This window comes from Oreochromis aureus, linkage group 13, assembly GCF_013358895.1.
Source record: "Oreochromis aureus strain Israel breed Guangdong linkage group 13, ZZ_aureus, whole genome shotgun sequence".
In the NCBI taxonomy this organism is placed as follows: Eukaryota; Metazoa; Chordata; class Actinopteri; order Cichliformes; family Cichlidae; genus Oreochromis; species Oreochromis aureus.
Genome location: NC_052954.1, coordinates 1,020,746 through 1,130,643, shown reverse-complemented (window position 1 = coordinate 1,130,643; position 109,898 = coordinate 1,020,746). Strand labels below are relative to the sequence as shown.

At 42.0% G+C, this 109,898-nt stretch overlaps 4 protein-coding genes across 5 annotated transcripts; 1 reads left to right on the top strand and 3 right to left on the bottom strand.

Annotated features, from left to right (window-relative positions):
• Positions 1-732: 732 nt before the first annotated feature.
• edaradd (EDAR-associated death domain) lies at positions 733-17,897 on the bottom strand. 2 transcript variants are annotated; one of them, XM_031755015.2, is made up of 7 exons: positions 17,657-17,897; positions 17,271-17,532; positions 7,958-8,016; positions 7,529-7,571; positions 5,728-5,804; positions 2,852-2,900; positions 733-1,861 (listed from the first exon to the last, which is right to left on the bottom strand). In XM_031755015.2, exons 2-7 carry the CDS (start codon positions 17,326-17,328, stop codon positions 1,473-1,475), a joined length of 675 nt encoding a protein of 224 aa, XP_031610875.1. In that variant the 5' UTR covers positions 17,329-17,532; positions 17,657-17,897; the 3' UTR covers positions 733-1,472. The 2 variants fall into 2 exon arrangements, with proteins under 2 accessions (XP_031610875.1, XP_031610876.1); XM_031755016.2 differs by having other exon boundaries at positions 5,728-5,801; positions 17,657-17,893.
• Positions 17,898-19,684: 1,787 nt separating this feature from the next.
• On the top strand, positions 19,685-61,262 carry pdzd8 (PDZ domain containing 8). Its single transcript, XM_031755014.2, has 5 exons — positions 19,685-20,685; positions 29,919-30,044; positions 36,113-36,215; positions 56,733-56,895; positions 56,999-61,262. Exons 1-5 carry the CDS (start codon positions 19,799-19,801, stop codon positions 59,356-59,358), a joined length of 3,639 nt encoding a protein of 1,212 aa, XP_031610874.2. The 5' UTR covers positions 19,685-19,798; the 3' UTR covers positions 59,359-61,262.
• Positions 61,263-62,896: 1,634 nt separating this feature from the next.
• slc18a2 (solute carrier family 18 member 2) lies at positions 62,897-93,206 on the bottom strand. Its single transcript, XM_031755012.2, has 16 exons — positions 93,155-93,206; positions 92,868-93,046; positions 90,671-91,004; positions 88,427-88,485; positions 88,250-88,333; positions 87,635-87,727; positions 87,232-87,321; positions 87,098-87,141; positions 84,597-84,657; positions 82,795-82,890; positions 81,662-81,740; positions 69,151-69,202; positions 68,595-68,658; positions 68,386-68,505; positions 67,603-67,736; positions 62,897-67,166 (listed from the first exon to the last, which is right to left on the bottom strand). The coding sequence occupies exons 2-16, from the start codon at positions 92,998-93,000 to the stop codon at positions 67,059-67,061; spliced, it is 1,551 nt and encodes a 516-aa protein (XP_031610872.1). The 5' UTR covers positions 93,001-93,046; positions 93,155-93,206; the 3' UTR covers positions 62,897-67,058.
• A 2,573-nt stretch (positions 93,207-95,779) lies between these two features.
• On the bottom strand, positions 95,780-109,434 carry kcnk18 (potassium channel, subfamily K, member 18). Its single transcript, XM_031755013.2, has 3 exons — positions 109,112-109,434; positions 108,741-108,884; positions 95,780-97,511 (listed from the first exon to the last, which is right to left on the bottom strand). Exons 1-3 carry the CDS (start codon positions 109,338-109,340, stop codon positions 96,682-96,684), a joined length of 1,203 nt encoding a protein of 400 aa, XP_031610873.1. The 5' UTR covers positions 109,341-109,434; the 3' UTR covers positions 95,780-96,681.
• Positions 109,435-109,898: the final 464 nt, after the last annotated feature.

Below are 109,898 nucleotides of genomic sequence, written 5' to 3'. Positions count from 1 at the left end.
AAGAGCCTTTGAGGTTGTTCTGATATTACAATTTAATATTTTAAATGACAAAAACATTGACAAGATTTTTATGTTTATTTCATACCGATGAAACAGAAGCTCTTAAATACTTTGTATGCATGCTTTTTAGTTTAGATTATCTTCTTTCAGAAATTTTCTTCGGGTAATTTTACATAAGGTGTTTGATTTCAAACTTAATTATAAATTATAACATGGCTCTACTTTCAGCTTTATTTAAGCTAATGATTAGTATTAAAAGAGTTATGAAGTGGATCCTGGGCTCCCCCCCCCCGCCCCCAACAAAACCCCACACCAAAATAGAAAATCCTAAAAAGGGGGGGGGAATTCTCTCACTTAGAGCCATGCTAGTGTTTCAGAAATCATCAGGATTTCCCTGTTTCATATTTAGATGAACAGAAAAACTGAAATCATTAAGGTTGACAGGAATGAGTACTTCTGGGTATTGGGGGGGGGGGAGATTTTGCTGTTTCCCTTAAAAACTTAGGAGACCATCAGATGTATGGGTACACTCAGAACTAAGTGTGAAATTTACGTCTGCTGGTGCAGCGGTCCCCAGACCCCGGGCCACAGACCGGTCCGTGAGAGTTGAAGTTCGGGTGTGAAATTTATGTTTTTCAGGGTTTTTATCGTTTTACCATAGCAACCACAGAGGGGCAGAGAGGAGGATGTTACTCTCAATGTTGCTGGCGCATTTGAGGAGGACGCTGCTAATGAAGTTACACAGTGAATTTGCGTTTATTGTTATATTTACAAAATCCCACAGCTTTTGTCTCGGTCGTATCATTTATTTTGTTGTATTTATCTGCCACACCTTGAAGGCCGGTCCGTGAAAATATTGTCTGACCTTAAACCGGTCAGTGGAGCAAACAAAGGCTGGGGACCGCTGTGTCCCTGTGAACAAGTCAGTGAATCACTATGTATAAAACGGTCCAGTTACGGTGAAGCTATTTCAGTGTCCAACTCCGTGTTTTGTCCTTTAACTTGTGTTCTTGTTGTTGAGTTGCACAGTGACATGTTTCTGCCTCTGCCCAGGTTTTAGCAAATATCTAAACAGCCTTTGAAAAACTGACAGAAAGTAAGAAAATGAAATTTTGCAGCAGTGACATCAACATCATCGCTTGAATTTGAATAATCCAACTGCATCTGATTTAGTTAATGCGAATTTTTAACACTGCTCCGAGTGTGCTGTTGTCAGGTCACACAACTTTCATCGTAAGAAATATATCGGTGATCTGCATGCACTGATCAGATCTGTGACTTTCTATTGTATTCACTATATCCAGAACAGCATGAGGTCAGTACTGTGCAATGTTCCCTACAGTTTCTACAGCATTGTCTTATCCATTTCACAAGGTCATTTACTAAAGATACAAAAAAACTGGTAGCATGTATCAAAGCTTATGAAAATTAGGAAATCAAGTACAACCCTGAAAGATTAAGAGTCAAATTGATTAATGTGTGTGTTGCCAGCGCGATGGCCAATCCTTCTCTATCCAGCTCTGCAGCAGTCGCAGCACATCAATGCGCTGATAGATGCGGCAAAGTTCAGTGAGCTCAGTGACCGTCTTCTGGTTGTAGCGTAACAGGAACTCCTGAGTGGGGCTGTGGGACAAGGAGCCCTGGGTCCGATGCTCCAGCAGGGTCAGTTCGTCATAGCTCATCCCCCAACGACTTGCAAAGTTTTTCCAGTTTTTGATGGTGCAGTGGTTTGGATCCAATTTGAGCCGCAGCAAGTCCAGCAGATCTTTGTCGTTCATGAGGTCGCTGATTTTGGGAGGGGGTGCCGGGCAGAAGCACTTCTCGCAGGGGTTGGTTATAAACTGTAGTTCTTTGGGATAGTCTGAACTCAGAGATGGACAAGGAAGACTGAGTTAGCTCAAGCACATTACAGAATAACATTTTTAAAGTGGAACTATTTAGCTTGTCAGTATTTTTTGTTACGATGAAAAACAAACCCACATTTAACATGGAAAAGGTTTCATAACATCCAAGTAATCCCTGTAATGTGAAAAGCTTAAACTGCTTTAGTCTGGGTGGCTGTAGCTCAGGAGGTGGAGCAGGTCACCTTCTCATTGGAAGGTTGGTCTGCTCCAGTCTGCACGCCAGATATCCAAGACACTAACCCCACTGTTAGAAAGCTTTTAAGCATAGAACAATGTACTTGTATGAATGAAGCATGTTATGTAAAGCACTGAGTGCTCAGGTAGTGTAAAAAACACACCATGCTCAACAGTATAGGCAACAGCTCAAAGCACAAGAAGCCCCACTGACAAGCCTTTGTTGTTTACAGCCAATCACAATAAGTGTGTTGCAAAGGAGCTCTGGACTGTCCCAGTTTTTATTGGTGAAAGGCAGGAGTACAACCTGGCTAGAGAGACAGCCATTCACACTTAAATGTCTTTGGACTGTGGGAGGAAGCTGGAATACCCAGAGAGAGCACACTGGTGTACGCGAGTCCACAATGAAAGGACTCAAATCCAGAACCTTCCTGCTGTGAGACAACAGGGCTAAACACTGCGCCACTGTGTCGCCCCAAGCTTTCTGAACTCGATATGCAAAGCTCGAGTAGAGTGAAAGAAATGGAGCATGAAGCTGAAAGTAGCAGAATAGGTCCTCTCTACTAATTTAGTCACTTATTCTTCTAGCTGTATTGAGTACAACACAGTGCCCATCATGTAGAGCCAAACTGTGGTGTGTGCAAACTAACCATCACATGATTATTACTGTCAAATTTAAATCAAAGAGTAAAACTGCTGTTAGTCTGATAAATGGTCTTGAAATAAAAATATCAGAAGGAACTGAAAGAGTTCAGCACGAGTAATTGACTTACCTGGTGAAGAAGAAGTGGGGCAAGTGCATTCTTCCACATCTTCAACTGGCTGCAAACAGGGAAACATGAATGATGAATGGTAGGCACATGCTACTGTGGACTGGTCATTTTCTCCCCCAGGACTACAAACATCGCTGAGGGTATGTGAAAATGAGTGCTGCAAAGAACAACTTTATATTCACTGTCCCACTACTTTGCTAAATCCAGATGTATGTCTGTGCATGATGGGATTTGCTTGGTGTCTCAACAGGGCAGCCCGTACACCCAGTACTTCCATTCTGTGTTATTTTGCAGGTGTTGGCGTGTAGTATTTGCTAAAGGAACCAAATACTACCATTACCTTCCTCAAGGTGGAGACATTATTTTTGAGTATTGTTGGAGTGGTCGGTCGCAACCAAATATTATGATTGACCTTTTCATGAGTCGTGGAAAACATACGGAGCCAAGTAGTGAGGATATCTTTTACGGAGGACAGTTATTAAAGCAACGCTTTACACTTAAAAATGACAAAGCTTATTCAAGCTGCTGTACTTTGCTCAGGTAACTGCAGTAAAAGACAAAACATTTACTACACACGGGGATAAGTGAGTGTCAGTACCCCAGAGTTTTTACATTTCTCCTGCTGATGCCTCACATCCACTTTTGTGTTGGGCTTAGCGCTAATACATCCTGAAATGCAGAAAGGAACTACCTTCAGTCTGATTGAGTCTATACATGTGCTGTCAAAGCCAGGAAAATGAGAAAGCAGTATATGCCCATGCTTGCCAACTCTAATTACTGCATTAGTGGAGTGAGTAAGAAAGATAGAATTACAGCTTAATAGATTTCATTTGATCTTTTTGGTGTTATAAATACTGTAGTGCATGTGACCAAACAGAGGTTCTGCATGGCTGTGATGTGCAGTTGTCGCTCCTGGTGTGGAGCGACGTTGTAGATTGTATTGCAGCACTATAGCTAGTAACTCTGAAGCATTTGGTGTTTGAGTTAAATGTAGTAATAAATATAATTCTATGTACATATTTAGCAGGTATATTTCTCATTGTGGATGCTAGCATGCTGTGGATGAAGACAATATGGACCATTAATCCTCACTGTAATCCATGTCCTGGTGTCAGAAGAGAAAGGATTATGACCATTCTTGGGACGGAGGGAAAACGGAAACAACTGCTCCTAGCCTGCTTTAAATAGTTAAAAATGTGAAATGTTTACATTCCCTACAATCGTTATGGTTCTAATGCTTCACAACGCTTGTACACTATGAAAAAACAAATTAGCCGTTTGTTTTGATACAGTGGTAAATTTACTGCCTTCAGCAGTCGCTGCAGTTTGGTTAGAGCAGGTTTAGGTTTCACTCAGCGGCAAATGTAGATCAGAGGTTTAGGTGTGATGCTTTTTTCCCTGGCTGGTGCTAATAAAACATGTCTCAACATAAGCCATGTTGCACAGTACATCAAGGTCGGGCAGAGAGTTGAGACGCTGTGCTGGAGGGATGTGAATATTTCACCAGTGAAGATAGACTGGAACTGGTCAAATCTTCTGTCCCCTTTAAGCTCGTTAACGACAGCAGCAGCACTGCATTTCAGACAGCGCCCTGAAATGGAGTCATGTGAGCACTCTTCCTACTCTCTGTGCTCGGTCTCTGTTATTAACAAAGTTCACAGCTGCACCTTCAGTGAGACCAAACCACATCCTGTATAATCACAGCTTAAAATAAAAGGTTCTCACAGACTATGCTCTGTGCCACATCTTTAGATCTGGTGAATAATGTTTGGTTGTTGGTGGTCGTATTTTCAGAGGATCCCCACTCATTGGTGCTAACCAGTGCATCACAACAGGGAACAAAGGGAGAGATCCAGGTTTGCAGGATGGAAGGACACCACAGCATTGGTCTGTGCTGACGTTGTGTCCTTCCTATTATAATATGTTTTTGTGCGTATATGTGGCCATAGGAAACGTTTTGCACGGACCACACAGTTGTGTAGTAACGCAAAAGCAGCATAACAAATTACTTTCTATAAGGAATAAAGAAGCAAAGCATTGCATCAGTTTTTAATAAAGAGCTAGTAGTGTCTAACAGTGCAGTGCACATCATGCTTTACTCTCACTTCCTATGGACTTGTTACCTGTGAAAGGCATGTAGGGAATAAAACAGCTGTGGTTTTCATACTCAGTGAGGGCTGCACTACAAACATGAGCGATTCAACTACTGCTCGCAAAATATCACAATGTAGAACAGGCAAACTCATTTTATATTACAGCCCACATACAGCTTGATTGGATGTAGTGTGGGCTAGACCAGTGAAACGACGATTCAGACTTATCTGTATACAAGACAAAACAAGCACAATTTCAACAGTACATCTCAGTTTTTCAACATGATAAAGAAATGCTGCTGTAGTAAATACAATAAATCTTAGACTCTAAGAAATAATCTATAATTCAATTACATTTCGTGCACTGCGAGTGGCTGTTGGGGAGGTCTTTATTATATACAGTTTAAAGTCCTCCATCAAATCCAGTGGGCCAGATTGGAGTCTTTGCTGGACCAGTTCTGGCCCCCGAGCCTTGTGTTTGACACCCCTGAGAATGGCAGTTTCTTGTGGCATTATAGTGTTCTTATAATATTCCTTTTTACACTGTATCTAATGCAAACAACTTGCAGCCCATGGTTCAGCCTGCTGTAATCGGGTAAAACAGACACGTTGAAATGGAATACTTTTGTGTTCAGTACTGTCGTGCCATGGGAAGTGTACATATATCAAATTCATGTGGACCACAATAAATTGTTACCAAAGACTGTCGCTAGCTTCTGCACCACATCTGTTGAACCCCAGGACAAAAAGTGTGTCACGTGCATCAGAGCTAGTAATGCTGACCTGTCTTATTCTGTCTTCTGAGGACGGACTCAGGTATCTCGAGGGCATCGAACTTAGGTGCAGTGTCACAGCGTCTGCTGGGGAAACATCACTACATGAGTGCGCTACAATCAAAATGAACAAATATACATGTGTACAATACAAATACAGTTTTCAGTGAACAACATGATCAAACAGCTTTCACAGTAACAGAAGAAAATGTGCAAATCCTCCAACTGTGGCCAGGTGTAGATCAACAGCCAGAAAGAAAGGCCACCACGTCTTCTTTTATTCAGCATTATAGACACAGCTGCATCCAAAATGCCATCAGTACATCATTTTAAGATCAGTGGTACTTTGAGTTGGTTGCTGTAAGACTGTTAAAATTTTAGCTCTACCAGACTTTTGCTGCAGCTGCCTTCAGCTTCTGCTTGTTTGTAGGGCTTCTGACTCGAGTGCTGTATGTAATAACCAAACAGCGTGTTCTGTTGGGTTGACATCAGTTGACTGACTCTGAACAATATCCAGTTTCTTAAACTGCTTTTGCAGTTAGGTCATTATCCACTGCTACTGTGAAGTATTGTCCAATGAGTTTTGCAGCATTTGGCTGAATGTGTGCACCAAGTACACATCAGAACTCATCCTGCAACTCCTATCAGTACTCACATCACCACTAAACACGGGTTCCTACTGGTCTGGTTCCACTGGCACCACCACATCGACAGATACTGTGGTGCTTCATGAGCGGTTTCTACATATTTTGATCTTCCTATCATTCTCATACCAGGCTTTTGACTGTCCTGTAAGTTTATCTTGATAGCATGTATAAACTGAATGTTTGAGACGTCCTACCAGAGTGATGTCAGAATTGTCGGTAGAAAAAAATTTGTTAGGACAAAAAAAATTCTAACATAGTAAATAAATGCAACTCCCTCATTTTGAAAAGATCTCGCTTCTGTCTGCAGGTGACAAGGTCACTTGTTTCTGCATTTCACCCAAACTTTGACTTTGTTAACAAGCAGACAGTGTTGTAAGCCTTAAAGCAGGTGGACAGACCGGGCTGCGCACTGGACAGAGAGACAAAAGTTGTTCATATAGTGGAGCTTTAGTAGAGTAGGTGAAAGTACAAACCCAACAGCATTAATTCATGTATTAGATGGCCAAAGCCATGAATTTTTACTGCCCAACTAATACCCAAGTTTCTCCTTTATCATGTATTTTATTACGTAAAACATTAGATCCAAGTTCTCTAAAAAACCAAAACATCTCAAATAAAAAGACTGAAATGTTCACTTCACATTTTTCTGAAAAATTAAAATGCAATTTAAGATAACTTAGTTAACTTTTCCATTTCTAAAAAATGACTTTTACATAAAATCCAAACTCGGTTTATCATATAGATGGTATAGATTAAAAAAAATGCCTCTCTTGGTCACTCTTATGTAAATTCTACATGTGATTATTTACAGTTTGTAACCCTTTGATGAGATGAGATGAGATAGCCTTTATTTGTCAGTTGCAGGTCTTTTGCCCGCAACCGAGATGACAGACCTCGCCGACCGTACATACAATACACAAACATCACATTGGGGAGACAGGTCAGGCCAGGTAGCGAGGAAAAAAACATCGAAATGTGTAACACAAAAGGATAATACAGGAATGCACAGATATCAACACACCATAGCACAATAAACACAGACAAGCAACATGGGAAAGAGTTCCAGTGTGTACATCTGATCTGGGACCGCTGCAATCTTTCTATTTTAATGACAGAATAAATATCCATAAATCCTTTAGACAGTAGGCCAAAGCCCTCACTCACCGTGGGGATCTGTTACTTGCACGGGATAATTGGCCTCCAAGGACTGTGGGACAGACAAACACAGACATGACAATATGAAAAGTAAATAGAACTGAAGAGAGAAACCTGAGCAAGAAAAAGGTTGTCTACTTTGGAAGCTCCATATTCCCTTTCTTCATGAGATAAAGACTGTAACTGAGGAAGAAAATTACTCTGGTGTGTGCAAAGACAGGGAACAGCCTGCTGCAACTTGTTCTTTGATGAGCCCTCGGGCACTAGCAATCACAGCGCACTGTGTTCAGTTATGGTACATTTCTTAGCAGATTACTGTAAGACTCTAAGGAAGAACAATGAGAAATCAGCACAAAACAAACTACATAGGAGGCAAGTCAAGACAATGAGAGAGTTAAACACACGGCTGGAGAAGAGAATAATGAGAAGGTTGCTCACAAATTCTGCCACAAAGCTGGTGGTGTCTGTGTCCTCCACAGGTTCAGAGCTGCTTCTGTCTGTTTCCGAAAAAAGGAAGAGGCTTTAATACAATGAATGTTGATGTGGTCACCATTACTCATTTGATCTACTTCCTACACCACACCACAGAGACGGCCACAGTCACAGAGAAATGATTAGGAACAGTGACGTAGACACCTCGGCTACACCATGCTCGGCTATACCGCGCTCAGCTAAACTAGGTAAAAGGTCATTTGAAAGGGTAAGAAAACATGTTTCCTGAACAGTCTGTGTTAAACTTTTTAAAAATACGTAACTAGATTGCACTTTTTCACTTGTATTCAGTAAAGTCTGAGTTTACATGTGGTTTTCCTAAACATACAAGAAAAAAGGTAAAGTCACCTGATAACAGTGCAAAACTCGTCTGAAACAATCTGAATATTGTTAGTGGACAACTCTGAACTTGAACACCCTTAGCACTGAAAAGGAATATTTTTTTACAAGCACATTCAGAGAGCAGCACAAAGACGGCTTTTCAGCACCAGCACTGCACTGGGTTGTTGACTGTGAAGCCATTGTGTCCAAAGGAGGCCAAATAAAGTCCTGCTCTGGTCTTTCTTGGGTTACAGCAGATAACTTACATATGTACAAAAACCAAAACATGCAGAGGTACATAGTGTGTTTCAGTTTAAAGTCATAAGACGTCCATGGAGGACAGCTCTCAGGACAACAAGAGTCAAGTAATGAAATATGTACGTTACACATTTCCAGTCAAACACTGACGGATCAGGAAACTTGTTTAAATATCAGGAGTCATCTTGCCTTTTTCACTCAGATTTAAACTGTTTTTTAAAGAACTTTATTTAATAGTGATGATAATAATAATAATAATAATAATAATAATAATAATAATAATAATAATAATATTTATTTTTATCATCATCCAATTTTAGAACAACTTTAAACAAACATTTTTCCAGCAAATGTTCTGACGTTGGATGGTGGTTTTTTCTCAGTGTCGGGTCATGGTCGAAAAACATTTCCAAAATAAAAGTTGGGTTGACCAAAACAAATAAAACATTCTCTATTAAGAGAACAATGTCTGTTGGGAAAAAAGATGTACATCCAAAATGACTCAAACCCACGACTTCCCACTCTGTGCTTTTCTCTTCCTACTCAGCTCTCTGATTAGACACTAAACATTTGCATCGTAGCCGACATCAGGGGCAGACAGTTACAATGGTTTGACATTAAGGTCATGATAAATGAGACTGAATTTAGACATAAATGGAAATGACTGTATGGTATTTATAACTATTTACTAACCAAATAAATAACATTGACTTGACAACTTAAGAAAAAATAAATAAAACAAAGTCCAACAAATATTTATTGAATTCTTTTATTGTAATATGATACAGGGGTGTCAATGAAAGTTTCCCAAAGGCCCACAGTGAAGAACAGCTTTTTGTTTTCCTTGTAAACCTCCATCAAAGTATTCTCATTAATCTGTTACAGTTCTACGAAGAGACCAACATATACCCAGAACAACAACGCTTAAATATAGAAAGCTATTCACAGTATTGGACATTTCAGTTAATGAAATACAATAATGAAAGTCACGTGTTATCGTGTAGATTACCTGTGCCGTATTGCCTAGCCTTGTGTTATGACATTAGCTGGAAATAATAATAATCACTTTAAAAACACTAAAAATTGCAGTTTCCTCGACTCATCCGCTTCGTCTGCTATAAGGAAACTTGCACGTCTCTTTTAAGTTGAGCTTCTTTGTGACACGGTTTTGTATCTTTGCAGAAACCAAAATGATGGCACAAACCAGGTTCTTTAAAAACACTGGCTTTCCTTTACGCTTGCTAAAAAGTCCTCTCTTGAATTTAATTACCTGTCTTCATCAAAAAAAAAAACTTATTTCAGATGACACTGAGTGCTCCACCATCAGTTGATCAGTCAGTACATCATTTGCAGTGTTTCAGCTCACCATACAGCATAGGCTTAGTAACTGCAAGTGGTATTTTTCAGTGTATGACGCTGCACTTCCTGGATATCACTCTCTTTAATTTCTCACGATTATACATACTTTATCCTGTCTTCCTTCTCTCACCCTAACCGGTCGCAGCAGATGGCCCCGCCCCTCCCTGAGCCTGGTTCTGCCGGAGGTTTCTTCCTGTTAAAAGGGAGTTTTTCCTTCCCACTGTCGCCAAAGTCCTCGCTCATAAGGGGTCATATGATTGTTGGGTTTTTCTGTGTATGTTTATTGTAGGGTCGACCTTACAATATAAAGTGCCAACTGTTGTTGTGATTTGGTGCTGTATAAATAAAATTGAAATGAACTGAATTACTTATTACGTATACAACTCAGTTGTTGCAGTGACTGTGGATTTCTCGTTATGGAAAAATTGTGGTTGTAAAAATCAAACAGGGCAACTTTTGCTTAATCTCAGAATTTCTGATGTCACCTGATTACAGTAAAAAATGACAGAAGGTTTCTGCCTGGACGTGCTAATATGCATTTTCATAGCTAAATGAAAACGATTCAGTCATGGGACTTGCCGATGACTCCCTGAACTATGTATATGGCTGCAGAAAAATACTCCTAACACTACAGCTTTCTCCCCGGGGTCGCTAACTGGAGTTCATGTCACATCCATGGCCGTTGCTTTGCTGGTTTTATTATTTTTGAGTCTTTTCATTGTTTTTCCAGATTTCTTTAAGGATTCAGAGACTGAAAAGATAAAGAGTTCTTTTGTTTTGATGTAAAACAATCAACGTTGCCATTTTTGTATTAAATTTAGACATGCGACCCACCTGAGGTGTAACTCACAAAATTCATAGTGCCTATGACATCTGTCCACTTTTCCCTCCAAGCTCAGGGACTGTGCCACTATTACAATGCTCTAGCACATGTATACAGCACGTACAGTTTTCTATATATGGCTAATCCAACCTGCAGCATTCAGTTCAGAACAAACTCAACGAGGAGCAAATGAGGTCATTTAGTGTCAATCAGAACTGAACTGCTGGCTGTTCCAGTTGCCACTGACGGGTACGAAAGGTTCGATCAGTGTGAACAATGACTGTCTGTAATAAAGACCTCCTACATACATGAATAAACACTAATCACAATAATGACTCCACACAAACACACACACAATGGACATGCTGGCTCTAGCCTTGGCTTTAAACATCACATTCAGTGTTTGTAAATCATTCATCCATCTTGAAATGTTTCCTTAAACTGAACACGCACCAGATATTTAACTTAATTACTCATGTAGAGGCTAAGCCTGCGCTTGAAACCACTCAGGTGTTGGCTGGTGGGGGCGACGTGATGTCACTGGTATGAATGAACTTATTAAACTTGCTGCAGTCCAATAACTCCAGCCGTACTTTTGAATCTTTATTCCACCACCATTTATCATAACAGCGCAGCGCTCACAAACTGTTTGCTTCCTGCTGAACAACAACACTTGGTGCTAATTACGTGTGTCCACCTTAAATACCTTCACATAAACACACCATACCCAAAAACTCAAAAGGTGACGTCTAGCGGCACACATAAGGTACCAACCCAAAAATGGCTTCTACAACTCACGTCTCATTCTGTTACATATTCCTAATCGCTTCCTCTGGATGTGCTGCTTCTAGAAAGGCTTTGCTTATTAGCACTGTCATTCAATGCTGCTGGTGCAACCAAAACAACAACAATGACCTGAAATCAGAAGATGACCTGGAGAGGGACAAGGAGGGGAATCAAACGACGGACCTGTGGAGAGGAAGAGAGAGGCTGTTCCTGCCTTCTATAATCAGCAGTGTTGTGGATTGCTGAATGATGTAGTGGCACTCATTCATGGATTTGATGGATCTTCTGTATATGTAGTAGTTGCAAGAAAGGGTGTCCGAGTGCGATAGGAATTGATGCTGAGGCAGTACAGGTTCAAACGTGATGGGAAGGGGTTCAGAGTGCGAGTCTGGAGAGAACGTGTTGCTAAGGGAAACACTAAACTTCTCATTGGTCCACACAAATCTGTTTGACCTTAGGATCTCTTTCAATCATTATGTCTTTAAGAGAAGTTAACAGTGCCACAGCCGGGTACTACGTGAGAGCGGACTTTTGGAAAGGTCAAAAGCAACGCACCGGATTTACCACACGAGACAAAAATAACGTGGAACAATAATAAAAATGTCCTTGACTATCTTGTTTAAGCATTTGTTGGATACCAAAGTTTTACTTTGAAATACAATCTGACGAATCCCTCGGCTCTTCCATAAACAGAAGCACACGAATATGAATATACAGTAATGGCTGCCTGGAAGCACAGAGTCTGTAAATTAAGTGATTCATGGCTGAAAAAGACAAAACTATCACTATATAACATCGCTTTGCACCTCCGAGTCGTATAGAGCGTGAAGTATAGAGCAGGACCAGTCACCCAGTTATCAAGTGTAAGTTGAACCCCAGATCAGTGGAGCATTGTTTCTCCCTCTCTGGGAATGCAGGGCATGTATCTGCATGCTCGGGATAAAGTTCAAGAGATGAAATATAAACCACATCATAATACATTGCTAAGGGTCATAATTCCACACAGGTGAACCTAGCTTTTTTCCTTTTTGACCACCCATGTGTGCTGTGAAAGGATAAAGCAGTTTCTCAGCGGCCTTTGCTCTGTCATGTGCTTCTTTCTACACATGAATGGAAGTGAACGGCATGCCAATACCTGACCCAAGCCACAGCCATGTCTAGACTGAAAGCAGCTAAATACACACACCTTGTAAAAACTCGGCCTAACATACCTGGCCCTGGGTGGTACGTGTGTCTCTGTCATTCAGTGTGTATATTCCTGAACTGTAGACAGTTCAGCTGGTGGCTTAGTGTTTATACCCCTCCTTTAAAGCATATATTAAATAGGACATAAAACATTTAGAAAAGGGCTGAATACTCCAGTCTTTTCACTTTCTTTTCTGAAAGTGAGATGACAAGTTTCATACTGCTCTAGTACAGAGTAGGCGTCAGGACGTAGACAGCAAAGACTGGTGGTGTCTAAAATTTGCATAGAGTTTACTTTGTGTGTACTTTTTTTTTTCTCTCATTGTTTGCAGTGCACAGATTTTCAGGGAGCTGTGCTACAGAGTGACATTAGTATATCTACGGTGTCTTTCTGTGATCTGGATTCACTTACCCTAACCTTGACTACTGGGATACTTGGTCACACAAAGCTGGTCTAACGTGCACAGGTAACCCAGGGTTTCCCCTGTGTGTTCACATGAAAGAGTGTAGGAGGCATCTGACCAGTCTAGAAAGGGATGTTTCATAGATCATATGAATGTCACAGAAAATGATCCCTATGAGTGTCACCTACATTATGGATCCATTAAAAAAGTGTTACAACATTTTTATCTTCAGTTATTCAGCTGATGTCTGTCCTCTTATAGTTGGTTAAATTTATAGGTTTATATAGCTTCTCTCATTTGAAAAAGAAATAAAAAACAGATGCAGTATTGCAGATGACCAGTGCTTTGTTAAACCCCACAAGCACCGTGTATAACAATTATTTTGACAAACAGTAAATTTGCTTTTTTCCTTCTAATCAAGTATTAATTTTCACAATCATCAAATCTGAAAAGGATTTGAGTCTTTGCCTTACTGAGGTAAGATTTTATTTTCCTTGGATCACTTGAGAAGGACAGTAAAGCATGAGACACGTGGACAGTTTGCAATCCTGTGCTAGCGACGGTAGCTCAACGGGTAGTTACCTCATAAAATAACAAGCTAGCAATTAGCACCATGTTACCTCGCTCCAGTTGATGAATCGATGTGAGTAAATGTAATGTGAATAGAAAATAGGAATACAAGATTAATTATGTAGAATTTCAAAAATACCAGATGACCAGTTTTACCAAAACAAAGGCCAACGGTGGAGGTTTAAACAGGAACTCAGAGCGAGAGACGGAGCAGTTTCTTCTTTAGACCAAGAGTGCAAGCAACAAGTTTAAGATCTGATGTTTGATAATTCTAAATACAGAATCTGATCACAATCTAAAATCAACAGACGTTATATCCCTGGTACTGCTGACACATCTGCAAACCCACAGGTATCAACAGTGTGAGTGCGTCACTGCGTATTATCAGACATTGCTTGCAGCTGTGGTTTTTCTCTGCATTGGTGTTGAAGGGGAAGAACATAACTTGTGCACTAAAATGACTCACATGTTTAGTGTTTGCATTATCCTTTTCAGGCTGTGTCCATGGATTTTTTTTCCTTTTAAATACAAATTTTTAGCATTGAACCTGACCCATGTCCTATTCCAACATCGTGACCACTTTTGAGTGAACTGAAGCTCCACATCCCGGCTTAGCTTACAGAGTTAGTCAGCCTCTGCTCCAAATTACAGTTTAGTCATGGTGAAGGGACCTACAGTGTATACTTGGATCATATAGGATTGTAGACAAACAGACATTAACCCACAGTCCAATTAAACACATGTTCATTATCCCGTGTCAAACACAGGATGTGTGTGAAAGTGGTTTGGGTATTGAGAGGCAGGAAAAACAAAGTAGTTTTCACTTGAACCTAAAGGACCTCACATAGCAGAGCCTGAACGCTGCGCCTGCAGACGTACGCCACGAGTTACTGTTGGTGTCTGAGGTGAGACAGCAGAGAGGCAAATGTATGTGATGAAAATGTCCAAAAGAAGATCGGCTTCATCTGGTCTGCAGTGTGGTTTGTTCACAGAAGAAACCCATTCAAGTGTCAAATAACATATCGCTGTAATTTAGAGCTAAATATTCATTTTGGTGCCATTTAACAGGATTCATCAAAGACCTTTCTCTCCTTCCCTCTGCACGCTTCACAGACTTCTTTATGATCGCTTTAGTCAAACAGCTGACGACGTCTTTATTGCCACCAGGGCCTTAGCGTCCATGGAGCTCCTCCTCTGTGATGTTTATGGGGTTTCATTAGCTTGTTACGTGATCAGTTGCATACTAATATTTTAGATTATTTAGTTTTATGACTAAAACTACACCTTTTATTGCAGGTCAAACACAACATGTTTCTACACCCGTTCCCCCTCAAACTCTGGACGCCATTTAGCTGTAGTGACTGCAGACTGTCAGCCCACCGTGTGCCTCAGCTATTAATACACTGGGCGTCCACGTCTACTTACCCTGGACGAGGGTGTAAAACTTTGATGAGACTCAATGAGTCAGTGAAGCTCACTTCTGCACAATGACTGAGGACGTCTTTTCTGCCAGTGTTAGTGAAACGGTCTCTAAAGTTAAACTCTCCTATGATGTGAGAACGTAGGCTAAGGTCATTTTAAGGTCTCCGGCCTAATGTTAGCAGGTGTGACTGGCTGTTCAGATTAGTTTCGCATTTTCCAGTCATTTCTATTCTGATTTCATTTTGCTCATGTTAAACTCGTTTTAGGTCACGGGCCACATCACATACTAAAAACACGGACTCTTCTACCAAAACCATTCTGAAACTTTCAGATTTCATCTAATCTAAACTCTTTACATGATTTATTTAATATTTTCTATAACTCCAATGATAACTCCAAATCCAGGACATGAACCTGCTGCAGATTCTAATAGTGTATACTTTATTAATCCCCACAGGGATTAGTCCTCTGCATTTAACCCATTCACTCAGTGGGCAGTCATCAATCCAGGGCCCGGGGAGCAGTGTGTAGGGACCTTGCTCAGAGGTACCTGAGGGTAGCCGTTCAGTGGATTCGAACCCCCAACCTTCCGATCATGGGGCGACCACTGTACCTACTGAGCTATCCCTGAGCAGTGTTGACCGACCTCAGTCAAAAGTAATATTGGAGTGCATCAGACCCCAGGATTAGAGACTCCAAAGACCATATGAGTTCCATAACGCTGCTGGGAAGGTTAGTGGAACTGAACACCCTGCAATCTTAGACCTGTATTTGGGATATTCTCAAGGCTCAGCCTTATTTTTATATTTTATAGTAGTGTGCATAACTTCATATTCCAAACAAGACATTCAAAAGCAAATGTGTGCCTGACTCATGCCCAGCTTAGTCTCCTCTATCCAGCGTGATGCAGCTTCCTTCAGAGGTGCACAAACTGCTTTACTTTTAATGAAGCACAGCAGAGAATCAGTTCGAGGATGCTACTGTGTATCTGATGGAATCACAAATGCTGTCCAGCATGATCTCAGCTGGTCTCAACAGTAGATTAAATGAAAGTCAAAGGAGCTTGCAAAGAAAGAGAGGTGAAACATCTTCAAGCAACTTAAAGAAGTACAGACACTTTTCTTTGCAAGCTCCTTTGACTACGATGACCTGGATGACTGAGAACCTTCACAGACATTAAATTAAAGTAATAGAAACTAAAAAAATAATATAGCAAATAGGTTAGCAGTGGCCTTCAGTCACTACCCAGCTGACAGCGCTGTCCACCACATCATCATATCATTTGAAACAATGGTATTCCATCCTCCCAGTAGAGACCTGGAGAATCAATGCAGGAAAGCACTGGAGAGTTTTTGGCAGATGGCTGTGGCCCAACACTTTACTAAGACACATATGACTATCAAGCAATGTGTAAATAGATATAAAAACAAAACAGCAAAACCTGAATAAATGGTTATTAAAAACTATAGGAGGATTAAAACCCGCCACCCAGATCATGTTCTTATTAATGTGCTGGGAAGCACGCTATGTATCAGTAATCAATAAAGCCATCAGTTACACAAAAGGCACAAGCAGTCTTTAAGAGATTACCAGAGAACACAAAATAAGCCGAGACACTAACACGGAAATACAAACCACAAACGGATCCTCTTTCTAATCTGTCTTAGCCCACTAGACTTTGTTCTGTGGAACTGGTGGTGGCCTACTCTTTTCCGCTCAGCATCGCACTGAATGCGTGAAGGTCACACGTCACGCCACACCTTCACTGGACAGCAAATAAAACGACAGCGCAGAGGCCAGCGGGTTTTCCGCTTAGTCGAATAAGGAAATTTTTTTAATTGTGGAAACTTTCTTGGTTGTGTGGTTAACCAACAAACCGATGCTGCTCTTCCTTTCCATCCAGTAAACGAAATTGAATCAAGTTCAAAACACTTTAGATGCATCTATGAAGATGAAATCTGATCAAATACATTATTTTATGTGGCAACGTGTGTCGTTTTATTCCGTTTTAATAAAAAATAAACAATAGTGACAAATCTTAAGAAGCTTTTCACGACACTTGTTGAGAACAGTTATGAATGAAACAACGGTGCTCTGACATGGACAGCAGTGAAATGGATATTTTACTCACCAAATGGTTCTTTGTACGCGTTCAAACTGCTCATTTTTGAAGCTGGGATGTCTCCCATGCAGGGAAATGTAAAAGGAGCGGACAGAAACTGTCTCCACGCAGTAAAAACACGCAGTTATCCTCTGCCCCGAGCTCAGAGAAAGCTCCAATGCCACCCCAGCGGCGGCGACTCAAACAAATGAATCACCTCTGTGATGAAAAGGTGCGAGGATTAATGCTGCCTTCAAGGCCCACCCGTAATTTCCAGCTGAAGGCGGCTCATCTATGACGACAGAAGAATACGTTCTTGCTAGAACTATATGATGAAATATTAACCAGCCATGTTGTTTATATCTAAAATAGAATCAAAGCCCTTTGAAAAACGAAACAAACACAGGCGCACTTACAGAGACGACCAAACTTCTCTCCAGATATGTTCAAAGCGCTTCTTCACGCCACCTTCAGCCTCTTTATGTTTGGACGCTAGCGGACCAACTTTGTTTGACGCAGTACTTTTCACGTAAGAGGAAAAAAACTAAAGGGGTAATCAGCACATTAGGTGTCCCATTCTGTCCCTTTGTATTGCTTTTGCTTGTAATAGAAAAATCATCATCAGTCTTGTAGAGGCACCTTTAGCAGCAATAAATTGAAAAAACTGGTTTCATTATAATTAGTCGGGCTTTCACATCATTCTGTTTTACAATGCTGCGTCAGCTCCACGAGGCGCACAAGCAAGAACAAGTGGAAAAGTACAGGCTTTGAAACGCACTCAAAGTCAAACGTGCCTGGTGTTACAGGCTCTCGGGATCTTGTCCTTAGAGCTTGTTCCTGTGTTCCCATGATTAGTGCCTCTGTGCTGTCTTTCAGTCCAGCTCTGTCCAGCCACTGGTAGGATTTCTCGATATTTGCAACTTCTTCTATCTACCCAAATCTACTAATTGGTAGGAGCTTCCTTCTCTCTCTCTCTTTCAAATGCAGGTTAAAATTCTATTAGGCAAAGAATAAGTTATATCAGCGCACACTACACTTCACCCTCTTCTGCCTGGGAACCATGGCCTTAGTCCTGGAGGGGCTGATTTCTATTCCTAATGCTTCACACTAGGCTGTCAAACCAAGCTAGAGGCCTCCACCTGATGAAGCCAACAGAACCACAACCAAACTGTTTTTTTAAACATGTTAGTGAAATACAAATGATTATCTTTAAAAAAAAAAAATTAAAATAGCACATCTTCTTAGTTTAAATATTTGATATGGTTTCAATGTCCTAAATATAAATATGGGTTCATCTGACTGTATTTTTAAGCGCTGGAAATTCCATATTATTTACTTGAGGACTTAAAAAGATGTAAGGGCTCAAAAAGGGCTGCACCAGAAAAAATATCCATATTAAAAATGCCAAATTTTTACACACTGATTTGTAATTCATTTGTTCAGGTACCTCTGACAGGCGATGGTACGGTAGCAAATTTTACATGACTTTGTTAAATATACAGTTATTGAACAGAAATGAGCTGAATCTGAGGGGGTCGGTGTTTTTTTTCCACATTTCAGCGTTTTGGTCCTAAAACTAAATTATATCCTGTGACTTCCATACTCCATCTGGACTGTGGGATACACTGATAAATCAAAGATTTCTCTTTGTTTGGCTGGATCCAGTGGATCTGTCATTCCCTCTGTGGTTACTGCCGACCCCACAGCTTGATGCTGCCACCACCTTGCTCCACCTGTGTCATAGTGTTAGACAAACGATGTGCAATGCCTCATCTTCTTTTCATCCTACCTGTCTTCATGTGTTGTCTTGAATGGTTCATTTGAAAAAAAATAAATAAATAAATAAAAAGTGCAAAACAGTGAGAAAGACACCAGTGACCCCTGCTGGATTGTTCAGGAAACAACATGCCAGACAGTCTTCCCCTTTTATTCGGTTTTCGTTAAGTTCACGGTTTTTAGTTTGTGCTTTTTGTTTTTTCACACAAAGAGGAAATAACATAACTGTTTATTTTTTCCAGGATTCCTATATTTGTACATTCTACATGTATATTTTTCTTTTAAAAAAATAAAATAATACTGTTCATCATATGTATACAGTGCTGCAGAAACTGTGCACCTCACCCCCCTTTCTTCTCCCACATCTGAGTTGGAGATGCATTTGTACATTTGTATGGTGACAATAAAGGCATTCTCTTCTATTCTATTCGCACTGAATACATTTGCATGTAACACTAAAAACATGAAGAATAAACATGAATATTTAGAAGAAGCGCTGGTTTTCGGTAACATGGCAGCCATATGTCCAAAGGAAACCCGCGTTTACAAAGAGGGCCGCGGACCCCGGTGACTCCAGTCAACAGGTTTCGCAGTCCGCTTGAACGCATCAAAACCTGCTTTCGTCATCACGCACAGTCACGTAACCCATTCGTCCAATCAGGTGAGAAGCTAAGAGGAGCTCCGGAAAGAAGCCGATGATATGGCAGCTTTGAGAGCGCCCAGGTAGAACTTGCTTCGTGTTATCAAAACACTTTGAGTCGATATCAGGGCGCGTGCTCGACATGATTTACTTAATACTCGTTTCCGCGGCTTTCGGAGCAGTCGTTACTCTGATAGTGCAGTTCCTGCTGATATACCGGAGGAGCCCTGAGCCCGTAGGCAGGACAGTGCAGTATGTCAAAGTAGTGCCCGGTAACGCGCTGAAGGATTACTTTAATAGCCATCATGCCGAAGCAGGCCAGCAGCAGCAGCAGGACAGCACGACATGTACCTCATCTAAGCAGCCAGAGGCCGCCTCTACACGGCAGCAGGAAGCAGCCGTCACCGGCGGCGGCCCGAAACAACAGCCGCCACCGCCTTCCCAAAGCGAGCCCATCGATGCAGGAAAAGCCGAAACGTGCCATTTCCTAAACGCTATCTTTCTGTTCCTATTCCGGGAGCTCAGAGACACTCCCGTCGTCAGACACTGGCTCACCAAAAAGATTAAGGTGGAGTTTGAGGAGCTGCTGCAGACCAAGACAGCTGGTCGGCTCCTGGAGGGACTCAGTCTGAAAGATTTCTCTCTGGGGAATTCGCTGCCGGTTTTTAAAACCGCCAAACTGATGAAGCCGGTGCATGTGAACGAGGACGGGATGCCCGAAGAGCTCAACTTCGAGGTGGACATCGAGTACAATGGCGGCTTCCACCTCGCCATCGACGTCGAGCTGGTGTTCGGAAAGTCTGCTTACCTGTTCGTTAAGATGAGGCGCGTGGTGGGCAGGCTAAGGCTGCAGTTCACGCGCGTGCCCTTCTCCCACTGGTCCTTCTCCTTCCTCGAGGATCCGCTGGTGGATTTTGAGGTGAAGTCCCAGTTTGAAGGAAGGCCACTGCCTCAGCTCACCTCCATCATAGTCAACCAGCTGAAGCGGGTCATCAAGAAGAAGCACACGTTACCCAACTACAAAATCAGGTAAGGTCCAGAACGCAGTGATCCCCAACAACCGGCCCAGAACCAGCAGAATAAAGCGTGCTAAGAATGTTAGCCATGAAATGTTAAAGAAGGACGACCAAACTAAGAAATAAAATGACCCTGAAGAGCCCCCAGACCCCCACAACTAGACTCCAGACAACAACAAACAGGTGTAAAAGACCAAAAACAGAAAGGACTGCACAAAGACTCTCAGTAATAGAAAGTGCTTACAAAACACACAAATGAACCCAACGAGACACAATATTATGACTTGAAAGATAAAAAGTAATCAGGAAACTGACAAAATGACAGTAAACGTGCACATTAAGGCGCTCAGAGTGGATGCTTGGTATACGGTGCTGTGGGTTACACACCTGGGCAACGACCCCCCTGTCTAGTAATCCGTCTGTGGCTGTCGGCTCATGTCTTTACGTCCACTAGCTTAAAAATTAAGAATGTTATTGCTGGCAGAAGACCTTTCAGACTCTTGGAGAGTATTAAACTCGTAGTATTCTTTATTTTCTGAGCTCTGCTCATGCTTTGAATGTTACTTTCTTTCCACTTCTTCTTTTAAGCAGTGAGAAGCTTTCAGTTCTGTTCAAGAGAGGAATTTCCACTGTTCCCTTTTTCTTTCTTCTGTATTGCACTCTTCAAGAACAAATGTCACAAAGTGCTTTACAATCCAAAGGTAGATGGAAAATCAGACTCAATCAAAGCAAGCCTGCACAGGTGGGTCCTAAGCTTCCAGTGTCCAGTCCAGTGGAAGCGAGTTCCACAACTTGGGAAAGACGACCTTAAAAAACGGCATCTGGACCTAGGTGCTGCCAATCAGCTGACCTCAGAGACCTAATATTTATGACTTGCTCGACCTCAAGAAACTGATAAAAAAGTAAATGTACTAAAATATTTTACTCTTCAACACTTGTACTTGGTGCGTGTCTCTCCTCAGCTCTCAGTTTCACCGTGTAGAACAGAAGCAGGTTCGATAACATCAGGCATGCTGATGACAACTAGATTACATTAAATGTTTCTCTATTGTGTTGATATGCAAAGTCCACTCATGCTCTTCCTTCACACGTTGCTTTTCCCTGTTGTCACTGTTTGCATTAATGAGAGGATGTTAAGAAACTGAAAGTGTTTCCTGGAGATTGCAGGCAGATGTGTCAATACTGCTTTCTGTCATTATCGAGATGCTGCTGGTGTTTTGTTGACAGCTGATCAGGCTGTGATTGGAGCCCTAAATGAAGTTTTTTTTTTGTCGTAGATTTTTTTTTTTTTTTTTAAAACCATGTGCTGCTTTCTAGAAAAACTTTCAGACTGTGTGTCACAGTAACAAAGTGAGGTCATCATCTTTTGAGGATATGGAGGTCGCTGCAGGACAGTGTCTGTACTTTTAGCATTGCTTCACTTTCATTGATATTTTTTTTTATTGAGAGACTGCACTGACACTCGCCTCGCTGAGCTAACGCTGCTCTTCTGCTATCACGTGCATTTTGCTTCAAATTTCATTAATATAGGACTCAAAGTCGATCATCTCGGGACACTTGTGTTGCGTTACTGTATTAGCAGTAGTACTAATGCAAGAACATCATGTGCACTGTTAACCTGAGTTTCCGACCCCAGAGTTTAGATCAGGGGTGGGGGGCTCCAGGCTTAAGGGCCGCTGTCCTGCAGCTTCCTGGGTCCACACACCTGAATCACATGATGAGTTCATTACCAGGTGACATGCTGAGGAGGTCATTTAGCCATTTAAAGCAGCTGTGTTGGATCATCATCTAAAACCTGCAGGACACCGGGCCTCGAGGCCTGGAGCTCCCCACCCGTGTTTTAGATGGATCTGAACGTGGATGTTAGCCTAGCCATCGTTACTATGGAAACATGAGACTACCACTACCAGTGTTTAGCCAGTTCTGAACTGGTTCCCTTTGAGCACCGGCCCATATTTCAGTTTCAGTTTGAGAAGCAGATGTTATATCATTACAGAGCAGGAGATTCTTCTTCTAATCATAGTCACTGACTGTAAATGTCCACACAGCCAGCTCTACATCACACACTTAGACATCCTCTGTGTGAATGAAGCTCCTGTCATCTGGAGCTGAACTGCTATCCCTCTGGAATGGTTGCCACTTGCATCTTGATCTGATGATAATGATTGTTTTGTTGCATGCACTGCTCCTGGATGGAAGCATCTGCATTGGTTTTACATGTTTACTCGCATTTGGGAGCCAAATTCTTCGCTCTAAGTTTTTCCCAGTACGTGAGTCACATTTCAGATCCCTTTCTTCCCACTTGGAGCTTCTATAACTTCTGTTTTCAGTGTTAATAACGATTCATGTTGTATGTAAGGATGATTTAATCCTCCTCATAAATGTTTAATAGTAATTAGTTATGTGTACCTGGGACTGGTGTCTAAATTAGTACCAAACTCCAGACAAAGGATGCTGCTGTCGCTTCTGTGACATCAGTTCATTTTCATTTTGACAACAGACATTTCCAAAATCCTAACTGCCCCCAGGTTCCATTTTTAACCTTGTTTTATTATCTATAATTTGGCCTTACCTTCTGACACATGCATTGTTAGCCCGAGGCTGTGAGTCTGTGCTTGGCCTCAGGTATGGGCAGCTTGCTGTACTTCTCGGGCACAGCGAGGGAGTTGGCTGCTTGGCCTCCAGTGTCTTTCCCCATGGAGGGTACTGCTCCTGGCTTCGCTCATCTTGTAGCTGAGCATCTAAGTGACTGCTGCTGTGGTGTTGATCGGTTGGTTTCAGTGATGGTCGCAGTAGGTATTGTCTGCAATACTGCATTTACTAGTACACCTTCAGAGGATACTTCACGTAGCCTTGCTAATGAGCCACAGAGGGTTCCAGCTTAGCCGTCATCCTGTCAAGATAATTCCCCGTATTTTAAGTCTTAACATTAGCATGAGAATGGGGATGCTACAATCCTGCCTGGCTGTGAATGGCTGTGATTTAAAACAGAGCCACAGATTAGCTTTATTAGCCTGAGAGAAATGACAGCTCTGCATTATTAAAAATCATCTTGGACAGTTTGACCTGATAAAACAATGGAAGCTTTATACAGGTAAACTTAACAGTGCATTTTAAAAATCAGTTTTCATGTCGGTGTTTGTGTTGGGTGCATGATAAGAGTCAAAATAGGACACGCTCGGTCACGCAGGCTCTGTGGAGCAGCGACAGAAACAGAAGAACGGGAAGTGGAGCGACTGTGTCATTGAGAAAGAGAAACTCGGGTCAGTGGTTCATAATTTCACTGTGGTTTCTTATCAAGTCAGAGCAGACGTGGTAGGTAGCAGAGCTGCTGCTGCTGGGCGTTCCTACAGTCCAGCTGTCAGACTGACAAAATTAACCATGTCTGATGAAGGCGGGGCTTGTTCCACTCTGAGCGATGTGCTGGAGTGTAGCGGTGACACTCTCACAGCAGCATGATTTCCTCTTTGAGTCCTGTGAATTCTTACGTGTGTGTGTGTGTGTGTGTGTGTGTGTGTGTGTGTGTGTGTGTGTGTGTGTGTGTGTGTGTGTGTGTGTGTGTGTGTGTGTGTGTGTGTGTGTGTGTGTGTGTGTGTGTGTGTGTGTGTGTGTGTGTGTGTGTGTGTGTGTTGCATAGTAGTGTTTGACTACTTCGCAGCTATGGTGATCTTGTAGTGATACCCATGAGGCATTTCTCCAGCAGCTTCATCAGAAACTGTCACTTTTCTTTCTCTACAATATTTATGAACAGGCCTGTTTTAAAATGCAGGCGGTGACTAGTTAATATTTCACAGTGGACAGTCTGTTTTTTAATGTAGTCTTTATTTTAGCATAACTACTTTCTCCATATTTCATGTTTAATGTTTCCATAAGTAATGAAATGATTTAGCTGTTGAGTTGTTTGCTTTACTCTAAAATAGATTCTGGCTTCATGGTCTCTAATCAATGATCTAAATAAGGGTCATTCATTACATGAAGCAGCTTTCAGCGCCTGTTGTGATTTGGCAAAATATAAATAACATGAAACTGAATGAACTGAGCTTATGTGAACAAACAAACGTATGCATACAGCCACGCAGTAGAACATCACGTATCAGGAGGTGCTGGGACGACTTCCCCTTGTTTCTTTGCAGAGCTCTCAGTCTAAGAAGCGCTGGGTGTGCTGTGGTGGCATCAGGGATGTTCATGTTACACAGGTGTTAAAATCCTATTTGTTGAGCCGCTGACACGCTGTGCTGAGTGTGGAGGAGAGTACTGCAGCAAACACAGCTAATGCATGTGAGCTTGCATCACCACAGTCGTGCAGAGCGAGTGTGATGAGATGATGTAATGAAGACTGGACTTCGGGATTTGCCGAGTAGCACAGATGGGAGTGGGGGGGTGTTGGAGCTGTTGCCCAGCCATCATACAGCTCTCACTGTAAACTGTTATATCACTAATGCATTAAGCAGTGGATAAGAATGGCTCCTATAACTTTTATTGGCAATCATAGTGAAATGTGGTTTGAGGCTAACAGCTGCTTCTCCAAAGAGTCCTGAGCCCAGCACATGGATCAGTCCTTCACCTGCTGGCTCTGGGTTAGGTGGTCTGTCAGCTAATCCAGAGCCCCAGAGAACAAAAAATGTCCAAGCTGGAGGAGCTGGGTCTGTTTGCAGTACGAGATCCCGTCAGGAGGGGGGGGGGAGCTGATACAAATCAGGGCAGGAGCTCGCAGGCTAATGGTGGCTAACTTCAAGGTTTTCAGACTGAACAGGTGTAGCTGTGTGGCTAATATAGCTTTGACACACAGGCAGTGCTTATGTCCCAAACCACAATCATAGTGCAACAAGCTGGTGTCTCCTTCATTTCTGTGGGGTTGAATGAAAAGCACGACATGGCGTTGTGCTGGTGAGTAAAGCACCAGCGTCCACTGTGAGGCACGTCTGTGCTAAGAGACGCGCTGTGGTTACAGCATCAGTGTGTTTCAGGGTTTGTTTTCATTCATGTCTGTGTAAATGTGGCGCTGCCACATGCACTAAGAACACTCATCTCTATATCACCCAAAGCAGATTTAATCTGACGCTGTCACAGTTTGTAGCCTTCTAATACATATAAATATTTACAACCTAAAAACAGTGTTTACTGTTTTCAGTTTTGGTTCCAGATGAGGACAAAGGTCAGCTCACCGAGGTCGGAGCAGATGTGCTCTTCAACGTTGTGAGCGGACAGTTTCGTCACTGATGTCCAAGCAAAGACTGAAAAATTGTCTTTAAGGACTTTTATTCTGGAAAAATCCCTCATGGGACGGGAATAAAAACCAGTGGTGATTATACTTTAAGCACTGGTCAGCGGCGACAGTGTGAGCCTAAAGATCCAGATGTTTAACCGTAACATGATCAACATCCACATGTACAACGACAGCTGTGCCGTGATCTGGGCTCTTAGTCACGTGTAAAATAATCATTCGCAGGTTTAGGGGAAAAAACAACTTTAATGATGTTGGATGACAATCGTCAGTCTAATCACAGACGACAGGAGATATGTTCACGCAGACTTTATGATGGGCGGAGCAACGTGATCCTTCATGGACTGATTTACATGTTTAGAATTTATAGGTTTTGTTTGGAGGGAATATTTGACCTTACTGTTTGTTTCAGTATTAATATAGCTTCATTTATTTATTTATTTATCTGAGATGCACCAAATCCCACAAACTTTGTTTGAGATTTTTTTTTTTTTTTTTTTTAATGTTTGGTAGAAGACATACTCTGATTTTTAACATATTTGTAGTTTGGTCGAGTGTGTCAGTCAAACACTGGAACGGCCTGTAAACACAGAGTGGGGAAAGAAGCCGGTTTCTCTTTGTTTCCCTCCCGCCATTGTGGTTTTTATTTAAATAAATGTTTTTGCTTTTTCTGAACACAGGCTGCTGCTGTTCTTTCTTTATGAGTTTGAGTAAATGCAAAGCTGCTGCATTTGAGCGCACTCTGAGGAGGGTGCATTTGCTCGCAGCTGAAGGACGGTGCTGTCGTCGATGTATTGGTCCAATCGCCCAACCTTAAACTTTAGTAGGTGCACAGCCTCTGTCTGGCTAACACCAAGAAACAGTCTGAATATTAGACGTGTTCAACATGCAGTTGTGTCAGCGTGTAGTACACAGACACCTCACACATGTAGAAACTGGTAACTGTGGCTCCTCTTCAGCTCCTTCAGTCATTGGCTGTCATGAGGAGAAGAATGATCCATTTCCCTGTTGGTGCTTTGTATTCGGAGCACACAGGAGAGGACACTTGTACTGACTGAGCTGTCACTGTAGAGTAACAGATGATGTTTGTAAAACACAGGCGTACCTCCTGGAGATTGAAGTAGTACTGTAGTTTAAAAACAGCTGTTAGCCTTTCTACGCTGTTTCTTTTCCTTTGTGCGTGTCACAGCAGCTGAGTGCTGCTGCAGGAACATCTGTGTTACAGACGGATGATAAACTGTCAGAAGAATGACCAAGAACACGCAGGCTGTGTGCAGCGGTGAGCCTGCTTATACTGACTGCTGATTACTGCAACAAGGGATGATGAGTTATAAAGTAAAGGAGTCTGCATGATGTTTGTCATTGTGTTATTTTTCTATTAGAAAAATGGCGCGATATGGCAGCCTCGCCTCTGTCAGTCTGCCCCAGGGCAGCTGTGGCTACAACCGTAGCTTGCCTCCACCAGTGCATGAATGTGAGCGTGAATGAATAATGGCATTGTAAAGCGCTTTGGGTGCCTTGAAAAGCGCTATATAAATCCAATCCATTATTAATATTATTATTAGGGCTGCACGATTTTGCATAAAATGAGAATCACGATTTTTTTGCTTAGAATTGAGATCACGATTCTCTCACGATTTTCTTTTCCAATATAAATATTTATTGCACTTATTAACTGCACATCAACTTCGTAACAGTTGAAACTGAACATAAAAACAATAAATAAACATAAAAACAATAAATGTCTCATATTTTGTGGTTGCCGCAAAATGTTGTACTGCTTGTAATTCCGTCTCCACCGTTGCTCGACACTGCGTGTATAGAGCAGGTAGTGCAACAATAGAAAAATAGTTGTGGGACAGCACTGTGTAGCCTAGGGTGTTGATCATTTTCCTAAATCCCTCGTTTTGCACAGTGTTGATATATCTTTGGTCAGGTGATAAGTAATAGCCTCCGTAATTTCTCTGTGCCTGCGGGAGTTCGACGTGTATAGGGAAGCGCTGTATAAGGTTCCCGTTATTGATGTTTGGCTGGTTGACCGGGACGAATTTTCTCCTGTCACTTTCTCGTCATCCCTGACGTGTTCTCCGTTGTTTTTTTTCCCTGCCAATTTGAGCATCACGGCACAGCTTCTGTATCACGTGGTATAAGGCTCCGCCCTTGTCATTTGTTGAGCAGGAAGAGGGAGCGCTTGTTTTCATGCAGATTACGTCCCGGATCAAAATGCGGTACAATCGTCGTCGTCGTTTTTTTTTTTTTTTTTTTTTTTTTTTTTTTAATCGTTGTCATTTGGAAATGAGATCGCACATAAGTATGAATCGAGATCGCGATTTTTTTTTTAACGATTAATCGTGCAGCCCTAATTATTATTATTATTATTATTATTATTTTTACAGTTCACCTGCATGCTTTATGCACCGCTAAGTTCAGATGAGCTGCTCAGAAACCCACTGACAGCTACACTGGCTTACAGTCCAAGGACATGCTGGCAGTAGCTCGGACTACCCTGTAGCCCCTCTGGGAGGGACAGTCAACGTGTGACACAACAGCCAGAATTTGTATCTGTGTGTTTCTCAGCATGTTTGGAGATTTGGGAAGTGAAATGTTGAGACATCTCTGTGAGGACAGACTATGCTGCTATACTGGTGCGACTAGGGATGGGTATTGATAAGATTTTCACGATTCCGATTCCATTTTCGATTCGATTCTTTTTTTAAAAAGGAGAACACTAAGGTCGATTAGCTTAGAACTTTGTTTTATATCTTCTCTTTGAACAAGATAGAAATTTAGGAGTAACATGGCCTTACAAACCCAACAGTGAGATCTTAAGAGATCCACAGCCTACGGCTCTTCAATGGGGTGTCACAGGGTTAGTCGTCGAAATAAAAACCTTCATACTCTCGCCACATGAGGCGGGGCGTTGTCGTGCACCAGGAGGAACCCAGGACGGAGACAGAGGATCCAAGGATTTCATACCGAAAGGAGTTGTTCCCTTAAAAACAGAGTAGTGGGCGCCAGTTTGTGGAAGCTGCCACAGTGAGACGGACATTGTGCCTAACCACGCTTTACGTATGTGGCTGGAGAACGGCGGTGTGTAGTACTTAAAACGTGGAAGCAAACTTGTAGGTGTTCACATGCCAGATATGCAGACTCAGCAAAAACGCAAGAGCTTAACAACAGAAAGCTTAAAAGTATCCTCAACAACTCACCTCAGTATCATGGGGAGGTGAGCTTACTGACTCAATGACGTTTTACAGCCTCGTCCACAGCAAATCGATGTGGACGCTCACTGAGAGCCGACACTCACCACAGAGGAACGGTGGCTACAGCTGTTTGTCCTGCAGCTGCGTAGCTAGGATTACACACTGCAATCTGCAGATCTACTGACATCCTGCAGAGAGACTGTACACATTGTAACTAAGTGTTTGTACAGCGTGCTTAGCCTGCAGTACACTTTCATTTCAGAGCCTTGTGTTTGTGTGCACAGTGTCTGCAGAGGAAATGGAGAGGCCAAAATAAGTGCTGATATTTACAACCAGATGTTTTCCAGATGTCATCATCCTTACTCATGTTGTGTTTCTACATTTTGTTACAATTTAAAAACACAGTAGCAAACAAAAATCCCTGATACATATTTATATGTGTAAGCTACAGCAGGGCTGAGTCCTTGGCCGGGCCTGCCTACCGACTGTCCGCGTTAGAGTACGAGTCGAGGATAGGAAGCCTGCGGTGGTGCACATGCTGAACATCTGCTCCATTTGTCAGATTTGAACAGACTTCTAGCTAGTATTACCGAGCAGCTTAGACCAAAGCTGTACCATAACTGGTGTCATACTAAAATCTTGTTCTTTTCTTTCCTGTCATAACAATATGAAAGACCTGAATGAGCATTCTGTTCACTGATAGAGTGGTAATGCTTGGCACTACTTTTATGGAACCCATTAAAGTTCGCATTTAAGTATGATGGGAATGTGTGTCCTCTGAGGATGCAGCTAACTGAACGTATGCTGGTTTTATTCCAGGTACAAGCCCTTCTTTCCATTCCAAGTGCAGCCTCTGCACGGTTCAGCCTGTGATTTGGATCTGTCCGTCCACGACAGCCGGCTGGTAGAAGGACGGCTCAAAGTCAGCCTCATTGAATGCAGCAGGTGAGACACTTCATCTCTGTTTGGAGCTTGTCACACAGCAGCTTTGATCTATAGTTGTATAACAGGGTCCCAGTAACAACATGTTTACTAGGGGTGCAACGATACACAAAATTCACGGTTTGGTTCGGTATTTTTTCGATAAAAAAAAAAATGTTTCTTTAATTTGTCATTTATTAAAATTATAAATATATATTTTAACTCAAAAGTACAGTTTTTAAATTTAATGTTGCTGAAACAACAAAATAATAAAAAAAATAAATCTATCTGATCGAGAAATCACTCATCTTTGGAAAAGAGTTTATTACAGAGAAATGGCTCTTTCCAAAATAAAAGCTATACTATACGCTTCTTCTGGGCTATATTCTCAGCAGCATATTAAACATATCAGGTCCCCATAAGGAGAATCATGTGCTGACGGCTGTCTAAATGACTCGGATGCGTGTCATTTGGATGCGTGTCATTTGGATGCGTGCTTGTTGTTTTTGTCTGCTTCCACTTGTCTTTGCACCAGGATGATGTCGGCGTAAATGTGCAGTCATATTCGTTGTGTTCCCACAAGTGCTGTCAGCGTTAATCTGAAATGACGTTAACACCACAACACGGCAAATCTCCGTTAACGAGCTACCGCTGATCGACCCGTGCGTGGGGCTGGACGGAGTCAACACGTTAATGAGCTAACTGCGCTAATGCACTAGTTCCCACCCATGTAATTGAGCATTGCGTGGCACATCCGACATACTGTTTTACTTTTGTCCATGACGCGCTTACCTTCAGGGTCATACTTCACATGAAGACCAAAAGAGTTCCAAACGCCAGATCTGAATGTGGGTGGGGGAGGTTCAATTTGCCTTGTTGCAATGAGCTTAGCTTCTGTGCGCTCAGTGGATCTGCGCTCGAAAGTGCAGCCTAGGCGGAGTAGTCGAACACAGATCCACTAAGCGCTCAACACAGACAGCATCGTCAGAGGAAAAGTTGATAAAATAAATTAAAAATGTTGTATTGTTCGATACATATGCGTACCGAACCGAAAGCGCTGTATCGAACGGTTCAATATCGATACGAGTATCGTTGCACCCCTAATGTTTGCGCTACATTTTGAATAAAAGTGTCCTTTTGGTCATAAAATGTAACCAAATAAAAGAAGAAAATTATATCAGAACCAAGACATGGGTGGAAAAAACATGTTTTGACAGCTTGTTTAGTTTGTGTGGAGGGATCAGCTGAGATCAGGAGTATCTGTAACTGACTGTAATCTGTGTGGGAGCTACAGTTCAGGCTGGGTTGTAGGGGGTCAAATGCTCTTTCACTCAGTCATGTGTAAATCACTTTATAACTAATGTAATATTTTGTTGTTGAATGACATTGTATCATTCTCCATCAGAATAAAACTAGTGCAATTTTTTTTAGTGAGAAACTTACAAATTAAGTGGTATAATTATTTTCCTCCACATCCCAGGGCTGTAGCATGGACATGGTCTGAAAAGTCTGACACGGACCAGAAAACTGTACTTTGCAAATTATGGCACAAACCGGTCCCCACCTTAGACTCAAACACACAAGAATCAGGTGACAGAGTAAGCAGAGAGTTTACAGATGAGAAGCAACAAAGAGCAGTCAGGTGCTCCACGTAAACCTCAGACTCAAATGTTAGAACAGACTTTTCCCCGCAGCACGCCGTGTAATAAACACTCACAAAGAAACAACTTCTGTCTAAAAATGTATCTTTTCATGCATCGGTCAAACCTCTCGACACCCAGCTGAAACACTTCACACAGGCCGAATCACTTTGTGATTTATGTCATCATAGGGATGAGAAACGGGACAAAAGCACATTAAAATACTAACACATGAAATGAATCACAACAGAACTCAAATACATGTTGCTATCTTTTCAACATGGCCATTCTTGTCATGTTAGTAACACCAGTGTGCATTAAAATGTTTAGCTGATTTTATGATTTTGATTATTAAAAAGGGCAGCAGGGTGGAGCAGTGATTAGCGCTGGAGTCTGAGTTCACCACCAGGCCGGGGTGTGGAGCTTCATGTTCTCCCTGTGTTTGCGTGGACTTCCTCCCACAGTCTAAAGACATGCACTCAGTGGGGTTAATCCAAATTGTCCATAGGTGTGAATGGTTGTCTGTGAGAGACTCATTCACACCTGTGGTGTTGTATTAGGAGGTCACGTTGGACCCAGTTCTGTCTAAAGACTGTGCCAGCCCAAATGTGATTGGTCTCTTTCTGCCTGCACTCAGTCCTGACTGTAGGTAATCACAGTACACAGTAGAGTGTGTACGGGTGCTGAACAGCATTATCTCTTTAACAATGGCAGCACAGTGGTGCAGCGGTTGGTGCAGTTGCCTCCTGGGTTTGATTCCACCATTTGTTGGGCCTCTGTGTGGAGTTTGCATAATCTACCCGGGGGTTCTCCACCGTCCTCCCACCATACAAAGACATGCACTTAGTGCTGGTAGATTAAATGGTTGTGTTTCTGTGACAGTCTGGCGACCTATCCAGGGTGTGACCCCGTGACCCTGTGGAAGTGGAAGAGAAAGTTTTTTTCTTTTTTTCCAGGTGACCCTACTTGCTAAGGTCACGTAATCAAAGAGCTACATAATGTTGTGCTATCAAATAAAAACGATACATTTAATGCTATGTTGGCCTAACCACCATCACTGTGTGCACACTGGGAATGTGTTATTTAAGGGAAGCACTACACCTGCTTGTCATATTTTGCCTGTGTGTACTTTAGCTTCTACATTCGTCCATGATGTTGGACAGAGTACCCGAGGAGTCTCTCCTTTCAGAGACAAACACGCCCTCCTCTGTCCAAGGTTGGTATGTGTATATCTGAGCTGTTAGCCTCGGCTGGCTCTGACTGACTGCTCTGTCCTTTGTTAGCTCGTGTCATCAATGTATGTGTGTGTTTCTTTCATGCTTTGTGTTTGACAGGCCACCAAATGACTGGATGTTATTAGGAAATCAAATTTTAAACATGCAGTGTCTCTCCCTTTCTGTACCAGTTAAGGGTTAAGAAAGCTCTCCAGTGGAGCTAAGCATCCACTGATTTACCCTTTGATATGACAGAAGATGCAGTAACAGTCTGCGTTTCACACGGGTGGTGGGCATTTATTCCCCCACAGACGAGAGAACTCATTTGATGTACAGAGGTCTCAGCCAAAACATGTTGCAGTTAACCTTACCCCGTCTCTCCAGCATCACAACCAAAAATGTGTGGTGCAAGACGGCAGGAGAAAACTGCACCGAGTAATAAGATCATTTATCAGTTGGTTCAAAAAACTGATCCATTTTAGAGTCTCGTGAATGATGTCAGCAGTTTTTCAAGCAGGAAACACCCCAAAAATATTTTTCTTGAAAAATTGGAGCATTTTGTGCTCATCATCCTGTTAGACAGTAGCACGTTGAACCAAATAAACCAAACAGATCTGTGGAGTGTTGCTAATGTCCAGATTAGAGTTGTCACTAAAAAGAATAAAATTAAATGTATTAAATAAAAAATACTGGAGACCTTTTTAGAACCACAAGATTTTAAACCCGAGAATTAAATTTTGAACTAAGTTCAGTTTTATTTATATAGTGCTAAATCACAACAGCTCTTAGCTCAGGGATGTTATCTTTAGTGGTTGATAGCCTTCATTAGTGGAGAAAATATCAAACATCCCTTTGAGCAAGCACTTGGTGACAGTGGGAAGGAAGAACGCTCCAACAGAGCCAGGCTTGGGGACGGGCTGCTAGCTTCTGTGACCAGCTGGGGGAGATGGGAGAGCCACAGACACCATAATAACTAAAGGTTAAACTCAGAGTAAGAGTGTAGGGTCAAAGGTGAGTGAACAAACACTCATCATGGAGGATTCAGCGTCACCTGATCCATACACAAATATATACGTTATTTAAAAAAAAGGGAACATTTTAAACTTAAAAGTAGCGAGGGCGTCTGTTAAGTCCAGACTGGGTCTGCAGAGGGTTTTGGTGACCCTTCAGTAGAACATAAGATGTGATTGAGTTTTTTTTCTGCATGCTGTGAAGCAGTGATGTGTTTTTCTTAGTTGTACTTCCTGCTTCAACTGTTTTGTTTTCTTACAGGCTTTAAAGACACAAAGATTTGTATAAACTCAGGATGTAAGAGTTGCTTTACAGCCACAGAGTGATACCCCTCCGGGGTAGAGCAGGTACTGATCCAAAGGTTGGTGGTTCCACCCCCCAGTCTGCCTGCCAAATATCACTGGGCAACATATTAACCCCAGGTTGCTCTCTGATGTGAATGTGTGTGAATGATAGTTAGTGAGCACTTAACAGCATAGAAGACGGTGAATGTGACATGTTGTATAGAGCGCTTTGAGGACTCTGTGAGAGCAGAGAAGCGCTCTGTGTCTATATTTACCATTCCCTCTGTCCTTTTCACAAAGATGGTTACTGGCAAACTGGGAGTGCAGTATCCTGACTGGGAGGAACTGCTTGTAGAGTAATTCAATTCAATTCAATTTTATTTATATAGCGCCAAATCACAAGAAAAGTCGCCTCAAGGCGCTTTATATTGTACAATAGATCGCACAATAATAAATACAGAGAAAACCCCAACAATCATATCATATGACCCCCTATGAGCAAGCACTTTGGCGACAGTGGGAAGGAAAAACTCCCTTTTAACAGGAAGAAACCTCCGGCAGAACCAGGCTCAGGGAGGGGCGGGGCCATCTGCTGTGATTGGTTGGGGTGAGAGAAGGAAAACAGGATGAAAGACATGCTGTGGAAGAGAGACAGAAATTAATAACAGATATGATTCGATGCAGAGAGGTCTATTAACACATAGTGAGTGGCTGGAAAGGAAAAACTCAGTGCATCATGGGAATCCCCGGCAGCCTACGTCTATTGCAGCATAACTAAGGGAGGATTCAGGGTCACCTGGTCCAGCCCTAACTATATGCTTTAGCAAAAAGGAAAGTTTTAAGCCTAATCTTGAAAGTAGAGATAGTGTCTGTCTCCCGAATCCAAACTGGAAGTTGGTTCCACAGAAGAGGGGCCTGAAAACTGAAGGCTCTGCCTCCCATTCTACTTTTAAATACTCTAGGAACAACAAGTAGGCCTGCAGAGCGAGAACGAAGTGCTCTAATAGGGTGATATGGTACTACAAGGTCATTAAGATAAGATGGGGCCTGATTATTTAAGACCTTGTATGTGAGGAGCAGGATTTTGAATTCAATTCTGGATTTAACAGGAAGCCAAGTAGAGTAGAAATGTGTTTGCTGCTTTTGCTAAAACACACGAGTGACTGGATGTCAAACATAAAACCATGAAGCAACCATATTCCCACTCACATGCAGGTCTTAACCTGCTAGGAAACAAGACTGGTTTTTTTTAATATCTCTGATCTAAACCAGTTCTGTCACTGGTGTCCCAGAAGCCCCTGCAGCGGGGCCAGTCTGGCCCATTGGATGGCTTTGCATTAGGGCTGGGCGATATGGCCCAAAATTCATATCTCGATATTTTTTAGCTGGATGGCGATATACGATATATATATGTCGATATTTTTTTAAAAACTCGATGTATCGCCCAGTCCTACTTTGCATTGTGTTTGGCACCAGAAACCATTTTGATTCAACTTTAATTAAGATGTTAACTTCTTCACAGGACTGCAGGATATTCATCAAGAACAGGTCTTTTGTTTTTAACTGTAAAATTGAAAGTCCCTGTGCTGATGATACCACGTATGTTACAGTAAATGTTCTCACATTTGTCATGACTGTGTGTTTGGTTGTGACAGTAAAGCACATCACATGAGCCTCCACGTTGTCCTGCAGCTGACCTGTGCTGACCAAACGCTGACTCGCCACAAACAGTCCAATGGAGTGCGAGCTCAGTAAATTCAAGGCGACACATGTGTAAACGCTACATTCAGAAATGTCGTGTCGTGTGGTTCCTTTACATATTTGGGCCCAAACTCTGTCTTTTCCAGTATGGTGAGCTACAAACACTCAGGCCAACGGATAGATTTGACTTCATTGCTATCTCTGAATGTAGTTCTTGTCTGTGTTTTGTTGGGGCTCTTCAGACTGTTCATCCTGGGCTCCTATGACAGAGAAACCTATGTCCACTGCACCCTGGAGCTGAGCAGCCACCAGTGGAAGGAGAAGGCTCGCAGTTCCATCAAAAAGGTAAAGGAAGCTCGTTTCATAACTTTATTCTCCATTTCTGTCAGATGTACTATGAAGTATCATCATATGTAGATGTTATAATACAGGACAGTGGTATCAATAATATGTACAGTGGTCAAAATAAGGACTGAACACATGACCAACTTTCTAAATATGCAGTTGACATAAAATTGTCACCAGGTGTCGGTAACAACCCACCCAGTCCACACATCAAACCATAGATGTTCGATGTAGACATGGATGTAGTGTAATACTGAGAAATGGCATGAACCATGGGTGAAACCAACACCTTCACAACCTTATCATTGCAAAACACACTGATAGCACTGGTCACAGAGGAATATGTAAACTACTCACGGTTCCAATGCTGGGGCCATAATGTGGAAGGGAAATTAATATCCTTTCACCATGAACCAACCAGGACCAGCTAAGAAGCACTAAGCACTCGTGGAGAGCTTGTGGTAGCCCCTCCCACCCCGTCTCTATCATCCTCTGCACACCTCACATCACTACATCCATCATCTTCTCTGTGCCTCCTCTTCACAACCCCACTTCTGATTGATTCTGGTTATTCCCAATGAAAGGATGGATCGAGGTCATTTCTAATGCAAAAGTTACTCTGGATGGAATGTGGCCCTCTCTGGTGTCTTTCCATCAGCGTTTTAGAAAATTCAACAGCGCCTCGTCTGAACCAGGAGAGGGCGCTGCTGCACAGCTCTACATGAGCACAGTCACCACAGGCTGTACGGAGGCTGTTTGATGAACTATGTTGCTGTGTTGGGCCCTTCAAAGATAATACCCAGGTTTTTGGTCACATAAGTAACAATTATATTTGCATTGGTAACAATCCAGTGTGATTGCTGAGTGTTAAAGTCTGTTTCCAGATATGGAGGCCGTCAGCTGAGTTTCAGAACGACACTTTTCAATTAGACTGACATGTAATGCACACATTATTTTGCAGGTGCTGCTTATTGGACACCTTGTCATAGTGACAGTAATGCAGGCTTATTTTGATTTTGGCTGGCTGATGAGATTGTCCCATTGTTGACATTTTACACGGCAAAGAAAATGTTCAGGCCCCCGCGGCAAACCTTTTCTAATTGCTGCAATTTAGAGATATTACAGTTATCACATCAGGCTTGTTTGGAAGTGACTAATGAGCTTTTTTAGAGGGAAATGTCAGGCTTAATTTGTGGCTCTGGCTCCAGCAAAGCCTGATGCCCGTAAACTTGCCACACACTCCTGGATGACATTTGCAATGCCTCAAAAGATGATTTCTATTGTGGTGAACAGTAATTGGCCTGTACTGTTTTCTCATGTGGTGTTTAATGACTTTGGGAGAGTTGAATTGTCATCCAGCAGGGGGCATTAAAATATCAGCGCCAAGTGTTTCTTTTATTCAGCATTTACACGATATGATCAGAGCATCAGGTCTGTACTGCTGAAGTTCAGCGTTAGCTTTTTTAATTTGTCTCTATGAAATCTAACATGACGTTTAACATGTGTTTGTCAATAAAGGTTGACACTGTGTCATAGGGGCGTGTCTTCATGGTTAAAAGTAACAGTAAAAGACTTTTGCTCACCAAAGCTGGACTGTACACGTCTTAGATGGTCTGTATGAACTACACAGTATGCCATTATTTCTAAGATGATTACATCAGAAGCTCGTCAGCGCCACAAACACAATCAACAGGTTGAATGTGAACGCTTGGATACGTGAAGACGAGGCCTAGCAAACAGGAATGCCTCCACCAGCCGATATCTGAATATCAGTGATTCAAAGACTTAACAAAGGAATAAAAAAGGCTGTAAAGCTGCTTTGTAGGGGACAATCAGATGTTATGTTTTCCTGCTGCTGCCTTTAGGGGGCGCCACAGCAGATCATCTGCTTCCACCTCACACTAGCGTCGCATCCTGTCACACATTCATGCCCGGCGAGCCCGTGCTCTACTCTGCCTGCTTTAGATGGTTGACTCGAGGTATTTAAACTTGCTTACCTTCACTATCTGTAGTTCATGTGTCTTCTGTTTCATACGTTCATTCATCTTTTCTCCAAAGCATGCCCCCTCTCTCCTGGCTCTCCTCCACCTACTCTCTAAGGTCACTGCAGATCAGTGTCGTCTGCAAACATCATAGTCCACAGAGACTCCTGCATGGCTCGTTCTGTCAGCCTGTCAATCACCACTGCAAACATAAGGGGCTCTGAGCAGACCCTGTTGTAATCCCACCCCCACCTCGAACCCATCTGTCACTCGTACCACACATCTCACTGTGCATGTCCTGCACTAGCTTCAAATACCTCTGACACTCCTTTCTACTGTTCTTCCTCCTCATAACGGCCCTCACTTCCTCCTTACTAACGCTCTGCATGTTCTACACACATCCTAAATGTCATTTTCTACATTCAGACTGGTTGAGATGGGTTCCAGTCCCACTGTGACCCCGACCTGCATAAGGGAAACCGTGGATGGACGGATGAGGGAACGGACACTGTAATTGTCATGACATAGTCATTGTTTATAAAGTTTAGCACAAGGTGAAGACGCTGTGTGACTCCAGCCTTAGCCTTGCTCAGTGGAAAGTGTAGAATTGCAGTAATGCATGAACAGGTCCACACTCGACCAGCATAGCCACGAGCACAGGCCTCTCCAAGTGGACCCACTTCAAAGCACTCGTCCCTTTTTTGTTAATGAACACATACAAATGCAGATTCACGGTGGCATTTGAGCCTAATTTATCAGACTTCTCCAGTCTGCATGTCCCCAGCAGGACTCTGTAGTAAGGATTAAAGGCTGTACCATCTGGAAAAGGTCAAACCGCCATCTTTCTCTCCATTTCCCTCTGTTGATTGCCAGATATGACCGTTGCCTGTCCTGCATTAAAAGCTTTTTATGCCTCATTTTGCCCAGTGTGAGCTGCTGCGATTCACTGCACTGTGTGTCTGCCGTCACATAGGGGGGCCTTCTCTAATCAGACAGATCCCTTGCAGTCTGTTTGACATGCTTATGATGCCATATCTGTGCGTTTCCTCGTCCATACACACAATAGAAAGTGTCCATACGTGAAAGAGACGTGCTGCGTTTTAATTAGATTTCTATTTGTTCTGTCTCCTTTTCAGTTGCAGAATACGGTTTATTCACCGTTACGATAAACTGGTGCTGATAGCTTTGACATTTGGCTCGGTGCTTCTTAGTGTTTCTCATTGCTTAATGATTTGTGTTAAACAGCTCTGTGTCCACATCAACACCTGAGCGTGAATGAAATGAGTATTTAGTACAAACTGAGACTTGCTGTGCGTACGTGGTGCTGCTGGGGATGTTATTCTGTTTATAACCTGCTGTCACTGATGGTTAGGTTCATGCCATAAGCTGCAGACGGCTATTTTTATATTTGCTGTAAGTGATTTAATAGGATGGCAGGATTCACAGGTTTCTCAACATGAACCCATTCCTCATAAAAAGATGCTGTGAAACATTTTAAATACCTTCAGATCCCCTCAGAGCAGACGGGCTGGTTGGCAGTGTAACTGCTACGTTGTCTTTATCGTGAAATGTCGCGTTTTACACACTGCCACTTATTGGTTATTCATCACTTAAACTAACGGCAGGGAATGTTGGCATAGAGCTCATTACATGTAATAACTTGTATAGTGTAGTATCACAAACACACACATGCGCATGCAAAGCACATACGTGCTAAAGGTGAAGGGGGATGGCAGTAGGCGGCATTGTGTCTGTTGGGCATGTTTGTACATCTGGTCTCAGCTGATGCTTGCTGACAGCTTGACCAAAGGGACATGCGATGTGTGTATGAACACACGTCAGGTTAGGGCTGCACGATTTTGCATAAAATGAGAATTACAATTTTTTTTGCTTAGAATTGAGATCACGATTCTCTCACGATTTTCTTTTCCAGTATAAATATTTATTGCACTTATTAACTGCACATCAACTTCGTAACAGTTGAGACTGAACATAAAAACATTCCGTCTCCACCGTTGCTCGACACTGCGTGTATAGAGCAGGTAGCACTGTGTAGCGTTTGTCTAGGCTGTTGATCATTTTCCTAAATCCCTCGTTTTGCACAGTGTTGATGGGAGCCATATCTTTAGCCAGGTGATAAGTGATCGCCTCTGTAATTTCTTTGTGCCTGCTGGAGTTCGACGGCTATGGGGAAGCGCTGTATAAGGTTCCCCTTATTGATGTGGTTGACCGGGACAGATTTTCTCCTGTCACTTTCTTGGCCTTTACAGCTTCGTCATCTCTCACGTGCTCTCCGTTGTTGTTGTTGTTGTTGTTGTTGTTGTTGTTGTTGTTGTTGTTGTTGTTGTTGTTGTTGTTGTTGTTGTTGTTGTTGTTGTTGTTGTTGTTGTTGTTGTTGTTTTAAAAAAATAAACTTTATTTATCACATTTTAGACATACAGTTAGGAAAACAGAGATGACATAAGAGATGACATTGTAGTATTACAATGAGGAGCGCTCTCCGTTGTTTTTTCCCTGCCAGCTGGCTTCGGTATCACGTGGTATAAGGCTCCGCCCTTGTCATTTGTTGAGCAGGAAGAGTGAGCGCTCGTTTTCATGCAGATTATGTCCCGGATCAAAATGCGGTACAATCGTCATTTTTTTTTTTTTTTTTTTTTTTTTTTTAAATCGTTGTCATTTGGAAATGAGATCGCACATAAGTATGAATTGAGATCGCGATTTTCTAACGATTAATTGTGCAGCCCTACGTCAGGTGATCATTTGTTGTGTAAAAATTCTGCTGTACACGGTGGGTGGCTTTGTTTTGCATGAAACCTGTGTGCGTGCGTATTGATGGGTGTATGATGTTGTGCATGGCCCAAAATCATGAAGCTTCCTAAATCTGAAGCAGAAACATAAGTGAGTGGCTCTGTTAGAGACGACTGTTGTGAGTGCTGACCAGTGCTGGAGCCAAACATCTGCAGGCAGCCCTGATCCAATGAGCTTTGCTCTGCAAACCAAACCAAGAACATGATCAGCTCATGTAAGTACTGTAGCTCATGATTGTGTTGCCCACTGAAGACATGAACTTTTATTGACAGTGTGGCTCATTATAAATGGACTGATTCTTAAATAGTGCTTTATACAGCGTGCGTCAGTCACCCATACATACATGAGTACTGCGTCGTAGTGGTATTAAGAGGTTCGTGTGTTTATGATTAAAAACTTCTGACACCTCCTTTTTTAGCAACAGCTTTAAAACTCAAACTTTCTGTTGTTCTTTTTCCCAAATTGTGCTAAAGTTTAGTCTGCAGACGAGTCAGGTTAGTATGGGACTCTCGCTGGAATACATGCAGAATATTCAGTATTGTCTTACTGAAAAGAACAATACTTACCATCTGTATGCCATCATATATTGCTGCAAAGCCGGTGTATATCATTCAGCATGTTGCCTTCACAGATGCTTCGTTTACCCACTAATGCATTGCTGGAGCCGGTCACAGCTCCCACATCTTGAAAACATTTGAGAGCCTTGTCTGCAGCTGTCACCCACTCCTCAAGACACAATTTCTGATCCTTTTCCACTGTCTGTTTTCCAGGCTTCTCACATTGCAGTCAATACTCACTGTGTGAATATTGACTGCAATGACATGTGTGTACGTACACACACACACACACACACACACACACACACACACACACACACACACACACACACACACACACACACACACACACACACACACACACACACACACACACACACACACACACACACACACACACACACACACACCTTTCTCACCTCCTGCAACATTAGAGTGGTTGTTTGATGTTCCACTATGGCTGTCTTTGTGTCTTTAATCTGCTGCAGACACCTGATGAAAGGCAGTTGGTTGATGAGCAGTGCGCACGCACACAGCCTACAACAATGACTCATCTAATACTTCACTTCCTATTCAGCATTGTTTTTGGGGTACAAATGATACGTCTATATCGGAACATAAGAATGCAATAACACCTTTTCAAAGGGCGATTAAGAAGATTCAAACGTTAAACTTCAGAAAAGTAGTAAAAGTCCTACACACACCACCTACCTTGAGTATATGATGAGGACCCTGTATATAGTTTTGTATGTGCACTTTTTGCTACATCCAGCAGTAATGACAGTGCAAAGAACTGATAAATAGTAGTTTAGCTTTTTAAACTGACCTTTAAACACTCATTCATTTCTAAGTAAACTGTGTTCATGCAGAAGAGTTTAGTGCCAGTAAACTTTATCAAGTTGGATCCATCTATCAAGATCATTTGTTTACTAGGATTGTATCTCAGGCAGTGTGAGGGCACAATATTATTTATTATGTGGTTCACTAATAAAGACAGGTCCATATTTACTCTGTGGGTTTTAATTTCCTCAGCAGGGAGGTTGTTCAAAGGATGTCTGAGAATTTTAAAGTTTTTTTCCTGAGTATTTAGAGTCCGTGTGTCTTTGTCTCTTTGTGTCTGTCCGTGTGTCCGTGGGTCTGTGTATGTTTGTATGTTTGTCTTCTCTCTTGTCACATAATTCCAGAACAGATCTGTGCGGTCGTTCCAGCTGTTGTCGGACTTGTTGGTCCTCTTGCGCTGCTGTAATAATGAATTTAAAACTGATCCTTTGGCTTGTTGGCAATGATGTGCAACAAATGCACATGTAAAGTGCTACTTAGACTGGGACATATAGAGTGGATCCTGAGTATAACAGTCTCCAAATAACTGTCAGGTTATCCTGCATGTGCTCTCATGTGTATCGCTCTGATGCTTTGTACAGGTCTTTAAATCTGGAAACCAGACAATGTAATGATATGTTTCCTCTTCTCAAAAATGCACAAAGGCCGGAGAAGAATCAGATTGTTTGTCGTGTCTAAATGCACAACCATTAGATATTCAAATGGCACCTAAGGGAGCCCGTCACATCTGTCACACACACTGTGTTGTAAAAGGTGATGCATTCGTCAACCATTTCCACTTTGCCATCTCAATTAAATGGCCAGTTCTAATTCTATTTGACAACGGCTGCATGTTGCAAAAGGCTGATTAAAGACATGAGCGATTGGTCTCACAAGCTGTTTGTTACTTATCACTTTTCCACTGATACATTTACCTTGCAAGAAACTCAATAGACCAGTCAATATGTGCATGACACAAAGAGCCACAGCCATATTACAGATTTGTTGATATTACTCTTTACAATGATTTTGCTCTGATCCTGGAGGTCTTTCAATAGCAAAGAAATGAGCTGTTAGTGGGTTTTGACTCTTAAAATTGGCAGCCGTCACTACAGATAATTCATGTTTCTCACCAGAAACGCCAAATACAGAGTTTGACATGTGATAAAGATGTTGTCTAAATTAATAGTTTGGTCTCTTTTTGGATCTGAAGCCTGTAAATTGATGGCGTAGGAAAAAAGGAGGATTTATCTGTTAGGACATTTTCCCTTCCTGCCATGTAATTGCATAAATGTCATAGATTTGGCTTTAAGTGGTTGGTTTACTGAGGAGAAATGGCATGTGTTTAATTTAAAACGATACAGCCCATATCAGCATGGCCAGTGGGAAAATATCAGGAAATGGCTGATTGTAACTGTGCATAAGTACATCTGCAGGTTTGTGCAAAAACTGGTGACCATTAGTTGTTCACTTGGATTTATTTTGATTTCCAGTTAAATTTGACCCCTTGATTACGGGCCTTGACGTCCTGCAGTGTAACCTATACTACACTTCATGTTGGTATAACTGAAAACAGGCCGGATGGTTGATGTATGAATCATTGGAATATTCTTTCCTTCCATCGACAATGACATGTCAACTGTTGTGACGTAGGCTAGTCTGTTTTTCCTCTCCTGTGTAAGTGTTATTTAGAGCGATGGTAACCACTAAATATATTTATGGTTTCTACTTCTCCTTACCAAAAATGATATTATGTAGGGTGCATTTATGCAGCAGACCCAGATAAAAATTACATATATTTATTGTGCTCTTCCTCCCCAAATCACTCAGTGTTTGTGGCTAGCTTTAAGTAGCTGTTTTCAGAAGGCCGGCAGCGAGGAACACTGAGGATTGTTCCCTTTTTTCGCTCGCGGACAGAAGGTGAGAAAATGTGTAAATGCAAAAAAATCACCAGTAAATGTTACGTGGCCAGTCGGTCAGATTGGCTCTCGTAGATTCAAGGAGCAAAATGACATTTGAGCAGTCGTTTGAAGCAGAGCGAGGAGAGCGGTTCAGTGGCAGCACCGAGCACCAGCGCTTAAAGGAAAGCAAGGACTGAAATGCCAATTTGATAATGAGGGAAGTGGTGTCTTAATCCTTTCTGAGCCAGAGTAGGTTTGAATTTTGTTGTCATTTATTCAACTAGCATGATGTAGCAGTCTTGATAGATCATTATTTTTCAATGCCAGGACAAAGACTGTGCTACAAAAAGAAACTGCGTGGGCGACCAAACCACTGTTTCTCTCCATACAAGTGCAAATTAGGCAAAACACCTTTTGTTTTCCCCTGTCTCCATAACAACGGCTTTGTTCTTTAAGCTTTTGAAACTGGCTTCCTATGATTAAAAACGGCAACTTGAAAATTCATATTGAGGCGCCCAGCACATGCATATCACTAAAGTTTACAGCGATCACATAAGACAAATCCACAGAAAAGTTAACGTGGCAGAGAAACTGCATTAAATCAAAGCAGGGTTGTTAATATCTACCCAATACTCTGGCAACACCATATATGTGCAAAACAACAGGCAAACACAGCAGTTTATTTAGGTTGATATGGTGAGTGGACCAGAAAATGACCTTAGTCAATCATAAAAGAACCACCTTCAGCATAGAAGCCAGAACTGAATCAGAAACGGAATCAGTTGATACATTATTTTAACTTTGAACACAGCTTTGTTTCAAATGCTGACCATGTGTGAATTCAGTGTATTTAAGGATTGAAGATAAGACTTTATTGGGAAATTTGTGCGTTAGCACAGCTCAGGCACAGACGGCAGAAGAATACAAAGATTATACCACAATATGGTCAAGAGTGACCCTTTAAAAAGTCCCAGCAGGTTCATTTAAGGCCCTTATCTTAAAGAGAGTATATTTAACCACCTACCACTTGCCTGTGTGACTGTGTCTGAGAACACGTACTACAGAATATGCGTCACAGTTAAAAATCCTAATAAGTACCCACGTAAACACCTGAGCAGCTATTGGCCATGCAGCCTGGTCCTCAGCCCACTCCACCTTCGTCACCATCGGGGCTGCTAATTTGATGTGGCAGGGAATTGCTGCGTACTTGCCTCGCAGCGACTTGTACCCTATAACCATACACAAAACGATCTGACATGTGGTATTAGATTAAATTACCAAGCAGTGCACTGACAAGGAAAAGGATTTGCTCAACCCCCACATCTCCATCTCACACACACCCTCCCAGACATGCTGGAGACCAAAGAGACGTTCAGCTAGGCGACAGGAGGTGCTGCCTCAGTCTGACTTATCCATTATGTCTGCAACTGGCTGTTTCTTCATATAGATCGTTATAAATATAACCCTTTCATAGCTCCTTCACTTTAGTGTGTGCATGGCTCCATTCAGGTTTTCTATGTTATTTTGCATTTAATTTTTAGACTTACTACTTTGTATATTCAAAGTGGATCAGCAAATGATTTTAGTATGAGTGTTCTTATGAATTTGCACAATATAAATGACACTTAATGAGGCTTTAAATCTCAAAGAGTCTGACAGCCCAATAGCAGCTACTCGTTGTGGGAATTTTTTCAACAGTAAAGGTTGGAATGGATCTCACTTTTTTTTTTTTTTTTTTTTTTTTTAACCTGTTGGAAAATGTGGAGTATCTCGTAGGTCACAGCTGTTTAACTACAAAGTTAGTCGGGCCAGATTTCCAAGCAGAGAAATTTATCTGAGCCTGATCAGCTTCAAACAACACAAATGTATTAAAAACAAATAATCTTTATTCATTATAAGTCTCTGCACACCAAAATGTGCATAAAAACAAGAAATGAGCTGTAACTGAGGACAGTCTGTGCCAGTGCCGACACTTTTTTCTTCATATTTGAAAAACCCCCCAAACATTTTGATAATTCCCTTTCAAATAAAATGGAGGAGGAGTTTTTTTTTTGTTTTTTTTCGTATGTCTTTTTTTTTTTTTTTTTTTTTTAATTTATTTTAACAAGAGCAGCACCTTTTGGCAATCCGAAGGCAACGGCGAAACGTGTTGTCAGTCGGTGAGCAATGAGAGCTGCTTTTTATTGAGTGAAAAGCTTGATTCACATGTGTACGCTGACCCAAACACACTGAGGAAGACGACGGCTACTTTCTTAACGTTAAGACGCTGGTGTGTACTGACATCAGTCCAAATCTTTACTGGTCTGTTAGCGCGAAGATTCTGTGCCATGGCTACAAGTTCGAGAATGAACTTCCCCTCGCAATGGAAGGACCGCTTCCTTCGCTCTGACCGATAAGTCTCCTTCTGCTGAAACACTAAATGGGTCTATGGAAAAACTCATCACCTCTAATTGACCAGAAAAGTTCTCTTTTAACCTCGCAATGAAATCAGTCATCATCATGTCTGGTGCCGTGATGAGATGCATTTGCAGAGCGTTGGAAAATGCAGTAACCGGCCTGTGCTCAAGTCAGTCGTGAAAAGGTTCAGCTTGACTTGGAAATCCAGTTCTGCCTTGTAGTCCCACACTGAGGTCATTCAGGTGTTTGAATGTGTCGCTCAGAAAGCAGACACTGGCCATAAAGCTGTTGTATGCGATTCAAGTGTGTTTCTGCTTTATTTGCCTGCTGTTGCAGAGGAAAGCTGTGATCTTCTCTCTGAGGTCACAGAAACGCTCCAGTGCCCTGCCTTTGGACAGCCACCTGACATCATTGTGCAATAGCAGGTCGCGGTGCTCAGCAGACGTTTCTGAGAGCAGCATGCGGAATAAGTGGTGCTGGAGGCTCCGCCTTAACCAATCATGCTGCCCGTTGTCGTTTTGAGCTCTGTGCTTACGTTTGCGCACAACGCCGTCTGATGCACAATGCAGTGTTATCATTTGAGGTGCAACAACCAACCACGGTGCTGCCAAACTGCTCACTTTACTGCCATGGGTGGAGCTCCATCCATCACAAGCGTACAGACACGCTTCATATCCACACCTCTGTCCTCGAAAAAAGCTGAAATTTTCTCAAAGATTATCTCGCCAGTTGTGCGTCCCTCGAACGGCAGTAAGCCATGAAGAAAACTAGCATCTATTCACAACTGTGCGTTATCAGTTGTGTCTGTGGACTCATGTACTGCTACAGACTTTACATCAGTTTTCTTCAGGTCATCTATCAGCATTTCAAACACGTCTGACGCCACAATTTCAACCCTCCGAATATTTGAACTGTCTTTTAATAGCAGACGTCACACTCACATATATATTTGCATCATTTATCACCGGATCCACCACGGCCAGCATGCAGTGTTTCACTGTTTCTGAATCTGTCAAAGGCCTTCTCTTCTTCGCAAAGATCCAGCAAACACAAAGGGACACGCTCTCTGAGCTGCACACGACCTCTGGTTGTAGATGCAGGTAAACTCTGTACTTTTGCAGGGAAAGTTTGTGCAGAAAGTCGCTGTTTGTCATTGTGTTGCCTTTGTAAGTTGTAATCTTTAAGAACCATCAGCATGCTAGGCTACTAGCTGTGTTGTGTTCACAGTCTACACTATGCTGTGGGATTTTTTTTTTTTTTTTTTTTGGTTTACTCTGTTTCTGCCAGGACCACAGGCAGACGTTGCTCCTGGGCCGCCATTTAAATAGGCTGCTTGTAGGGGTTTGATTTGCATGAACCTTTTAGGATATAGTTATTCTGTAGTTTGGGCTCTCTAATTTTACCCATATAACATTTAATGAGCTAAATATAAATACTTTTGTAGGGAAAAAGGCAAATATCTAAGCATGGAAACATACTCTCATAGCATGTTTTCATTTTACTCTGGATTTTTTTTAAAAAGGCTACATTTTAAATTACAAATTTATTTGTATGGAATCTTTGTTGCAGAAGGCCTATGATATACACCACTGTGTAATAGATGTCTTATCAAAGTGAGTATTTTATTCGGAAGATCAAAGTAAGACTTGTCTGGGTTTCTGTCCTGCAGGTAAAGGAGACGACTTTAAAGCAGTGAAAGCTGCCATTTGAACATATTAACCTTTCATTTGTTCTCTGTGGCAGTGTAGATAAAAGAGGCAGGATTTGCTAGAATAGATGGTGAATTGCTCCATTTACATGTATCCAGCTGAGGGTTGTGATGTTCTTTGTTTGTCTTTCCTGCTCAGAGACAAGAAACCAGGAGCTACTTGTTGTCTTAGTCGATGTTAACAAGGTTAGTTTAGACACTGCTGCTCAGCCCTCAGAGCAACTACCTCTGCACAGCAATTAAACTCTGAAATTTACAGAAGATACCTTCTGTCAGAAGTCAGAGGAGAAAGCATAAATATATTACTTTTTATTGAACTTTGTTCACCCCCGCAATTATCAAGAATTTTATTGAAATCAACAATTTACATGGATGGATGCTTTAAATTGTACTGAGAGCCAAGTCTTGATGCATGCTCAATCATCCAGGTAAGTAAATCTCCAAAGGTTGATTCTGTTCATCTGGACGTTTTCAGTGGGAGAAACATTTCGTCACTCGTCCATCTTCAGTCTCAGCTGACTGCAGGTCATTATGATTAAGGAACTGACCTCCCAGCTCATTGTTCCTTCAGTGGGCTGGTTTCATTATGCAAATGTGCTGTTTATAAGATTGGGGAAACCTGCAGTCAGCTGAGACTGAAGAAGTCACCTGGATGATGATGAAATGTTTCTCCCACTGAAAATGTCCAGATGAACAGAAACAACCTTTGGAGACTGAGAGCTAAGGTTACTTAAACCAGCATCTCTGCCCCTAAGCGACAGGCTAATTGGCCCATTGATATATGTAATGCAGTGCTTGTTTTTAAATATAATTTTTGCATGTGGTCCAGTGAGTGACTCTACTTGCCTGCTTCTATATTGAGCAGTGACTTACTGAGGGGTTAAATGTTTTCTCTAGGGTTGAAATATAGACGACACAGAAACAATGACGGTGCGTCTGATGTCCACAGTAGGGCTGTAGGATATGACCAAAATCTGATATCCTGATTATAAGGCATTTAATATTATATCTATCACAATACGGTGCATTGTCTCTAAATTCAGTTAATAGTTTTTATATTCATCACACAGAGAGGTTTTTTTTCATTTAAATTAATTAATCAAAAATGAAATCAACGTGTGCCGTATGTGGCGTCATGTGCAGTGACTCTGGCTGTCATTACTGCTCCTGTATGGTTGTCAGGAAACTGGCCTGCAGACGATGACTGTGGTGTCTCCAGTCTGACTTGCATTGTTAGGGTAGTGCAGGGTTGTGTTGTGTGGCTTGTATTAATAAAACGAATGAAGTAAATTTACTTGTCTGAAGTGTTTTCGAGTGGCCATTTACACCTGGAGCCAAGTGTTTGACCAATGCACCAAACTCTATATTTACAGAGATGAAGTGTAATTGTGAGTTTTTGTTATGTGGCGTACCGTGGGCACAGATCTGTTCTAACGTTTGACTGTAGGTGGCAGAAGGGTTTGTTTTGCTGGTGTCTGTGGTGGGGACCAGTTAGACTTACAGAGGTAGCCCCTCGTTTAGGAACGAGCTCCTCGACTCCTGCTAGCTGGTCCTTCTGGGATGCTGTGGTGACTACTGTGAAGCGTCAACTTAAAGCAATGTAGAAAATATTGTAGTAAACGGTGCATTTTGTGCAGCACACACTATATTCTTTATTTTAATACAGAGGTTCCCAAAGTGGGGGGGGGGGGCTCAGAGCCATTGCAGGAGGGGGCGCGGTATGAATTTTAAAAAAAAAAAAAAAAAAAAAAAAAAAGCAGAAATCAAGCATCACCAGATGTTTCCAAGCCAAACACTAGAACATATGATGGAGCATATCTTGCCTTTGGCTTCACATGCACACAATGAGTTTCCCCTGCGTCGGGAGCAGCGCTGGGCTCTCCAAATCACAGACAAACAGTATCTCACATTCTTGATTTTTAGTTCACAAACACTTCTTGTAATGACTAACGACTCCGGACATTTTGGAGATGTTAGCTCTTTATACAGTAAAGTTACCGTGGGATACAAACAGAGCTAACAGATCAACTGAAGATGCCATTGCTACAACGCTCCACACCACCATCTCTCACCTGGAAGTGCAGGGCCGTTACGCCAGGCTGCTCTTTGTTGACTTTAGCTCTGCTTTCAATACGATACTCCCGGACAGACTAATAGTTAAACTGCTGGAAATCGGACTTCCTTCTACCACCTGCCGCTGGATCAGAGACTTCCTGTCAGACCGTGTACAGAGAGTTAGAGTGGGGCCTCATCTTTCCTCAGCCCTCAGCCTTAACACCGGCTCTCCACAAGGCTGTGTACTGAGTCCCCTACTGTACACTCTGTACACACATGACTGTGTTAGTACCCACCCAGACCACGCAGTCATCAAGTTTGCAGATGATACCACCGTGGTGGGGCTCATCTCAGGGGAGATGAGACGGCGTACAGAGCTGAAGTTCAGAGGCTGTCAGATTGGTGTGTAGATAACAACCTGGACCTCAATACCACCAAGACAAAAAAGAACTGGTAGTTGACTTCAGAAGGAGGAAGTCTGAGCTGCAGCCTGTCAGCATCAACGGGAGTGCGTGGAAAGGGTCTCCAGTTTCAAGTTTCTGGGTGTGCACATAGACACAGACCTCCAATGGAGCTCTAACACCTCTGCGGTCTTAAAGAAGGCCCAACAGCGTCTCCACTTTCTGAGAATCCTCAGAAAAATGGACCTGAAGAAGGAGCTGCTGACCGTCTTCTACCGCTGCTCCATTGAAAGTCTGCTGACATATTGCATCGGTGTATGGTTCTCCAGCTGCACCACAGCACACAGAAAGGCACTCCAGAGGGTCATCAATATGGCCCAAAAAATCATTGGACATCCTCTTCGCTCCCTGAAGGACCTGTACAGCACTCGCTGTCTCAAGAGGGCACGCAGCATCCTACGAGACTGTACACACCCAGGACACCGGGTGTTTAAGCTGCTGCCGTCTGGCAGGAGGTTCAGGCTGCTGAGGTCCCGAACAAACAGACTCAAGGACAGCTTTTACAACAGGGCAACAGCCCTGATCAATGCAAATAGCTGACCTGATTGGCTACCTGCCTGGACTTTTTTAGGGGGAGGTAACAATGTTTAAAACAATAACAATAATAATATTTATATTTATAACAAGGTGCAATAATAACAGTGTGCAATACACATAACACTTATTCTTCTTTTTTATTTCTAAGTTAATATACTGTGTTGTGTTGTTTGTGTTGCGTTGTGATGTGTCATATCGTGTCGTGTTGTGTTATATGTAGTGCCGACGTAGGACAGTTTTTCCAATTTCATTGTACTACTGTACTATGTATGACTGTGCAATGACAATAAAGAATTATCTTATCTTATCTTATCTCTTATCTTATCTTATATCAGGCTGATCCTGCCACAGTTTGTTCCCCCTGTCCAAATCAGGGACAATCAGGGGGCAGGCAAAGATTTTCTTGTAAAACAAAGGGGAAAAAAACTCCACTGGTGTAATATGAAACAACAGATGTTTTAATATCCCCATCTGATATATTTTATTATATCACTCAGGTTTAGTCCCCATCTGGGTAACTCTAAAAGACAGTTAAAAAGGCTTTGGGCTGGATATTTGAGCAGGAATATGTAGACTCTGCGTCTGTAACTGGCAGGTGTCTGCTGGGCTTCATCTCTTTTAATTTGAGCTCTTGACTGTGTTTTATAGTATTAATATTATGCACCAGATTCATAGAGCAGTCAGGTTGCAGAAAGAGACTGTCCTCCACATGTAGGATGTAAGTTGGGACATCGTACACTGATGGACACAGCAAAGTGCCTGGGATATTGTGTGGGAATATCTGTGCCGAATATGGACTAGAGCTGTGGTGGGCAACTCCAGGCCTGGAGGGCCGGCATCCTGCAGGTTTTAGATCTCACCCTGGGTCAACACACCTGAATCAAATGATTAGTTCATTACCAGGCCTCTGGAGAACTGCAAGACAGGTTGAGGAGGTCATTTATTTTTAAATCAGCTGTGTTGGATCAAGGACACATCTAAAACCTGCAGGACACCGGCCCTCGAGGCCTGGAGTTGGACAGCCCTGGACTAGAGGATCCCCAGTTTGACTTCCACATAGTAAGCTAGATAGTAGTAAGTAGTGTCTAGTAAGATAGTAAGTAGTGTCTAGTAAGATAGTAAGCAGTGTCTAGTAAGATAGTAAGCAGTGTCTAGTAAGATAGTAAGCATGGGCTGGCCAACCAAAAACACGAGTGGTTGACGAGGAGTAGAAGACCACAGTTGTGATAGAAATCTCAGATGGCAGCAAAATCAGAAAACAGAGAAATGCTGCCAGTGTTACCAGCTTACTGCAGTGATGGACACCTTAAACAAATAGTGGACTACTTTCAGGGTAAATGAAATTCATGCCCTTTTTAAAAAGTGGTTCTATGACATACAATACTAAGATTATTGGTCTGTAGTGTGTTGATGGCCAAGGCCGTGAACCATGTTTATAAGACCACGAATCCTTCACATTTAAAGGGGAGGCTGTGTGTGCCAGCCACAGGTAATAATGTCTTCTAAATGTGGCTGACTTTGCAGTAAACTTACTGTTATGTTCATATATTCAATTTCTCCTTCTACACTTGGTCACTGTATTTAAATACAAACTAATAGAACAGGTTTAGGATGGTTTTGTTTAAACGAATGAAACTGCAGATTTATGTCTTGAAAACAAGCTAATATTAGCACTGGACCTTTGTGTGTGCTGCCATATAATTGGGTGCATATGAGTGACTGTGACTGCGCATATATTGCTGTGTGTGTGTCTATTTGCACTTGAGCAGGATGGACTTGTTCTCCTCTGCAAATCTATTGTAGGCACAGCGGTTATGGTACAGCAGCTGTATACACACAGCTGCTCCTCATCACCTACTCTCACCTTTCAGCTCTTCTTACTCAAGTGGCAAAACGTGGTTCTGTGTGTGATCATAAGTAGCCAACTGAGCCATTTGACATCAGAACCTGAAGTCCCGCCCCCTCCCCGCCATATGCCAGTGTATCATGCCGCAGATAATGAATAAAACAGTCAGCCACTGTGTTTGCAGACTTGTTAGTTAATACCTTAGTGATATATTAATGTTGTCTTACACAGTCTAAATTAAGTGAAATCATTTTATCATTCATAGAGACACATTACAGTTACCATATTTTCTTATACGTAAGGCCCACTGTTGATGAACGGCTCTGTTTTCATACATAAGGCACATTAAACAAAACAGTCAGATAAGTCAAACTTTACTCAACTCATTCTTTTTGCTTCACATGCACTTTCACTTCCGTACCATTGATTCATTAATGCCTTATTCTATCACAGCTGCTCTATTCCCATGTTGTTGCAGTATATTAATCACTAACCTCGTATTGTGGATGGATTATCTCAGTTGTTCTCCTGACTGAAGTTTGGTCCGTTTACAGCATCCTGCCATGCGATTGCATTTGTCCCTAACCATCGGGAACCCTCACGTTAACTTTTATCGAGTGGGGAAAAAAAGTTAGCGTTCATCCTCCAGCTTCACTGTGCTAATGTTATGCTAACATAGCTGTGTCGCTAGCGATCACGTAGCACATCATTATATAGCAGCTAGCCCAACTTCAGTAACCCTACAAACGTCACTGCTGTTTAGTTTTCTGTCTTCATTTATGTTGGAAGTGATAGCAGAGCTGTACGTTTGAATGTTTCAGAAATCTCTCAGTCAGAACATGCTATATCATGTTTAGGTGGAAGCTAGCGAGCTAACTTCCTGCTAACTTCTAACTCTGTTAAATGTAGTAAATTCTGTTTTCATGGATGCCTGGATGTTAAACTTAAAATCGGTTTGAGGTCAGTAAGCACAACCAGAATTCATACATAAGGCACACTGTCGATTTTTGACAAAATTAAAGGATTTTAAGTGCGCCTTATAGTGTGGAAAATACGGTAGACTTTAGGCATAATTGACCTGCCAAACCACAATCACTAATAGTTTCAGTTCTGATGGTAAATGGACTGGTTCTTATATAGCGCTTTTCTACTCTGTCTGAGCACTCAAAGCGCTTTACACAACTAATCCATTCACATAATCACTTCTTCTAAGCTCTAAGTGCTCTATCTAACATTCATACACATTCACACTCCGATGGCTGCATCGGAGAGCAACATGGGGTTAGTATCTTGCCCAAGGAAGTTTGGCATGCAGACTGGAGCAGCCTGGGATCGAACCACCAACCTTCTGGTTAGTGGCTGACCTGCTCTGCCACCTGAGCTGCAGCCACCCCAGCTGCTGGACACTGCAGACACTGATGTCTCTGCAGTGTCCATTTCACCCATCAGTCTATCAACAAATGAGATTCACAGTGGCTGTTATTCGTTTTTCCAATCCATTTGCTGCATTTGTATCTGCAGACCAGTTTTATAACTTTGCACAGCTGATAATGTGTTTATAAAATATTAAAACCAAAAGTAAATAAGCCTGTATTCATATAAACACCATTCTCATTAGTATGAGCATGACTCACGGTTGCACACTTAGTGCATTTTTGATCATGTGTTATGCAGTAGGTGCCTGTAGGATGTGCTGGGTTAACGTCTACACTTTGGCCTGCAGCAACCTGTTGAGTCTGCAGTGTTATAGTCTTCATGGAAAAGCTGTAACATGGCCAGATCAGATTAAATCTTGAGACACACACTCAATCTTTTTCTTAATCATTTCAGAGAACATTATATTAACTTACCTTCATTTCCTGGAAACCAGATCGTGTCCACTACTTACCCTTCTCCACGATTTACTTCATCGGGAACCTCTTTTTCTCCCCAAATGGAACTCTATCATACCCAACATATCAGTAATACAACTACGCACACAGGAAGCAAGTGGTGATGCTGTTTGTAAGGCAGGGAGAGCAGACAAGAAAGGAAACCAGTGAGACCATTAATGGCAGCAGAGCACAATGAAGACTCTCACACTGAGCTGTAATGTTCCCAGCCCCATGCATGACTGGAGTCCTGCTCCAGATTTTATCAGTGTGCAACACATGCACAATGGTGCAGGCAAATACGCACACACTCGCAGCTACACACTAACATGTCGCTTTTTATTCTGTCTAAACACTTTACCCATGTACTGTATGTTGGGTAGATCATTTAGAAACACCAGTTGGTGTAACTGTGAGGTGAAGCCAGAGTACGTGGAGGACCCCCACCCAGGCAGGGGACCATGCTGACTCCTGCTGTTTGATGCTGGGAACCATCAGTGCTGACTGTGCTTCCTACAGTTGTGTGATGAATAAAAATGGAGAGATCTAAAAATGTCAAACTTAATATTTCTTACTTATCCCGTATAAAGAGAAATTTAAAAAAGTTAAGAAACATTTGACATAAACCCCAGAGAATGGATCAGTTTTTATAAACAGTATATAATGTGATGTTTGACTTCATGTGCACCTTAACCAACCAACTGTGCAGACTATATAGATCAAATGCTTATTCATGGCCAGCACCAACTCCCTCACTGCCTTCCAGCAGAACTCTAACAAATCCACAGTAGGGGAAATTACAGTCATTTGTCTCAGTCTGCTCACATCGTGTCAGCCCCCCTTTATCGTTCTCTTTAAACTAGGACATGGGTCTCTTCATGTGTTTTCATCCTTTCCACCTGGAACATCCAGTTAGGTCACAAAATATCACACAGCTTTTTTATACCGTTGGTTCTGTACATTACCACAATGAATTTTCAATAAAAAAAACTGGGATGCAGTTGACGTGCAGACTTTCAGCTTTAATTTAGTGGGTTGAACAAAAAAGAGTGATTAAAAATGAATGAAGAAGAAACACCCAGTGCATCATGGGAATCCCCCAGCAGCCCCCAGCAGCCTAAACTTAAGAGAGGATTCAGGGTCACCTGATCCAGCCCTAACTATATGCTTTAGCAAAAAGGAACGCTTTAAACCTGATCTTAAAAAACATGAGGGTAGCTGCTGTGCTCAACAGTGCTCTGTGGGGTGACCATAAGGTCTCAAAGATGGGGCCTGATTATTCAAGACGCCGTATGTCACCGTTTCAAATTCAGTAACTTGTTAACTCGGACTCAAAAAACAGAAACAAATTCATTTTTGTTCAAGGATGGAATATTTATTTCTACAACCTAATTATTTACACTTTGTTCCAAAACAGCGTATGATTAGATTATGTTAAACCTCTTATGTATATGGTGTTCTCTCACACTGCATTCGTATACAAATTATTGTACATTTGTAAACGTTTGTGACTTTTAACCACTAGTCGGTGGTAGTCTTACTTGTGCTTTTTTTCTTCTTTCTTTGTTGCATCAGACGGAGATCATCAAGGGGACATGTGGCAGTGTGGGGATGACGTTCAGACACGTCACTGCCAGTGAGGGCGATGCAGTGCATGTTTGCATCGAGACAGTTTTGCCCAACTCCCCAGCAGCTTTGGCAGAGCTGCAAAAGGGTGATCGCCTCATTGAAATTGGAGGTCCGAGATGTTTGTGTTATTTTCTAACATTAAAACATCATTTGTTTCTTTGCACTTCTAATTTGAAACTTACATGATCTCATTCTTGTTTTCTCGCTAACAGGTGTTAAAGTGACGTCCTCGGTTCAGGTACCAAAACTGTTAAAGCAGGCTGGAGAAAAGGTGTTGGTACTTTATGAGAGACCAGTACGTCATCAGACTCCCTCTTTGGGAAACCAGGCAGCTCTGCAGGAAGGACTTGTTCAGCTAGAAGAAATTGGTTTCATGTCCCAGCAAGCAGGTTATGAGGAAGAGCCAGCCCCCATCAGCACCCTTTCTGACCTGTCTGACAGCAAAGACATAGACTCTGAGTTTGAAGAGTTGATTGTGGAATCCAAGCCTAGTGGTGGCAATGCTGGGCAAAATAGCAGTACCACAAGTATCAGTGAGACCAAGGAGGATTTCTTACTTACAGTAAACCAAAGCCCCAAAAGGACTGTAGCCAACCTGGCTTCTAAGCCTCTTGGTACTATATCACCCATCCTCAACCGCAAGTTAAACCTGGTGGGTCTCCAGTCACCACTAAAGCCCCAGCCCAAAGAATCGCCAAAGCCCTCCCCGCAAAAGACCAGTAGTGATCCAGGGGAGGTTCTGCAACGCCCTACTGTCCCTCCCCCACCTCCCCCTTCCCGCCCTCCAGTTCCACCACGACCGCAGATAAAGTTGACGTCGGCATCCTCCGAAACGAGCCTCTTGGAAAGTGTGGATTCTGCTGCAGCTGCTAATGTTAGCGCTGCTTCTTCCATTACTAAGACAACCAGTGCTTCAGAAAAGTCTCCAGAAAAGGTTCAGCGCAGTGGACCCGGTGAGGACAAGCCTGCCACTGAGAAGGCATGTGTCAAACAAATGGAGGCGAAACAGTCCAGCAAGGCAATGGACACGAGTGAGGAGGTACTTCCATCAACTGTGACCAGCAGCAGCAGCAAGGCTGATCAAGCAAAGGACAAAGCATCAGAGAGCTCCTCCAGTACACGGGACAGTGTAGAGGACCACTCCCTCTGGGAATCCACAGAAACCATGTTTCGTAACCAAACGGCACACTGGTCCAAGGCGTCTGTGGTATTTGAGGTAGAGAGCAACCATAAATACCTTAATGTGGCCCTGTGGTGCAAAGATCCCTTTAAACTGGGCAGTCTGATATGCCTGGGTCATGTGAGCCTCCAGTTGGAGCACATAGCTCTGGAATGTATGGCCACATCTTCAGGAGAGTACCAGAGCACCTTCAGGTTGGGGGCTCCAGAGCCCAGAGCTAACGTCAGTCGCACTGCATTACGCAGTCTCAGCACCCACAAGGGTTTCAATGAGAAGCTGTGTTATGGAGATGTTACTTTAAACTTCTGTTACTTAGCTGAGGGTGAGCTAGACTATCCAGTTGGGCTGGTGGAAAGAGACACAGAGGGCAGTGTTCAGGAGGAGGACCTGAGGGAGAGGGAGCCCGTCTCTGCAGCACCACGCGAGGACTTGACCTACAGCGCTCTGCAGTTGCAGGAGGTCCGTCATAACTTCCAGGACACACAGTTCCAGAACCCCACCTGGTGTGAATACTGCAAGAAAAAGGTTTGGACCAAGGCAGCCTCTCAGTGTATGGTCTGCGCCTATGTTTGCCACAAAAAGTGCCAGGAGAAGTGCCTCACTGAAAATCCTTTTTGTGTGGCCACAGCCGAACGCCGTGGAGCTGACCTCGAAGCCAAATCCACCATAAACCGTGCCACCACGGGTCTAACTCGCCACATTATCAACACAAGCTCCCGTCTGCTTAACCTTCGCCAGGTGCCGAAGGCTCGGTTTACCGAACAGGTAGCCGACGTGGTGCCTGGAGTGGTGGAGCCCTCACCTAAACATACCCCCAACACATCTGACAATGAAAGCAGTGATACTGAAACTTACACTAGTGGTGCCAGCCCCTCAAAGCAGCCAGCTGGAAGCGGTGGGAGCAGTAAACTGGTACGTAAGGAAGGCGGGCTGGATGACAGCGTGTTCATAGCTGTGAAGGAGATAGGTCGCGACCTTTACCGGGGGCTGCCCACAGACGAGCGCTCCCAGAAGTTGGAGTTGATGCTGGACAAACTGCAACAGGAAATTGACCAGGAGCTGGAGCACAATAACGCCCTTCTGCTGGAGGAGAGGGAAGCCACAGATGCATGCCGCAAGGCCCTCATCAGCACTGCCCTGGCCAAGTCTGGGGAGAGACTCCAGGCCCTCACCCTGCTAATGATTCACTACCGCGCAGGTATTGAGGACTTGGAGTCGGTGGAAAGTACTTCTCCTTCAGAGCAGCGAGGCTTTAAGGGCAAAGAAGAAGGTCTGGAGGAAGAGGCCCTCTTGGGGACCGAGGTCTACGACAGCGACATATGCAGCCCTGTAGACGTGCCGCTGCTGGACGACATTACCGAAGAGCAGATCTGTGTGGAGGCTCTGCACTAAAATAAGACTTGGAGAATTACAGCAGTGCATTTAAAATACGGGGATGTGGGCGTTGAGTGTCACCTGTAATTTGTGTTTGTTTCCTTTTTCATGTCAAAATGAAAATCGTTTCGAGGCTGTTCCTTACGAGGACTGTATGGTAAAGCCGTTGTTGATCTACTGATTTCCATGCTTGAGGTTTTTAAAGGGAAGAAAGAAAGTTGCACATGAGTTATCGAACGCCAGCTACACATTGATCCCTTTGGTTTTCTGCGACCTGAGAATGTCACTGTATGCATTTAATTCAGGTTGCTGTCTTACCTTTATTTTGGAGAACAATTATGAACTATGAAGAGCAACAAGGGTTTATATTTTGTTGGCTGAAGGATCCTGCAAGCAGTCTTTATTTTTCTTTTGTAAAATGTTTGAGTGAGTTATCACAGTGATCGTTGGGGTTTCACTTCTGCACATGGTGTAGTTTATGTTGTTTTCCTCAGTGTTTTGATTGGTTGGTCTGTATTTCAGACAATTAAGTCTCTTGATTTTATTTTATTGTTCTTTAAATCTCCCTGGGTGTAAGATGGTCGACTTATGAATATTTCTATAATGCCATGTTATATTTCGTTGAGAACATTCCTCCAGTGTGTACAACGGTTCTGTGGCACATTGTTGACTGTAATGAGTGCAATGTGAGAGAGACGTGATCTCTGAATGAATGTGACCCGGGAGCCTATGTGATTTAGTACCTGTGTTTTTAATCCATACCTGGTTTAATCCTGATTGTTTGCCTTTAAGTTGCTTCCATGTCCAATCAATGTCTGTTCTTTTCCATGTTTTGTCTGTATACAGCTGTTTGGCACCACCCTAACCCTCCGTCCATCCTTTAAAATGCTGAGCATTAAGTCTGTTTGACTGATTGTGTCAAAAAACAGCTATAGTTCCCAAAGCGCCATGATCTTCATTCACTGTTTACAGCTGCTAAGAACAAGAAGACATGTCAGTGTTGGGGAAATCTGCCCTTAATCCTGAACGCGATCTTTCGTTGGCTTCGTCCTTTCTTGTTTATTTTTTCTATTTAGTGTCACAGCGCATACGGGAAGGAGCTCTGTGTGCATGCCATGTGATGCTATAGAAGGAGATGTACTGTATGAAAAGCTTGAACAGAAGAATAGAAGCCTTTTGTTGTTAAATAGGCTTCATATGTAAGTTATGAGGAGCTAAAACACTGCAGTGAATGAAGTACAACAGCAGCAGTTCAACCTTCATTGTTGTGACTACTAGAATGTCTCCTCTTTGCTGACAGCAGGTAGTCTCTGATGTTATTCACCTGTGACTCGCTTTGACCGTTTCCTTGTGGCTTCTCGTTGAACATATCACTTTGTCAGTGGGGAGACTGATAGCAGGTGTGAATGGCTGAAGTCAGTGAAGCTGACTTATTCAAAAGCCACGAGTGAAGATCTGCACAGAGACGAGCCTACAATCTGCTCTTCACACTCCAGAGGTGGATTTGCAGAGTGTAACCGACTTTAACTGAAGATTCAACAAGATCAGAAATGGCATGTTGTTTTCTGCTGTGGTTAATATGTTGCTTATGTGCTGTAGATATTGACCCACTGGTCGCTATAGCTGTCTTTTGACCTTTTTTGTGCAATATTTGTTTTATGAAGCACTTCTGCTGCTGCTGCATTTCCTCGTCCACTGAACTCATACTCACATGCTTCTGCCCCCACTCACAGCCCTAACCGTGGAAACTCCACAGTGAGTAAAAGCTCCGCCCACTGCTTTGACCACTGCTTTGAGCAGATTGAGATGGTGTGTTTTTTGTGTGTATGTATGAGGGATGTTGTAAAACAGTTTTTTGAGAAAGCCTCATGTGATGAAGCTTTATTGTACATAAGCTAAATAAACAAAATCACATGAATTCCCATTGGTTCATATTGTTGTTGCTTCTCTGCTTGAGCACTCAAAATTCTCTTTACTACCAGTTTCATTCACACAGACATTCAAAAACCTTTTTCTCTGTGCCCAAGTTATTTCTGTCCAACACTCATTTATTGATTAATGCATCAGGAGAAACTCGGGGGTTATTTCAGTAACTTTGATGCAAGTCTTCCCATGATTGGCACACCATCGTTTAGCCTTTGTAGTAAACGCAGCGTCACAAGAAGCTTTATTTTACAATCAAGAAATTCCACTAGGAAGGCCAAAACCAGAAGTTAGCTATGAGACTAGAAAGCACGGTGTATTCAGATTGATTTGGAAACGTAGTGGCTTAAAGTCAACACCATATTTTCCACAGAAACCAGGACCATCGATGGATGGGAAAGCTGCTCAGTTGGGCCTGTTTTCATGAGAGGTGCACTTATACCGCTACATGCAAAGATCAGTGTCAATATGTATGATGAAAACATTGTACAGTTTGACCTCTGTGCTAAAATTGCCACGCAGTAGGAAAAGTGCATGTATGAATCAAAACTTCAGCTTTTATGTTGCTCAGTTTTAGATCGATTGTTCTACTGTTGGCTCGGTATGAACACCGAGCAAAACCCGCACAGAGACTTTAAAGATTAAAACAGTGATTCTGCTTCAGAAACAGAGACTGACTACTCATCACTGCCTTTTGCATGTGTTGAAGTTTGGGCTCTGAATGCTGCGGCCTGCATTCACTGCAGTCTGGGTTCTTGGCTAGCTTAGCGTTAGCATGCTGTCTGTGCTGATGTCTGCAAAGAGCCAAAGTTGTGTAAGACAGTCGTTTATGGCCTGAATGCAGTTTGCACTCATTTTTCCCTTTTTTGCTGTCTGAAAGAGAAGTTCCTTCATAGACGCACAGAATAAGACTAACCTGTGAAAACACTTGACAGCAGCTTCTTAATGTGGAAATATTCAGAGTTCAAAGAGAGAGCTACCTTGAACTGTGAATAGTACAAATTCATGGAGACAGAAATAAGGTCCCCTTCTCTACGCTGCAGTAGTTTCCTCTTTGAGTTTTTTAGTGGCCTAGCACCATGTCTCAGTACCTTTGCCGTATTCTTTGGTCGCACTAGGTTAACTCCCAAAATAACCTACCCATTAATGTCAGAAACAATTCTTTAAAACCTCTAAAAGGTTTTTCAAATTATCCTTTTTTAAGTTATTCATTTTTGACGTTTAGAATTTGGGTTTAAACGTCTTCATTTTGCCTTTAAATCACATATTTTTAATTAATTCATTCAAATTTTCATTGAACTGAGTCACAAAAAGAACTAGACAGTTTTAAATGATTAACAGGAAGAAACAGAGTCTGATTAAACATTTGCAAATGATCCTTGAATGACTGGAAAACACAGTGTAATAAAAAAGTGCAATGGATTGAGCCTAGTGTGAAATTGGCAGAGAGGCTGTAGACATCGATCTCTGCTATTTTTTTTTTTTTAACACATTAAGGATTTTGTTTTGCATTATCATTGAAAATGATAATCATCGCAGCAGAGACAGCACCACTGCTAGTGTCATTGAATGATAATCTTTAATAGCATTTCGCCAGCTCCTCATTGAAGGCTGTGTAGTGTACTGTTTGTAAGGCCGTAGTCCCGCCCCCTTCAGAAATTGTGAAATTAATTGGTAAAATAGTTGCACACAGAAATGTAATATTACACAGAAAGCTCTGGTTCACCTACACTGCTGCAAGAACAGCAACTGTTTCAGTCTTCAGTGAGGAGGGAAAGGAGGTATCGTGTGAGCATCTGCAAAGTAATTGAAGGCCAGTGTTGGGATGGACAGCCTGATTACAGTGTGTCTGCTCCCACATTCTCCCGTCATGACAACCCATCTGCTGTCTTCAAGCGCCCGGCACAACTAATCAACATGAGGATTTCTGGGACCTGTGCTACATGTTAGCCACACGCATGTTAATTTTGTGTACATTCTGAGGTATCATGGGGATGATATGAAGCCTCAGCTAGACCAACATTTGGTCTGAATGCTCAGTGGTTTAAATTCACCAAAGGTTAATTATGCAGAAAATCCTGCTGTCCAGATATTTAGAGGTGTCATCTCTACGGAGAAAACTGCTTTTTCACAGTATACAACATTTAATAGAGAATATGGTGTTCCCACAAGTATGAAAAACAATCCAGTCAAATACATATAAGACTCACAGAGTGACATATATTCAATAGATTCTGACCAAAACCACAAAACGTGCACAAAAATACCCAGAAACGACTCCGTAGATTGGTCGTTAGGAGTGTTGGGTGTGTTAATCCCTGCTCAGTCCAGCGAGTCCCACTCTGGATAAACAAGTCTAGATGGTTTACTTTGTATTAATGGTACTATTTTACTCTTTTGCTTAAATCTAGTACAGGTTTTCACAGTTAGAGGAAGAGGAAAAAGAAAAACCATATGGCACAAGATTCAGTACATTATAAACACCATAAACATTACAAGAACCTTTTTTAAGAAAAAAAGAGAAAGGTCATCAAAATATAACAACTAATTAGTTTGTAGTTTTACAAACATTTTGACAAACAGCGCTATACTACGGAAAACCAAAAAATGATCTGTCATCTATCTTAAGACATAATCTCATGATGGTTCAAAGGTTACGGGGCAGAGCCAAAAACTGCATTGACTCAAGCTAGCATTCAGTAATCATTTGTTGCACAAGCTAGCTATCCTGCTACGCTGTCATGATACAGTCATTTCTCTGTTTTTGCTTTCTGCAGGAATGAATTAAGCTTGTAATAGAAGGTGAGTCCAGTTCTGTACTTTTAATATAACATTCATACCCTGGCTCCATAGTGTAGTGGTTAGCAGGTCGAGGTTCAAGAGTGTGAGGGGATACCTGGCAAGACTCTGTGTCAGATCAAATGGTCCATCCATTGTGCATCAGCAGCTGAAAGTAGCTTATGTTCTTGAACAGTTATAGTGCATACCACTGTACTCAACACAGCTTGCACATCATACACACTATCATATGTTTTAAACTTTCTTTCCCTCTGTGAACGCGCTCTGATTTACCTCGTGTCTAAATAATGCCATACAAATAAATTTGACTTGAATTGTCCCCATTTGTTTTTATTTTCTATCAAGCAATTTAATTAATATTTAACATATTATCATCATTACAAACTCAGATGTTTCTGGGGTCACCTATAAACGAATGTTGATTATGAATGACATCCAATCAAACTGCGTCATGAGTCACATTCTGTACCTGATTTAAATTTGGCCACGCCCTCTTGACTCACGCTGTCACTGTCACTGCTACACATGAAGCTCTGCTTACAATCTTACAATCCTGACTCATGGATGCTTGTATTTGCTAGTTCTTGTTGCAGATGCACTTCATACATACAAGCCAACAGAATCCAGGTTTAACAATGCAGGAGCAAGCCCCACACATCGCTGAAATCACAAGTGTTTTTAGGTTAACAGTATAGTACACAGCTGCTACCGGCTCCACATTCTAACATATCAAAGCCAACAATAAACATGTTCTCTAGTAAGTTGACCTACTCCTCCAATGCACTCTGGTCATTGTACTAAACAGATACCATAACAGATATTTTGACACAGCACAGGAAGCACAGATGTAAGAAACAACCGTAATGATGGCTCAGAGCAGAAAGGCTCAGGGCAAGGTCACCAGGAAACAACCCTCCCCCATACTCAACCACAGCTGGTTACACGCTTCTAACTGTCAATCAAAATGCTGCTGCTTCCACTGTTGGCCACAATAAAAATCTGTGCAGGAACTGCATGCTGTCGTGTTGTCCAATAGGATCTGTATGCTTCCTCTGGTTCCCTTCAGACATTAATGAATTAAAGTTTTTTTTAAAAAATCAGTTTCCTTCTGTGTGTTCTAACATTTTAGTTCTAACAAATATATTCCAGCACACATAAACCTCTGCCCTCAGCAAAGTCTTGCAATTATGCATTTTGACAATATTTCAAAAAGTGAAAAGCTTACGGTTAAAGTCGGGATTGTGTCAGTGTTTATGAAGTCATTCAGCTCATAGTCCCAGTGTGCACTGAGCCAGTACATTAGAAGGAGCCCAGACCTGAGTCCAGTTAACATTACAAACCAAACTGTGTCCAAACGGGGGTTGGTGTTCTTCGTGTGCCGAAACTATGACATATAACGAGCACTTCTCAGATGCCAGTCGGACAGGAACATGTAGCAATTTAAAGCAACAGTAATTAGTGCAAATCTTTGGTTGCAGACAAAACTGATTTATTAAGCAGTATGAAACTACACTGGCAGTTTTGAGGGAATAGAAAGCATAAAGGTCCAATGTGTCTTTTTACAACTCTGCTCTTCTGGCTACAGCAAACTGCCCACATATGGACACAGCCATCATGATGTCATTGTTATTATCCCGACTCAGACGCAGAGGTTTGTTGTGTTCGAGCCATATGGACAAAAGTATTGGAATCCAGGTGTTTTCAGTGACAATGCCACAGGTGTATAAACTCAAACGCACAGCCATCAGTCTGTGAAATATCTCCCCTCCGGGGTTAAGAGTTGCTGTGGTTACCTAACTGCAGCAGCTCAGCCACAGTGTAACAGGTAAAGTTACAATCGGGGGTCACTGGTAACTGGTTTCCATGGCTGAGCACAGTGTGCAGGGGTAATGTGTCAGCAACACAGTACTGTTGTCCATATGAGTGAAATCAGTGCTAGCTACAGTGGTTAGCAAGTTGCATCTATAAACTATATAAACTGTTTAACAGGCTTTGAAGTGCAAAGCCCGGAGATCAGTTTCCCTCATCGCAGACAAATGCTTCACCAGCAGCATAAACAGGACCTGTGTTGGGTCGCCTATCAAAGCATTCACACCCCTTAATGTGTAAATTATTTAAAAAGTACCTCATACATTTGTTGTGAATGAGGAAAATACTTGTAAAGACTTATTTGTAACAGGCTTTAAACATGTTTCTTTGTATTAGTAAGCCGACCATTTCAGACCAGAGCCCCAAGACGGGGAGGGTGGGGCACGAAAAATTCACCTAAAGTATCTCCAGTAACACCAAGTCCATGCTGTTGTGCTTGAGTACGCGTGTGACTATGCTGTGGTGTAGCTTGGTAGCACTGGTGTAATCTGGACATGGGCTTTATTCTAATTGACTTTTATCACTGAAAGTTTCAGAGATTCGAAAAACATACAGTCTCTGTTCTTGTTAGAAGGATAAACATGTATTGATAATGTGTTTAAGAATACGTTCCTCATCTCTTATAGCATTAAGTGTGTTAACTTCCTAACACAGGTCCTCTACAGCAGCGGTGTGGGGGAGGCCACCTGCGTCTGACAAATGTTTCTGGATTTTGACAGACTGCAGTTTCTCGACTTATCGCAAAAATCCCCATTTTTACTATCAACTTACACACCTAAATGTGACACTAATACCCAGGGCTGTTATGTTAAAACTGAATGTCCAATACAGGATAAAGACAGATCAGCAAACTGCACCTAAAAGGTGTTTTCGCTCTCATCGAATAAGGCTGTTGGCTAAACAAAATACGTGCAACACAATGCGCTTGAAATCACAGAGAAAGGACAACTTTGGTTTGCTCCAGTACAACTGCTAAGAAGACAGTGAACAGTGACGATTGAATGCAGGACATTCACGTGGAAATATCTTGGCTGTTTTGTTTCGTTTGCTGTGATTTTCTTCTATTCCTTCTTTTTGTACAACAAAATAGATCCTCTGAAGGGTTACCCTGCATGGCTGGGGTCCTGTTAATCATAATCGTCATATTCTGGATCCATGTCTTCACCCTGGTAGTATGCCCCCTGAGTAGAGTAGGATCTCGTCTTCATTGAACAGTTTGTGTCCATTAAAATCGCCTGAAATGACAGTTGTTGAAAAGTGTTTCAGTGACTGCGTGTCACAGTTACTTGAATCAAACATCTGGCATCTTTTGGTTGTTTTTTTTTAACCTATGCATGATTTTGAAAACTTTCTGACACCTGAAGGTTAATATTCACATATTGTACTCAAGTTGTGTAACATAATCACAACATTTCTAGTGTTAGCTCAGGAGCATTTCTCTGTATTTACTGCTTGAGCTTCTCCTTGTCCTTTGTCACGTGTTCCCTGATGGTTGTGTGCTTCTCTGATCTGATTTTTCTAGTTTTCTCTCTCAGGTAACAGCATTAAAACTGCTTTTTGAATTCATTCCTGTCTCCCGAATCGTGGGCTCTGCACTCGGACTACCACACAGCCGTTTTGTGACAAATGTAGGAGCTGGCTGACTGTATTTAAGTGTATTTGGATTCTTACAATTTTCTCTTCTTGTCCTGGTGGGTTCCTCAGAAAGATGCAGAGAGGAGCAAATATTATATCCACTATTCCAATGATGGTCATCAGCCAAGGGAAGCCAATACTTTCAGCAATGGAACCTCCAATAGATGGACCTGCATCAGGAGAAAACAGATCACTTACTGGTTTAGTCTGTTGGTTTGGTGGAGTTCATCACCTTGCAGAGCAGCTAAGCAGCCTGCCACATAAATCTTCCAAAAATTATTGCAGTGTCTGCCTTACAATATAAAGCGCCTTGAGGTGACTGTTGTTGTGATTTTGTGCTATATAAATAAAATTTAATTGAATTGAGTTGCTTTAGTCTCCAAATGCTTCCACTTTGTTATATTACCACTAACAGTCATTCAGTCATGAATATCTAGTAGGGAGGAAATTTCCTTAGTGGAGTTGTTGCACAGGTGGAACAGTATCATGCCACCATGCTTGAATTACTGAGTTCCTGGGAATGACCCATTCGATCACAAATGTTTGTAGAATACCTGTGTCCATGGAAGTGATTGCAACAATCCTCAAAACAGTGAGTTGGTTGGGTGAGTGAGTACTTTTTTGGAAATATGCTATACAATGCTTCCACACTGGAACGTGAACAGCTCAAAGAAATCATAAAAATGAAATATAAGTAATAAGGATTGGTTCTCCACCATTACACAAGCAAGATGAGAAAAAGGTTTCCAGGAACTGATACTGCTATTTTAGCCTGGGGTTAAAACATATGGATGTTTTATGGCATTTGCTCTTGCTTACCTAATGCAAATCCCAAGCAGAAAGCTACATCGGCAATCGCATACACACTTCCATAAACAGACACGTGCCGCAGGTCCACCAAGTAACCCATTATAGGCATCATAGAGGAATCCACCATGCCTGTAACACAATCATAATGCTCTTACATTATACATTATTGCAAGTCTGCACACATTCATAGGTGGAATTAGTACACTTAGTGATCTTACCAATGGCAAAACCAACACCAAAGTTAGGAAGAATCAGACCATAGATGTCTCTAGCAAAGGGAACCTAGAACAAACAAATTATGGGCTCATTTTCATGAATAACATAAAATATATAATAATCAGGAATTTTAACAACAGTGAAAAAAGACAGTTGCTTTTAGATTTGATCATGGAAACCATTGAGAAGTCAGACTCCCATTAGCAGAACTGGATTTGCAGAGTAATGTGATACAGAGAAATCTGTGGCAAATCTCACTGTTGTTTATCAGACACATACGGAGCTGTGACTCTTGCTCCAGCATTTTTTAGCTTTTCTAAATATAAAAAATGATTATCTGGTTTAACACACACATAAGGCACTGCATATTGCAGTGAACATTTAATGGATATAAAGTTACATTTATACCAGCTGGCTTACAAGATGCATGTGTTGTTTACATTTAAAGAACAATATTTCAGGTCCATTTCAAACTTTTTACTCAACAGGCCTCAACACATTTCCCATAGGTGACATCTGAGGTTATTCTAGTGATGTAGCTGACTGTCACATACTTACACATATTACACTGATCCCAACCACAACCATTCCAATAAGAGCACAAAGCCATCTGTAAGGAAGACAATAAGTAGTCAGTTTTACTCCACTCCTTCCTACCACACTGAGGAAGATTTCCTTTCATGAGAATATAACATGTATTTTTCCAGGCTAAACAGAACCTCATCTCTACTTCCTCTTTCTTAAACAGACTCATGTAAGCATAAACCAAACAATATCAAACAATGTCAAAGAATAGTTATTGCAACCTCTAAGCAATAGTGATGCATGCTCAGTCATCCATGTAAGGAAATCAGAGAACTTTGTTTTTCCCGGAGGACCTGATCCTTGGGGTAGAGTGATATGGTGTACACTACCAGTCAAAGGTTTGGATATGGTTAATGGTTTGTCTTTATTTTACTACTTTCCACATTGTAGATTCAAACTGAAGACATCAAATATTAATTAAGCAAGATATATGGAATTATGAATGCTGTGGCTGCCGTCAGTAGCAGTTATAAGATAAGATAAGATAAGATGACCTTTATTAGTCCCACAGGTGGGAAATTTGTTTTGTTACAGCAAAAGTGCAAAGTTATGTATGCGGTTTAAGATAATTTCATGGTTTAAGTTATAATAAATAAGTTAAAAATACTTTATTTTAATATATCAGATTTAATGTATACATTGTTGGTTTTAAAATACACATTTAAAGGTTTTACAGAATGTTTCCAGGGTGGAACCAATGTTCAGTCTGTTGTTTGGGGTTGATAGTATTTTCAGTTACACGCCACACTCGGTAGAGGGCAGCATGCTTTCCTCTCTCACTTGGTGGTAGAGCTATGAAGACGCATGCAACGAAGTTTTCCAGCTGGCAAGGAGGCTTGGGAGAAAGTGCTGTGGTTAGATGAAACCCAAACTGAGCCATGGACTGGAAAAGTCTTAGATGAGAACCTCCTTGCCTCAACCAGAACACTGAAGATGGGTCGTGGGTCTTTCTTTAAAGAACATTCTGGCAAAATCCAACCTGGTAACCAAGAAATGTCTTACTGCTGTGTGTAGTACCAGGTAAATGTTAAGAGGTAGGAACGTTTGTGCTGGGTTGTTGTGGGGGGGTGTGTGTGTGAAAAATAATAAAGGACACTCATTGGAGTAATGCCGCGTCTCGTGTGTCTGTGAGTTATGCCTCCAGTCAAATAACATCCATAACCTCAAATAACGGAATATGTGGTCAGAAGACAACTGGAAACATTAGTCGGGCATAAGTGAAAGGTTTCGGCGTCAGTACCAGGTTAAAGGTCAGCCACAGAGGAGCTGCGCGAAAAGAGACGTGACGTCATGAGTGTATGAATGTGAGCGTGAATGAATAATGGCATTGTAAAGCGCTTTGGGTGCCTTGAAAAGCGGTATATAAATCCAATCCATTATTATTATTATGAGTCAGTTTCAAGTCACCCTGCTGGAGAAGTTCACTTTTAGGTCCGATGACTGGACCAAATGGATAAAGCGTTTTGACAGATTTCACATCCGCTTGGAGACGCATGCGGACGAAAATCAAGTGAACTGTCACGGCGAGTGAGATGAGCCGTGTGGAGATAATCAAGTAGGATCCAAATGCAGGCACTTTGTAAAGGTGAGAAGGTGATTTATTGAAATACACGGCACAGGGAAAAAGTGGCAAACGGAGACAAAGTTAAACTATACTGGAAACAACTAAGCTACGGAGCAGGAAACAACTAAGCTACGGAGCAGGAAACAACTAAGCTACGGAGCAGGAAACAACTAAGCTACGGAGCAGGAAACAACTAAGCTACGGAGCAGGAAACAACTAAGCTACGGAGCAGGAAACAACTAAGCTACGGAGCAGGAAACAACTAAGCTTCGGAGCAGGAAACAACTAAGCTACGGAGCAGGAGCCAGAACATGAACATGAAAGACGGCGAGCAGAGGCGGATGACGGTAGACAGCAGGGATAACACACAGAAGGAGCAGGGTGGATACACAGACGGACCAGCAACTACCATGACAGAAGACGCGACTTAAATACGCACAGAGAAACACAGGGAGATTACACACAGGTGGGGGAGACAGCTGGGAGTAATCAACAAGACGAGACAGGTAAAACTGAACACACTCACATGAGACGCAGACCTTCACAATAAAACAGGAAACAAGAAACCATCACACAAAGACGGCGACTTGACACTGAGAGAGAGACAGAAAATGACACATGGAACTAGACCTATACTAAGCAGACACGACCGACGAACAAATCCTTAAACATGAACAAACAGAAACATGGAACTCTAATAATACTCTATCATCATCATAATCATCACCACCACCACCAGTATACAGGAATAATCCATCATACAAAACCAAAACATATCAACTCCAAAATGCTGGGTCGAACCGACCCAGAACCATGACATGAACGCCCTTATCTACACTATGGGTGAGGAGGCAGAGGACATATTGGTATCCCTGCACCTGACTCCCAAAGAGGCGAGCGATTACGAGACCGTTAAAAGGAGGTTGGATGCTCACTTCGTAGCCCGCAGAAACATCATATTTGAGCGAGCGAAGTTTAACCAGCATCAACAAGAGACGTGTGAGTCAGTCGACAGCTTCCATACTGCACTGCATTGTCTGGCAGAACATTGTGGATACGGGACTTTGCATGATGAAATAGTGCGAGACAGATTTGTTGTGGGTCTGAAAGACAAACGATTGTCAGAACAGCTACAAATGGATCCAGAACTAATGCTAGAGAAAGCACTTAACAGAGCCCGACAAAGTGACCTTGTAAAGAAGCAACAAGAGATGCAACAAGAGATGCTAAACACTAACTTTAAAATGGATATTACCAACTCACAACTGAACCGCTTCCATGCTAAACGGCAAGCTGCTTGGCACGTCCCAAGCAGCTGACACCGCTACATAAACAAACCACCGCCAAAACACAGAAAGAAAAAAAGACACAATGCAGAAGATGTGGAGACATAAAAGGTCACAATCCTCAACAATGCCCCGCGAGGGAAGCCGCATGTAATTACTGTAAGAAAAATGGACATTTTGCCAGGATGTGCAGAAACAAAAAACTGTGTGAAGTCAATGCTGCAACAGTTTCAGAGAACAGCAATACAGATGATGAGGTCGCTTTCTTGGGTTCCCTCTCTGCGGAAACCAAAGAGAGTCCATGGGTCACAGCAGTCCCAGAGACTTTCTACACACAGCATCAGTTGGGGAGATTGGATAAGCCCGAGAGGGTTCTGCAGGGCCCAGGAGGAACACGTCTAACGGTAAAAGGCATGTTCACAGCCACTCTCAGCAAGAACAACCACAAAACCAAAGAAGACATTTATGTTGTACAGGGCTTATGCACACCACTGCTGAGCGGGCATGCTGCAGTGGCACTACAGCTGGTTGCTAGAGTGAATCATATTAGCTTAGACTCTATTGATGCTGTCAGACAAGAATTCCCCAAGCTTTTCAGCGGCTTAGGCAAAATGGAGGGGGAGTACAATATTGTTCTGAAACCAGGGGCACAGCCGTTTTCCCTCTCGACCCCTAGGCGAATCTCTCTTCCACTCTTATCAAAGGTTAAAGAAGAGCTGAACCGGATGAAGCAGCAGGGTGTCATTTCCAAGGTGGAGGAGCCCACTGATTGGTGCGCGCCTATGGTGGTGGTTCCTAAGCGCACAGGCAAGGTGAGAATTTGCAGCGATCTCACTGAACTAAACAAATATGTCATGAGAGAGAAACATCCACTCCCTTCAGTCGAACACACGCTAGGACAGCTTGCAGGAATAAAAGTATTTTCAAAGCTGGATGCCAATGCAGGATTTTGGCAGATTCCCTTATCCAGGGACTCTTCTTTGCTCACGACCTTTATTACACCTTTTGGTCGGTATTGTTATAATCGTCTGTGCTTTGGAATATCAACAGCCCCAGAACACTTCCAGAAACGGATGGCACGCATTCTTGAGGGCTTAGAAGGAGTCCTCAGCCAGATGGATGATGTGCTCATCTGGGGGACGTCACAAGCAGAGCATGATGAGAGACTGCGAAAAGCACTGGTTCGACTGCAGGAGGCTGGAGTAACATTGAACAAGTGTGAGTTCTCCAAGAACAGGATAAAGTTCCTGGGGCAGGTCATTGAGGCATCGGTGGTTAGCGCAGATCCTGACAAGGTGCATGCCGTGAGTTCCATGGATGAGCCCAGCAACATAGGTGAGGTGAGACGCTTCCTGGGCATGGTGAATCACCTAGGAAAGTGTCTTCCTCACCTGGCGGAAAAAACACGCCCCCTAAGAGATCTGCTGAGGAAGTCCAACCTGTGGTCATGGGGGCCACAGCAGCAGCAGGCTTTCGATAGCATCAAAAAAGAACGTTTATATTCCACCACAAGCGGACACGGACACTGCCTTATGCGAGCTGCATGAGGCTCTCACTCGGCATCAGACACAACACCGGGACGCCGCGCTTATTGTGACAGGGGACTTCAATAGTGCCAACCTCAGATGCGCACCGCCGAACTTTCATCAACATATCACCTGCCCCACCAGAGGTGAAAAGACACTGGACCACTGCTACACTACGGTCAAGGACGGCTACAAGGCACAATCTCGCCCTCCGTTTGGCAAATCCAATCATGCCGCCATCTTCCTCATGCCAAAATACAAACAAAGGCTGAAACAGGAAGTTCCGGTTCAGAGGAAGGTCGCGCGCTGGACGGACCAATCAGTGGCCGCGTTACAGGACACACTCGGCGACACAGACTGGGACATGTTCAGAAACAGCTCCGATGATGACGTCAACGTGTTTACGGAAGCGGTGGTGGGATTCATCGGGAAACTAGCGGATGATACCGTGGAGACAAAGACTATCACAACGTTTCCCAACCAGAAGCCGTGGGTGGATAAAACCATCCGCGACACTCTGAGATCCCGCACCGCTGCCTACAACACGGGACTCGCGACGGGGACATGGACCCGTACAAAGCCGCGTCTTATGACGTATGGAAGGCGGTAAAGAGGCGAAGCAGCGCTACGGGAGGAAACTAGAGTCACAACTCCAACAGAGTGACTCTAGGAGCCTGTGGCGGGATTAAGGACAATAACGGACTATAAAGCACCAACAACCGGTTTGACGAACGCGGACGTGACTCTGGCAGCGAGCTGAACACTTTCTATGCTCGCTCGAGGCTGCAGCTAAGGACTCCAACGATGCTAACGCTAGCGGCGCTAACGGCTGCAGACAGGAAGATACTGCCAACACCGGAAACGTGCTCGTCATCTCTGAGCATGACGTGAGGAGAGCCTTCAAGAGAGTGAACACCAGGAAAGCAGCAGGACCAGACGGCATCCCAGGTCGTATCCTCAGGGACTGCGCATACCAGCTAGCACCTGTGTTCACTGAGATATTCAACATCTCTTTATCTCAGTCGGTGATCCCCACATGCTTCAAGGAGTCCATCATTGTTCCTGTCCCGAAGAAACCCCACCCTGCTTCTCTCAATGACTATCGCCCTGTAGCCCTCACCTCAGTAGTGATGAAGTGCTTTGAACGCCTGGTCAGAGACTTCATCATTTCTTCACTACCAGACACACTGGACCCACTGCAGTTCGCTTACCGTCCAAATCGCTCCACAGACGATGCCATCTCTCATCTCCTCCACACATCACTCACTCACCTGGACACCAGAAGGGGAATTATGTTAAATGCTCTTCATCGACTACAGCTCTGCATTTAACACCATAATTCCCTCCACACTCACCACCAAACTGGAGCACCTGGGACTCAGCTCATCTATGTGTCAGTGGATCTCCAACTTCCTAACTGGCAGACCACGGGCAATAAGGATGGGCGGACATGTCTCAGCCTCCACCACTCTCAGCACTGGAGCCCCCAGGGGTGTGTTCTGAGCCCCTGCTGTACTCTTTGTACACATATGACTGTGTGGCCACTACCAGCTCCACCACCATCATCAAGTTTGCTGACGACACCGTCGTGGTGGGCCTTATCTCTGACAACAACGAGACGGCCTACTTGAAGGAGGTTAGGAATCTGGAGACCTGGTGCCAGAGGAACAACCTCCTTCTAAACGTCAGTAAAACAAAGGAGTTGATAGTGGACTTCAGTACTAAGCAGGAGAGGAACTACCAGACCCCCGTCATCAACGAGTGCCCAGTGGAGAGAGTGGACAGCTTCAAATACCTCGGAGTTCACATCATGCAGGACCTGTCATGGTCCTGTCACATCAACACCGTGGTGAAAAAGGCCCGACAGCGTCTCTACCACCTCAGACGCTTGAGAGACTTCCGACTGCCCTCCAAGGTGCTCAGGAACTTTTACTCGTGCACCATAGAGAGCATCCTGATGGGAAACATCTCAACCTGGTTCGGGAACAGCACCATGCAGGACAGACGAGCTCTACAGAGGGTTGTGCGATCAGCTGAGCGCACCATTCGCTCCGAGCTCCCTGACCTGCACTCAATCTACAGCAGGCGGTGCTGGACCAAGGAAGATCGTGAAGGACCTCAGCCATCCCAACAACGGACTGTTCTTTCTGTTGAGGTCAGGAAAGCGATTCCGCTCCCTGAAGACCAACACAGAGAGACTGAGGAGGAGCTTCTTCCCGCAGGCGATACGGTCTCTCAATCATCACACCACCACATAGAACGGACCCACACATATGGTTCTTACACACACACTGGACAGTCTGGACTTTGTTTACACTTAATCACTTTAAGCATATTTGCACTGCACAAGACACCTACAATGTGGTTTGCACAACACTGGACATTATATTTCTTCATTTCCATTTAATACTTGTAAAATGCTGCTGTTATTGTATATATATTCATATTTCTTCATAATTCTTATATATTTCTATACTGTGTATTGTGTATTTTGCTGTACAGTTATCTTATTTTAAACTTTAATTCATATATATTTTATCTTATTCTTTCCCAGTTAAATTTACCCTTCATTCTAATTTGTAAATGGTAAATGGCCTGTATTTATATAGCGGTCCCTAAGGACCCCAAAGCACTTTACATATCCAGTCATCCACCCATTCACACACAGGTGATGGTAAGCTACATTGTAGCCACAGCCACCCTGGGGCGCACTGACAGAGGCGAGGCTGCCGGACACTGGCGCCACCGGGCCCTCTGACCACCACCAGTAGGCAACGGGTGAAGTGTCTTGCCCAAGGACACAACGACCGAGACTGTCTAAGCCGGGGCTCGAACCGGCCACCTTCTGATTACAAGGCGAACGCCCAACTCTTGAGCCACGATCGCCCCAGAATTTGTGTTGTACAGTTATTTTATTTTCAACAAATTCATATATATATATTATTTTATTCCTTCCTAGTTAAATTTACCCCTTTTAATTTTCATATTTATTTCCTATCTTATTCATAGCCTTTTCTTTTTTTTTCTTTAGGTCACGAGCAGTTGTGTAAGCATTTCACTGCATATCGTACTGTGTATGACTGTGTATGTGACAAATAAAATTTGAATTTGATTTGAATTTGAATTTGAACTGACAACACCTCCAGGGCTTGCTCTGTATGATCCAAATGCTGAAACGTGCGTATCAGCTGATTCATCTTCATATGGCTTAGGAGCAGTGCTTCTCCAGCGGCAAGCTGATTTAGGGTGGAAACCAGTAGCATACGCTTCAAGAGCTCTCAGTGCGACAGAGCAGCGATATGCTCAAATTGAGAAAGAGGCCCTCGCTTCAACATGGGCCTGTGAGAGGTTTGCAGAGTTCTTAATTGGGAAAACATTCCACATTGAAACAGACCACAAACCTCTGGTCTTGTTGCTTGGCTCCAAGGGCCTGGACGAGCTTCCACCTCGTATACAACGTCTACGCATGCGATTGATGAGGTTCTCTTATACCATATCTCATGTTCCTGGTAGAGACATTGCAACAGCAGATGTACTGTCCAGAGCTCCTGTATGTGACACAACTGAGGGTTTGCCGGAGGAAGAAATCAACTTGTATGTGGAGTCCGTCATAGCAAGTCTGCCAGCCACAGAGCCACAAAATCCAGACACATCAGGACAATGACAGCATTCTAAGTCAGCTGAAGAAGTTCTGTGTGGAAGGATGGCCAGATAAGTATTCCATTGAAAGGGTTTTCCAGCCTTATCTGCCATTTTTAGGTGACCTCACAGTCCACAATGGTTTGCTTCTTCATGGGAGCAGAATAGTGATTCCCACATCACTCAGAGCAACATTCTGTTTAAACTACATGAGAGACACCTAGGAATAACGAAATGCAGAGAGAGGGCTAAACAATCTGTTTGGTGGCCGGGCCTGAGCAGTGACCTGATAAAAGTGATTGAGACCTGTGACACTTGCTGCCGTGAGCAGACTAAACACAAAGAAACCATGCTACCTACCGAGTTCCCACAAAGACCATGGGCCATGGTGGGAACTGATCTGTTCCAGATAGAGAATAAACAGTACCTGGTCATTGTGGATTACTTTTCCAGATTCTTTGAAGTTGCCAAACTGACATCTACAACATAAGAGGCAGTGATCGAGCACTGTAAATCAATCCTTGCACGTCATGGCATACCAGAGCGGGTTCGCTCTGATAATGGACCTCAGTTTTCGTCTGATTCCTTCAAAAGATTTGCACAGGAATGGGGCTTTAGCCATGAGACATCCAGTCCCCACTTCCTTCAGAGCAACGGGGAGGCTGAGAAGGCAGTCAGGACTATCAAAAGTCTTCTTAAAAAGTCTGGCGATCCCTATCTCGCCCTTATGGCCACTCCATTGGCAAATGGCTACAGCCCGACTGAGCTTCTAATGGGTAGGAGGATAAGGACAACTATTCCTGTCATCCCATCACAGCTAAATCCAAGGGGTACGGACACAGACAAGCTCAAAGCTATAGAACAAACGTACAGACAAAAACAGACAAAACTACAACCGCAGACACAGAGCACATGATATGCTACAGCTCAATCCTGGAGACAATGTGGGTTTCAGACATGGATACTAGAGGGACAGTCATGTCCATGGCAGGCTCACCGAGGTCCTACATCGTCAAGACAGCAAAGGGCACGCTGAGAAGAAACCGTTACCATCTTACACGGACACTTGGGGCACCAGAGACTTCTATTGATCCACCAGAGGCTTCACCTGAGAACTCTGTTCCAGGTGCACAGAGTGTGTCGGTTCCAGACACTATCCCACAGGAGGCCAGCCAGCAGACTCCTGAAGCTGGGAGCCAAGTCCCACCCAGGTCTAGGAGGCCTCCAGCATATCTGAAAGATTATGTTTGCTCATAGGACTAGGAACTGATTGAGCAATGGGGCAGAATAATCCCCACACTCAGGCAGAGGGTTGGGTAGTCTACTCCATCCCTCATAGAGACAATGTGAAATAAAGCAAATGGTTGCACTGTTTAAACATGTTGTTTGTAGCTGCACCAAATAGTTCAGAAATGTGCACTTATGCTTAGTGTTCAGAGTTGTATACTTTGAGAGTTTATTTTTTGGACATTCTGAGAAGTCTGGGTTTTGAAACCAAACGAGTTCAGTAAACAAGCTGTTACCAGATAAAGCACAAGGCAGTAGTATACTTTAAAGCCTGTGGGTCTAATCTGTTTTCTTGGTTATATCCCAGCATCACATCCTATTTAGTAGGGGTGATGTAGTATCAGGTAAATGTTAAGAGCTAGGAACGTTTGTGCTGGGTTGTTGTGGGGGGGTGAAAAATAATAAAGGACACTCATTGGAGTAATGGCGCGTCTCGTGTGTCTGTGAGTTATGCCTCCAGTCAAATAACATCCATAACTTCAAATAACGGAACACTGTGATGGCAACAAGGGTTATGCTTGGAGATCAAGTTTAGATTTAAAAAAAATCTAATTTCAGATTTATTTATGGTTTTTTCACGGTCCTGGGTCGGTGACCCAGTGTTTTGTCTTAGAGTCTCTAGTCTTTGGTTTCATTGTTATTTACAGTTCTTCCTGTTTCTGCCTCTGTCTTCCATGTTTGCTCTGTCTGCCCTGTCAAGGCTGCATCTTTGTGTTATGTTTCCTGTTTTACTTTGACAGTCTGTGTCCTATGTTATGTTTTCAGTTTTGTGTCTCGTCATGTTGGATTACTCCCAGTTGTGCTCTCCTCCTGTGTCCCATTCCTTCGTTATCCCTCTGTGTATTTAAGCCCTGTGTTGCTGGTGTGTCTGCGTATCATCCCGTGCCACACTCTGCCTGCACGTCGCACCCTGCCTGCGCGTTATCCATGACATTCCCCATGTTCCAGGTTTCCATGTGTTGTGTTCCACGTCTCAGGTCTTTTAGTTTCTTCTTACTTGTTTCTAGTTTCCTCCCTGTTTAGGTTTTGTTAGTTTATTCTTTGTGTTCCTGTGTTTTTGTTCATAGCTTTGTTTTGCCTCAATAAAAGGCATGTTTTCAGGTTCGGTCCTTGTCAGTGTCTGCATTTGGGTCCTGTCTCACTTCACTCCACTCGTCTGCCCCAGCAGCCGTGACAGTTTTATAACTTTCATTTAAAGCATTTTTTTTCCTGTTTTTGTGTTTTTGTGTTTTTTGGAAGAAAAATAGAGTCAGTTTGATGTTGATGCCAATTTTAACTAGCTACCCAACAGTGGCAAAGCTTTTCCATGGACTTACATTACATTGTGGAGCTGTTTATGTTTATTTGGGTTAATGTGTCACATTAATTTGTGTAGTCAGAGGATCAACATCTTGTAAACGTTCACCAAACTCATTGCAGTGCTGCTGAAGGCAACACTGTCCTGCTTATGCACCACACTTGTAACTATATAGTGTGAAATATTCAGACTGTGTCCAGAGTAAGACCTACAAACCTCCGATAAAAATCAATATTTTCACTTCCACATAATCTAAAAGTTGTGAATAACAGCCACATGACAATGAGTGACAGTCATGTCATCAAACCAGTTCTAAAGATTATACAGCTGGGTTAAAAACATTCGAAGAAATCATGTTCATAGTGGAACAGATTGGGGGAAGAAGACAAACGATCCCTTTGGCAGATATTGTTTTGTTAGTTTTGGAGCAGTCTTCTGTTGAAGGGTAGTGAGGGGGGTGGCTGTAGCTCAGGCGGTAGAGCAGGTCTGCATGCCAAGTGTTGGGGGAGGTTCCTATGTGATGCATCCATTGGAGTATAAACGTGTGACAATGTTAGAAAGCACATATGTGCTTGTGTGAATGATGCAAAAAGGTGAATTGAGTGTTCAGTAGAAAAGTGCTGCATAACAACCAGTACAAATTATTCTTGTGAACAGGGAGACAACCCAATAAGAACATTTGTGGCTCATATGCAGATATCCACAGGTGGACCTAGTAGCTCCTACGAAGACTCTGTACCAAAAGTACAATACCTGCTAAGTAACATAGCTGTTTTAACAATAAAATTGCAAGATGTCTACAGTTTTTGGGGTGTATTCTTTGATTGTGCTTTGACACGCAAGTCACCTCTGACATATAATACATGTTTAATATTGTGAAAAATACTGTTTTAACCTTTTTTAGTGTTGAAACATGAGCTAACCCCAAGAATTCAAGACATGAGCTGTAGTCTTGTTGGTCACAGTTCTCTAATTTCGTGTGCGCCCCTTATGGTATACCATGCACTGTTTTTCAACAAATCACTGATAATTCAAAAATCTCAAGAATGATTAAATGTGTTGGATACCAAGAAAAGAAAGACTAAAAAAACGTATGTAACATGTAAGATTTTTATGTTTTTAAAAAAAAAAAAAAACATTATAAATAAATATCATCCTCTATGGACCGACCACTATCCTTGTGACCATATTCTGGTTACTGTGGTATTCTCAATGATCCACATCTACCTTTTGAAATACAGCACAAAGGTGGTTTACTTTGGTCCATACTCACACAAAATGAAGCACTTTGCATTTATGAACTCTTTCCCCCAAAATTGGTTTTGACATTTCTAATATTTCAGTCATGTTGCTCCCTGAAGCAGCTGTCTGAGTATGAATATGTGTGAATGTTGGATGGAAAACACTTAGAAAAAGCACAGACAAAAGTATGTGCATTGGTGAATGAAGTTGTGTGTGAAGCGCTATATAAGAACCAGTTCATTTGCCATTACCATTTACTTCTACTATATGCAGTCACTGGTGGTAGTGACACAGTGTCAAACATTAGCAGCAGAAGCAGCGGTCATAGTGGTCGTCACTTGTCTGGTACTAGCAGTCTCGGTAGTGGTGAAGTTAGTAAACTGAACAGGTGATTTTCCGACTTGGTTTATGGTAGTACTGAAAACAGTTCTGGTGACTGGCATTAGCAACAACCTTAGAAGAATATAGCACTCGGGTCATAGACAGATAGAAACAATAGATTCCCTGCATCGTCAAGGCTTCAATAAAGCCAGTCTCAGAAACACTCAAAACGCCGAAAACTCATTTAGAGGAGCGGAAACAGATATGACATAGCCACCAGGAGAGAGAGAGAGAAGGAGATAAAAGTAATTTCCCTTCCTACCTCCCCATTTTGTGTGCAAACGTGCCAAAGATGTTGGTTCCAATAAGGTAGGAGATGGATGCTGGTAAGAAAGCAACGCCTGTGCCAGAAACAGACACACACAGAGACATGAGAGGCTAAAGGTGTAGCCAGGATTCCCAGAGATAAGCAGATCTCTATCAATGCCTCATCACTGAGCTGCTGTACATCTTCTATTGTCTGTAATGAAGACCTGTGCTTTCCACCTGCCAGCATCTGACACCCTAATATCCTGTTCCCCCTCATCCTTTTTATCTGACCTAGACTTTATATAAAGCTGGCTGCAGGAAGAAGCTAATAACAGCAAAGACTACAGGAAGTCTTGGCATGGAAACTATGTGGCATGATGGCGAAGTGGCACTTTTACACGACATCACTATATATAAAATATAAATGTAGTATATAAATAAAATTAAAGTTTATTTATATAGTGCCCAATCACAACAACATTCACCCCAGGAAGCTTTGTGTAAAGCTACAGATAAAGACCCTGTGATACAGAGACAATCCTCTATAAGAAAGCCCTTGGCGACAGCGGGAAGAAAGAACTCCCTTTTAGCCAGAAGAGATCTGTAAAAGAACGGCTCTTTTGAAACAGGAAGCAGGTGACCATACATGCATGCAGTGTGAAACTGTGTGTAGATATTTACTGTGAAACAGATGAGTGGTATTCACACAGCAGTGCAAGGACACTTCTGTCTCTTTTCTCTGTTCGACTGCCTCCATGATATTTGTATGAAAATACTTTGCATGACTAACTATACGAGCTCTAATGACTCTAACTGTAAACAGTGGTTGACTGTGCTGTTACACAAAAAGGATCATTCTGTTTGGGTAATTACAATACAAGTTTTATTTTTCCCCGACAGACCTAATAGACATTATCATGGAGGTGTTAATTACATTTACTTGGGCGAGGATGTTGTGCTCTACAACCACAGAAGCAGCAGCCCCAGTTTGGGTTGTAATTATAAACTTCATGTGCAACAAAAACTCAGCATTTACACCTTGGTACATGTGTGCTATTAAACTGCATTAGGATGCTCGGCAGTACCTTTTATAAAGGTGCTGTAACAACATGTGTTTTTGTGTGCACAGCAGAGCTTTGTAAATACCTAGCTGCCATTTCCTGGCACACATGGTCTCCATCATCCAGATTGGCACAGTTGGCTCCATCATGCCAATAGCCATATTTCCAAAACAAATGGCACCTGGGGATGAAGATTGAAGATAAGTGCGTGTCAATTATCATCTGTTTTTAACCTGACGTTTTTCCACCAGCTCCGCCATCTACACACGGACGAGCATACAAACAAAACCTGCTTTCTTTCTTCCCATGTTGCCGCATAATTGACATGCAGGGAAAAGCTGACATATGACATTTCACAGACACAAGGAGCAAACAGAGGCCTTACAGTGACTAACAACATATTGTCCCAGCAGACGGACCAGGCTGGGTGTGATCCATTACACAGGTCTGCAAAAACAGAACATTGTTTCAGCTGCGTGGGAGATTTTTGGTCAATTTGATGTTTTTTGGGTGCTGAATTCAAAAATGATCTCCCTCCATCATGAACAGTTATTTTTTTGCAAAACATGAAGAGTTGATGTTAAAAAAAGCACAACAGTGATGAAAATCAATATTTTATTACAATTAACTATGCATCATTGTTGTGATTCCTTACCTTTGGCTATGAACAAACTAAACCTGGTTGGACGTGATCGTCTGAGCTCCTCACACCATCAAACCCACCGTACCCTCCCCCTCATTTCCTCCCATTTTCTATTTGTATTTCTCTGGACTCTCGCTCTTAGGAATATTAAATTAATGTTAGATATCTTTATGGGATATCGGTTTTTGCCTCAAGTACAGGTACCAGATTTCAGTTTAAAAAGGGAAATTGGACGCTTAACTACACTAAAAACATGAGTTTTGCAAGAAAACTGAACCAGATAGAAAATCTATAAGAAACAGTCATTTAACCCAGTGCAGCTTTGTGGTTGCAGACCTGTGTTATGAATGGAAATAAAATCACCCGCAACAGTGTGTAAAAGGAGAGCGGTACAGGCCGAGCCAACCTCAGAGTGGGCCAAAGGTTTGGTTGGTTTTCCTTTGGCAAAGATCATATCTGAGGAAAAGCCCACAGTATACGAAGGACCAGAATGACAGTATCGCTCAAACAATGACAGTAATCATTTGTCATATTCAGTTTTCCCACAGAATCATAGCTGTGACATGACTATGTTTGTGCATGTGTAACTCGTACTTTTTAAGGTAAATTAATAAATCAAGGCAAATATATTTCCTATGTATAACTTCTGCTTCTACATGTACCGTACTTGTGTTGCCCTGGAAAATTTACCTTTGCTAAAGAAATAATTCTGCTGCTATAATCAACCCATTTGGTTCATTTTATTATGACTACTGTAGCAGACTATCTGCCTATCGAGCCGGTTACTATGCAAAAGGCAAAGGTCACAATTCAAGACTCCAAGCTCTAATGCTGCCTGAGGATGAGTGGACCAGCAAAGATAATCCATGTAGGGACCGTGGTGGATTCTGAACTCCCTGGATGCCCAAACTGTATAAATGTACGCATGTACCCTTTGTACTACAAACATTACTACATCTCGACAGGGACATTCTTGAGCTTACCTATAAAAGCCAGAGGAAGTGGCACAGCTGCTTTTGCAATAAGGTCACAGTGTTTATTTTGGTGGATTGATTGTGGCGCACTCACCTCACAGCACAATTTGGAGCCATATTCTTTTCTGTGTGACCAAGAAAGCAATTGCTGACTCTCTGTTTGGCTGCTGTTTCCTTCTGTTCTCTTCCCATTGCCATCAAAAACACAATATCTCACTGACATGATGTTTTGTCACATCTACTGTGTACTGTGTACCACCACTCCCTTACCTGCTGCTATTAGTATATATGGATCCTTCATCAGTGTCAACAGTGGCGTCCCCTTCTGACTCTGTGAGGAGGAGAGCATAACCACAGAGTTTATGCAGAAAGCTTGTAGAGCCACTGTCAACACAGCTGATCATCTTAGTAAACACAATCCTGATTCTTTGTTATAAAAGTTTAGACAGTTTATTTAATTTTATTGATATAGCTCCAAATCCCACCAACAGTCATCTCCAGGTGCTTTGTAACGTATGTAATAGTTACTTCAGTTATGTAGTGTAACAGTTAGGACAAACGCTACCAACCTCTGTGCCTAAAAAGTCTGTAATCAGACAGAGAATACTGCAATCATGCATCATGCTGCAATCATGACAAACACTTAAAAATAAGGTGAATAATATAAAATGAATAAATGTAGTGAGTCTACGTAGCTGGCTTCATTCTGAATAACCAAAGTCCATAAATTACTACTTGGGCCCAGTGGAACCAGTGGGGTTATTCTGCCTCACTGCAAGTCTCCGTGGAGCCTTAGTGACATGTCTAAAGATGTCCCTGCACATTTTAGGAGGAGCTGAGGTGACGCTTGGTAAAAGAATTCACTAATGAACTTCAGAAGATTCCCCCGCTTTGCTTCCAGTACTAGTTGTCTAGTTGGTTGCTATCTTCATTAGTATTTTAGTACATGTGTCATCCTGAAAGGAACCAAAGTACCGTTCTCTCTTTGCTTCCTGAATGAGTCGTTGTTCAGTGTCCAGAAATGATGCACGAAGAGTCTTTAACCTCTTAAACTCCACAACTACAAACTCTGTGTAAACAATCTTGGTATCAAAATAAAGCTAATACTTAAATATTACAGGAGATGATGGAACATTGAAAAATAAGATTTTTCTATTCCATCCATGTAATCTGTATGATCCCTGTATGAATCCCTGTATGATCCCTGTATGAATCCCTGTATGATCCCTGTATGAATCCCTGTATGATCCCTGTATGATCCCTGTATGAATCCCTGTATGATCCCTGTATGAATCCCTGTATGAATCCCTGTATGAATCCCTGTATGAATCCCTGTATGATCCCTGTATGATCCCTGTATGAATCCCTGTATGAATCCCTGTATGAATCCCTGTATGATCCCTGTATGATCCATTTATGATCCCTGTATGAATCCCTGTATGAATCCCTGTATGAATCCCTGTATGAATCCCTGTATGATCCCTGTATGATCCCTGTATGAATCCCTGTATGAATCCCTGTATGAATCCCTGTATGAATCCCTGTATGATCCCTGTATGATCCCTGTATGATCCATTTATGATCCCTGTATGATCCCTGTATGATCCATTTATGATCCCTGTATGAATCCCTGTATGAATCCCTGTATGAATCCCTGTATGATCCATTTATGATCCCTGTATGATCCCTGTATGATCCCTGTATGATCCATTTATGATCCCTGTATGAATCCCTGTATGAATCCATGTATGAATCCCTGTATGAATCCCTGTATGATCCCTGTATGAATCCCTGTATGATCCCTGTATGAATCCATGTATGAATCCCTGTATGAATCCCTGTATGATCCCTGTATGAATCCCTTTAAGATCCATTTATGATCCCTGTATGAATCCCTGTATGATCCCTGTATGATCCCTGTATGATCCCTGTAAGATCCATTTATGATCCCTGTATGAATCCCTGTATGATCCCTGTATGATCTCTGTATGAATCCCCGTATGATCCCTGTATGATCCCTGTATGAATCCCTGTATGATCCCTGTATGATCCCTGTATGATCCCTGTATGAATCCCTGTATGATCCCTGTATGATCCCTGTATGATCCCTGTATGAATCCCTGTATGATCCCTGTATGAATCCCTGTATGATCCCTGTATGATCCCTGTATGATCCCTGTATGATCCCTTTATGACCCATTTATGATCCCTGTATGAATCCCTGTATGATCCCTGTATGATCCCTGTATGATCCCTGTATGAATCCCTTTATGATCCATTTATGATCCCTGTATGATCCCTGTATGGATGCATGCACGTGTGTTTCCTTTCTTTGTGATTTCAGGACTGAGGTACGTTTCCTGTTCTCCACCTCTGCAGTGAGGAAAACTGCATTTCTTTGGTCTTTTCTTTTTTTTTGTCATCAGTAATAACTCAAATTGTAATTTTAGATACATATGATAACATCCGTTCATGGCTAAAGAGGGAAGTGGACATGATGCTCATGCACATTTTTTACAGTAAAAGAAGGTTTTATAAATATAATTAAAATAACGTATTCTGATTATGGCCCTGTGTGTATGCACACAGTCTGAACATGCATGTCCACAGGGTGGAGCAGGTGTTTGGTTGCGTGTCTCGCAGCTTCTCTGTCCTCACTCCACGCTGTGTATTTACTGAAATAGTCTTTAGCACGTTCTGCAGCTGTAAAGGTCATCTTAATAAAGGCAGATCATTTACAGGAAATGAGTTATCAAAGTAGGGACACTCACCTCTGGTGTCACCTTGGTGGGCTGAAGAATAAAAAGCTGCAGAGCTGTGAAGACAGTGGATTGATGTAAACCTCTGATATCAGAGATTAGCAGGCACGACTTAGTTTGGATACAAAGAAGCAACACAACTATACCTCCGTCAAACATAGCCAGGAATGCCAAAATAAGGAAAGGAGCTGTCTTCCCAACAAACTCATACATCACACTGCCAAATGGGGGTCCAACTGTGAAGAAAAGGACAAATCCACAGTGCACTGAGGATGTCACAAAGCTCAGGTTGTGTCTGCTTATTTCTTTATTTCCTGTGTAGAAATGACAGCTTCACTGTTGTCATCAATTATTTATGCATCAGTAGAAGCTGCAGCCTGGACAGTTCATCAGTTCACATGTGGATGCAACACTGTAACAATTCTCAGACAAGGCAGACTTTATATTTTATTGTGTTATCATTTATTTGGACTGTTTTATGTAAAGATCCAGTGAATATTTCAGATTTGGTCATCTTTACAGAATAACTGACAAGCTACACACACATACCTAACACTCCTAAGGCCAAACCTCCCAAGGCAATGCCAATGGCATGACCTCTCTCCTCATCATCTGTGTACACACTGGCGAGCATTCCCATCCCTGAAAAACACACAGTTGTATGGATCAGGTGATGGAAATTCAGAACAGACAGAAAAAGATCAGAACGTGTTTGTTTCAGCAGGAGCGCTGCAGGCCAGTGTGTGCAACATGCAACATACAGGCCATTGTACTGTTGCTCTGTAAGAGCAGGAAACGACAGCTGCTCAGTGAAACTGCACGACTCACAATAGAAATACAAAAACAAATGAAACTAGAGTTGTTGGGCACAGATCTGTTGGAGTCTGCTCTTCAGCGCTGAGCACACATCAGATTATAACTTCATCATTTGTTTTATGTCATCCTCCAGTTTAATCTAGTTTATTATCAAGTCAATGATGATCTATTCTCACACCCAAACAGGTAGACGTTGCAGATATGCTTCAGGCCTTCAAACAGAAAGTTTCCTGTAAATCCATAATGGGACAATGATTTTAAATAAAGAGGCTCTACACAATGAATGAATGTTAATGCATTCAGATATACAGAACAGTGAATATTTAAAGACTAACGAGGAGATCATACCAGCCACAGACGAGCAGGACGAACCCACGCCTTGAAGCGATCTGGCCAGAAACAGCAGAGCGTAGCTCGATGAGAAGGCAAACACTTCACACAGGGACAACAAGACAAACAAAGAACCATCAGACGTGATGCAAAACTGCTGCTTTTCATCATGAACATGTGTTTGCTGGAACTTACTGATAGTAGAGATGAACATTATACAGAAGCCAGCAAATATGGGAAGCTGGTATCCGATCCTGAATGGACACAGAGGATAAAAGGCAGACATTAGAAATGTCCAACATAAGTCTTTACCTTTAACTTAGAAAAGACACATTTATAATAATATCAGTGGAAGATGATTCAGTCATAATACATAAGAATACATAAAGAAAGCATTGGTTTGATGGATAGTTACTAAATGGGTGAGGGTGTGGTCCAAAACTACATGTAGCGCAATAATGCAATATCATTAATAAACTTGATAATAGCAAAGGATTTGACAAACCATAAGGTTCTTTTGCATGTGGTGTTCTCTTTTAAATGTTAGCCTGTTAACCAAAACAGTGGAGGAAGATTAAAAGGCTGAAAGCTGCCATCCCCATCAAAACAAAATCATAGCTTAGATACCTGACATGCTTGACTGGCCTTGTATTGTCCTCCGGCAGCAGAGAAGGTGACTAAGAAGCCGTAATAGGAGCATATTCTTTGCTTCAATTACAGCATATGTAGGTGTCTGTATGAGACACTAAATGTTGCCTTTCAGGTGGAGTTACGCTTTTCCCTCCGCCCTAAACGTCTAACTCACCGTTTGGAAAATGTTCTCTCACCATCAGCAGGATTTCAAATCATTCAGAACCGTTCAAATGTGGTTTTCACCAACATGATAAAATCTTACATGTCTCAGGTCATGTGTTTTATGCCATTTTTATTCAGGTTCAGTTTAGTCACAGCCCGCGGTGGACTCTCACGTCGGCAGCTGATGGATGGTTGAGCCATGGACATCTATGAAACCTTGTCTAATTTTAATGAAATAGTGACAACAGCTAATCTAACTCCATCAGTTACTAACTCTGTAACCATGCAACAGAAATCTGGTTGAAGGCTGAAAACCAGGACCAGGACCAGGACCAGGCTGGACTGTAAAGTTACAAAGATACGACTTCACTCTGTAGAGTCTACACGAATGGATTTATCTTCTCTGAAATCATAAATGAATTCTGCAGCTTTTCCTCCAGGGAGCAAGTAAAACACCAAATACAGTGAGTACAGCAGACTGTTGTACTAACAGGTGTAAGCTGAGTTTGAGTTTTAGGCACAGTCACCTCATGTTTAATAATGCAGTGATAATGTTAGATAATCTTTGCTTCTGACAGTTATGTTCCTAGATGTAAGCTCAATACTAGAGTTTGGTTCCTTCATCATGTATAACATCTACAACAGTGGAAGTTGGAAATTCTCAACCATGGCAGTGACTGCACTTTACATTAATATGTTTCTCCCACAAAAATGTCATTTTAAATGTATTTATTTTAATTCTTCAACAATCTAAAAAATATTTAAAAAACTGTATTTTTAATGAAGGGCTTTGAATATTCAAGTGTTCAAGTGAAGTGACTGATTCACTGCGGAGCTACCTATGTATGAACAAACAGACACACACGTGCAGAAACGTATAATCAGGAATTCTGCTCTATTTAGTTCAGTCGGACGTCTGTAGCTGACACGGGACTGCACCGTCAAAGACACATGGACCTCACGCGTTCACCATGTTTTCCTACTAAGAACTTAAAATGGGAGTCTGTTCCTTCTCTTGTCTTAGATAAGACCATAAGTGGAATTCCACACAGACCTCTCTTGACACAAAGGGAAATTTGAACCAAAATGTTGCCTCGGGCATCAGGAAGCCTCTACAGTCTGACAGGAAGCCTGTCGTCCTGTCCTTTGTCAGTCTGTCTTCACTAATCATTTCTTTTGGTTATTTTCTCTCTTTTCTTTTAATGTTTTTTGCAACATGTTATAGAATCTCTACATTCTGTTACTCTTTTCATTGCTTTCAATCTTTTCTTGAATCTTCACAGTATTACCTCAGTCAGCTTATGTGATTCTGATACACATGCATTTAAAACATTGCGTTCTCCCAGAAATCCATCGTCATGCTGTTTCCCTGAGTATTGTTTGTATTTAAATGAAAGAAAGAGAAAAATATTGACCTGACAGAATACATATAGATTGTACTTTAAAATGAAAAACATGTAGGATCTAGTTTAACTGTGCAAGAGATGCAAGAACTTTGAATTCCTTCGAGTATTTTTTGAATGAATATTTGGCATGCTTCTACAAAAGTGACAAGAGGCATAATGCCTTCTAAATCTAAGGTAATCAGCTCAATGACTACTGTATACATTGACAAAGAAACACAGACTAATTACAAAAACCTACCTGTTTGTGATTGGCCCTACAAATGGGTTGGTAATCAGTTGCACGGTGGCCTTGGAAGCAAACAGCATTCCTACTTTGACATTTTCATTAATCAGCTTGTTGGTGGACCGGGGGCAGTCGGTTGAGTTTGGTGGGAGCTGTGTACCAGTAGGGGTTGGAGGGACCAGGTCAGTAGTCCTAGCTGTAGTATTGAACCCAGACAGCCTAACAGTGTTGTCGTATAAGGACACAATGCTTTGGAAGGATGCTGGAGAATCCTGCTTCGGTGCCGTGTTGTTCTTTAGCACGTCTGTCGACTCATCCAGAGTGTACAGGTAGCTGGGAATGATGGGAACTGGTGGGTATAAGGAGGGGAGAGAGAAACAATATACTGAAATCTGACATGAAAGGCTGACTGATGCTAATCCAGACTTTACTGCAACGTATGACAACAGAGAAGAAAGGTCAGAGTAGTTTCTGCAGGAATTGTACAAACCTCAAACCCTCAGTGCTTCGGCTGACACCCTTGAGAGTTTATTTTTTTACATTTGAAAAAAAGCTCCAAATATGAATACATGTAACCATTTTTACATTTACAAACAAAACAGCTCCCGTGCAAACCAATAATCCTGCTTTAATGCTCTAATAAGGGGAAATCCTATGGTTGCAAAGAGAGACTGGATAGAGAAGACGGTCTCTGAATGATTTCATCTGACTAACAGTTTCCTGATGTGTAAACTATGGTCCCCATTAAAATGAAAAAGAATGATAAAGCAGGTTATACTATTACTGTGTGATCGAGAAGCTGCCAGCCGGCTCGTGTATTCACTGCGGTGCAAGCTAACCACAACCATCTTTTGTATACAGTCTATGTGTGAACTGCAACTAGTAGAACAGATTGGCAGATGCAAATTAGCCATTAAAAACGATACAAACAAACAGCTGTCATACTAAATATTTACAGATGAATTAATCAGGATCAACAACATCCTGCCTGCTGTGCACAAGCTGGCCTGGTGTCACCTTCTTTCTGCTCTCCTCTCTTTCACTCACTGTGCATTTATGCCGCTCTTAAATGTCATTAACTTTGTGTCTCCTCTCTCCTGCGGGCTCTGCTTTGTCCCTCTATATCTTACTGTGGGTTGTAGCTCTGACGCTGCACATTCTGGTTATCAGTCTGTGGTTTATTGGCTCCACCAATCTTCAGTGCATTTATTGTTGGATTGTTAATTTTTCTCAGTGTTCATCTTCTTCGTCCTGTTAAAAATATGCTTTGGCTTGGAATAAACTGGGTGTGCTCAGGTCCATTTACACATATTTATTACACATATTCATAAATATGTTTATTAATTTCTTGTCTGTATGTATTTTGCTTTCGTGACTGTTCTTCATAAACTGGACCTTCTATTTGAATAGTTTTGAGTCTGACCTGTTTTATCTTGTTTTGTCTGCTTTGATGTTATTTGATTGTAATGCTGTATGGCATTAGCCAGGTCACCCTTGCAAATGAGATGTTAATCTCAAGGGACTTTCTGGTTAAATAAAGATTAAATTAAATTAAAATGACAGACCAAAAATCGAGTATTGCTATCAAATTCATAAAACGTGAAAATGTGCTCATAGAGGCTGTTATGCATTTTTTCCTGCACTTATGGAAAACTGTAGGTCTGTGCACAGCAGACATGTGTGATGAATATGTTATAATTAACATTTAATGCAGCCACACCATCAGTAACATACCGCCATGTTACAAAGCAAGTAATTATAAATAGATAATTTCATAGATTTTTTTATTTCTTTGTAAAACAGAGCTGAAGGGAATCTAAATCTGTTCTTTTAGAAAGAGCAGGTCGTACATAAGAAGCACAGTAAGAGATGTGTTTCCTCCTACAGTAATAACAGCTTTGGCAGATAGCTCAAAGCTGACATTAAGTCCGATCTTTCTGTATGTTTTTCTAATGGAGAGCAGTCGGACGTCAGTACATCTCAAACCAAACTGTGAAGTTAAACATGTGCTGGCAGCGTGGATACAGATCTACCGTTCAAACGCCGTCATTTAATTGGATGAGGCAGATTTTGGTAGATATTAAACTGTAGTGCACAAGAAGCGCCTCTTTGAGACAGCCGAGCACCTCTGACAGACAAACCTGACTACCTGTTGCGCAAAGAGAGAGAGCGGAGCAAGAAACTTTACAGAGAAGGTGAGAAAAGCACCTACCGACTACCGTCAGCAGCATGTTGTCCAGAAGCAGAGCGACAAAAACAATGAAGAGAATCAGTTTCCTCGATTGTCTCTCCTCTCTGAGCCATTTGACCAAATTAAACTGCCGGAGTGCGTCTAATCCCCCCATGGCGCAAGTCCCGAAAAGCGCAATACAATCGAAAAGGTAAGTACTCCTGGAAAGAGACAAGCGGCAATGATGGGTCAGTAACTTAAAAATAAATATCAGCTGTTTAAAACTGATGATAAGTTAGTAAAAGAGAAAGTGAGCGATGAAATCCTACCTTAGATGTGGAAGGACGAGCTGGAGAGGCAAGAGATGGGAGGAGATGATGAGGTCTTTCTACTGACTGGACCCGCTATTGACGTCATACCCCCTTTACGTGTAGATACCTGATAATACACTTTAAACAATAGACACGAGGAAGCAAACGGGACAACAGCTGGGCTTCAGTGATGATGGACAGGTCACTCATCACATATACACACTGACTACTGTTCTAGCTCCTGAGCTAAGTAACTACAACACTGCATGCAAATGTAGTGTTGTGTAATGTTACAACAGCTGGAGCATTAATGGTGTCACAGGTTGCTTTCAGTGCAGTTTATATGGCGCCATTTTACAACATCCTAATGTGAAGGTGCTGCTTCATCCACTGAGATAAAGACGCTGCTCTATGACTGTCTTTAAGAGGCAGCCGGTTTGTGCGTGGCGATGTAAGCAGAGAGCCTCATTCATACAGGCACGTCTTTTCCTAGCTACTGTTCACACACATTTATAATTGGTTAGCATCTTGCCCAAGAACATCGAAACACAAACCTGCTGATTAGTAGGTGACCTGCTCACCTCCTGATGTACAGCCACAGATGAAGAACTGTCCAGCCCCTGAGGTAATATTCAGCCTGACACTAACTCTGTGTAACCTCCCTCTCCACTGCCAGCTGCTTCTTAGTTTATGTTGTAACTAATAAGCAAAACATGTAATAATGCATTAAACATGTAAAACATGCCTAAGTGGTGCAAACTGGACAAAGCAGAGTTTGTTAGCAAATTCAGTCATGTGAAAAATGCTTTTATTGAACACAGCACTAACTTTAGCATCATTGATACAAAGACAGATCGTGAACAAGTTCATATTCTCGATGTTTCTAGCAGGCACAGTTTATTGAAGTGTAATATTCACACATCATGAACATTCTTGACTCATTTCACAGCTTGTGAAATGTAACATTGCATCTTTATCTATGCTGCTTAATGTTCAGGCTGTTGGAGGACTTCCTGTGATGCACTGAGCATGTTTACAATATTCACTTATTTTTTTACTAACCATGCCTGTATATGTCTCTGTTGCGCACTTTGTCTATACCCTCCTGTAGTTTGTGTTTTGTCCTGTTTGTGGTTCACACCCTCTTTCTGCTTCTTTCTTCTCTCTTTTATTTCCTGTTTCCCTCCTTTGCTCTCTTCATGTTGAAAGAGAGACTCCATCACCACCGTGCGAGTTCTTGCTCAGACGGGATTATCTGATAACCAGGGTTCTGTTTCATTTCTAATATTATAGGGTGCTAAAAAATACAGCACCTGGGAAAAACTGGAGCTATAGAAAAAACTGAGCCCAGTGGAACTGAAGTCAGTCCGCCCATCTTCTGGAGTTGGTCCCAGCTGTAATGAATCACAGGGCTAGCACAGAGAGGCAGACAACAATGCACCTTCATATTCACACCTGCAGATTAACCTGGAAAACTGGCACCAGACCACGACCGCTCCACCTTACCACTGCAAAGAGATCCAAATATTTACAAAGTTTTCTGCATGGCTCATGAGCCACACTAAGCACTTTGCAACTCTAACATGTGTCTTTATTTTTCTATGCATTTCTCTTGTTTTGTATTTTGATTGTGTTTATTTCTCCTGTTTGATATTTGTTCCTGCTGTCTATTTATATTTTATTCCATACATGCACACACAATTTCATTGCACATGTACAATGACAATAAAGGGCTATTCTATTCTAAGACAGTACAATAAACTATATGATCCTAGTATTTTGTGTCCTCTTGCTATAGTGATTGCGCTCATTGGTTGTAGCCAGATTTCAGCCAAATTCAGCTAAATGTTCATCAGTACCATGAGCCCAACACGTCTCATGTGTAGAGTTTATTTTAGGTCAACATGGATTGCTGCTTCAAACAAAAGTAATGAAGCAAAGATAAGACAGTCTGGGATATTATAACACTCTATGTTTAAAGTTAACACTGCGGATTTGGTAATGTTAGAACAATGTTGTCTATACTTCTTTATTGTAAGTATAGTGGTAGGTAGAGATGTGCTGTTAAAGCCTTCACGAGTAACCCAGCTAGTAGTGCTAAAACTGGTTTAGTGCTTTAGGCTTGACGTGTTCTCTCGGTGGCACCTGCTGGACAAAACACGTTACTGCATGAATGTATGAATTCAGTTTTAATGAAGAAATGCTTGACAGACCATCCTAAGCAAATATATATAACGTTTTAAAACTGAAATAGATTGTTTTACTGTGGGAAAATATTATTATATTGTGTCCTGAAAGTGCAGGAAACAAAAAACAGCACTGCTCCAGCAGCAATCATTTAGATGAACAAATCACAGCTTTGTTGTTCTGCATGTGGCTCAGGAGGTAGAGCAGATCATCTGCTCTTCAGGGTCAGTGGCTCAAGCCCTGGCTCTGCCCGCCTGCACCTCAAAGCATCCTTGGCCAAGATACTGAACCATAAGTTCCTCTTGATGCACTGACCAGAGTGTGAATGTGTGAACACTGGGTTAAATGTACTGAGACAGAAAAAAGTGTGTGAATAAGTCAATGAAGTGCTTTAAGTGCTCAAAATGAGAAAAACAGCACACTATACCATACCATGATGCCACGTGAAGTCTGTATGTTTATCTGTTGTCATGTTTTTATTGAGAATGTGAGAATGGACGACACACTGCTGCAGACCATGGGGACAAATAAACTAACCTGTTCCTGAAGTACAGCGGGAGAAATAATTATTTGATACCTCTCTGCTGTAAGTTTGCTCACTTACAAAGACATAAACAGTTTATCATTTGTGTGGTAGTTTCATTTTAATAGAGAGAGAAGAATATCAACCATAAATCCAGAAAAACAAACACATTGCATAGAAGTTAAATAAATAAATTGATTTGCATGTTACTGAGTGAAATATTTGAGCCCCTACAGCCTAGCCAATGGTTTTCAGTTTCTTTCATTCCAACCTCTCCACCAACAAGGGCAAGAGGTTCTGCCAAATCACATCCGGACAAGACTGTAGACTTGTATAAGGCAGGTGAGAAGGTGACAACTGTTGTTGTGATTCGGCTTTTTATATGTTTGACATGCATCTCTTTTCCCTCAGCCAGAACACTGAAGATGGGTGGGTCTTCCAGCATGACAGTGACCCAAAACATACCACTAAGGCAACAAAGGTATGGCTAAAAAAGAAACAGATTAAGGTCATGGAGTGGCTGAGCCAGTCTCCAGTCCAATTCCCTAGATCCCAATCACATTAATAACTTATGTGTAGCTAATTGATATATAAGCCAACCACAACAACATGGAAAACTCCTTGTGGTTCACTGTCTCTATGTAGAAACAAAAGTTTAGCATCATTATTACAGCTGTGAAAATGTAAACTTCCTTCAGCGCGCAATCGTGAAGGGCACATGCATCTTTTTCCTTTACTCATGCTTGTAAGAAAAAAGGCATGCAACTCCTACTGGCTCCTGATATGGGCCTGTTTCTAAACCAAGGGTGAGGCAGAGACGGAGACTCTCGGTGACCTAATCCTTTTTGCTATTCTTAAAGGTTTCCACATTTCCTCTGCTGATGAACTTGACACATTGGCGGTAACAGCTTACAATTCGTGTTTGGCTCAATTTGAAAGCCATGGACATGATGGCCATGCCGACAATGATGAACAGCGAGGTAAGCATGAAGAACTTGGGGTGCTTGGGTATAATATCACCAAAACCAATGGTAGTGAGGGTGATGAAGCAAAAATAATAGGGGTCAAAGTCTTTAAAATCAGTTTCCCATATTGGCAGAATCAAGCCCCCAAAGCAAATGTAGGCAAAGACGATGAAAAGAATGAGCACGAAGGGGACATTCAGTGTTTCCATTTCATCTCCTAATCCTGTGAAATCCCACAAGGCATATCCTTTGGGTGGTGGCGGCAGACGATCGAGTTCTGGGCAGGACAGCGTCCTGAGCAGTGGACCCTTTCTCAGTAAATTCTCTCTGGCAAGAATCTTTTCAAAAATCTCTTTGTTGTTCTGAAGCTGGATGGACTTGTGCCGTACATCTGCCTGGCTGCGGAGCACCTGTCGGATGTCGAGGGGCTCGCGGATCACAACGTCATGGCTGAAAACAAAAGTACCATCCTCCAGGACCTGGTGCCTCGAGTCTCTCTTCTCAGTCTTCCATGGGGACCAGGTACGGGAGAAGAGTTTTTTGGAAAGGGTGTGAGCATGGATGTAGGCTCTAGACATCACCATAGCAAGGAAGTCTCCAACATCCAGGATGACCAGAAGCATAAGAGGGATGCCCACCATGGCATAGAAGACACAAGCCACCTTACCAGGCAGGGTGACTGGATAGATCTCCCCATAACCTGAAACAACAGACATTTTAAAGCTGTAATTAAACTGTTAATTATAGGACTGGCTTTTGTGACATTTGTGTGGTAGGAAAAATGTGACTGGTAGAAAATAATTTCAACACAGAAGGTATTATAGCTAGACCATGAACCTTCTAGACAACGTTCTTGTTATGCTTTGTTTTAGATGTTAGGTTGAGTGAAAGAAAACAGCAGTTCCTGTGATCACCATTAAAACCTGTACTGGGAAAAAGTGAGCGGGACGCCTTCATCAAAGCTCCTGATCAACAAACTCTGATGTGAAGAAAAGAAACTTTGTAGCTGCTCCATCCACCACTGTGTGTTTTACACAGAGACACATCTGCAGTAACCAACAACAAGTTGTTGTCAAACATGCAGATGAACTGTTAACTTAGTCTGATGCAGCTTGATGAAGGCTGACACAGAGTCTGCAGGGATGATGAGATGTACTAGACCATGTTTATTTCAAGGTTTTCATAACATTTTCACATTGAAAGTGAAATCATATAAAATACTGTCTCAATTAAATTGCAGTAACATTTAAAAATATGAACATAAAAGGTTTTTTCACAAGCCAGTAAAAATGTACATCATAACATCTTATTTTTAATGTAGGCATTTGGCAACTCAGTTATGATTATCATTGTAGGGAAACAACACTTTACAATACTTATACTTCAATACAAACACTTCAGCTCTCATGCTTGGTATTTATTCTGTTCTACCTGTAATAAATATATTACAGAGCTGTTCTTTAGAGGCTTGCTACCTGATAAGTTCTTATTTTTTCCTCATCTGTCTTATTTCTCTTTCTCCTTATTAGCTTGCAACTTGGGACTCCACTCGTGGCTTGAATGGCAGCCTAAAAGAGAATCGGATAGAAAGTGGTATGCACGGAGTAACACTCAAGATTGTAACATTACTGGTAAGTTGTGGGAGTACAGTGCATCTATTAACACTTGAACTGTGTAGGCAAATATCTGAGAAGAAACAAACGCCAAAATATAAGCAAACACATTTGTTAGTTTTTTCTTTTTACCCACAAATTAAGCATCAGTGTTTCTGTAGGACACACACTAGAACTGTTTTGCTGCATTTTTTTTCAGATATTCATACATTAACCCTACATATTTTTAACACTACTTGAGGTTTCCATCATAAAGTTTGCTGTTGATGATTATCTGCAATTTGTGTGGATTTTATTATTTTTTTTGCAATAAATATTTTCATTTCCAGGTTAGATCTTAATCAAATATCTCGTGCGCACAGCATGAAGCAACAACTTTGTGTACATGATACACAATACTGCATATTTCTTTAAAGCTTGAATTTCAACATAAACTAAATACAACAGAACAAACAGATGAGTGAAACTTGATCCCTCAGCTAGTAAAGTCATGTTTTAAGCATGCTGCAAAATACATCTTTGTGATATTTTAACTGAACCTCTGCAATCACGTATATAAATACTCTCTACTTGAGAGTATTTATATATTTTTGCATTTAAAAAAATGTTTTCTTTAAAAAATAACATTTTTATATGGTAAGTAAATGCAGAAGGTTTCTTTTTTTTGGTTTTGACAAATGAAATCGATGAAACAAAAAACACTGAAATTTCTCAAATGGAAACTAATGAGCAGTTCATTTTGAAAGACCTGTGTTTTTTATTATTGCTCTTGAATAAGACAAAAGTATTTCTTGTCTGATTACTCAGTTATTGATTGGAAAATAGATTAATCAGTTGCTAAAATAATCAATAGCTGCTGTCCCAATAATAACTAATGATTAAATGCTGAGAGCAATATAAACACATAGTGAGTAAAAAAGTTAATTGAAGAAGAAACACCCAGTGCATCATGGGAATCCCCGGCAGCCTACGTCTATTGCAGCATAACTAAGGGAGGATTCAGGGTCACCTGGTCCAGCCCTAACTATATGCTTTAGCAAAAAGGAAAGTTTGAAGCCTAATCTTGAAAGTAGAGATAGTGTCTGTCTCCCGAATCCAAACTGGAAGCTGGTTCCACAGAAGACGTGTCACGTTCCTGGGTCTCTTGACCCAGCGTTTTGAGTTTTAGTTTATTTGGATGTTATGTTTAAGTTCTTTAGGGTAGCTAAGTTCATTTGTTTATTAGATTCCCTTTGTATTTTCTACCCCTGTATTTGAGTTTCCCTCTCCCTTTATGTCAGAGGTTCCCAAAGTGTAGTGCCCGCCCCCTAGGGGGGGCGCAGAGCTATTGCAGGGGGGGCGCGGTATGAAAAGAAAGAAAAAAAAAAAGAGCGCTTGGACACTGTGGACAGGTTGTTGACGGGGCTCCCACACAAACGCAAAGCAGGAGATGAAGCATCGCCAAATATGTTTCCAAACCAACTTCCTTCCAAGCCAAAGACAGGAAAATATGGTGAAGCATATCTTCCCTTTGGCTTCACCTGCACAAGTGCCGAGGTAGGTCTCCCCTGCAGAATTAGTTTCCCTGCGTCGGGAGCAGCGCTGGGCTCTCCAAATCACGGACAAACAGGATCCCACATTCTTGATTTTTAGTTCACAAACACTTCTTGTAATAACTAACTACTCCTGACATCTTGGACATGTTAGCTCTTTATGCAGTAAAGTTACAGCGGGATACAAATAATATCAGGCTGATCCTGCCGTAATTTGTTCCCCCGGTTCAAATCACGGACAAACATTATCCCACGGCTGTTTATGTGTTTAAACCCATTTTGCACAGAGAGGCGTTTTTTGAGAAATGTATTGACATCAATGTTGAAAATTATTACACAGGAAAAAAAAACAACTACACGTAAAATAATCACACCGTGACGCCTCTGCCTTTCTAAATGGAGGGACAGTAACTGCGTGTGTATATGTAAGCGTGTAAAACCTGCAGATACTCAGATTAACAGTATTTTGTCTCTATCTGCCATTCATCTCATGTAAACAATAACGTGGCGCACAGCGTGACGTGAAAAGAGGCACATACCTTTGACGTTGCGTGACGAACTCTGTAATCCTCGTCCACACGTAAACGCAAAAAAGGAGTTTTAAATAATCTCCGTTTTCGGTGAATCGCAACGCCGTTTACGTGTTGACGAAAAGCCCAAACGCATAGAAACAGCTGCATTTTCAAAAATACCCGTGTAGGTGTGGACGCAGCGTAAAAGAGTTAGTAGTATATTTTATTACTACCTGTAATTTATTGCTGTTTACTTGTATTTGCTTAATCATTTACTAAATGTTTGAGGTGTGAAATAAACCGCAATGGAGTTTGTAAACAAAATATGGGTGTGTGTGTTTGGAGGATGTGCTTGTGCGGGGGGGGGGGCGCGAACATTTTTCTTGTAAAACAAAGGGGGGCCTGGCAAAAAAAGTTTGGGAACCACTGCCTTATGTGTTTCATGCTGCGTGTTTTATGTTGTTGTTGTTATGTCTCATGTTTCCTGTTTTATTTTGAAGGTCTGTGTCCTATGTCAGTGTAGTCAGCTTTGCTTCCTTTGTCTCGTTGCTTTGGTTTTTTATGCTTTAATTCCCCCAGTTTAGGTTATCTTTTAGCTTCATCTCTGCCTTTTGTTTTCTGTAGTTTTTACCAGCCTTAATAAACGGCTCGCTTTCTGTTAACATTCAAGTTTTGTCCATGTTCTTTGGTGTCTGCGTTTTGGGTCCTTTTCATCAATCCATACAGTTTGCCTCTGCCAGACTGTGATAAGAGGGGCCTGAAAACTGAAGGCTCTGCCTCCCATTCTACTTTTAAATACTCTAGGAACAACAAGTAGGCCTGCAGAGCGAGAGCGAAGTGCTCTAATAGGGTGATATGGTACTACAAGGTCATTAAGATAAGATGGGGCCTGATTATTTAAGACCTTGTATGTGAGGAGCAGGATTTTGAATTCTGGATTTAACAGGAAGCCAATGAAGGGAAGCCAAAACAGGAGAAATCTGCTCTCTCTTTCTAGTCCCTGTCAGGACTCTTGCTGCAGCATTTTGGATCAGCTGAAGACTTTTCAGGGAGTTTTTAGGACATCCTGATAATAATGAATTACAGTAGTCCAGCCTGGAAGTAATAAATGCATGAACTAGTTTTTCAGCGTCACTGTGAGACAGGATATTTCTAATTTTAGAGATGTTGCGCAAATGGAAGAAAGCAGTCTTACATATTTGTTTAATATGTGCATTGAAGGACATGTCCTGGTCAAAATGACTCAAGGTTCCTCACAGTGTTACTGGAGGCCAAGGTAATGCCATCCAGAGTAAGAATCTGCTTAGATACCATATTTCTAAGATTTTCAGGGCCGAGTACAATAACCTCAGTTTGATCTGAATTAAGAAGCAGAAAGTTAGCGGCCATCCAGCTCTTTATGTCTTTAAGACATTCCTGCAGTTTAACTAATTGGTGTGTGTTACCTGGCTTCATGGATAGATAGAGCTGCGTGTCATCTGCATAGCAGTGAAAATTTATGCTATGTCTTCTAATGATGCTGCCTAAGGGAAGCATGTACAATGTAAATAGAATTGGTCCTAGCACTGAACCCTGTGGAACACCATAATTGACCTTAGTGTGTGAAGAGGACTCTTCATTTACATGTACAAATGGGAGTCTTATCTCTTCATCACCAGATAGTGGGAGCTATATCTGAGGGAGGAAGTGAACTGTCCTTAAAAGTTGATGTGGAGGAAAGAGGAAAAATGGGAAAGGATAAGGATTTGATAAGTTTGGCAAAGACCAAACTGTGATTGTTAGACAACTGGATACAAGGAAGGAAAAATGATGAACCAGCAGTAGTCATGGCTAGCTAAGGACCGCAGAAGCAGAATGAACACACACCACCTACAACAATAATCGTTGTGGCAGACCATGTGTACTCTTTCATGGAAACAGTGTTCCCTGATGGCTGAGGCCTTTTTCAGAAGGATATTGCACCCTACCACTAAGCAAAAAAGGTTCAGGATTGGTTTGAGAAACACAACAATGAGTTTGAGGTGTTGACTTTACATCCAAATTCCTAAGATCCCGATCCAATCAAGCGTCTGTGGCATGTGCACGGCCAAGAAGTCTGATTCTCACCTTGACACTTACAGGACTTAAGGATCTGTTACCAACATTTTTCATGCACCTGCTTTAGGCTTGCAGGTGAATTTTTCTGTAAAGGTTTCTAGTGACTGTCTTCTTTGAAACTCAGCTCGAGACATGGCTAAGTCATTTACTAGTGTCTTGGCAGTCTTTCTGGGACAGATCTCACATCAGTTTTTGGCATGATGCTTTCTGAAGTAACTACTCAAACCCTTCATGAAGTTTTTATACTGTGTGTAAACTGAAAGATAACCCTGTTCCCTATCATAATACACTTTGATTTGAAAAGCTTTGAGCATAGCAAAGTTTTCAGGGGGCTAATAATTGTGACCCTGGTAATTTTCTTCCTGAAATAATTCAGGTATTTTGTGACAATGGAAATAATTTATGGTTTTAAAAGAGAACTACTATGTTGGTCTGTTTAAAAAAAGCCCTTGAGAAACTTTTGACAAATTGCACTCTTGCTGTGAGCCATGAACGAAGTCTTCAGCTTACAAGACAACACAGTAGACAATGTTCCTCTGAACCTCTAACAACCTCTAATAAGCTTTTTTGCGGTTACTCCTCTGGAAGTGCCTCGTCTCTGGAGATTTGTGGGCTTCCTGTAGCTGCTAAGCCATTAGCAATTAGATCTCTTTACCACTTGTGATGTGTTTGACAGTAACACTAATGTATCTACACAAGGCTCTTACACATCAAATCAGGTCAGTTCCAGATAAGAAGAATGGTTTGCTCAGCACTTACAATATAACCATAACAAATTCATCACTAATAATTCATCATAATGATACATTATGAAAAACGAATAGCAACAGAATCACCTGTGGAAATCATGGCAAATTTAAGTAATTCTAATTTGTACATTTCTGAAAGCGTCCATCCATCTATCCTTTATCCTCTGCTGATCCAGTTCAGGCTGAGAGGTGCTGGAGCCTATCTGAGCTGTCATAGATCACCAGTCCATCACAGGGAGACACAGACACAGTTCACATTCACACCAACGGGCTGTTTGGAGTGAACTTAACCCCACTCACTGCCTCATAGCTCATAGCTGGGTGGGCCCTTCCTTTGCATCTTCTCCCTGTGTCCATGCGAGTTCTGCTGGGTTAGTTAGTGGGTTTCTTAATTAATGTATATTAATTAAAACCTTTTGGTTATTGTGAAAAATAGCTTCTGAAGAAAATGTATTAAGTCACAGTGACATTAACAGTTTGAAAACATTTTTGATATTAAAAACATATTTTCAGTATGTAAATTTTGAGTTAGACCATTAAAATTTGAAATGATTGACTTATTAGAGCAATACAGTTTGACCTAAACACTCCCTTAAATATAAACATAGAAGCCAAGGAGTCAGGAGTAAACATCCTCTTTAGATCTGTAGTTGGGCACTGGGGCGGTGGAGGAGTGGAAGCACTACAGGCAGCGATACAGTAACACTGACATGTCAGAGGGGCAGAATAGGAACTACAGGTAACTGAAAACTGTGTCTGGTATCTGACATGACGACAGTAAAACACAGTGCACAGTTGTTAGCACTGCTATCTCACAGCAGGTTATTCCTGGGCTTAAACCTGGGTAAGGTGAAGCTCAGGATCCTGGTCACATTGGAAAAAATGCCAGGGTTGATGCTGCCTATGTCAGCCCAAGACAGTCTTACAAAAGATATCGTTAATCTCACGATCGTCAATTCCAGGTTAAAAAAGGCTTAAAAAATGAAAAACAAAGTTGTTTGCTGAACTCGCTCACAGGGTTTGCTCCATTTCTCATAATTAACATATGAAATTTTAGTCATCTTTAAAAATATATTTATATTTTGAGAGTATAAAGTGACATTAACTCCTGATAATCAAAAACCAAAGCAAGTCAACACCTATACTCTCCCAGGGGGAAAATGGCCAACACAAATTCACATGTTCAGTCTTAGCTGAACTTGACATGTCACTCTTATCAATCAAAGATGATCAGTTCTGGCTCTTACAAAAACAACAAACAAACAAACAAACAAAACTTTGCAGTACACAAAACCCCCACATGGAGGCGTCAAACTAGAGCGTCAACCAGACAGTGGGCGACATCACAGTAGTTATGTCTGTGCATGATGTAAAGAGCAGCACTGTGCAGCTGATTTCTAACTGAGAGCATACAGACACATCGGGAAACATTTTTAATATGTTCTGATGTTAAACGATGGCTGACATGACACATGTGCTGGTAAACACAGCTTGATTCCATTTGGGATGTGTAGCTGCTGCATGGTTTGTGGGCTGTTTCGCGTTGTCAGCATAATAAGTTTCGTAGCTCCACTCCCAGACATCAAGTGCAGTAGGCTTCTGATTACTTTTAGAAAGTGCCTTTGCAAAGTGTACCAACAGAAGAGTCAGTGATCTTTGTGGCACTGGTCCCAAGCACACTCAGATATCCCAACAATCCAAATCCCAGCAACCATCTGCTTATTAGACATCGATAAAGAAAGCCGTGATCTGTTTTGGGATGTTTGCTTGTTAGACTGATATTTTATATGTGACTGTATTAAAGTAGTTAAAAATATGCTTCAAGTACTGACAGCACTGTAACACCTTCTTCACAAAGGGGGCTAATAAATTTTGAACGTACATTTTTGGAGGTGCATGTAGTCTGTGCTGTGGGAGGAGATGACATTTAAAGTCTGTAAGCATCCAGTACATTTGGTCATGTGACTGAAGTAACTCTCGCTAGGACGGAGAGACGCTGTGTTTGAGGAGAAGCATCATTTCCGTGAAGCCTGAACAAAGCCCAGAGTCATACAATCATTAATTAACCAGGCTATCTGTTGCTGTGGTTACTAATGTTTAGAGAAGTCACTCACTTTATGAGGAAACATCTATGCACACAACGATTGTATTATAATCACTACTGCAGACAGTGACTGGGGAGAAATAACAAATCTACTATCAAATACATTCTGACCTTAGTAAACACACGAGACCTAAAAACAACGTGTTCTGGCTCCATGTAGCAAACCATTTACCTCTGTGACTCTGCCTGACATCTCTGCTGTCTAAGGCGACGTTGACAGTTTGAATAATGAATTAAATCCCTGTGAATGGAGGTGGCAACACTGAACACAACACCTGAAATTATATAAACAAACAAAAATGCTATTATGAGACAGTTTATTGTGTTTGTGTATCGTATTACTATGAGCACACTGGTATCCTGTTGATTTTAGCACAATCCCTACTGACTTGTATTCAGCCCATCATCTGCCTCAGGTTTTGGTGTACTTGTGTGTTCTTCTATTTTACATTATAAACATAACCAGCTCTGCAGACAAGCATACACCACATATATATACATATATATATATATATTTACACACCTTATATGGGAAGCATGTTTAGTGCCTGACAATGTCAATACTGCAATATCAGCACACAGTCATTAGCACCAAAGTGCATCAAGCCACAAGTAAGGGAGACCACAGCAACTGAAGACTGACCAGAGAAGAGTAACAAGTCAATAATGCTCAGTACCACAGGCTTGGTTTTAAAGGCCTTATTAGTGCTGCATCACGATGCCACACTAGCAAAGGAAACAACTGTATAATGTGTAAAAATGTTTTCTTAAAAACAAGACAAAACACACATGTGATATTGATATTAGAAATTACAACAAGCAGTAATTTTCTATGGTAGTTTCACCTTAAAGGAGAAAGAGAGAGAATGTCAACTAAATATCTGAGCAGCTGGGGTAGAAGGGCCTCGGTCACGGGCATGTGCAGAGCAACCCTGGAGCTCTGTCAGAGTCACCATTGGGCTCTCAGTCAACTCCTTGACCAAGGCTTTGGAGTTTGCCAAAATGGACCTGAATGACTCTCAGGCCATAGGAAACAGCATTCTTTGATTCAGTGAAAGATTGGACGGACGGATGGTCTGGATTGGGAGGGAGGCTGGACAAAAAGACACCACAGGTGGTAAATTGAGTTTTTGGACATGATTTCGACAGGCACACAGCTGTCCAGATATGATCCCATAGCTGACAGTGCATGTCAGAGCACAGACAAAGCCATGACGTCCAAAGAATTGTCTGCAGAGCTCTGAGACAGATAATTCCAGGCCAATCTGAACAATCACGGTAGAACAACCTTAGTTAGGGAGGCGAACCCGGCAGTCACTCTGCCCGAGCTTCAGTGTTGCTCTGTGGAGAGAGGAAAACTTTCCAGAAGGACAACTGTTTCTACAACACTCCATCAATTAGGCCTGTATGGAAGATGGGCCAGAGAGAAGCCACTCCTCATTAAAAGCCCCATGACAGCCCCCCGGAGCTTGCCAAAAAGAAGCAGAAGGACGTTAGGATCACCAGAAACACCTCTGGCCTGATGAAACAAATATTGTATTCTTTGGACTGAATGTTAAGCATCATGGCTGGAGGAAACCAGACACTGCTCATCACCTCCCCAATAAGCAAAGTGATGGCACCATCGTGCTATGGGAAGGAACTGGGAGACCAGTCAGGATCGAGGAAAAGATGAATGCAGCAGTGTGTAGAGACAACCTGTAGGATAACGTGCTCCAGAGTGCTTTGGACCGGGAGTAAAGTTTCATCTTCCTTAAGCACACAGCCGAGACAAGAAAGGAGTGTGAATATCTGTGAAAGAACATGGTCTGAAAATGGCTGTGAAAGTGACCCACCCTGTAAAACCTGATGGAGTTGGAGAGGTTCTGCTAAGAAGAATGGAAGAAACTGCCCTGAAATACAGAAATAGGCGTGCCTCATTGACGTACTCAAAAAGACTTGAGGCTGTAATTGCTGCCAAAGGTGCTTCAAGTATTGAGCAAAGGCTGTTAACACTATGTGTGTGTGTGTGTGTGTGTGTGTGTGTGTGTGTGTGTGTGTGTGTTGTGTGTGTGTGTAAAATGTTGAGGTGAGAAATGTATTTAATTCATTTTGGATACATAAACTGCATTTTTGTTCGTCAATATACTGACGACAGCTTTGATACATATGTGACAAAGTGACAGATACGTGCTGTGCAGTTATTTTAAAGCTAGCTAACGACTCCTGTGTCGGCTACTTCGGCTCTGCTCTTTGCTTAGTGTCATTATTTACTGACAGAACATCAGCAAAAGTTATAATCATGAATGACATCAGCAACTCGCCTGTTTTAGACAGTGTTACTTTAGAAAGTGTGTTTTTTCCTATAATCCACAGTTTTTTCCTATGAAGCATCATTTTTGAATAACAATACAAACAGCTTGTGGGGATAAGTTAATTGGATAATTCAAATTGTCACTAGGTGTGAATGTGCGAGTGAATGTGAGTGCAAATGGTTGTCTGTCCCTGTGTGTTGGCCCTGTGACAGACTGGCGACCTGTCCAGGGTGTACCCCGCCTCTCGCCCTATGACAGCTGGGATAGGCTCCAGCGCCCCCTGCGACCCTGAAAAGGATAAGCGGAAGCGAATGGATGGATGGATGGAATACAAACTAGATGTGAAGTGGTGCATTTTTCAAAATGAGCTATCACCCAGTACCTGTCACAAGCTCATTTCCTCATAGACATTTTAAACATTCAGTCAGTGCCCCTTTTAAGGAAACTTATCACCCAAACTTCTAAATGCAAAGCCACATTTGGAGCATTACAACCTGCGCCCAGATGAAGGTAACCCTCACAGTCAAGCAATAATTTCACAGTCCTGCCTTTGATACAACAGGATACTTGATTATGTGTGTAAATTTGGCTTTTGGCCCACCTAAATAATCCACAGTTGTATATGTTGCTGTGCATATATAGGTTTACTGTATATATTGATGGCTCTGTCTTATGAAACCTCATATTTGGAAAACTTGCATACATTTGGATATTTTCATAATGAATTTGCCCACCTTTCTGTGCCTGACACATGTGTCCCGAGGATTCATTATTGTGAATCGGTATTAAAATATCGGGTGTAGGCTCAGATATTTCTGATGGTTTTGTGTCACTTCAGTTGAGTTTTAGCTGATTATTCTTCTGGTATGGTAGCAGCAAGACTGACAGATGTTAGAGTTTTACTCGAATTTGACAAGATGACAAAAACTTTATATCTTTGACCCACTCTCTTCTTAGGATTTGCATAAAATTTAAATAATAAAGCACATAATCGTTTAGCGATTAGTACAGCATCCCAACGGACTTACCAACTGTTGTGAAAACAGTGCAGCAGAAGAACATAGAGCCGAAAAAATCCCATCTATCAGGTCTCTGGAACCATATGGACTGGAACTCGTTCTGCATTTTCTCCGTCACTCCCTCCACTATTTGTTCAGTGGCGGTGCCGTTAGCTGAGAAAGAGACGAGAAAATCCCAGTGCAGAGCAAATGCTACTGATACAATGATAATATAAAGTCTGTTTAATTACCAAACCCATAATTAAGTTCATCAAAGACACATTTTTTTGTATTATCTTTGTACAGCACTTTGGCCAACATTTTGTTGTTATTAAATGTGCTACATAAATACAGTAAAAGTAAATCTGCTCTGCTACAATCAGAGTTTTGGGAGCGCTCACCGGTGAGGTTTTGTACGGTCTCTACCATGTGGCACAGAAACTTGTGGTACTCTTCCTGGACAGCGGACGGTGTGTGTCCCTCGATGTGTTGGAAAATAAGCGCACCCAGCGCTGCGTATGCCACCAAAGAGGAGCACAGCAAAAGGTGCGGAACGAACCTCCAAAAACGCGCCGCGCACTTCTTAGACTCATTCTTTACACTTATTGTTCTCTTGGCTTTCACTGACATCTTCGTCCTCGGCCCCTGCAGCGCCTGCAGTCCGTGAGGAGAGCACTTGGAGTTCCGTTAACTGCTGGCTGCGTCGGTCTGTCTCTCTTCTGCCAAGTGTAGAGAACCGCGAACCCGTCGCGGGGCCGCGCACAGCCAGAGCGGAAATGATTTGACTTTATGATATAATTAGTGCACGTGGTTAAAAATAAATAAATAAAAAGTTACGTTCTTGATGACCTTCAGTTGAACATTTCAGAACAAGTTTCTGTTCCTGGTCAGAGACACTTCATATCAACCACTGAAGTCAAATTCACTCCACCCGTTGTTAAAAAACACATTCCAACAGCCCAGACAGAGTGGCCCGCATGTTAACCCGCATCTCTACACATAAAATCAAATTTACACAATTTCATCAACTTTAACTTGCATTTTCTTTTTGAATATCTTTACAAATAAACCTTTACAAAAGCCATTTTCTTCCACTTATCTTCCTCGGGGTTGTGGGAATGCAGGACCCTATCCCAGTGGGTACAATCTAGACAGGTCACCAGTCACAGGACTAACACAGAGAGACGG

Bases quoted from the DNA above. Each gene is read 5' to 3' on its own strand.
- slc18a2 (XM_031755012.2), bottom strand. From the start codon at position 93,000: ATGGGGGGATTAGACGCACTCCGGCAGTTTAATTTGGTCAAATGGCTC. The intron at 88,334-88,426 runs GTAAGTTCCAGC...CCCTGTGTGAAG, and splicing joins AATGTTCATCTCTACTATCA to TGTTTGCCTTCTCATCGAGC. The intron at 67,167-67,602 runs GTAAGAATCCAA...CTGTCATTTCAG, and splicing joins CAGGACAAGAAGAGAAAATT to GCGATTTTAATGGACACAAA.
- kcnk18 (XM_031755013.2), bottom strand. From the start codon at position 109,340: ATGTCAGTGAAAGCCAAGAGAACAATAAGTGTAAAGAATGAGTCTAAG. The intron at 108,885-109,111 runs GTGAGCGCTCCC...TCTCTTTCTCAG, and splicing joins GACCGTACAAAACCTCACCG to CTAACGGCACCGCCACTGAA. The intron at 97,512-108,740 runs GTAAGTCCGTTG...CTGTTGTTTCAG, and splicing joins CACTGTTTTCACAACAGTTG to GTTATGGGGAGATCTATCCA.
- pdzd8 (XM_031755014.2), top strand. From the start codon at position 19,799: ATGATTTACTTAATACTCGTTTCCGCGGCTTTCGGAGCAGTCGTTACT. The intron at 20,686-29,918 runs GTAAGGTCCAGA...GTTTTATTCCAG, and splicing joins TTACCCAACTACAAAATCAG to GTACAAGCCCTTCTTTCCAT. The intron at 56,896-56,998 runs GTCCGAGATGTT...TCTCGCTAACAG, and splicing joins TCGCCTCATTGAAATTGGAG to GTGTTAAAGTGACGTCCTCG.
- edaradd (XM_031755015.2), bottom strand. From the start codon at position 17,328: ATGGGAGACATCCCAGCTTCAAAAATGAGCAGTTTGAACGCGTACAAA. The intron at 5,805-7,528 runs GTGAGTGAGGGC...ATGTTTCCCCAG, and splicing joins GCAAGTAACAGATCCCCACG to CAGACGCTGTGACACTGCAC. The intron at 2,901-5,727 runs GTCAGCATTACT...CCCTGTTTGCAG, and splicing joins CAGAAGACAGAATAAGACAG to CCAGTTGAAGATGTGGAAGA.